The 132165-nt window shown below is 57.0% G+C and overlaps 6 protein-coding genes across 8 annotated transcripts; 1 reads left to right on the top strand and 5 right to left on the bottom strand.

Annotated features, from left to right (window-relative positions):
• Positions 1 to 6284: 6284 nt before the first annotated feature.
• LOC101942044 (killer cell lectin-like receptor subfamily B member 1B allele C) lies at positions 6285 to 10348 on the bottom strand. The gene is made up of 4 exons (XM_042861179.2): positions 10121 to 10348; positions 9069 to 9223; positions 8352 to 8464; positions 6285 to 7740 (listed from the first exon to the last, which is right to left on the bottom strand). The coding sequence occupies exons 1-4, from the start codon at positions 10296 to 10298 to the stop codon at positions 7617 to 7619; spliced, it is 570 nt and encodes a 189-aa protein (XP_042717113.2). The 5' UTR covers positions 10299 to 10348; the 3' UTR covers positions 6285 to 7616.
• Positions 10349 to 16826: 6478 nt separating this feature from the next.
• Positions 16827 to 22127, bottom strand: LOC112060704 (killer cell lectin-like receptor subfamily F member 2). Its single transcript, XM_024112377.3, has 6 exons — positions 21898 to 22127; positions 20951 to 21040; positions 20045 to 20206; positions 19012 to 19166; positions 18442 to 18554; positions 16827 to 17760 (listed from the first exon to the last, which is right to left on the bottom strand). Exons 1-6 carry the CDS (start codon positions 21980 to 21982, stop codon positions 17640 to 17642), a joined length of 726 nt encoding a protein of 241 aa, XP_023968145.2. The 5' UTR covers positions 21983 to 22127; the 3' UTR covers positions 16827 to 17639.
• A 26493-nt stretch (positions 22128 to 48620) lies between these two features.
• Positions 48621 to 60374, bottom strand: LOC135974693 (uncharacterized). Its single transcript, XM_065563142.1, has 6 exons — positions 60286 to 60374; positions 59254 to 59652; positions 57658 to 57735; positions 53592 to 53657; positions 53074 to 53174; positions 48621 to 52710 (listed from the first exon to the last, which is right to left on the bottom strand). Exons 1-6 carry the CDS (start codon positions 60317 to 60319, stop codon positions 52558 to 52560), a joined length of 831 nt encoding a protein of 276 aa, XP_065419214.1. The 5' UTR covers positions 60320 to 60374; the 3' UTR covers positions 48621 to 52557.
• Positions 60375 to 72447: 12073 nt separating this feature from the next.
• Positions 72448 to 79584, top strand: LOC135974692 (uncharacterized). Its single transcript, XM_065563141.1, has 5 exons — positions 72448 to 72603; positions 74262 to 74431; positions 74980 to 75112; positions 76669 to 76838; positions 78159 to 79584. The coding sequence occupies exons 1-5, from the start codon at positions 72507 to 72509 to the stop codon at positions 78300 to 78302; spliced, it is 714 nt and encodes a 237-aa protein (XP_065419213.1). The 5' UTR covers positions 72448 to 72506; the 3' UTR covers positions 78303 to 79584.
• Positions 79585 to 81942: 2358 nt separating this feature from the next.
• Positions 81943 to 96154, bottom strand: LOC103306775 (nuclear factor 7, brain-like). Its single transcript, XM_024112360.3, has 11 exons — positions 95509 to 96154; positions 93931 to 94026; positions 92920 to 93153; positions 92362 to 92384; positions 91681 to 92000; positions 87556 to 88097; positions 86086 to 86181; positions 85599 to 85832; positions 85218 to 85240; positions 84225 to 84529; positions 81943 to 83791 (listed from the first exon to the last, which is right to left on the bottom strand). The coding sequence occupies exons 1-11, from the start codon at positions 95935 to 95937 to the stop codon at positions 83268 to 83270; spliced, it is 2826 nt and encodes a 941-aa protein (XP_023968128.2). The 5' UTR covers positions 95938 to 96154; the 3' UTR covers positions 81943 to 83267.
• A 3209-nt stretch (positions 96155 to 99363) lies between these two features.
• DDR1 (discoidin domain receptor tyrosine kinase 1) lies at positions 99364 to 130161 on the bottom strand. Of its 3 annotated transcripts, none has more exons than XM_065563138.1 (18): positions 129880 to 130151; positions 115439 to 115574; positions 113070 to 113172; positions 112482 to 112710; positions 111529 to 111676; positions 111326 to 111428; positions 110372 to 110558; positions 109929 to 110175; positions 109011 to 109169; positions 108732 to 108895; positions 108191 to 108389; positions 106210 to 106320; positions 105254 to 105492; positions 104354 to 104481; positions 103530 to 103730; positions 103010 to 103244; positions 102052 to 102201; positions 99364 to 101039 (listed from the first exon to the last, which is right to left on the bottom strand). In XM_065563138.1, the coding sequence occupies exons 2-18, from the start codon at positions 115512 to 115514 to the stop codon at positions 100899 to 100901; spliced, it is 2820 nt and encodes a 939-aa protein (XP_065419210.1). In that variant the 5' UTR covers positions 115515 to 115574; positions 129880 to 130151; the 3' UTR covers positions 99364 to 100898. The 3 variants fall into 3 exon arrangements, with proteins under 3 accessions (XP_065419210.1, XP_065419211.1, XP_065419212.1); XM_065563139.1 differs by lacking the exon at positions 129880 to 130151 and adding an exon at positions 128871 to 128891; XM_065563140.1 differs by lacking the exon at positions 106210 to 106320 and having other exon boundaries at positions 129880 to 130161.
• Between the last annotated feature and the right edge of the window lie 2004 nt (positions 130162 to 132165).

The raw sequence follows: 132165 nt of genomic DNA, 5'->3' as shown, positions 1-132165 counted from the left end.
TGACACCAGGGTGAGGGGCGCAGTGTCAACAATCTGAGCTCTGTGGACAGGGTCAGAGCCTCAGCAGGTGCCGCTCAGAATCAGTCCCACTGAACGACCCCAGGCTGGGATCGGGCCCAGCGAGCGCCTGAAAACCCGTTATAGCCAGAGGGAAACAGCTCAGAGCGCTGGGATGAGACAAATCCCCTCCTGGGCCTGCAGTTCCCAGCTGCGCCCCTATGTGGCAGCCCGCCATGGGGAAGGGGAGAGCACGGGGTGTGTGACTCCGGAGTGACAATTTGCATGGGATCCCGGTGCCAAACGCCACCCGCCGGTCAGGGGGGCCATGACACTTCCCTGTGTCACCCAGCAGGGGGTGAAATGTCCAGGACCAGAATAGCCATAGACAGGCTGTGCCTCTCGCCCTGGCATCAGGGCGGCTGCAGGGTGCATCAGGGTGGGACAGGGGCGACCATCACTGGCTGTGACCAGCCCCTGCGCGCCTGTGCCGACTTCTGCGGCAGCAGCGAGCCCGAGGCCGGACGCTCTGACCAGCCTCCCTCCCCCGCCCCCCAGCTGCAGCTTCCTGTGTGATCTCACACCACTGCCCCTCGCTGCCCTCCCCCCAGCACCTGCCCCACAGCTCCTGGCTGCCCCTCCCCCCCCCCGTCTCCTCTCTCTCCGGCACAAGGCAGGCTGACGAGGGTCCCCAGCACGGAACCTGTGACCCCAGAATGGGCACGTGGGTGTCCTGTTCCCAGCCCGGACCCAAGGTACCAAAATCCATCCCCCCCTCGCCTACATGGGCTCCGTGTCACAGCAAAGGGGCAGGGTGGGGGCTGCCACCCCAGGGCGGGGAACAGGGGGGAGAATCTGGCTGGAGCCGGGATAGCACTGGAGATGGGCCAGCCTGGACTGGGAGACGGGGAGCAGCTGATTCTACAGACCCGACCCCTGCGCCTGGGAGTGACCTGACTCCAGATCCCAGCTGGGGGGAACTGGCCGTAGCTCCATTGGGGTCAATGGGGCCTGATCCCAGCTGGGGGGAACTGGCCGTCGCTCCACTGGGGTCAATGGGGCCGATCCCAGCTGGGGGGAACTGGCCGTAGCTCCACTGGGGTCAATGGGGCCGATCCCAGCTGGGAGGAACTGGCCGTAGCTCCATTGGGGTCAATGGGTCAGATCCCAGCTGGGGGGAACTGGCCGTAGCTCCATTGGGGTCAATGGGGCAGATCCCAGCTGGGAGGAACTGGCCGTAGCTCCATTGGGGTCAATGGGGCAGATCCCAGCTGGGAGGAACTGGACGTAGCTCCATTGGGGTCAATGGGTCAGATCCCAGCTGGGGGGAACTGGCCGTAGCTCCATTGGGGTCAATGGGGCAGATCCCAGCTGGGGGGAACTGGCCGTAGCTCCATTGGGGTCAATGGGGCAGATCCCAGCTGGGGGGAACTGGCCGTAGCTCCACTGGGGTCAATGGGGCAGATCCCAGCTGGGGGGAACTGGCCGTAGCTCCATTGGGGTCAATGGGGCAGATCCCAGCTGGGGGGAACTGGCCGTAGCTCCATTGGGGTCAATGGGGCAGATCCCAGCTGGGAGGAACTGGACGTAGCTCCATTGGGGTCAATGGGTCAGATCCCAGCTGGGGGGAACTGGCCGTAGCTCCATTGGGGTCAATGGGGCAGATCCCAGCTGGGGGGAAGTGGCCGTGGCTCCATTGGGGTCAATGGGGCAGATCCCAGCTGGGGGGAACTGGCCGTAGCTCCACTGGGGTCAATGGGGCAGATCCCAGCTGGGGGGAACTGGCCGTGGCTCCACTGGGGTCAATGGGGCCCGATCCCAGCTGGGGGGAACTGGCCGTAGCTCCATTGGGGTCAATGGGGCAGATCCCAGCTGGGGGGAACTGGCCGTGGCTCCACTGGGGTCAATGGGGCAGATCCCAGCTGGGGGGAACTGGCCGTCGCTCCATTGGGGTCAATGGGGCAGATCCCAGCTGGGGGGAACTGACCGTCGCTCCATTGGGGTCAATGGGGCAGATCCCAGCTGGGGGGAACTGGCCGTAGCTCCACTGGGGTCAATGGGGCAGATCCCAGCTGGGGGGAAGTGGCCGTGGCTCCATTGGGGTCAATGAGGCAGATCCCAGCTGGGGGGAACTGACCGTGGCTCCATTGGGGTCAATGGGGCAGATCCCAGCTGGGGGGAACTGGCCGTAGCTCCAGTGGTGTCACCGCTCTGTGCTCCAGCTGACGGGACGGGGCACTGGGCTGATTTACACCAGCTGAGGATCTGGCCCCCTAAGGGCAGAATCAGGCCCCGACGTTGCCCGTGAAATTTCTGCCCCCGACGCTCCTGTCCCGCAGCGTCTCCCCCAGTTCTGCGCCGGTCCCCACGGCTCCAGCACGCGGCTCTGGCTGGGATCGTGCTGAGCCGGGTGGGGAAGTGGCTGGGGAGAGACCCCCACGTCAGACTCCCTGCGGCTGGGGCCCTCTGCCTAGGACCTGCCCCACTGACTCCAAGGCGGTGCTCTCGTCTGCAGCCACCGCCCCCTGAAATGGGAGTGCGGAGCCGGCGCTCGGGGCGGAGGCAGCGCGGGGAGCAGTGTGGCCCCCGTGCCTAGAAGCCGGACCTGCTGCTGGCCGCTTCCAGGGCACAGCGCGGTGTCGGAGCAGGTAGCCTGCTGTCAGAGGCCCATAAAGCGCCGGGCTCCGCACTGATGTCTCTGCCCTGGGGAAGAACGAGCCCATTGCAGTGTGGGGGTGAGAGATCACAGAGCCGGGCTGTTCTCTTCCTGGCCAGGCACAACCCCCAGGAACAATTCCTGACTGGACAACGTGTGAACAGTTCCACACGCACCCTAACCACCGTGCTGAGCTTCAGGAAGATACAAAGATTATTTGTTTGACATCAGCAGTTAGAGACCCGGTGCCTCCGATTGACGCTTAGCAGGAAATGGTGAGACCCAGATTCTGGGCTGCACAGAGTGGCAAAGGCGGCTTTATGCTGGCTTTGCCCTGGGGCTGGCAGGGCCCCAGACGCTGCTTGAATTTAAGGCAACTTCTCACATCCCAGAATAACCAGAGTACAGAGCGCTCCACCCACTCTCCATCCTCCCCGGTCACTGGGGGTTGAGTCAGAGCAGTGTGGGGCTAATATGCTGACCCTTTGCTCCAGGGGAATTCCCAGCAGGGGAATCCAGTTACTTTCCAGTCCCTTTAATGGGACAGGAGCAGCATTGCCAACCCAAGTGTTCAAAAATCATGAGGCGGGATCCCCAAAGCCATGAGACTGACTTTAAAATAACAACTGTGAGGATGTTTAACATGTTTTCTGGGGTCATAGCTTTTAGGCGGTCACATTGACAAGTTTTTTCTCAGCAACCATGAGGGCTAGAATCTTATGAAAGACGAGAGTCTGTTGTAATCACCTGACTCCAGGAGCTGGGGCATTAAGAAAAACACCAGATAGCATGAGACTCTCAATAACATTGTGGAGTTGGTCAGAATGCCGGAGTGCTCTAGGTCTGGAATGCGGCTGAGAATCAGAACCAGAAGCTGCTAAATAATAGAGTCGGTTGAAAATCACAATTTCCATCAGATTGGAAATTCTGCTATTTTGACATTTTTCTATCCTGATTCAGGTCAAGAAGTTGTCACGTGCAAACTTGTCACTGGGTGGGGGATGTCATTTCTTGGGGTAGAATTCCCAGCCTGCACCACCTGCCCAGCGCCCTGTGCAGGTAGTAGAGAGTCCAGAGATGGTGTGTAATGTGTATTTGCTTTAATTTTTTTAACTAAGGATTTCCTGATGCGCTATAAAGGTCCCTCTGACCACTGGATCCGCCTCCGGAGGGAACTGGACCAGCCAATGGCCCCACATTCAACAACTGGTGGGTCCCTTTTGCTTCAATTAACTCAGTAAACGTTGCAGTTTTCATTTCAAACAGGACACTGGCCTTGTGGTTACCGCCCGGGGCTCTGATTTGAGAAGTTGGGGCGCAGTGCCTGGCTCTCCCGTAGATTTGCCCTGTGACCTGGGGTGAATTGCTCAGGGCTGGATTTTCACTGCTACTAGAAGTTGCTCTAACAGTTGTGGAGTTTTTTTATTTATTATATTAGTTGTTGTTGCAGGTTTCCAATAGCGGGAGACGGACCGTGTGTTTTTCTGAGCCACAAGGCTGCTCCAGGGACGGACGCTGGATCTGCAGCAAAGCAGTGGAGAAACCAGAAGCCAGAGCAAAGTGTCTGTACCCTGGATGCAGCAGGCGTTGGTCCTTTAACGGGGCCGTCCCTAGCACCTATTGGCCCATTTGGGGGGATTTAACCTGGGGCCACATAACATGGTGTCTCCTTTGGCTCCTTTCCAGCAATCCCACCCTACCCACCCTGAATCGGGAGTGGGAACCTGGTCTGTTGGATGCTTCAGGTCTACCCCACTGGGGGTCGGGCAGGAATTTTTTCTCCTATGTGACCATTTAGTGAGGCCCAGGGAGTGGCTTCAGCTTCCTCGCAGCCCCTTCAAGCCGTAGTAAGGGCTGAGTTATGTCCTCGAGTTCATTCGTTACAACCTGTGTCCAGTGCGGTTAAAGAGATCAAGTGACCAGTTCCCACAGGGAAAAGACCTGGGATTTTGCTGATGGGCCTTGGGCTCACGGGATGAGACTCCGTGGCCTTCCCAGGCTGAGGGCAGCCCCTTGTAGGTTTTATAACATTTGGAGCCTGGCACTTAAAATCCACCCATGGGCCTGTGCTTACTTGGCCACTGCGTCCTCATCCGTGTTCCTTCTCCGGCCAACTTGCAGCTACCCCCGGCCTGAGTGAACCCCTCGTAACCAGACAGCAGCACCCCAACAAGCGGACAGAGGGAACATACAGTAGCCATAAGATAGGACATGGCAGTTGTTTGTACTTCACAAGCAGCAGGGTGTGACAGGCGGCAGCCGGGCCTGCTGGGAGAGGAAGGGGGACATAAAACCCAGGCTCTGTCTCTGGCACAGAGACAGGAACCTTCTGACTTGGAAACCAGAAGGGGAGCAGCCAAATCCGCAGGGTCCCTCCTGTCAGAGACCCCGGGCAGGAGCCGGAGAAGGGCTGGGGCTAGACACCAGGGATGTGCCAGGGGCCGTCGGGAGGTGCTGTGGCCCCTGCAGCCACGGAGTGAAGGGGCCGGGGTGAACCCTGCAGCCTGGGGGAAGGACTCGAACCCCTGCTGTAAGGCGAAAAGGGCTGGTTGCAGGCCCTGCTGAGCGCTGGGGGAGCGTGAAGAGAAGTCGCGGACAGGAGGGGATGGCTGGGGCGTGCTGGGATAGACAGGTGTAGATATAGAGAAAATTATTTTTTATAATATAATACAATTATTTATATAAAAAAATTAACCAGCTCCCAGCCGAGAAACTTTTATTTTGAAACCCTTAAGTCCTCCTGTGAATGGCTCCTCCCACCCCAGCAGGGAAACTGAGGCAGCAGCTGCATCCTCCCACCAGGGCTGTGAGCGCCCCTCCCACCAAGGACTAATGAACCGAGGACAGTGTGTGTCTCTCTCCTTTTTCTGCCCGATCCTCCTCATCTTTCCCTCTGCCTGCCAAGCGGGGATGTGCTCTGGGGGAGGGCTCGCCACTCACTAGGGGAAGGGCTTTTCCCTGGACTCTCCCTATAATGGGCAGGGCTCAGCCTGGTGTCTCTTCCCTGGGAAGGAACGTGTCTGTCATGAGCACAGTGGAGAGAGAGAGAGAGAGAGAGAGAGAGAGAGAGAGAGAGAGAGAGTGTGTGTGTGTGTGTGTGTGTGTGTGTGTGTGTGTGTGTGTGTGTGTGTGTGTGTGTGTGTGTGTGTGTGTGTGATATCAAACTGCCGGGCTGGTCTCTTTCTGGCCATACACAATCCCCAGGAACCATTTCTGATAGACAAACTGCTACACACGTACCCTCACCACCATGCTAAGCATCAGGTATGACGTCAACAGTTAGAGGCTCCAACTGAGATCAGGGCCCCGTTGTGCCGGGCGCTGCACAGACACACAGGGAGAGACAGTCCCTGCCCCAGCTGAGATCAGGGCCCCGTTGTGCCGGGCGCTGCACGGACACACAGGGAGAGACAGTCCCTGTCCTCAGCTGAGATCAGGACTATATTGTGGTTCCTTCACCATCTGACAGGACAGACAAAAGGTGAGAGAGGAAACTGAGGCACAGATTGGGCAAGTGACTTGTCTAAAGTCACATAACATGTCAAAGCCGGGGTTTAGCTGCTCTGTGACCCATCAATAAACACACTCAGCTTCCGCACGGTTTAACAGAAACCTTTAATGTCCTCACGATCATGATGAACCCTGGCTCCGATCTCGAGCTTTGCATCTGTAGATCTCAAAGTGCTTCACACAGGAAGGTTGATATCAATACCCCCATTTCACAGCTGGGGAAAGTGAAGCCCAAAGGCTATGGTTACACGGCAGATGGACACCTGTGCCTGGCTCATGCCACCTAACTGGGGCTCGAGCGGAGGAGCTGTTCACTGCAGTAGAGATGCTGGGGCTCTGGTTGGGGCCACACTGTCCCCCCCTTGTGACAGCACCTTCAGCATGTTGCATTGTCCAGCCCCACGACCAAACCATGACCAGGCCAGCGCTTGCCAGCCCTGTTTCTCCCACAGACGGGACACGCTCTGTCCTGTTGCACTCACAAGCCCAGTTGTCTCAGGGGCGGCTCCTAAAGACACTTGGGTCTGTTTGGAAGGTCGCTTCTCAGCCTGGCCAGCCGCCCGACCTCCAGCTTCGCCAGTCCATCTCCTCCTGGGCTGCCGGGCCACGGGGTAACAGGGCGTTCGTTAGCCCCCAGCCCTCCCCGCAGTTCCCCACTCACTGCCACGGAGCACCCCCACCCGGCTCCTCCGGCAGAGACACCGACCCCAGAGAGCGTCAAATAATGCACAGGGAAAGGTTCCATTTGGGATCGGGGCTGGGGGCACTGATCTCCTTAAAGTGCTCTAAGGAGGTAGCAAGCGGACAGCACATCCACACAGACACCTCTGAAGCTGAGATCCCCATCGTTAGTGACAGGAGTTAACGATCCGTTAGGGCAGGATGGGCAGAAATGCATCAGGTCACAGGCTGGACGGGAGCAGTGGACGGGCCAGGGAAGGGAGCTGACAGCGGAACCTGTCCAAGAGGTGAAAGGAAATTAATCGGGGGTGAAATACAGGGGAAGCCCAGATCCCCAGCTGGTGTTGATCAGTTCTGCTCCATTGGACACCGAATCTGTGCTGAGTTACGTGACCTGGGGCAGACTCTTCACTCCCAGTCCTGGGGGGGTGAGGGATAAATTTCCCCCTGGCTGTGCAGAGCCTGATACCTACGGCCCAAGCCCGGCCCCTGCAGCGCTCTCCAGCCCCTGCTGGAATATGTGAAGCCAGAGCTTGGAATTGCTGTTCTATAGGCTGAGGTAGGACTGGAAGCCAGGACTCCTGGGTTCTATTCCCAGCTCTGGGCGAGAGGGAGGGGCTACTGGGTTGGGAGCCAGGACTCCTAGGTTCCATTTCCCACTTTGCCACTAATTCTCAGTGTAATTTGGGCAGGTCAGTGTCTGTGGCTCTGTTTCCCCACATGTGAAATGGGGGTAACGGTGCCGCGCTCTGAGGTCTCCCCCGTACCCTGTTCAGAGCGGGACGGCGTCTCTCTGGCAAATCCACTGAAATCCAGAGTTGCAGGTGTCAGAATGAAGCCGATTCCCCGCCAGCGCCCCACAGCTGTTCCCCTCAGCCGGGCCTGACACCGGGAACCTGCGGGACAAAGGAGAGGGCCCCTGTCAGCGCGTGTGGGTCCATCTCACGCAGTCAGTAGCGGCTCTTCCCTGTTCTAACGGGATCCGCAGCCGTCGTCTCCTCCAGCTCTGCCCTGGGGCTGCCCCCTCTCCCCACTGCCAGGGCCCTGGCCGGGGTCTCCAACGGCCTCTCCCTGCCCAGAGCCCAGGGACCTGCTCCAGCCTCATCCTCCCTGCTGGGCTAGGCCCTGTCCAGCTCCCTCCCCTGCTTCGTGCCTCCTCCCACCGGACTGGGCCAATGCTGCCCCCTCCTGGTCCCCTCCTGCCTCTCTGGCTGCTCTGTGTCTTCCCCCCATCTCCTGCCCCACTTTCCAAGGGATCCCCAGGGCTCTGGCCTGGCCCCTTTGCTCTTCTCACTCCACATCCCATCTCTGGGCCACCTCCCCCGCCCCCAGAGCTCCAGCTTCACCTCCTCTGGAGGGGGGGACAGAAAGGGGGGAGAGGGTGTCTTTGTCATCACCTTACACTGAAAATGACTTCCCCCAAACTCCTGACCTTCCCCCATCACTGTTCCTGGCCTCTTCTGCCCACAGAGGGGAGGGAAAGGGTTTGACTCAAGGAATCACTCACAGGGTCTGATCCAGCCGGGAGCCGTCCAGCCAGGTCCAGGCCTTCTCCGGGGAGGAGACGGACAGTCCGATCCAGAACTGAGACGTGCCTCCTGTCAGGTCCTGTAGGGACTCCTGCAGGGAGTGTGGGACAGGCAGCTGGTGACCAGACGTGCTGTCGGTTCTTTTCTTGCAAATCTAAGTTCCCAACAACTTTAGCACCAGAACTACTGTCTGGCTGTTCATCTATCCCTATACACACCTATCCATCCCCACACATACCTGTCTATCTATCCAACTATTCCCCATCTATACTCTTCTGTTCATCCATCCCCACACCTACCCCCTCTCTCTGTAGCCCTCAGTCCTCATACCTCTCTCTCTCTCTCTCGCTCTCTCTCTCTCACACACACACACACACACACATACACACACACACAGCCACTCTCTCCAGCTGACTTGTGGTGGTCACATCCCAGAACGAGGAGGGTACCGGTAGCTTTAAGCCACCATTGTGTCTACATGTTCTCAGGGCTGGTGATTTAGGCTGGGATTTGTCAAAGCTACCTAGGAGATTTGGACACCCTGTTATTAACAATTAATGGGAATGAGGTGTCCAAGTCCTTTAGGCAGCATTGACAATCCTAGAGCTACCATGTAGCCTATGCGCCCTCGGACTCTGTACCCAGGGCCCAGCCCTGCAGGGGCAGCTCCAGCAGGAAGGTATCATCCCCTTTACCAGCTCCTCCCGGTCCCGGATCACCAGCAGCTGGGAGCCCCTCGCTGAGCAGTCGGCGCGGCTCTCGCTCCACGTTTTACTTCCTCTGGAGACACAGTAGCACTTGTCCCCGCGCAGCCGCCAGTCTGTGGGGCAGAGTTTGCACCCGGGGCCCCCTGCAGAGAGACAGGCATCATTAATGCTCTGAGCGCTCTGGGCCTCATTCCCGGCTACTCCCTTCTTGTGACTGGGGCAGAGATGGGGTAAAATGGGTTTGAATCCCCTTTGTGCTCCCTGAAATGTGGGGCTGGGCTGGCCCTGCCTGGCTCCTGGCATCAGTTACAGCAGCCTCGGGGCTGCTCTGCCTTATCCATTGCTCCCATCTGGGCCCTGGGCAGCAGAGACTACCCATAGTGCACTGCACTCTAGCCACACACGCCAATCTGCTCCCTACTTTGGGGGTTGGGAACAGGGTGTGTGAGGGGCTCTTACCCCAGCTCCACACAGGCAGGGAGGTCTCCAGGGCAGAGGGGATCTCATGAGGCTATTTGCGTCCATTTTAAGGCTACATTATTCTGCCAGAGTGGCCTAGAAGGGGCTTCGGCCAACTGAAGATGTGTTGGGGGCTGGTTAGTGGAAATCTTACAGGATATGGGAGGGGAGGTGGTAACTGGGGAGAACAGGAGAGGAGGTGGGATCCCAGAGATGGCTGGGAATGGGAGGGGGTGAGTCCATGAGACAGTCTTTCTGCTGGGATCTGTCCCTGCTCTGCAAACATTTGGCAACCCTGGTATTAGATTATTTTAAGACCCCCCCCCCTTGAGCAGTACCGGGTATGGCCACTAGATGTCGCTGCCTCACCCAGTCTCAGCAGAGCACCCACACCCAGTCCCAGTTGAGGCAGATACATTCATGGCCTGGCACCGAGCGGGGCTGGTGGCTAGATCGGTGCAGCCAGCAGGGGGCGCCGTGTCCCTGCCCTGCAGGATCCCCAGGGGCTAGGACGGCAGCTGGGTTCCCACTGGCCGTGCCCGGGGCGGAGGGCGGCTCAGAGACACACGAGCTGGGGTTACCTGCTGGGCCGGGCGGGGCCGGGTGGCAAAGACGTTGGCTTAGCTGGGATCGGAAACGCTCCAGGCGGGCGCTGCATTCTGCCGTGCAGGTGTCTGCGCTCCCAGGGGCTGTCGCTGTATCTCTGCTCCCGGCTCCGTCGCTCCCAGGAGCTGCTGGGGTCTGTCCCTTCTCGGACATGAAGTGGGAAACTGCAAAGCAGCGTCGGTGGGAGTGAGGTGACGGGTCAATGTGACGGGGAGTTGCTGGGTAAAAGCACCGGCAGAGACACAGGGCCTGGCCCAAAGCCCGTTCAGCCCCATCTCCACTGACTGCCATGGGCTTCAGAACAGCCCTAAAGGGCCACAGTCCAAAAGAGCAGCTTGGGATTGAAAATCAGTGGCAGTTGGGTGCCTAAACCCCTTGGGCCTCTTTGCAAAACCAGCTCATCTTTGCATCTAAGTTATCCAGCCCCCTTCAAAGCAGTATCAGAACCTCAGAGTCTTTGCTAGATTCTCCTCCCAACCCCACTCTGTGGGGCAGGGCACAGGGCTGTTAACCCCTGTTATTCAAGGGGTTTAGATACTTAAAGCTGCAGAGAGGCCATGAGTGGGGTTTTCAGAAGCACCTAGGCCCAGATCCTCAACAGGATTTAGGTGCCTAACTCCCTTGGGTGTTGGGCACCTAAATACATTTGAGAACCTGGGCCCTAGGATCCCAATTCCCATTGACTTCAATAGGCGTTAGGCACCTAGTGGGTTGGTTTTAGGCGCCTAGATGCATTGTTAGATACCTAAACCCCTGTGGAATTCCAGCCTTAAGGGACCAGCCCAGGGTCACTCGGGGAATCAGTGGCAGAACCAGGAACTGGTCCCAGAGCTCTTGCATCCCAGATTAGCACCAAAACCAGTGGGCAGCCTTCCCCTCGGGATACCTGTGAGCTCCCGCCCAGTCCCCCATCCCGCTGCGAACAGCCAGCTCCGTCTGACATGTCAGCCCGGCGATGGGAACATGACATTCAGGGGGAAACATTCCCAGCCACATTCTGGGGACGTCCTTTCTCCATTTATCCACCAGCTACATTTCCTCACTATTACGTGTTGAGGACAGTTGTCTGTGCAGCGCGCGGCACAACGGGCCCCTGATCTCAGCTGGGGCAGGGACTGTCTCTCGCTGTGTGTCTGTGCAGCGCCCGGCACAACGGGGCCTGATCTCAGCTGGGCATCTAGTGCAGTGTTAATAAAACTTTCCACTGACTTAGATGCCCTTTGAAGTTGAATCGTCCCCTCACTGCCCAGACACAGCTCCTGTCCTCATTTTACTTCCTCTCCTACACCACAAAGAGAAACATCAGAGTCTCCCCTGCCGCCCAAGTAAACAAAGTTACAAACAGGGACAGAGCAGTGAACGGCATCTTCTGCCCAGAGCCCAACTTGTTCCCTACAGCTCAGCACAGACACATTCTAGGCTGCAAATAGGCCGTAGGCCCTTGGACCAGCCTCCGTTATTGTTATTATATCTAGTGCTGTGGAACCTAGAAGCCCAGCTGTGCACAGACACACAGCGAGAGACAGGCCCTGCCCCAGCTGAGATCAGGGCCCCGTTGTGCTGGGCGCTGCACAGACACACAGCAAGAGACAGGCCCTGCCCCAGCTGAGCTCAGGCCCCGTTGTGCCGGGCGCTGCACAGACACACAGCGAGAGACAGGCCCTGCCTCAAAGCACTTGCAATCTACTTAGACGAAGGAGGTACAATCTCCATTTTATAGATGGGGAAACTGAGGCCCAGCGCACTTTCCCACAGTCACACAGGGAGTCTATGGCAGAGTCAGGAATTGATGCTAGAGCTAAGCGCGGGTTGCAGCCGAATGGAGGATATTTAATGTCAGTAGGAAAGTGGTGTCCTAAATTCCTTCAGGGCATCTGAAAACCTCCCCGTAACTAGACAAGGCAAATCATAGGCTGGGGAGGGAAGAGAAACACAAAGGCAAAGTGCCTTGGGCAAGGTCGCCCAGAAGCTGTGGGAACAGAACCCAGGTCTGGGCCGGGCTGTGCCGGGTGGCCCAACTGGGATCGGAAACGCTCCAGGCGGGCGCTGCATTCTGCTGTGCTGGGGTCTCTGCTCCCGGCTCCGTCGGTCCCTGGGGCTGCCGGGGTCTGTCCCTTCTCAGACACCAAGTGGGAAACTGCAAAGCAGCGTCGGTGGGCGTGAGGGCGACTGGTCAATGTGATGGGGGCTTGCTAATAAAAGCGCCAGCCCAGAGCCCTGTGGAGACACAGGGCCTGCCCCAAACCCTGTTTAGCCCCATCGCCACTGACTCCAATGGACTTCGGAGAAGCCCCAAAGGGACACGGTCTGAAAAAGTGTCCGGGATTGAAAAATCACTGGGAATTAGGTGACTAAATCCCTTGGGCTTCTTTGCAAACCCAGCCAGTGTTTCACCCATTCTCACCCTCAAACACCTCCCAGAACTGGCTGCGTGGGGATGTCCAGACTGAAGCAGGCTTGAGGCCCATCTAACCTGCTATCCCATCTCCAAGGGTGGACAGCCCCAGCTACTTCTGAGCAAGGGGCAAGACACCCCCTAGTGGGCAATGAGAACTTGCCCCCAAAGTCAGACCCTTCCTGCCCATCAGTTAGGGGTTGATTGATGCCCTGAAGTAGGAGGGTTTATAGCCCCTGCCAAAGTATTTGGTACTTCCTGGCCTTTTGGTTGGTCTCGTTCCTCTTATATGTGTCCTGATCCTTCACTGAGCCCTGCTAAGCTCATGGCCCCAGTGAGATCCTGTGGCAGTGAGTTCCACAGGATAATTGTGACTGAGCATCAATTTTAAATTTGAGGCCTCTCAATGTCACTGGCCGTCCCACCCCCAGTGTCACACCCATGCTGCAGACTGATGCACCCGGACAGATAAAGTTATAGCCTTTGGTGACTCACCACACACCGCCAGCAATATCACAGACAGGATGAGATTCCCAACCCCTAGAGCGACCTGAAGCCAGCCAGGACACTGACGGGAACCTGTAATGAAACACAAGCAGAGCCAGGCTGAATTAAGGCCCAGCCTTAATGGGTTAGAGTAGCGGGGGCTCGGGCCCAGGACGCCTGGGTTCTACCGCTGGCTCTGGGAGGGGAGTAAGGTCTGGTGGTTAGAGCAGGATGTGAGTGGGAGCTCGGACTCCTCTGTTATAATCTCAACCCAGGGAGGGCAGTGGGGTCTAGTGGGTCAGAGCAGAAGGGGCTGGGAGCCACGCCACCTGGGCTCTAGTGCCAGCTAAAGGAGGGGAATGGGGACTAGTGAAAGATTTTTTCCCTTGTCTGTGCCTCAGTTTCCCCCATTGACTCACCTTTTTGGCTTCCAGAGGGGAAAGCTCCCCGTGAGCGCTCCCACTCGCGCTCTGTCACTTGGGGGATCCCCCACGCTCTTTACCTCTGTCCGCGGCGCTCCCCCACCCTGTGATATAACCACATGGCCAGACTCTGCCGTCCCCTGGCCTGTCTCTGGGGGGACATGGAGCCCATAGGTGGGAAGCAGGGGGTTGAAATCGCTACCTTGGTTCCCCCCTGGGGACGGGCCATCCGATCTGCCACGCTTGGGACGCAGGTTCAAAGCCGTGTAGCCCTCCTCGTCCTCCATCATGCCCGAGTGAGAGGAGGCGGCGAAGACGCAGGCAGGGGTGAGGGGCTGGGCTGAGATCACACAGGAAGCTGAGCCGCTGGGCTGCAGCCGTGTGGTTGGGGGGGCCGTGGTCAGAGGCTCCGGCCTGAATTTCCTCTCTCTGCTTTGGCAGATGTTGGCTCTGTCACGCGAAAGTTCCCAGCCAGCCCCGGACACCCCCATCCTCCACTCTCTGAGGGGGATCCGCTGCCCTGACACCAGGGTGAGGGGCGCAGTGTCAACAATCTGAGCTCTGTGGACAGGGTCAGAGCCTCAGCAGGTGCCGCTCAGAATCAGTCCCACTGATCGACCCCAGCCCGGGATCAGGCCCAGCGAGTGCCTGAAAACCCCTTATAGCCAGAGGGAAACAGCTCAGAGCGCTGGGATGAGACCGACCCCCTCCTGGGCCTGCAGTTCCCAGCTGCGCCCCTATGTGGCAGCCCGCCATGGGGAAGGGGAGAGCACGGGGTGTGTGACTCCGGAGTGACAATTTGCATGGGATCCCGGCGCCAAACACCACCCGCCGGTCAGGGGGGCTATGACACTTCCCTGCGTCACCCAGCACGGGGGTGAAATGACCAGGGCCAGAATAGCCATAGACAGGCTGTGCCCCTCACCCTGGCATCAGGGCGGCTGCAGGCTGCATCAGGGTGGGACGGGGGCGACCATCACTGGCTGTGACCAGCCCCTGCGCACCTGAGTTGACTTCTGCGGCAGCAGCGAGCCCGAGGCCGGAAGCTGTGACCAGCATCTCTCCCCCGCCCCCCAGCTGCAGCTTCCTGTGTGATCTCACACCACTGCCCCTCGCTGCCCTCCCCCAGCACCTGCCCCACAGCTCCTCCCTGCACCCCCCCCAATCTCCTCTCTCTCCAGCACGACGCAGGACGAGGAGGGTCCCCAGCACTGAACCTGTGGCCCCAGAAGGGTGTGTGGGTGTCCCATTCCCAGCCCGGAACCAAGGTACCAAAATTCCCCACCTCGCCCACATGGGCTCCGTGTCACAGCAAAGGGCCAGGGTGGGGGCTGCCACCCCAGGGCGGGGAACGGGGGGAGAATCTGACTGGAGCCGGGATAGCACTGGAGATGGGCCAGCCTGGGCCGGGGGTGGGGGAGCGGCTGATTCTACAGACCCCTGCGCCCGGGAATGACCTGACTCCAGATCCCAGCTGGGGGGAACTGGCCGTAGCTCCACTGGGGTCAATGGGGCAGATCCCAGCTGGGGGGAACTGGCCGTAGCTCCACTGGGGTCAATGGGGCAGATCCCAGCTGGGGGGAACTGGCCGTAGCTCCATTGGGGTCAATGGGGCCGATCCCAGCTGGGGGGAACTGGCCATAGCTCCATTGGGGTCAATGGGGCAGATCCCAGCTGGGGGGAACTGGCCGTCGCTCCACTGGGGTCAATGGGGCCGATCCCAGCTGGGGGGAACTGGCCGTAGCTCCATTGGGGTCAATGGGGCAGATCCCAGCTGGGGGGAACTGGCCGTCGCTCCACTGGGGTCAATGGGGCCGATCCCAGCTGGGGGGAACTGGCTGTCGCTCCACTGGGGTCAATGGGGCAGATCCCAGCTGGGGGGAACTGGCCGTAGCTCCATTGGGGTCAATGGGGCAGATCCCAGCTGGGGGGAACTGGCCGTAGCTCCATTGGGGTCAATGGGGCAGATCCCAGCTGGGGGGAACTGGCCGTCGCTCCATTGGGGTCAATGGGGCAGATCCCAGCTGGGGGAACTGGCCGTAGCTCCACTGGGGTCAATGGGGCAGATCCCAGCTGGGGGGAACTGGCCGTCGCTCCATTGGGGTCAATGGGGCAGATCCCAGCTGGGGGGAACTGGCTGTCGCTCCATTGGGGTCAATGGGGCAGATCCCAGCTGGGGGGAACTGGCCGTGGCTCCATTGGGGTCAATGGGGCAGATCCCAGCTGGGGGGAACTGGCCGTCGCTCCATTGGGGTCAATGGGGCAGATCCCAGCTGGGGGGAACTGGCCGTAGCTCCATTGGGGTCAGTGGGGCAGATCCCAGCTGGGGGAAACTGGCCGTAGCTCCATTGGGGTCAATGGGGCCGATCCCAGCTGGGGGGAACTGGCCGTAGCTCCATTGGGGTCAATGGGGCAGATCCCAGCTGGGGGGAACTGGCCGTCGCTCCACTGGGGTCAATGGGGCAGATCCCAGCTGGGGGGAACTGGCCGTAGCTCCACTGGGGTCAATGGGGCAGATCCCAGCTGGGGGGAACTGGCCGTAGCTCCATTGGGGTCAATGGGGCAGATCCCGGCTGGGGGGAACTGGCCGTAGCTCCATTGGGGTCAATGGGGCCGATCCCAGCTGGGGGGAACTGGCCGTAGCTCCAGTGGTGTCACCGCTCTGTGCTCCAGCTGACGGGACGGGACACTGGGCTGATTTACACCAGCTGAGGATCTGGCCCCCTAAGGGCAGAATCAGGCCCCGACGTTGCCAGTGAAATTTCTGCCCCCGACGCTCCTGTCCCGCAGCGTCTCCCCCAGTTCTGCGCCGGTCCCCACGGCTCCAGCGCGCGGCTCTGGCTGGGATCGTGTTGAGCCGGGTGGGGAAGTGCCTGGGGAGAGACCCCCCACGTCAAACTCCCTGCGGCTGGGGCCCTCTGCCTAGGATCCTGCCCCTCCGCCGCCCCACTGACTCCAAGGGGGCGTGGCCGGCGCAGGGAATGCAGGTTTGGGCCGTGTACATTTCGCCCGTTTACTCACCTGGGCCCCCCATTCACAGCGAGAAGAGGCTCACAGAGCAGATCCATCTGTGCTCTGTGTCCATCTGGCCGCCTGGCACATGGGGCCCCCGTGTTAGAAACAAATCCAAGGCCGTGTTCTCATGGGCTAGGGGCACCAGGCGCGGCTCCCCCCTCTGCCTGCCCCACTCAATGCGACGGGCTCCCTGCTGGTGCAGCGGGGACAGGAACGGGGCCCAGGGTTTGTGCAATTCAGGCTGGTGCAGTAAAGACCCAGGGACCGTGTCTGGGGCTGAAGAAGCTGGTTCCCCAGCTGCCCTCGATCCCCTTGGGTCTCAGCCGAATTGTAGTAACCCTTGTAGGCTCCTAACCCCCCTGGACACCGGTGCTCTTTGGGAGGTTTCCCGGGCCGCTCCCAGGAATGGCGGAGCCGGGTGGGATCGGAGGGGGAGGGGTCGATCAGGCAGCTGGAAAGGGACGCAGATGCACCACCGGGCTGGGGATCTCGGGAACCTGCCTGAAAGAGTCTGCGTGGCCCAGTCATCATCTCCCCGTGTCCCCCTTATACAGCCCCTGGGAGAGCTCCCGCCGGTTCCCTCGGATTGCAAACCTCGTTGCAGGCTGGGATTTCCTGGACACACATGGGCCAGCAACCGACAGGCCGGAGCCAAAGGCGGCCGAGGTGGGCATAGGGCAAACGCTATTTACCTCTCTGCATTCTGAAAACTGACCATTTATTCCTACCCTTTGTTTCCTATCTTTTACCCAGTTACCGATCCACGAGATAACTTTCCCTCTTATCCCATGACAGCTTACTTTGCTTAAGAGCCTTTGGTGAGGGACCTTGTCAAAGGCTTTCTGAAAATCTAAATACATTGTATCCACTGGATCCCCCTTGTCCACATGCTCGCTGACCCCCTCAAAGAATTCTAGTAGATTGGCGAGGCGTGATTTCCCTCTACAAAATCCATGTTGACTCTTCCCCAACAAATTATGTTCCTCTCTGTGTCTGACCATTTTGTTCTTTACTATAGTTTCAACCAGTTTGCCCGGTACTGAAGTCAGGCACTGAGCACTGATGAGCTTTGAGATCTTCACATGACAGGCACCACATGAAGTGTCAAAGATCATTCACGATGGTTTTAGTGATGAAAGGCTCCTTCCCATTAGTAAAGAGCCCTGGATGCCCCGCTCAGAGCGGGACAGCGTCTCTCCGGCAAATCCAATGAAGTACAGAGCTGCAGGCGTCAGAATGAATCCATTTCCCCCACACCGCCCCGCAGCTGTTCTCAGCCGGGCCTGGTGCCTGGAACCTGCGGGACAAAGGAGAGGGCCCCTGCCAATGTGTGTGGGTCCATCACACGCAGACGATAGCGGCTCTTCCCTGTTCCAACGGGATCCGCAGCCGTCATCTCCTCCAGCTCTGCCCTGGGGCTGCCCCCTCTCCCCACTGTCAGGGCCCTGGCCAGGGTCTCGAACGGCCTGTCCCTGCCCAGAGCCCAGGGACCTGCTCCAGCCTCGTCCTCCCTGCTGGGCTAGGCCCTGTCCATCTCCCTCCCCTGCCCTGGGTCTCCTCCCCACCGGGCTGTGCAGACGCTGCCCCCTCCTGGTCCTCTCCTGCCTCTCTGACTGCTCTGTGTCTCCCACTCCCCCTGCCCCATTGTCTGGGGGATCCCCAGGGCTCTGGCCTGGCCCCTTTGCTTTTCTCACTCCACACCCATCTCTGAGCCACCTCCCCCGCCCCCAGGGCTCCAGCCACCATCTCTGTGCTGGGGGATGGGCAAATCTCTCCCTGCCCCATGGCCCTGTCTGCTCCCTCCCAGCCCCCCTCAGCCGGGCTCCCCAGCCCCCCTCCTGGGGTCTCAGCATCATCTGACACTGAACACGGCTCCCCCTGAGCTCCCGACCTTCCCCCCAAACCTCCCCCATCCCTGGCTCTGGCCCCTTCTGCCCACAGAGGGGAGGGAAAGTGTTTGACTCAAGGAATCACTCACAGGCTCTGATCCAGCCGGGAACCGTCCACCCAGATCCAGGCCTTCTCCGGGGAGGAGATGGACAGTCCGACCCAGAACAGATGTGAATGTTTTGTCAGGTCCTTTATGAACTCCTGCAGTGAGTGTGTGACAGGCAGCTGGTGACCAGACGTGCTGTCGGGCTCTTTTCTTGTGAATCCAGGTTATCAACAACGTCTGTCTGTCCATCTATCCCTATATACACCCATTATCCATCCCCATACATCTATCCCCATACACATCCATCTATCTATCCAACTATCCCCCATAGACACCCCTCTATCCATCCATCCATCCATCCCATTCCATCCCCAGTCTCTCTATAACCACCTGTCCTCACACACACCCAGCCCCTCTCTCCAGCTCAGCTGCGTTGGGCACACCCCAGAAGGAGGGGTACACCAGGGGAGGGTACCAGTGGCTTTAAGCCGCCTTTGAGTGCCCCTGATCCTGGGTCTAGTGATTTAGGCTGGGTTTGTCAAAGCTGCCTAGGGGGTTTGGACACCCCATTATCAACAATTAATGTGAATGGAGTGTCCAAATCCCCTTTACCAGCTCCTCGGGGTCCTGGATCACCAGCAGCTGGGAGTCCCTCGCTGAGCAGTCGGCGCGGCTCTCGGTCCACGTTTTACGTCCTCTGGAGACCCAGTAGCACTTGTCCCCGCGCAGCTGCCAGTCCGTGGGGCAGAGTTTGCACCCAGAGCCCCCTGCAGAGAGACAGGCGTCATTAATGCTCTGAGCCCTCTGGGCCTCATTCCCAGCTACTCCTGTCATGTGACTGGGGCAGGAACGGGATTCAAATGGGTTTGAGTCCCCTTTGTGCTCCCTGAAATCTGGGGCTGGGCCAGGCCCTGCCTGGCTCCTAGTTTAAGTTAGAGCAGCCTTGGGGTTCTCTGCCTTATCCAGTGCTCCCGTGTGGGCCCTGGGGAGCAGAGAACACTCACAGTGCACTGCGCTCTAGCCACACTGCCAAACTGTCCCTATTTTGGGGGTTGGGGACAGGGTGGGTGAGGGCCCTTACCCCAGCTCCACACCAGCCTGAGAGGCCCCCCCACGACGGGGGAGATTCTCAGGGGCCCATGGACCCACTTTAAGGCCCCTTTACACTGTCAGAATGGCCTAGAAGAGTCTTGGAATAATTAGGGGGAAGGGGTGGTGTTAAACTGGGAACAGGAGGGGAGGCTGGGACCCAGGGGTGATGGGGAATGGGAGGGGACATGGGGCCCAGATGTCAGGGAACGGGAGGGGGTGGGACCATAAGACAATCTCTCTAATGAGATGTGAAACCCCCAGACACACACACTGAAAAAAAATGGACAGCTTTGTATGACATTGTTATTAAAATCTTCATGGCTGGGTATTACCCTGAATGGCCACTAGATGTCGCTGCCCCATGCACAGTCCCAGTTGAGGCAGGTACATTCATGGCCTGGCACCGAGCGGGGCTGGTGGCTAGATCGGTGCAGCCAGCAGGGGGCGCCGTGTCCCTGCCCTGCAGGATCCCCAGGGGCTGGGACGGCAGCTGGGTTCCCACTGGCCGTGCCCGGGGCGGAGGGCGGCTCAGAGACACACGAGCTGGGGTTACCTGCTGGGCCGGGCGGGGCCGGGTGACACAGACGTTGGCTCAGCTGGGATCGGAAATTCTCCAGGCGGGTGCTGCATTCTGCTGTGCTGGGGTCTCTGCTCCCAGCTCCGGCGCTCCCAGGGGCTGCCGGGGTCGGTCCCTTCTCAGACACCAAGTGGGAAACTGCAAAGCAGCGTCGGTCGGAGTGAGGGCGACTGGTCAATGCTGTGGGAGTTGCTGGTAAAACCACCAGCACAGAGCCTTGCGGAGACACAGGGCCTGCCCCAAATCCTGTTCAGCCCCATTACCACTGACTCCAATGGACTTCGGAGCAGCCCCAAAGGGACACGGTCTGAAAAAGTGTCCAGGATTGAAAATCACTGGGAATTAGGTGCCTAAATCCATTGGGCTTCTCTGCAAACCCAGCCAGTGTTTCACCCATTCTCACCCTCAAACACCCCCCAGAACTGGCTGCGTTGGGATGGCCAGACTGAATCAGACCTGGGGCCCATCTAACCCGGTATCCCATCTCCAAGGGTGGACAGCCCCAGCTACTTCTGAGCAAGGGGCAAGACACCCCCTAGTGAACAATGAGAACTTGTCCCTCAAGTCAGACCCTTCCTGCCCATCAGTTAGGGGTTGATTGATGCGCTGAAGCAAGAGGGTTTATAGCCCCTGACAAAGCACTCTGGTACTTCCTGGCCCCCAGTTGGTCTCATATATGTGTCCTGATCCTTCACTGAGCCCTGCTAAGCTTATGGCCCCAGTGAGATCCTGTGGCAATGAGTTCCACAGGATAATTTTGACTGAGATTCAGTTTTCAATGTGCCGCCTCTCAATGTCACTGGCCGTCCCTCCCTCAGTGTCGCATCCACGCTGCAGACTGACGCACCCGGACAGATAAAGCTACAGCCTTTGGTGACTCACCACACACCGCCAGCAATAGCACAGCCACTGCCAGGATGAGATTCCCAGCCCCTAGAGCGACCTGAAACCAGCCAGGACACTGGCGGGAACCTGTAATGAAACACAAGGAGAGCCGGGCTGAATTAAGGCCCAGACACTCTAGATCCTGGCCTCAGGCCCCAGCTCCAGGAGTCAGGTGATTGTATAAGGGTCTCAGCTTTCATTTAGAAGAGAAAGGCAGTTTTCAGGCCCCACGGCTGGGGAGAAAAGATTGAAAATGTGACCCCAAGTGTTACTGATACAGCAACGCTGCCTGAGTTTGCAGAGAGCCTCCACCGATGACTCTGAGAGCAGGGCTGTGCTCCATGAATCGCAAGAACCTCTGCAAACCCCACCTGAAATCCTGGTTTCTATGACCAGATATGGGCAGGAAACGAGGTCTAGTAGGTTGGAACAGTAGGGCTGGGAGCCAGGACTCCTGGGTTCTAGCCCCAGCTCTTGGAAGGGAGTGAGGGTTAATGGGTTAGAGCAGTCAGGGCTTGGGGGACAGGAAACCTGGGCTCTATCCCTGGCTGTGGGAGAGGAGTGGGGTTTAGTGGGTCAGAGCAGGGGGGGTTGGGAGCCAGGACACCTGGGTTCTATTCCCAGCTTGGGAAGGGGAATTGAGTCTAGTGGGTGTGTCTTCATGAAAGATTTTTTCTCTCATCTGTGCCTCAGTTTCTCCCATTTGACCCACCTCTTTGACTTCAGAGGGGAAATCTCCCCATGAGCGCTCCCACTCTCGCTCTGCCACTTTGTGGATCCCCCACGCTCTTTACCTCTGTCTGTGGCCCTACCCCACCCTGTGATATAACCGCATGGCCAGACTCTGCCGGCCCCTGGCCCCTCTCTGGGGTCCCAGCCTCGGCTCTGCGCCTGCTGCCAGGACATGGAGCCCATAGGTGGGAGAAGGGGATTGAAATTGCTACCTTGGTTCCCGGCTGGGGACGGGCCACCAGAGCCATCCCGCTTGGGCCGCAGGTTCAATGCCTTGTATCCTTCCTCGTCCTCCATCGTCTCCAAGTGAGAGGAGGCGGTGAAGGCGCGGGCAGGGGGTGAGGGGCTGGGCTGAGATCACACAGGAAGCTGAGCCGCTGGGCTGCAGCCGCGTGGTTGGTGGGCCGTGGTCAGAGACTCAATCCTGAGTTTCCTCTCTCTGCTCTGGCAGATGTTGGCTCTGTCACGTGAAAGCTCCCAGCCAGCCCTGGACGCCCCCCGTCCTCCACTCCCTGAGGGGGATCCGCTGCCCTGACACCAGGGTGAGGGGCGCAGTGTTAAAATCTGAGCTCTGTGGACAGGGTCAGAGCCTCAGCAGGTGCCGCTCAGAATCAGTCCCACTGATCGACCCCAGCCTGGGATCGGGCCCAGCGAGTGCCTGAAAAGTTAAACCCGTTATAGCCAGAGGGAAACAGCTCAGAGCGCTGGGGTGACCGATCCGCTCCTGGGCCTGCAGTTCCCGGCTGCGCCCCTAGGTGGCAGCCCGCCATGGGGAAGGGGAGAGCACGGGGTGTGTGACTCCGGAATGACAATTTGCATGGGATCCCGGCGCCAAACGCCACCCGCCGGTCAGGGGGGCCATGACACTTCCCTGTGTCACCCAGCAGGGGGTGAAATGACCATGACCAGAATAGCCATAGACAGGCTGTGCCCCTCACCCTGGCATCAGGGCGGCTGCAGGCTGCATCAGGGTGGGACAGGGGCGACCATCACTGGCTGTGACCAGCCCCTGCGCGCCTGAGCCGACTTCTGCGGCAGCAGCGACCCCCTGAGTCCGGACGCTCTGACCAGCATCTCTCCCCCGCCCCCCAGCTGCAGCTTCCTGTGTGATCTCACACCACTGCCCCTCGCTGCCCTCCCCCAGCACCTGCCCCACAGCTCCTCCCTGCACCCACCCCCCCGATCTCCTCTCTCTCCAGCACGACGCAGGACGAGAAGGGTCCCCAACACGGAACCTGTGGCCCCAGAAGGGGCGTGTGGGCGTCCCGTCCCCAGCCCGGAACCAAGGTCCCAAAATCCCCCCTGCCTCGCCCACATGGGATCTGTGTCACAGCAAAGGGGCAGGGTGGAGGCTGCCACCCCAGGGCGGGGAACAGGTGGGAGAATCTGGATGGAGCCGGGATAACACTGGAAATGGGCCAGCCTGGACCGGGGGAGGGGGAGCGGCTGATTCTACAGACCCGACCCCTGCGCCCAGGAGTGACCTGACTCCAGATCCCAGCTGGGGGGAACTGGCCGTAGCTCCATTGGGGTCAATGGGGTCTGATCCCAGCTGGGGGGAACTGGCCGTCGCTCCACTGGGGTCAATGGGGCAGATCCCAGCTGGGGGGAACTGGCCGTCGCTCCACTGGGGTCAATGGGGCAGATCCCAGTTGGGGGGAACTGGCCGTGGCTCCATTGGGGTCAATGGGGCAGATCCCAGCTGGGGGGAATTGGCCGTAGCTCCACTGGGGTCAATGGGGCCCGATCCCAGCTGGGGGGAACTGGCCGTGGCTCCATTGGGGTCAATGGGGCAGATCCCAGCTGGGGGGGAACTGGCCGTGGCTCCATTGGGGTCAATGGGGCAGATCCCAGCTGGGGGGAACTGGCCGTGGCTCCATTGGGGTCAATGGGGCAGATCCCAGCTGGGGGGGAACTGGCCGTAGCTCCACTGGGGTCAATGGGGCAGATCCCAGCTGGGAGGAACTGGCCGTAGCTCCACTGGGGTCAATGGGCAGATCCCAGCTGGGGGGAACTGGCCGTAGCTCCATTGGGGTCAATGGGGCAGATCCCAGCTGGGGGGAACTGACCGTGGCTCCACTGGGGTCAATGGGGCAGATCCCAGCTGGGGGGAACTGGCCGTAGCTCCAGTGGGGTCACCGCTCTGTGCTCCAGCTGACGGGACGGGGCACTGGGCTGATTTACACCAGCTGAGGATCTGGCCCCCTGAGGGCAGAATCAGGCCCTGACGTTGCCAGTGAAATTTCTGCCCCCAACGCTTCTGTCCCACAGCGTCTCCCTCGAGTCTGCGCCGGTCCACACGGCTCCAGCGCGTGGCTCTGGCTGGGATCGTGCTGAGCTGGGTGGGGAAGCACCTGGGGAGAGACCCCCACGTCAAACTCCCTGCAGCTGGGGCCCTCTGCCTAGGATCCTGCCCCATTTCCCCGACTCCAAGGAGCCGTGGCCGGTGCAGGGAACGCAGGTTTGGGCCTTGTACATTTCACTCCTTTAGTCATGTGGGCCCCCCAGTCACAGCGAGGAGAAGGGGGTCGCAGAGCAGATCCGTCTGCGCCATGTGTCCGTCTGGCCGCCTGGCGCTTGGGGGCCCCTGTGTTAGAAACAAATCCAAGGCCGTGTTCTCATGGGCTTGGGGCACCGGGTGCGGCTCCCCCCTCTGCCTGCCCCGCTCGATGCGACGGGCTCCCTGCTGGTGCAGCGGGGACAGGAACGGGGCCCAGGGTTTGTGCAATTCAGGCTGGTGCAGGAAAGACCCAGGGATCGTGTCTGGGACTGAAGAAGCCGGTTCTCCAGCTGCCCTTGATCCCCTTGGGTCTCAGCTGTATTGTCCCCCCAGGTAGGCTCCTAACCCCCCTGGACACCGATGCTTCTCTCTCACCCCCCTTCTCTGATTTATCAACATCCTCCTTGACCTGCGGGCACTACCACTGGATACAGGACAGCAGCGGTGGCCGCACCAGTGCCGAATACAAAGCTCTGTGTCCTAGAGCAGCGGCTTTCAACCTGTGAGCCGTGGAGCCTGGGGGTCTGCAGACTATGTCTAAGATTTCCAAAGGGATCCGCACCTTGAAATTTTTTAGGGGTCCACAAATGTCAAACCGTTTGCAAACCACTGTCCTAGAGCACTGGGGCTGTTTGCAAGTATACGAGTGTGGTGGTTCAAGGGGTGGGGGTGCAAAGACTCATAGACTCATAGACTTTAAAGTCAGAAGGGACCATTATGATCATCTAGTCTGACCTCCTGCACAACGCAGGCCACAGAATCTCATCCACCCACTCCTGTAACAAACCCCTGACACATGTCTGAGTTATTGAAGTCCTCAAATCATAGTTTAAAGACCTCAAGGTGCAGAGAATCCTCCAGCAAGTGACCCGTGCCCCATGCTGCACAGGAAGGCAAAAAAAACCCCCGGGGCCTCTGCCAATCTGCCCTGGAGGAAAATTCCTTCCCGACCCCCAAATATTGCGATCATCTAAACCCTGAGCATGTGGGCGAGACTCACCAGCCAGACACCCAGGAAAGAATTCTCTGTAGTAACTCAGATCCCACCCCACCTAACATCCCATCACAGGCCATTGGGCATATTTACCGCTAGTAGACAAAGACGAATTAATTGCCAAAATTACGCCCACTTTGCACTAATATAAATAACCGAAGGAGGAAGAGGGCAAAAAATTAATCTGGTACTAAGGGGGGGCGGGATCTTAAACTAGCAGGGAGACACCCCAGAGAGGGAGAGTGGAGCAGCTGGAAGAATTTGGGGGGGACAGATTAAAGGGGGTTATATGAACATGGAGTCGTGCAGCCTACTAACTACTAAGTTCTTGGCCTCCGTGATCCCTTGTGACAGTGAGTTCCGCAGTCTCATGTCATGTTATACATACAGATATCTCCTTGGATCCAGTTTGAATGTACTTATGAGTTTCATTGACTGTCCTCTGGTTCTTGGGGCAGAGAGAATAATTCCCACTCGCCCTTCTCCAGCCCATTCGTTAGACTTTTATCCTGTCCCCTGTATCCGTCTCCTCTCTAAGACAGCAGTCCCAGTATGGTAGTTGCCTTACAAATGAAAATGCCACAGACACTGAATATCTGATCTCAGAGACTCCAGCGTCAATCCGGAGTGACCCCACTGCAGGGCCGGATGCTGATCTCAGTGACCCTGGTATAAACCTGGAGTGACGCCCCCTGAAAATCAAAGGAATCATGGCTGGATTCTGATCTCCGTGACACTGGTGTAAAATACAGAGTGACCGCTCTGAAGTTCCACCCGTTTACACCGCTTGGGAATCTACTCCACTGGTTCTGATTTGCTACAGCTGATTCACACCAGCTGGGGATCCGGCCCCGCTAAGAGCTGCGGCCTAGTGGCACTAGCTGGGGGTGGGGTCCGGGGGAACTGGAACTTGCCCATCTGGCCACGCTGCGTGCCCGCTGACTGCCCTGCCCGATGACACAGGAGCAGCTGCTCAGCATGTGACTGGGGTCTGAGGTTTGCCTGGCTGACACCCTCAGTCACAAGACGAGGCATTTTGAGGAGGGCACTGGTGGTTCTGGGAAGCCAAACCTCTTTCCTGCAGCCACCACAAGCTGCCCGGCCCAGGCGCCTCAAAGAGTTGAGGATCGGGCCCCCTGTGCGGGACCCATTCCCACCCCGCTCATCAACAGGTTTAGAGGAGGGTCGGACACTGATCTGGAGAAGGAGACTTCTCCGCTCTTTCCCCTCCCTCACTGCCAATGTAGGGTTGAGCCCACCCCGCTCCCCGCAGGAATGACTGGGAGTCCTAACCCTGTGACACAGCTGAACTTTCTGTGCTCTTGCTGCTGCATTTCCCCATAGTCACGTTGACACCGTGTCTGGAAACCGTAGCTTCACCAGGAGCTCACGCTGCAAAACCACCGAGTGCTGCAGAGTTTGTGGGGAGGAAGAGAGAAAAGAGATTAAAGAGCCTCACGACCACAGGCACGAAGGGCTGCATCCTCCTTCTAGCCATCTGCAGAGGCTTTGCTGAGTTGAAACGCAAGAAACCAGGTAGCTTTAGGACACAACAATCAGACCAGGTGGGCATGTCACCCAGTCTCCTCTGGCTGGTGACAACTCCTCCAGAGGATGGGTCAAGGAATCCTGCAGCAATTGGCTAACCTGCCCCCAGGGAAAAAAATTCTTCCTGACCACAATATTAAAGAGGTTGAGTTCTGCCCTGAAGCATGAGAGTTATTTAATATATATATTTAATATATTTAACAGTGGGCTCTTCAGTCGAGCAGAGAAAGGACTAACACGATCCAGTGGCTGGAAGTTGAAACTAGACAAAATCAGGCTGGAAATAAGGTGTACATTTTTAACTGTGAGAGTAATTAACCATTGGAACAATTTACCAAGGGTTGTGGTGGATTCTCCATCACTGACCATTTGAAAATGAAGACTGGATATTTTTCTATAAGATCTACTCATTTGGGCAAGTTCTCTGGCCAGTGTTATCCAGGAAGATGATCACAATGGTCCCTTCTGGCCTTAGAATATATGAATGTGGAGATCAACTGTGGAACTCACTGCCACAAGATCTCACGGGGGCCACAAGTTAGCAGTGTTTAGAGGAGGATCACACCTTGATTTGGAGAATGAGACTCTCCAGAGTTATAACAACAACAACAAAGAGTCTGGTGGCACCTTATAGAGTTATACAGAGTTATAACAGGAAGGGGTTCACAATCGCTGTGGTTGGTAGGGCTAGAAACTTTCCTGCATCTGGGCAGAAACTAACCTGTGACCATAAGGTGTCAGGCTGCCGGCCCATAACCCACAGCCACTGACTTCGACTCACAGTCCCTGGCTTTTCTTTGCATTCACCCTCCCTCTTCCCCTCCTTCCTTCCACTCTCTCTCTGCTCACCCCAGCTGTGAGGATGAAGAACTGGTGTTTCCTCTACGCCCCATCCAGCGAGGGCTCACGTGGCGGCTGGCGGTTTGCGTTTCGTGCACGCATTTCCCCTTTCCCAGCCGGGCAGGCTGACAACCCCACTGAGTCACCCCCAGGCACTCCCTGCACGCCTGGCTCAGCCACCCCCGGAGCTGATTGTCCCATTACCCAGTTTCTAGGGCCTGAAACACCCCCAGCCATGGGGTCTCCCCCAGCCCCACCCCCCCAGCTCAGGGCCTTCATCCCATCAACCTGGCTAGGAGATCTCTGGCCGTGTGACACCAATGGGAGCTTTGGATTCGATGCTTGGTTTGCAGATCTGAGCTAAGACATCCTCAGTCCCTGACCACCCCCAGCCCCCTGCCCCTGGGAGCCAGGTCAGTGCAAGGCAGACCTGCTACCCAGCTGCTCAGATCTCTGATGGAGGGCAGTTCCTGGATCTCTCAGTGGAGGAGAGGGGAGTCTCTGGGGGGGGGGGGGGAGTGGGGAAGGGGGCGGAGTTGCAAAGGGGGAGCCTGATCTTAATTCTGAGGGAGCTTTGGGGGGGTGCGTCCCCACGCCCCAATCCCTTGGGGAGGGGGATTCTGCATGCTACCTGACTTGCGGTTGGCGGGGGCAAGAGGGGGGCTTATTCTCCACGCTAAGGTCTCAGTCCATTGACACCCCAATCCCATGGGGCAGGCATTGAAGCAGGGTGACCTCCCTGAGTCCATGTTTGGGGGGGCTACCCCAGATTGGGCCCCCAGCCCAGCTCTGCAGGGTTCCCCCCATGTCTGTGTCTGGGTGGCAGGGCCAGCTCCAGGCACCAGCATATGTAGCAGGTGCTGGGGGCGGCCAATTCAAAGGGGCAGCACGCCGTCCGGTATTGGGGCGGCACGTCCGGGTCTTCGGCGGCAATTCGGCGGCGGGTCCCTAATTCTTTCTCTTCCTCTTTGAGCTGCCGCCGAATTGCCGCCGAAGAGGAAGAGCGGGAGGACCCGCCACCAAACTGCCGCCGAAGAAGCGATGCGATTTAGCTGCTGCCGAAGTAACACCACTCGTCTTTTTTTTGCCGCTTGGGCACTCACCGTTCGGGTGCCTCCTGCTGGCTGCTCTGGGGATTGGCTCTTGCCAGATCCGGCGCTCCCTTCTGACGCTCGTCCACACACTCAGCCACCTCTCTCTGCGACTCGGGGTTCTCGTTCTTCATGGCTTGGCCCTCTGACTAGGTCACTATAGTCCTCACCTTCTGAGGTCCCAACTTCCCACTGGACGACCGTCCTAGAGAGCCTTCTGCCCCACTGCCTGGTCTGTGTCACTTCCCCTGTGGCTGGTAGGGGAACCCGGGCCCACCCTTTACTCTGGGTTCCAGTCCAGGGACTGCACAGCCCCTTAACTTGCTATGGTTTCCCCAGGCTACTTCCTACTTTGCCTCTATCAGGCTCTTTCTCCACCTTCCTCTGGGTACGTCCTTCCCTCAGGGCCAGGACCCCAGGGCTTCTCATCTCCCCCTAGTTCTTCGTCTCCCAGTCCATGGCTGGAGAATCACTCAATCCCCTCCCCATTGAGATGTTGTGTCCAGAGTGCACCCTGATAAACGCTGGGGAGATGGCCGAACCCCTACTTGCGGGGGGGGGGCTTTCCTGGGGTGCATCACCCCTTAGCTTCAGGATGGGGGCTCTGTGGGGTTCATCCCCCCAGATTTCAGGGTAGGGAAGCCATCCACAGGTTGGCAGCGTAGAGCTGGCTGCAAGAGATGAACCCCAAATTTCATCCCAAAATTCCAAACTGATTTCATCTCGCAGAGTTCCAACTGAGCTAATGATTGGGGATTTTATTTTTAATTTGAAAAAAAATATAGAGAAATCAAAGGGTTTCCCGCCATGTGTGCAAAACGTGCCAATTTCAAAAGTGGCAGAAAGAAGGAAATACAATTTCCAGCCATTTCTTAAAGGGGAAAAAGGCAAAGGAGATAAAGAAAAGGAAGGACAAAAAAACCACCCCACAACAACGTAGGAAAAGCCAAAATAATCTCCAGAAAGGTGAGAACAGGAAAAAGAAAGAAAGAAAGAAAGAAAGAAAGAATCCAAAAAATATAATCTGATGCCAGCAAAAAAAAAAATAATAATAATAATAATAAAGATGAAGACCTCAGAAACTTGGTGAGGGGGGAAGGAAAAGAAACAAACAAAACCCTGGAAAATATGAAAAAAAAGGTGAACAAAAATTGGAAAAGCTCAGAAATCAGAAAAAAAATCGAAAAACCCTGAAACTTGAGACAATTGAAGAATGGAAGGGGGGGAAAAAAAAAATCAGCCTGGAAACATAAACAAACAAACGAGTGAAAAAAACGAACCAAACCACCGCACATTTAATATGCACAAAACTAAAACTGTGAAACCAAGACAGCTAGATTTTAGTAAGTTTCCTGTGTTGACTGTGGGGGCTTTTTGCTCAGACACACAGGGAGAGACAGTCCCTGCCCCAGCTGAGATCAGGCCCCGTTGTGCCGGGCGCTGCACAGACACACAGGGAGAGACAGTCCCTGCCCCAGCTGAGATCAGGGCCCCGTTGTGCCGGGCACTGCACAGACACACAGCGAGAGACAGTCCCTGCCCCAGCTGAGATCAGGCCCCGTTGTGCCGGGCACTGCACAGACACACAGCGAGAGACAGTCCCTGCCCCAGCTGAGATCAGGGCCCCGTTGTGCCGGGCGCTGCACAGACACACAGGGAGAGACAGTCCCTGCCCCAGCTGAGATCAGGCCCCGTTGTGCCGGGCACTGCACAGACACACAGGGAGAGACAGTCCCTGCCCCAACTGAGATCAGGGCCCTGTTGTGCCAGGCGCTGCACAGACACACAGGGAGAGACAGTCCCTGCCCCAGCTGAGATCAGGGCCCCGTTGTGCCGGGCGCTGCACAGACACACAGCGAGAGACAGGCCCTGCCCCAGCTGAGATCAAGGCCCCGTTGTGCCGGGCGCTGCACAGACACACAGGGAGAGACAGTCCCTGCCCCAGCTGAGATCAAGGCCCCGTTGTGACGGGCGCTGCACAGACACATAGGGAGAGACAGTCCCTGCCCCAGCTGAGATCAAGGCCCCGTTGTGCCGGGCGCTGCACAGACACACAGGGAGAGACAGTCCCTGCCCCAGCTGAGATCCGGGCCCCATTGTGCCGGGCGCTGCACAGACACATAGGGAGAGACAGTCCCTGCCCCAGCTGAGATCAGGGCCCCATTGTGCCAGGCGCTGCACAGACACACAGGGAGAGACAGTCCCTGCCCCAGCTGAGATCAAGGCCCCGTTGTGCCGGGCGCTGCACAGACACACAGGGAGAGACAGTCCCTGCCCCAGCTGAGATCAAGGCCCCGTTGTGCCAGGCGCTGCACAGACACACAGGGAGAGACAGTCCCTGCCCCAGCTGAGATCAAGGCCCCGTTGTGCCGGGCGCTGCACAGACACACAGCGAGAGACAGTCCCTGCCCCAACTGAGATCAGGGCCCTGTTGTGCCGGGCGCTGCACAGACACACAGGGAGAGACAGTCCCTGTCCCAGCTGAGATCAGGGCCCCGTTGTGCCGGGCGCTGCACAGACACACAGCGAGAGACAGTCCCTGCCCCAGCTGAGATCAAGGCCCCGTTGTGCCGGGCGCTGCACAGACACACAGGGAGAGACAGTCCCTGCCCCAGCTGAGATCAAGGCCCCGTTGTGCCGGGCGCTGCACAGACACACAGGGAGAGACAGTCCCTGCCCCAGCTGAGATCCGGGCCCCATTGTGCCGGGCGCTGCACAGACACATAGGGAGAGACAGTCCCTGCCCCAGCTGAGATCAGGGCCCCATTGTGCCAGGCGCTGCACAGACACACAGGGAGAGACAGTCCCTGCCCCAGCTGAGATCAAGGCCCCGTTGTGCCGGGCGCTGCACAGACACACAGGGAGAGACAGTCCCTGCCCCAGCTGAGATCAAGGCCCCGTTGTGCCGGGCGCTGCACAGACACACAGCGAGAGACAGTCCCTGCCCCAACTGAGATCAGGGCCCTGTTGTGCCGGGCGCTGCACAGACACACAGGGAAAGACAGTCCCTGTCCCAGCTGAGATCAAGGCCCCGTTGTGACGGGCGCTGCACAGACACATAGGGAGAGACAGTCCCTGCCCCAGCTGAGATCAAGGCCCCGTTGTGCCGGGCGCTGCACAGACACCCAGCGAGAGACAGTCCCTGCCCCAGCTGAGATCCGGGCCCCATTGTGCCGGGCGCTGCACAGACACATAGGGAGAGACAGTCCCTGCCCCAGCTGAGATCAGGGCCCCATTGTGCCAGGCGCTGCACAGACACACAGGGAGAGACAGTCCCTGCCCCAGCTGAGATCAGGGCCCCGTTGTGCCGGGCGCTGCACAGACACACAGCGAGAGACAGGCCCTGCCCCAGCTGAGATCAAGGCCCCGTTGTGCCGGGCGCTGCACAGACACACAGGGAGAGACAGTCCCTGCCCCAGCTGAGATCAAGGCCCCGTTGTGACGGGCGCTGCACAGACACATAGGGAGAGACAGTCCCTGCCCCAGCTGAGATCAAGGCCCCGTTGTGCCGGGCGCTGCACAGACACACAGGGAGAGACAGTCCCTGCCCCAGCTGAGATCCGGGCCCCATTGTGCGGGGCGCTGCACGGACACATAGGGAGAGACAGTCCCTGCCCCAGCTGAGATCAAGGCCCCGTTGTGCCGGGCACTGCACAGACACACAGGGAGAGACAGTCCCTGCCCCAGCTGAGATCAAGGCCCCGTTGTGCCGGGCGCTGCACAGACACACAGGGAGAGACAGTCCCTGCCCCAGCTGAGATCAAGGCCCCGTTGTGCCGGGCGCTGCACAGACACACAGGGAGAGACAGTCCCTGCCCCAGCTGAGATCAGGGCCCCGTTGTGCCGGGCGCTGCACAGACACACAGCGAGAGACAGGCCCTGCCCCAGCTGAGATCAGGCCCCGTTGTGCCGGGCACTGCACAGACACACAGCGAGAGACAGTCCCTGCCCCAGCTGAGATCAGGGCCCCGTTGTGCCGGGCGCTGCACAGACACACAGGGAGAGACAGTCCCTGCCCCAGCTGAGATCAGGCCCCGTTGTGCCGGGCACTGCACAGACACACAGGGAGAGACAGTCCCTGCCCCAACTGAGATCAGGGCCCTGTTGTGCCAGGCGCTGCACAGACACACAGGGAGAGACAGTCCCTGCCCCAGCTGAGATCAGGGCCCCGTTGTGCCGGGCGCTGCACAGACACACAGCGAGAGACAGGCCCTGCCCCAGCTGAGATCAAGGCCCCGTTGTGCCGGGCGCTGCACAGACACACAGGGAGAGACAGTCCCTGCCCCAGCTGAGATCAAGGCCCCGTTGTGACGGGCGCTGCACAGACACATAGGGAGAGACAGTCCCTGCCCCAGCTGAGATCAAGGCCCCGTTGTGCCGGGCGCTGCACAGACACAAAGGGAGAGACAGTCCCTGCCCCAGCTGAGATCCGGGCCCCATTGTGCCGGGCGCTGCACAGACACATAGGGAGAGACAGTCCCTGCCCCAGCTGAGATCAGGGCCCCATTGTGCCAGGCGCTGCACAGACACACAGGGAGAGACAGTCCCTGCCCCAGCTGAGATCAAGGCCCCGTTGTGCCGGGCGCTGCACAGACACACAGGGAGAGACAGTCCCTGCCCCAGCTGAGATCAAGGCCCCGTTGTGCCAGGCGCTGCACAGACACACAGGGAGAGACAGTCCCTGCCCCAGCTGAGATCAAGGCCCCGTTGTGCCGGGCGCTGCACAGACACACAGCGAGAGACAGTCCCTGCCCCAACTGAGATCAGGGCCCTGTTGTGCCGGGCGCTGCACAGACACACAGGGAGAGACAGTCCCTGTCCCAGCTGAGATCAGGGCCCCGTTGTGCCGGGCGCTGCACAGACACACAGCGAGAGACAGTCCCTGCCCCAGCTGAGATCAAGGCCCCGTTGTGCCGGGCGCTGCACAGACACACAGGGAGAGACAGTCCCTGCCCCAGCTGAGATCAAGGCCCCGTTGTGCCGGGCGCTGCACAGACACACAGGGAGAGACAGTCCCTGCCCCAGCTGAGATCCGGGCCCCATTGTGCCGGGCGCTGCACAGACACATAGGGAGAGACAGTCCCTGCCCCAGCTGAGATCAGGGCCCCATTGTGCCAGGCGCTGCACAGACACACAGGGAGAGACAGTCCCTGCCCCAGCTGAGATCAAGGCCCCGTTGTGCCGGGCGCTGCACAGACACACAGGGAGAGACAGTCCCTGCCCCAGCTGAGATCAAGGCCCCGTTGTGCCGGGCGCTGCACAGACACACAGCGAGAGACAGTCCCTGCCCCAACTGAGATCAGGGCCCTGTTGTGCCGGGCGCTGCACAGACACACAGGGAGAGACAGTCCCTGTCCCAGCTGAGATCAGGGCCCCGTTGTGCCGGGCGCTGCACAGACACACAGCGAGAGACAGGCCCTGCCCCAGCTGAGATCAAGGCCCCGTTGTGCCGGGCGCTGCACAGACACACAGGGAGAGACAGTCCCTGCCCCAGCTGAGATCAAGGCCCCGTTGTGACGGGCGCTGCACAGACACATAGGGAGAGACAGTCCCTGCCCCAGCTGAGATCAAGGCCCCGTTGTGCCGGGCGCTGCACAGACACCCAGCGAGAGACAGTCCCTGCCCCAGCTGAGATCCGGGCCCCATTGTGCCGGGCGCTGCACAGACACATAGGGAGAGACAGTCCCTGCCCCAGCTGAGATCGGGGCCCCATTGTGCCAGGCGCTGCACAGACACACAGGGAGAGACAGTCCCTGCCCCAGCTGAGATCAGGGCCCCGTTGTGCCGGGCGCTGCACAGACACACAGCGAGAGACAGGCCCTGCCCCAGCTGAGATCAAGGCCCCGTTGTGCCGGGCGCTGCACAGACAGACAGGGAGAGACAGTCCCTGCCCCAGCTGAGATCAAGGCCCCGTTGTGACGGGCGCTGCACAGACACATAGGGAGAGACAGTCCCTGCCCCAGCTGAGATCAAGGCCCCGTTGTGCCGGGCGCTGCACAGACACACAGGGAGAGACAGTCCCTGCCCCAGCTGAGATCCGGGCCCCATTGTGCCGGGCGCTGCACGGACACATAGGGAGAGACAGTCCCTGCCCCAGCTGAGATCAAGGCCCCGTTGTGCCGGGCGCTGCACAGACACACAGGGAGAGACAGTCCCTGCCCCAGCTGAGATCAAGGCCCCGTTGTGCCGGGCGCTGCACAGACACACAGGGAGAGACAGTCCCTGCCCCAGCTGAGATCAAGGCCCCGTTGTGCCGGGCGCTGCACAGACACACAGGGAGAGACAGTCCCTGCCCCAGCTGAGATCAGGGCCCCGTTGTGCCGGGCGCTGCACAGACACACAGGGAGAGACAGTCCCTGCCCCAGCTGAGATCAGGGCCCCGTTGTGCCGGGCGCTGCACAGACACACAGGGAGAGACAGTCCCTGCCCCAGCTGAGATCAGGGCCCCGTTGTGCCGGGCGCTGCACAGACACACAGGGAGAGACAGTCCCTGCCCCAGCTGAGATCAAGGCCCCGTTGTGCCGGGCGCTGCACAGACACACAGGGAGAGACAGTCCCTGCCCCAGCTGAGATCAGGGCCCTGTTGTGCCGGGCGCTGCACAGACACACAAGGAGAGACAGTCCCTGCCCCAGCTGAGATCAGGGCTCCGTTGTGCCAGGCGCTGCACAGACACACAGGGAGAGACAGTCCCTGCCCCAGCTGAGATCAGGCCCCGTTGTGCCGGGCGCTGCACAGACACACAGGGAGAGACAGTCCCTGCCCCAGCTGAGATCAGGGCCCCGTTGTGCCGGGCGCTGCACAGACACACAGGGAGAGACAGTCCCTGCCCCAGCTGAGATCCGGTCCCCGTTGTGCCGGGCGCTGCACAGACACACAGGGAGAGACAGTCCCTGCCCCAGCTGAGATCAGGGCCCCGTTGTGCCGGGCGCTGCACAGACACACAGGGAGAGACAGTCCCTGCCCCAGCTGAGATCAGGGACCCGTTGTGCCGGGCGCTGCACAGACACGCAGGGAGAGACAGTCCCTGCCCCAGCTGAGATCAGGGCCTCGTTGTGCCGGGCGCTGCACAGACACACAACGAGAGACAGGCCCTGCCCCAGCTGAGATCAGGGCCCCGTTGTGCCGGGCGCTGCACAGACACACAGCGAGAGACAGGCCCTGCCCCAGCTGAGATCAGGGACCCGTTGTGCCGGGTGCTGCACAGACACACAGCGAGAGACAGGCCCTGCCCCAGCTGAGATCAGGGCCCCGTTGTGCCGGGCGCTGCACAGACACACAGGGAGAGACAGTCCCTGCCCCAGCTGAGATCAGAGCCCCGTTGTGCCGGGCGCTGCACAGACACACAGGGAGAGACAGTTCCTGCCCCAGCTGAGATCAGGGCCCCGTTGTGCCGGGCGCTGCACAGACACACAGGGAGAGACAGTCCCTGCCCCAGCTGAGATCAGGGCCCCGTTGTGCTGGGCGCTGCACAGACACACAGCGAGAGACAGTCCCTGCCCCAGCTGAGATCAGGGCCCCATTGTGCTGGGTGCTGCACAGACACACAGGGAGAGACAGTCCCTGCCCCAGCTGAGATCAGGCCCCGTTGTGCCGGACAGGCCTAGAGGCTGGCGTGTGGAATTAATGAAGCTATGCCCTTGGCCTCACTGAAATTCTGTGGCAGAGAGTTCTGCAGGCTACCTGCATGCTTTGAGAGGAAGTATTGTTTCCCTTGATCTGGTTTCAAGTCCCCTGCTTTCAACGCCATTGACTGTCCCCTGGTTCTTGTACCCTGAGACCAGGTGAATCACAGAACCCCATCGACCTCCCCTGAACCCACCCGTTGTTTTGTGATCCTCTGCCATGGTAATTGCCATGATTAAACGGCCCTTGGCTAGCAGAAATCTTCTCCCCCTGTTGGGTCTTATAGTCTGTGATCAAGCCACCTCTTATCCGGGCTGTGGGTCAGCTAAACAGATCAAGCGCCAGACGGCAGCTCTCCCAGACCTCGAGTCCTTTGCGTGGCTCCTATCTGAGCCCTTTCCCACTTGGCAAGAGCCTGCGTGAATGATGGACGCCAGAGAGTCTCCAGTAAGGGTCTCCCCAAGGCTGTGTACACTGGATCTTGGGGTACCCACCTCGTTAACCCCTGCCTCCAGGGAGAGGGAGTCTTGCTTACAGGAACTGGTGGTCAATTCCCTAACCCCACCAGCCTGTCCTCCTCGCAAGCCCTCTCCTTTAGGCTGGGCCAGCCCTGGCTTTGCCCGTCAGCTGCACCCCAGTCCCCAAGTCCCTTTGCAGCGCTCGCCTGTGACATCCAGCCCTGACACTGGCTCCTCCCAGAAATCCCAGATCCTCTGCCCCCAAAGCAGCAGCGTACTCCAGTTTACCAGCTTCACCCTAGGCCGCCGCTCCCGTGAACCACGCAGCCCGTGCGGTGAAACCAACAAAGGTTTATGTCAGAAAGAACATTTCTGCCACCAACATTCCCACCCCACTGCAGCCTCACACCCAGCGTCCAGAGACCCAAGCCCCAGAGCGGTGCACGAACCGGGGCAAGATCAGCCCTCCTCCACCTACCTAGCCTGTGGGGCCACATCGGGTAAGCGTGCTCAGCGCCTGTTCGCTGGATCAGGCCCTGCAGAGATGCTCACTGAAAGTGGGAGGGGTGCTACCGTGTAACTTTCAGCCCTGTGGTTATAGCCTTTGGCTGGGATGTGGGCTGTATAAGTAGGGGCATTGCCAGCAGATCGAGGGACGTGATCCTTCCCCTCTATTCGGCACTGGTGAGGCCTCATCTGGAATACTGTGTCCAGTTTTGGGCCCCACACTACAAGGAGGTTGTGGAAAAATTGGAAAGAGTCCAGCGGAGGGCAACAAAAATGATTAGGGGTCTGGAGCACATGACTTATGAGGAGAGGCTGAGGGAACTGGAATTGTTTAGTCTGCAGAAGGGAAGAGTGGGGTGGGGGGGGGGGGAATTTGATAGCAGCCTTCAACTACCTGAAGGGGGGTTCCAAAGAGGATGGATCTACACTCTTCTCAGTGGTACCAGATGACAGAACAAGGAGCAATGGTCTCAAGTTGCAGTGGGGGAGGTCTAGGTTGGATGTTAGGAAACACTATTTCACGAGGAGGGTGGTGAAGCACTGGAATGGATTACCTAGGGAGGTGGTGGAATCTCCTTCCTTAGAGGTTTTTAAGGCCCGGCTTGACAAAGCCCTGGCTGGGATGATTTAGTTGGTGTTGGTCCTGCTTTGAGCAGGGGGTTGGACTAGATGACCTCCTGAGGTCCCTTCCAACCCTGACGTTCTATGATTCTATGAGTTTAATTCCCCCCTCCCACCTCCCAGTTCGCTAACCACTAGGCTGCAGGGTCACTCGCCAACTTGCTCCTTCTCTAGCCCAATGAGTCTTTCATTAGTTGACCAGCACCAGCAGAGGAGAAGAAGGGTGCCCCTGTGCTAGACTCTCCCATAGCCCAGCGCTTAGGGTGCTTCCCTGTGAGGTAGCGGATCCAGAGGTGCCGGAACCGGGAGGCCAGGGGATCGCCTGTTGGTTCCCTAACCTCACCAGTCTTTCAGCTTCTCAAGCCCCCTCCTCTGGGCTACGCCAGTCCCGTCTCTGGCTTGCAGGTTAACAATAGCTGCACCCCAGTCCCCGCGTTCCTTTGCAGGGTTCCCCTATGACATCCAGCCCTGACACCGGCTCCTCACAGAGATCCCAGCTCCTCTGCCCCTGAAGAAGCAGCATGCCCCCGTTGACCGCACCGCTCCCATAAACCACACAGCACGTGCAACAGATCACAAGCGGGTTTGTTTCAGGAAGAACGGAGATTCCACTAGAAACAAGAGAGCGTGATGGAAACACACAGTTACCACACAAAACCACAACACGCAAACCAGGGCCTGTCCTTACTCCTAGTTCCCTTCCCCAGCTAGGAAAGGAGAGTCCCCCCCTCCCCTCAGTTCAGTTTATGGCAGAGCTAACTGGCTTCAGGATCCGATTGTGCCCAGAACACCCCCGTTCACCACGGCACCTCCAGGGGTGGGTTCAAAGTGCCCTCTGAGTTACGCTGAAACAGTCATTTGTCTTCATCCATAGAACGGGTGATCCCCCGTCTGCTGTAATGTTCCTTTTATGCCTCCACGTGGGGTTGATTGTTTGTCGTTGCCTTTGATGGTTTTTCCTTGACTCTTCAAGGCAGCCAATTGAGCCTTATACGACATCGCCGGCTAGCCAGGGAGGGGTGGCAACTAGCCCCCGGCACTAACAAGCCCTGTAGACTCCTTCTAAACTGAAGACCATGAGGGCATATATGTCAACACAGTTACAACGGTCCTTAAAAGCTACCTGTGCGCACATCACGCTGTGATCCTGAACATGCCTAATTTCAGTAGAGACCGTACACGTTACCCTTGATGGACAAACACCCTGGGAGCAAGGCATTTGATGGAGTGAGTTTGTCGGGTCTGAGACGAGCATTGCTGACTTTCCCAAAAGGCCTTTGTGTCACTGACACCACCTCCCTACGCTTGCTCTTAGCGATGACGGCGCGGACTGAAGTGCAGACGTAAGAGGTTGGGATGAGATCTAAAACCCTCATGCTTCAGGGCATCACTCAATCTCTTTCATACAGCGGTCAGGAAGAAATGTTCCCTGGGGGCAGTGTCATGGAGTTCACTCACCGTTCGGGTGCCTCCTGCTGGCTGCTCTGGGGATTAGCTCTTGCCAGATCCGGCGCTCCCTTCTGACGCTCGTCCACACACCCAGCCACCTCTCTCTGCGACTCGGGGTTCTCGTTCTTCATGGCTTGGCCCTCTGACTAGGTCACTATAGTCCTCACCTTCTGAGGTCCCAACTTCCCACTGGATGACCGTCCTAGAGAGCCTTCTGCCCCACTGCCTGGTCTGTGTCACTTCCCCTGTGGCTGGTAGGGGAACCCGGGCCCACCCTTTACTCTGGGTTCCAGTCCAGGGACTGCACAGCCCCTTAACTTGCTATGGTTTCCCTAGGCTACTTCCTACTTTGCCTCTATCAGGCTCTTTCTCCACCTTCCTCTGGGTACGTCCTTCCCTCAGGGCCAGGACCCCAGGGCTTCTCATCTCCCCCTAGTTCTTCGTCTCCCAGTCCATGGCTGGAGAATCAGCCAAGGCCTCCGTGCTGCAGCCCCTTCTGCCGCCAACTTCCTGGCTCTGCCATAGTCCTGCCTGTTCCTTCCCAGCTGGGCTCTATTCCCAAATCAGGGGTTGCTTGTCCCACCTCATTCCCTCTCAAGTTAATCGGCCCCCTTCTCAGCCTCCTTTACCCCATCCCAGCGGGTCTGGGGTGAACATCCTGTCAGGGCAAGTTATCTAGTCCCTGTGTGGTGCTTTGAGCAACCCTGAGTGTCTCTGTGGTTTCCAGGATGTTTGATCTCCTTCCACACCAGCTTTGCAGCTCATGCTGGTTTTGCAGCACCCGGTCATTGCAGAGCTGTGGTTTGCGAGCAAAGCAACATCGTGACAAAGGGGAAAATCCACCGCCGGGAGCATAAATAGCTCAGCTCCCGCCACAGGGCCTGGACCCAGAATTGCGCCGGAGGCCGAGGGTTGGGATCAAGCCTCTGTCAGCAGCGAGGGAAGGGAAATTGCTGAGAAGCCGGATCACTGAGCAGGTGAGTAGCTACGTGGGGTGTCTTTGGAGATCAGCTGCCTTTCCACTCGTTTCACTGCTAGGTCCTGCTTGGAGCGTCCCCATACAGAATCCAGGGAGGATGTTGTCCCCACTCTCAGGGATTAACTGTATCCACCTTCCCCATCTGGGGATGGCCGGGAAGAGTCCAGTTCCCAGCGGGTTAGTTACGCCGGGTTCATCTCTCTGGCTCACATCCAAGGCATTGCTTTGATGAGGGAGTCTCTCGACTCCTGGCTCCGTGTATTTCCTCCCTGGTGTCAGGGCCGGCTTTCTCTGCAAAGGCTCCCCTACTCTGATTCGAGAAAAGCATCTTTGTAAGGAAACCTTGCTCCGATTCCCGATTTGAGTCCGAAGGCACCTTGATTCTGGATAGTACAGGTTCAAAAACCGAGCTGGTCAAATTCTTTTCAATGGGAGGATTCGGATGAAAAATACAGTTTCATCAGCGTCCGATTGTTTTGTGGGAACACGCTGATTTCGATGGCCTTTTCCATGGGAAAAAGTCAAAATGTTTCATTTCAACGTTAGAGAGAGAGGGTGGGTGAGGTAATATCGTTTATAGGACCAACTTCTAGGACAGACGTGACTACCACAGCATTTCAACGTTATCTTTTTATTTGGACAGTAAAATATTCATTTTCATGTTATTATACTTTAGATATACTCTTCAATGTTGTGTATATAATGTAATCTAGTTATTAATAAGTAGAATAGAAAGATCAGAAGATAAAGTCAAAATGAAACTTGACAGCGGCTTTGAACTAAAACATCTTGACTAGAGCTGCTGAAATTTCTGTGCAAAATATTTTTCTGGAGGAAAATGCAGTTTCGGTGACTCCAAAACATTTAAGGAATTTGTGTCTATTTGGCTAAATTGTTGGGAGGCAAGGGAGAAAACCCTTCACATTTTTTGAAAAAATCAAAATGTTTAAGTTGGATATGTTTTAAATGAAAATGTTTGGTTGTTGGTTTTTTTGGTTTGAAACAACTTTTCATTTAGAAAGTCCCTGTGGTTTTGTTTTGAAAAACCAAAACCTTAAAAAAGGGACCAAACTGGAATGAAACATTTCATTTCAGGTCAAACCAAATGTTTCGCTTGCCTCAAAAAGATCAGCGTGACGCTTATTTACTTGATGATGTGCCAGAAATTTTACAAACTGCGTTGTTCATTCAGCCCCAAATGAATCCCTTTCCCCCAGTTTTTCAGAATGGTCAGCAAACCGGAAAAAAAATCATTATTTGCCCAGGTCTAGTTTTGATACTTTAGAAACAAAATAATTCGATGGTCCTGAGCTGAAATATCTTGGCACTTTCATTTTGCGGGAAATTTTGGCTTTTGGTTCCAATTCAGAACAATCCCCTTGCCCCTCCCCGTCCCGTCCGCCCCCCACACACACAAAATGTCGGGATTTCCCATGGGATGGAAACACCCCATTCCCAACCAGCTCTAGTGGAATCAGGGCCAAATGCTGACCTCTGTGAATCCAGTGTAAATCCAGACTGAGCCCACTGGTATCAATGGAGTCAGGATTCTGATCTCAGTGATGCCGGTGTAAATCCGGACAGACACCGCTGATATCAATGGCATCTGATCTGGATTATATTCTGCTCCCAGTGACTCTGGTGTAAATCCGAAGTGACACCGCTGATATCATTGGAGTCAGGGCTGGATTCTGATCTCAGTGACCCCAGTGTAAATCCAGAACGACCCCAATGGAGTCAGGGGTCGATGCGGATCGAGGGGCAATGTGGAGTGATGCTATCTTCCCGCACGCGGCATTCCCACTCGAGGTTTCCTGTGTATCACTCTATTATCTCTCTCACACTCTTCCCATCTCTCACTCCCTGGAGGGCTCCCTCTCTCAACCATCTCCTCCTCCCACGCTCTCTCCTCGCTCTCTCAGTCTATCTGCCTCCCACCCCGGCTCGCTCTTTACCCTCTCACTGGGTTTCCTCTGCAGACGCACTGATCCTAGACGTCACGATGGCTCCCAGGCTCGTTGGGCATCTCTGGAGGACAGCGGGACGCAGTTGTCTTCTCCTCCTGCTGATTTTCAGGGATGTTATCTCCACCCAATGCCAATCTGAGCCATCAGGTAACCAAGAAGCCTATTGCTCTGTTGAAACTTTCACCCTTCTTCCAGCAAATTTATTATTGATGTAACTAGCCCATCAACACGGATCACCAGCAGGATGTGAACCTAGGACCTCCAGCAGAGCCTTTTACTACTTGAGCTAAAAGGGCTACTCCATTTGATAGCAGAAGTAGTAGGTTGTTACAGTGCAGTGACAAGGGCAAGGCGAGTGAGGCACTTGCCTCGGGCACACAAAGCCAGGGAGACGCAGAAAGTGGTGGAGAGAAAAAAAAAGCTGCTGGCACAGAGATATTTATAACCCAGGTGATCTCCCCCCACAGCCCCACCTGCCGCCGCCCCCCCCCATGCCTCTCCCGAGTGTCTCCCGGCCCCGACTTGCTCCCTGCCCTTCCCTAGCCCCAGAGCAGAGAGTCCCGGTCTTTCCCCTGCAGCAACTGCTGCCGCAGGGTCCTAGTGCCCCCGTCTCACTGACAGGGCCTGCCCTTCCCCCTCAGACCCTTTCATTTTCTAATGGGACCCTCCAGCAGCACCCCCCCCCCCCGCCCACAGTCACCGCTCCTGCCCCATGCTGGGCAAGGAGGCAGCCCCATCCCTCACCCCCAGTGAGGCTACAGTCAGGGGCAACAGCAGGGGAGGAGGCACACGCAGCGCCCCCGGCACCCACCACGGGGGAGGTGAGGGAGATTCCTGGACCTGAGAGGGGCCCCAGGAGCACGTGCAGTGACAGTGGTAGGGGTGAGTGTGCTGCTGGGGGGGCGGGAAAGGGGGGCTCCTCCCCCAGAACTTGCTGCTGCCGGCAGGGAAAGGGCTGGGGGGAGTCCTCCTCTCTGGCCCCTGTCCCAGAGCAGCCTGCCTGTACCCCAAACTCATCCCCAGCTCTGCCCCACCCCAGAGCCCACACCCCCGGTCAGAGCATTCACCCCTCCACCGCACCCTCAACCCTCTGCCCCAGCTCTGAGCCCCTCCCACACTCCAAACCTCCCGTTCCCAGCCCCAGACAGAGCCCTCGCCCCCCACAACCTAACCCTCTGCCCCAGCCCTGAGCCCCTCCCACACTCCAAACCTCCCGTTCCCAGCCCCAACCAGAGCTCTCACCCCCACACCCCAACCCTCTGCCCCAGCCCTGAGCCCCTCCCACACTCCAAACCTCCCGTTCCCAGCCCCAGACAGAGCCCTCGCCCCCCACACCCCAACCCTCTGCCCCAGCCCTGAGCCGTCCCACACTCCAAACCTCCCATTCCCAGCCCCAGACAGAGCCCTCACCCCCACACCCCAACCCTCTGCCCCAGCCCTGAGCCCCTCCCACGCCCCAAACCTCCCATTCCCAGCCCCAGACAGAGCCCTCACCCCCACACCCCAACCCTCTGCCCCAGCCCTGAGCCCCTCCCACACTCCAAACCTCCCGTTCCCAGCCCCAGACAGAGCCCTCGCCCCCCACACCCTAACCCTCTGCCCCAGCCCTGAGCCCCTCCCACACACCAAACCTCCCGTTCCCGGCCCCAGACAGAGCCCTCACCCCCACACCCCAACCCTCTGCCCCAGCCCTGAGCCCCTCCCACACTCCAAACCTCCCGTTCCCGGTCCCAGCCAGCGCCCTCACCCCCACACCCTGACCCTCTGCCCCAGCCCTGAGCCCCTCCCACGCCCCAAACCTCCCATTCCCAGCCCCAGCCAGAGCTCTCACCCCTACTCTCGCCCTGAGCCCCTCCCACACTCCAAACCCCTCATCTGCAGCCACAACCCACAGCCCTCATCCCTGCACCCCCTCCCTCCGCACCCCCTCCCATCCCCAAACTCCCTCCCAGAGCCTGCACCCCAATCCCCTGCCCCAGCCTAGGGGCTGCACCCCAGTCCTCCTCCCTCACCCAAACTCCCTCCCAGAGCCTGGGGCGGGGTTCTGGGCACCACCAAAATTTCTACAAACCTGCCACCCCTGATCCTGCCCTGCAAACCTGAACTCCCAGCACTCTCAGGACACAGGCTGATCCCTAGTGAACACTGCTGATATCCAGCACCTCCCTCCTCTCGTCACCTGGGAGTCCCTCTCGGGATTGGAGCTGGACTGGAACCAAAGACCATCTTGGAAGCAACATTACCAGTTAGACCCCCCCCCCCCGCCCCCCAAAATCACAGGCTCCACCACCGCCGCTTCATTCATTCTTCGGCGGCAATTCGGCGGCAGGCCCTTCCCTCCGAGAGGGACTGAGGGACCCGCCGCCGAAGAGCCGGCCCCGGGGGAGGGCGCAATTTTATATTCTTGCCTCGGGTGCAAAAATACCTAGTTACGGCTCTGGGTGGTTATCCTCTGTATGAGACAGGCACACTGTACCCTCTGCTAACCCAGGGTGGCCCTCTGGGTCCCTCTAGTGGCTGAACCGCATAGAGGTCGATAAATCGGCTACAGGAGTTGGCGTTACACAGACGGCTCCTTTAGCTCACGCATTACAGGTGTTTGCTCTCCACAGAGCTGAGCAGAGAACCCAGGAGTCCTGGCTCCAGCCCCCCCTGCTCTAACCACTAGCCCCCACTCCCCTCCCAGAGCTGAGCAGAGAACCCAGGAGTCCTGGCTCCCAGCCCCCCCCGCTCTAACCACTAGCCCCCACTTCCCTCCCAGAGCTGAGCAGAGAACCCAGGAGTCCTGGCTCCAGCCCTCCCTGCTCTCACCCACCAGCCCCCACTTCCCTCCCAGAGCTGGAGAGAGAACCCAGGAGTCCTGACTCTCAGCCCCCCACCTGCTCTAACCCACCAGCCCCCACTCCCATCCCAGAGCTGGAGAGAGAACCCAGGAGTCCTGGCTTCCAGCCCCCCACCTGCTCTAACCCACCAGCCCCCACTTCCCTCATAGAGCTGGAGAGAGAACCCAGGAGTCCTGGCCCCCAGCCCTCTTGCTCTAACCACTAGACCCCACTCCCCACCCAGAGCTGGAGAGAGAACCCAGGAGTCCTGGACCCCAGTCCCCTTGCTCTAACCACTAGACTCCACTCCCCGCGCAGAGCTGGAGATGGAGCTTGGGTATTCTGCATGCGTATCCAGTGCCCTATCTCCATCACATTCCCACTCATAGTTCCACAGTCCTACCACCTTGAGCTCTTCTATCTCACACGCCGGTCCCTGTCTGCTCCCCCTTCTAGGTGCTGGCGTTTGCCCTCACACCCACTGTTCTGTGTCCAGCGGGGACTCCTTGCACGTCCCACTTCACCTGCCCGCCACCCTGGACCTTTACAAGATGCACAATTCCACGCCGACATGGGACCACATCTACACCTTCATCAACGGGACGTCACACAAGCTGCTGCGTTCCTTCCAAGGGCAGGTCTCCGTGTCCGGGGGCAACTTCACGGTGCAGGGCGTACGCAGCGGGGACGGGGGAGTCTACAAGTTCCAAGATCTGGATGTGACGTGCCTGGCCTGGCTCCATCTGATGGTGCTGGGTAAATTCAGCTCAGCATCATTGTTTGCTCGGAGGGTTTGGTGAGGGGTGGGGGAATTTCCCAGCTCAGTCCGGGGCAGAGCAATCCAACGCATGCCCCTGAATGAAAACGTAAAACAGTCCCCACCTAATCATCCGGAAACTTCTGTGAGGGCCAGAGGCCGCACTGCCCCATCTCGCGATGCTATTAGAGCAAACTGCCGATGCTGCAAAACGTTCCAGAGAAATGTATCAATGGCCAACAGTGATCAGGAAGAGGGGGCCTCGGTCCGAGATGGAATTTCTGGGAGAAGGGGCAAGAACTCAGACTAGCCAATAGGGCTGGAGGTTAGGGCATGCACCATGAGATGCAAATTAACTTTTTCTGTAAAAGAAACCCCCCCTCCCTCCAGTAGCCAGCCTTGGAACAAATTTCCTTCCTCTCTCTGTTTGCAGAGCCTGTGGATTGGAGATGGTACCTGCTCTTTCTCATTCCAGTTTCGCTGGTTCTAACCCTTGTGGGCTGGAAGCTAAAGGATTCGTGTCAGTGAGGATAGCAGTGGGCTACCAAGAAGATGGAGACAGAAGGCTGTGGATGTGATGAGGGATCCCCCAAAATCAGCCTGTCGCTGTTTGTGTGTGTTTGGGAGACAGAGAGGTCTCCCCACAACTCCCTTAATTATCCACACAGCTGAAGGCTGGTCTTCGTAGGAGTTCTACCTGGGTAACACACGCAGTGGTGAAACCACAGCTGTGTGTGCCTAGTCACACACTTCCGTAGCGCTGGTGCAAGCTGCCTCATCTCTGAGCCGCGCCTCCGTGCATGGCGCATTGCATTGTGGGTAGCTAACTCAGGTGCTCCATGGCCCACTGAATTCTGGGTAAATTTTGCACTAGATTGTGGGATAGTTCCAAGAAGCCAGGGTAAGTTGCCTCCGCGCTGTATCCCAGAATTCACCGAGGTCATTTTTGCACTGCACTGTGGGACACTTCTCAGAGGCCCAGAGCACCTGGAGAAGAGGGATCAAAGGATCACAGGTTCCCCCTGCCCATCTTCCCCATATCCCAGAATTCATTTGGTGTGCATGCCACTTCCAAACTGATCTCTGAACCTGGAGCTCCAGGTCCTACTGAATCAGTAAACCAGTGCTGGCATAGTGGGTGTGGTGGTGGTGGTCTCTGGAGTCATGCAAGCCAAAATACCCCTTGGGATGTTGACTCTGAGCCCTAATGATGATACTTGACATGTCAACATGCTTAAAGGCTTTGTAAACTTCATTTGAGAGGGAGGCTGACCTTGTGATTACAGGACTGTAGTCTATCCCCAGCTCTGCCATAGCCTCCCCATGTAACCATGGGTAGTCACCACATTGCTCAGTGCCTCAGTTTCCCCCTCTGTAAAATGAGGATAATAAGCCTTTTGTGTATTTAGATTATAAGTCTTGCAGGATAAAGACTGTCAGTAAGGTTTTATGGCATCTGGTACAATGACTGATCTTGGTTGGCGTGACTGTAATATAAATAATAAGGGAGAGAGAACATTGTCATCACAGAAGATATAAATTGCCCCTAAATGGGGCCTGGCCACCACGCTGCCCTGCTCAGATCAGCTTGTGATGCCGAGTGTGACGTTGCACTCCATATGATTTTATGAAAATATGCTAATAAGTATGACTATAATGTAACTGGAATATGCTTCATGCAAAAGGTCTCTTGTAAGCTATCATTACAAAGCTTATAATCTACTGAGTGTGTTCATCCTATTTGTATGAATGTATCACTCTTGTATCTGAAACTAGAAATATGAACTATAACTTTGAGGTCCTATTGTAATTATGCAAAGTGTGGGCCATTAATGGTGGCTTGGAATCTTGATGGCTCCCATCAACCAGGACAATTGACTGTGGATGGCTCTGTTTGCTTGCAGGCCTTCCTGTGAGTCAGGCCGGAAAGAATGAGGGCTTGGGGTCTCACAGGACATGTGACCATGTCACCTGGTACTGAAATCCATCTTAAACCTGGGGCTTTTCCATTTAGAAGGAGGGGTGGGGACCCAGAGAGACAAAAGACTCCTGCCTTGTGCCAAAGGTATATAAGGCGATGGAACAGAACAAAGGAGCCTGCCAGTCATGAGAAATCCCCTAGCTACCACCTGAGCTGGAACAAGAACTGTACCAGGGGAAAGGATTGGGCCCAGACTAGGAAGGAGTCTAGTCTGTGAAAGAAGCTTATTGGAACATCTCTGAGGGTGAGATTTTATCTGTATTCAGTTTCCTAATGTATTAGGCTTAGACTTGCGTGTTTTTGTTTTATTTTGCTTGGTATCTTACTTTGTTCTGTCTGTTATTACTTGGAACCACTTAAATCCTACTTTTTATATTTAATAAAATCACTTTTGCTTATTATTGAATCCAGAGTTAGTGACTAATTCCTGGGGGAGCCAACAGCTGTGCATATCTCCCTATCAGTGTTATAGAGGATGGACAATTTATGAGTTTACCCTGTATAAGCTTTATACAGAGTAAAACAGATTTATTGGGGGTTTCGATCCCATTGGGAACTGGGTATCTGGGTGCTGGAGACAGGAATACCTGCTAAGTGGCTTTCAGTTAAAACCTGCAGCTTTGGGGGATGTGGGGTCTATGTTTGTAGCAGGCTGGTGTGTCTGGCTCAACAAGGCAGGGTTCTGAAGTCCCAAGCTGGCAGGGAAAACGGGCTCAGAGGTAGTCTCAGCACATCAGGTGGCAGTCCCAAGGGGGTTTCTGTGAACCAACCCGTCACACAAAGCACTTCAAAGAATGTGGCTGCAACAAGTATTTATTTTGCACTGAGGAGTAAGGAAAAGTCTGTGTCATAAAGTCATTAAGACCAACTATTGAAATTCAGTGCCACTTATTTATACAGTACGGTCATACACAATCTTGCTTGATGTATGCTGCCCGGTCTGCAGACAGCACAAGCGCTGAGAATAAAGGAAATTCCATTTGAGAGCTCCTCTACTAAGGATCAGATGAATGCTTGCTGCCAGTGGGTTAAAGATAACAAACACACTTCCCGTTATGAACATAGCCCTGTACATTTCAACCAGCTGTTTGCTCCCCCAGGAATTAGTCACTAACTCTGGATTCAATAATAAGCAAAAGTGATTTTATTAAATATAAAAAGTAGGATTTAAGTGGTTCCAAGTAATAAACGCAGGGATGCTTTCAAAGATGTTAGAGATTATTGTAGTCCAGGTGCATTGTTGGTTGGTTGGCTGCAGGTGAGTGATGGGTGCACACGTGTCATGTGTGTAAACACGTGTGAGAGGGGTGTGCACACATGTGATGGGTGTGCACGTGCATTGGGGAGGGGAGGTTCCCCAGAAAATGTCAAGTTTGGGGCCAAAAAAAAGTCAAAAACTGAAATATTTCATTTTGGAAATGTCACCCCAGTGCCACATGGGGGTTGTAGTTCTGAAGCCTCATGTTGCTCATCTATAGTCCGAACAGCTGGATCGAACTACACCTCTGTGACATACTGTACCTTGGGGGAGCGTGCTGTAACCCCCCTAGTCCTCATTTTCATATAATCGTGACCTCACATATAAAGCAGGCCTTGTAAGGTCTCCGGGGAAAGGTCATGATCTGCTGAAAGTCATTTCTCTAGCCACAGATGTGTATCATTCATGCATATGACGTTATGAGAATTGTGTTGTATGGTGGTCACTAAAGCAGGCTGTAAGTTGGGGAATCAACCAGATATTAGCTCCCCAGAGACAACAGCAAGGAAAGAAACCAACAGCCGGGCAGGGTGTCAAACAACCCATCACCAGCCATTGTCCAGCAAGGGACAGCAATGCAATGACTCACCTGCATGAGGCCCCACCAGAGGAATTGCTCAACCTTGCTTGGAGACTCAGCACTGCCCCCAGACATGCCTGGACTTGTGCTCCCCAAGCACATGGATTGGGGGTATAAAACAGAGTTGACACATACTGGGCCCTTCTCCTACCCCCACCTATGCAGCAAGCAACTAAGACACTGAGAAGAAGACAAGACTCCAACAGAGGAGATTGGCCCAGGTTTAAGGAACAAACCTGTATATTAAGGACTGCAATATCAAGTGGGGTGAAAAAAAACGGCTTAATCTAGATGTTGTCCAGTCTAATAGGGTTGAGAGTTTAGACTGCGTGCTTATATTTTCTTTCCTTTTGACCAAATCCGACTTGCTCTGCTTTGACTTATAATCACTTCAAATCTATCTAGTTAATAAATCTATTTGTTTGTTCTACCTGAAGCAGTGCGTTTGGTTTGCAGTTTGTCAGAGACTCCCCTTGGGATAACAAGCCTGGTGCATATCAATTTCTTTGTTAAATTGACAAACTCATATAAGCTTGCAGCGTCCAGGGGGCATAACCGGAAACTGCAAGATGGAGGTTCCTAGGGCTGTGTCTGGGACCGGAGATATTGGCTACTGTCATTTGGTTTCACAATCCAAGGAGCAGCTACATGCCAGAGGCTGCACGTGAACAGCCCAGGAGTGGGGGTTCTCACAGCAGAGCAGGGTGAGGCTGGTTCCCAGATTCAAGAATTGGAGTGACCTAGCAGATCACCGGTCCAGATAACAGCAGAGGGGAACATCACAATCTCCCATGATGTACCATGGTCTTCCCTCTTGGTGAGGGAGTGCTGGGCACCACAGCAGGCGCTGCACCATGGGAGATGAAGTTCGACTAGAGAGCCCAGTCTATAGAGGAGAATGGCAGTGGGATGCACCTGAACTACAACTCCCATGAGGCATCACTGCAGCAGCATTCCAGAAAGAAAAGATTTCATTTTGGGGGCTCTTGGGTTTTTCAAGGAAAATCTAAGTTTTTGGCAGAAAACAGAGGCTGTTTGTGAAAAATTTCATTTTGTCGAAAGCCCAATTTCAGTCCAGAAAACAACGTCAGTGAAAAATTTTCAACCAACCCTTACCATTAGGCTAAAGTGCAATTACTGATCTTGGTTACACCTGGCCACTGATGCATGATTTCAGAGCTCATTGGTACTGTAATGGGCTGAAAACACCTTTCAATAAACGAAGCATTTCTAGAATCATTTTGAGTCAAACCTCAACAACATTTTAGTTCAAATATCAGTGAAAAGTGTTATGGAAAATTTTGCCAAATACCATTTTCCTCAAAAAGTATCATTTTCTTTAAAAAGACCAATTTTCAGAGAAAAAAAGCTTGTCATTCAAAAAAGGGCCAACTCTAATTGTGCCCGTGTAATCTGCTCTAGGACAAGGTATAACTTTGTTCTCATTCAGGGGTTAGTAGAGGATAAAAGCCTAACAATGCAACCAGCTAGTGGAGTTACAGCTTTACCTTAAGCAATGAAGGTCCATTGAGGCCTCGTTCCCCCTCGACTTGCACCTTGTGTTGTTATTTACACTAGTGCAAAATGCGTGTGGAACACTAGCAATGACAATGTGTTGGTGTAAATTAGTGCGAGGCAAAAAATTTTCAACCAAAACTTTTTTCGGCAAAAAAACGAAGAATTGGCTCAACCGAAACATTTTGTGAAATTTTGTCGATTTTGGCCAATTGTTTCGGCCACAAAACAAAACTTTGAAAAAGGGCAATTGTTTGATTGTGACAATTTCATAGAGCCAGAAATTCATCGATTCCAAGATTTCATAGAGCCAGAAATTCACACATTCCAAGGCAAGGTGGGGACAATCCAAGCTGACTTCCTGCATCGCGCAGCCTAGAGCACGTCCCTGAACGAATTCCTGTTTGAACGCCTGCAGATCTCGTTCAGCCCCGCATGACGCTTTTTTCCCAACTTTTTGATTCAACGAAAATATGGCAACATTTCACATTCAAAGCCCTAAACAATGTTTCCCCCGATTTTCTGACTTGCCGTCCACCTGAAAAATCGATTGTTTGCCCAGCTCTGGTGTAAGTGACAACACAAGGTGTCGGAGACCCATAGATTTTAAGGCCAGAAGGGGAAATGAAGTCATCTAGTCTAACCCGGGCCAAAGAAATCCACCCAGTGGTTATCAGAGGGAATTTTTGTCTGGTTCCTGGATCCAAATCTCCTTGGTGACCCGAACAGGATGTGGGGTGACTACGAAATGCTAGAAGCTCCCATGTGATATTATGCTAAAAGCTACGGCAGCTTTAGTCTGCAGTGGGAAATGCGAGGGGGAAATGAAAAGGAGGAAGAAAGTATTGGCTAATACATCACGTTCTTCTCTTCTGTAATAAAAGCGAAGGAGGGCGGGGGATGGGAAATTCCAGCTTCGGTGGATCCACTGGTCTGAGCTCGCTTCAGCAACATGACGCCAAGTAACACCAGCTGGGAATCGGGTGTGTTTGTCTCTAATGGAGCAATATTGATTCATACTTGCAGGAATCTGGCCCCATTGATTGCAATGGAGCGAGGGCTGAGTCACACCTGCTGGGGGTCTGGCCGCACTGACTCCAACAAAGCGACACACATTTACATCGGCTGGGGCTCTAACCTGGGAGCTTGACGTCTGTTTTTTCTCGTCTCATCAGCCCCTTCCAATCTTAAATGAAAGACCGTTCAAGCAGAGAGCATGCAGGCTGGCACTGGACTTCACCACAGTGTCTCGGGTTGCTAAGAAGCGTGGCAGCGACCAGTGGAACTCACCGCTGCAGGAGCACAATTCCAGCTAATGATGATGGTGAGTGCAGGTTTGAGAGGAGAAACGGCAGCACGTGTGTGCAATCATACAGCAGAATCAGAAACTTAGGCTGGCATATAATTCCTCTGAGGCATCTGGTATGGGCATCTCTTGGAGGACGTATATCGTCGACAGTGTAGTGATGGTTGCAGCAGCATCTGGGGGCGAACCTGTCCCCGAGGTGTCCTTGTTTCTCATGGACAGAACATACTGGGGAAGGGAAACACAGCGTGAAGTTGAGTCTGATCATTCAGCGGGCAACAGGGAGTATTGCCAAGTAGAAGCCCAGTTGGTGGGTGTGGTGGGGCGTTAAGGGGGCAGAAGCCATATTAAGCTACTTTTCCACTCATAGATACGAGGACGGACACACACAGAGAGAATCCAGTGCGATTCACCAGGGCAAATGGGGTGTGAGACATTCTCTCCAGCAGGGGGCGGTGTTATTTCTCTCACTCACACACACACACACACACAGTTCAAGGCATGTATAACATATTTCCTCCAGCAGGGGGCAGCATTCACACACACACACACACACACACACACACACACGGAAGGGGAGAACCTGCTCACCTCGCCCACAATCAGCACCAGGAGGCAGAGAACCAGGCCCGCTAGGCCCAGCCGGACAGCATTGGACACCACAGTTCCCCCTCCATCCAGCTCCGTGTCCCCTGCAGAGAGGAAACCGAATTCAGAGCCCAGCTAAACAGCACAGCCCTAGGGCTCACCGACACCCCCCCACCCCTCACACACACACACACACACACACGCCTGTCGCGGGATTGGGGGGTGGGCGTCAAGCATGGATCACCCCGGGCCCTCAGTGTCATGACACTGCACAGGCGAGCTGGGATCTAAGCCGAGAAGCCTGGATCATGAACCTCCACTGACCCACACGATCAGGATTGTTTTGCAGTGCGGACGGGGCTCAGGCCCTGAGACAGAAGGTCTGCGCAGTGCGGGGCGGCCGCATGAGCACGGCTGGGAGCCCCGTGGCCAACCACCATAAGGCCAGATGGAGCAGACAACTCCCAGGCCACAAGCCCCAGAGCCCACAGATCCGGGATTACAGTGTAGGGTAGACGTACGTAAGAGGGGCCGGAGCAGAGAGTCAGGATGCAGGGCCTCAGGGGGCGAAGCTGGGAACCAGAGGTCTGCGGAAAGAATCATAGACTATCAGGGTTGGAAGGGACCTCAGGAGGTATCTAGTCCAATCCCCTGCTCAAAGCAGGACCAATCCCCAACTAAATCATCCCACCCAGGGCTTTGTCAAGACGGGCCTTAAAAACCTCTAAGGAAGGAGATTCCACCACCTCCCTAGGTAACGCATTCCAGTGTTTCACCACCCTCCTAGTGAAATAGTGTTTCCTAATATCCAACCTAGACCTCCCCCACTGCAACTTGAGACCATTACTCCTTGTTCTGTCATCTGGTACCACTGAGAACAGTCGAGCTCCATCCTCTTTGCTACCCTCTTTCAGGTAGTTGAAAGCAGCTATCAAATCCCCCCTCATTCTTCTCTTCTGCAGACTAAACAATCCCAGTTCCCTCAGCCTCTCCTCATAAGTCATGTGCTCCAGCCCCCTAATCATTTTTGTTGCCCTCTGCTGGACTCTTTCCAATTTTTCCACATCCTTCTTGTAGTGTGGGGCTCAAAACTGGACACAGTACTCCAGGTGAGGCCTCACCAATGTCAAATATAGGGGAATGATCACGTCCCTCGATCTGCTGGCAATGCCCCTACTTATACAGCCCAAAATGCCGTTAGCCTTCTTGGCAACAAGGACACACTGTTGCAGGGCCGCCCAGAGGATTCAGGGGGCCTGGGGCAAAGCAATTTCAGGGGCCCCTTCCATTAAAAAAATTGCAATACTATATTCTCATGGGGGCCCCTAAGGGGCCCATGGCAAATTGCCCCACTTCTTCCTCCCCACCCCACCCCACCCCACCCCACCCCCCGGGCGGCCCTGGGAAAAATAAACATTTAAAAACTTTCCGCATCTCAGCACAAACCCGGTTTTGAGAAAACTTTTTTTCAAGTCACCTTTACAAGGAATCACTGGTTCTCAGCATCAGCTAGTGCTAAAAGGCACTAAAGCGCATTAAAAGGGTTGGACAAATATTTTCCGTCAAAACTTTTTTTGGATCGAAAACTAGGGGTTTTAAAAAGCAGAAAAAATCACGGACAATGTCTGCTTTCCTGCAAAATTTGTTGTGTTTTTTTTAATTGAAAAGCTGAAATTAGTCTGCCAAAACCTGAACATGGTTTGGGGGTTCAGAAGTGTGTGGCCAGATATTTGCTGCTTGCTGTGTTTGATTGTTTAAAGAAACAATAAAAAAATTCTGCTTAAAAAAAATCCAAAACTTTTGAACCACCTCAGCTTGTGACCAAATGCCTGAGCCCGTCCAGTCAGAGATTTTTCCAGGTTTACTCTGATATTCTGCTGGCTTCCCTGACTCATATCTGTCTCCATAACTTTGGGTTCATTTAGGTTAGAACAGAAGAACGGCCGTACTGGGTCAGACCAAAGGTCCATCTAGCCCAGTATCCTGTCTACCGACAGTGGCCAATGCCAGGTGCCCCAGAGGGAGTGAACCTAACAGGTAATGATCAATTGATCTCTCTCCTGCCATCCATCTCCACACTCTGACAGACAGAGGCTAGGGACACCGTTCCTTACCCATCCTGGATAATAGCCATTAATGGACCTAACCTCCATGAATTTATCTGTTTCCTAGAGACTAGCTCCATGGGGTCCCTCACAAACTGGAGACGGTTACTGTGGGTTTGTCTTTAGTATAGCTTATGTACATACTCCATGAACTGAACTGAGCATTTGAGCTTGTTCCAGAACCTGGGATGAGCCTATGGTGTGAAAACTGAAATTCTCAAAATAGCACATGCATGTGAATGGACACAGGGTGCTAAAATTAAATTAACCCAGGGGGTCTCAAACTGGGGGTCGGGACCCCTCAGGGGGTCACGAGGTTATTACTGGGGGTTGCGAGCTGCCAGCCTCCACCTCAAAGCCCGCTTTGCCTCCAGCATTTATAATAGTGTTAAATATATAAAAAAGTGTTTTTAATTTATAAGGCGGGGGGGTCGCACTCAGAGGTTTGCTATGTGAAAGGGGTCACCCGTACAAACGTTTGAGAACCACTGAATTAACCCCTGTGGAGCCTCGGGGAATGCAGGGGAGGGGAGTCTCCCTTGGTAGGGTTGGGAAGGAGGTAGGTGGTGTAGGATATCGCTCTTCTCATGTGATCCCCCCCCCATGGCTCTATCACTGTTAATCTAAAGTGGCTAATTTTCAATGAAGCTCCCCTCCCCTGACATGACTCTCCCTATGGCACTGAAATGAAATGTAGACTATGATTTGGCATTTGAGAAGTGAAAGGGATGGTAGCCCTAAGGGAAAAGATAACAGCTTGGCTGTTCTGCAAGCCTCAAACTGCTGAATGAGCTTTAGGGTAGGGAAGGCTGTGCCTCCCCAAACAGCCTGGCCCTGCCCCCTATCTGACCCCCACCCACTTCCTGCCCCCCGACTGCCCCCCTCAGAATCCCCGACCCATCCTGCTCCTTGTCCCCTCACCGCCCCCCTGAGACTCCCCCAACCACCACCCCGGGACCCCCCCCCGCTCCCTGTCCCCTGACTGCCCCGACCCCTATCCACCCCACCGCCGAGTCCTGACAGACCCTTGGAATGCCCACGATCCAACCCCCTGTTCCCCGTCCTCTGACCCCCCCCCCAAACCTCTGCCCCCTCCCTGTCCCCTGACTGTCCCCGGGACTCTCTGCCCCTTATCCAACCCCCCCGGCCCTGGCCCTGGCTCCGGCCCCCTTACCATGGCTTACCCCGCCTTCCCCCTCTCCCGAAGCCTCGGCATGCCACGTCCAGGAGCGGCCCTGGACAGCGCTGCAGCGGCCTGGCTCCAGCGGTGCCTGAGCTCCTGCCACTCAGCCCGCCGGAGCTCGCAGTCCCGCCCCCTTACCTCGCGGCTTTGAGCGGGAGGAGCTCAGGTCCCGCCGGAGCCAGGCCACTGCAGCGCTGTCCAGAGCTGCTCCTGGACACGGCGCGCTGAGGCGCCGGGGATGGGGGAAGGCGGAGGTGGGGGGGAGCCTCCGACATTCTTGTGAGGGCCCCTGCAGGGCCCGGGTCCTGGGGCAAATTGCCCCACTTGCCCCCCCCCCTCTGGGCGGCTTTCCACTGTTGTCTCATATCCAGCTTCTCGTCCACTGTAACCCCTAGGTCCTTTTCTGCAGAACTGCTGCCTAGCCACTCGGTCCCTAGTCTGTAGCAGTGCATGGGATTCTTCCATCCTAAGTGCAGGACTCTGCACTTGTCCTTGTTGACAGGGCCGGCTTTAGGCCAATTCGCCCGATTCCCCGGAATCAGGCCCCGCGCCTTAGGCACCTTTTTAATTTTTTTTACTCACCCCGGCGGCGGTCCGCTCCGGGGTCTTCGGCGGCCCCACTCTCCCGGCGGGACCTCCGGCCGGAGCACAACAGCCCCGTGGCCCCACAACCCCAGCTGGAGCGCCGCGGCCCCGTGACCCCGGCCGGAGCGCGGCAAGCCCCGCGGCCCCCCTCCCCCGGCTGGCAATCCGAAGTGCCGCCGAAGACTGGGAGCGCCGCCTGGTGAGTACAAGCCCCAGGAATCAGGCCCCGGACTTGCTAAAGTCGGCCCTGCTTGTTGAACCTCATCAGGTTTCTTTTGGCCCAATCCTCTAATTTGTCTAGGTCCCTCTGTATCCTGTCCCTACCCTCCAGCGTATCTACCACTCCTCCCAGTTTAGTGTCATCTGCAAACTTGCTGAGAGTGCAGTCCACGCCATCCTCCAGATCATTAATGAAGACACTGAACAAAACCATCCCCAGGACCGACCCTTGGGGCACTCCGCTTGATACCAGCTGCCAGCTAGACATGGAGCCATTGATCACTACCTGTTGAGCCCAACGATCCAGTCAGCTTTCTATCCACCTTATCGTCCATTCATCCAGCCCATACTTCTTTAACATGCTGGCAAGAATACTGTGGGACGTGACACAGAGCCAGGAACAGAGCCGAAATCCCCTGAGTCCCAGCTCGGTGCTGTAACCCCAAGACCTGCCCCCCTGCCCTCCCACGGTGCCCCTCCGTTCTCTTTCCTCACCCTGCGGTTCGGTGCTGTTGGCAGGTGCTGGCGTGGTGGGAGGCAGGACGGTGGTGGGCTCTGTAGGGAGACTGGGGTCTGTAGGGAGACAAGCCGGAGCAGGGTGGGTGAGGGGGGCGGCTGGAGAGAGGGATCCCCTGCCGGGCTCTGAGTTCAGCTCTGCGCTGGCCAGGCCTCCCCAAGGAGCGGACTAGAGGCCGGGGCTGGAGGAGCCGTGACGAGGGTGGGGGGCAGCATCGTACGGCAGGGGCTGCCTGCTGGCCGGGGCAGGAGAGTAGGGAGGGGTGGCAGCTTTGCAATGGGATCCATGGGGACAGCTGGGATGCCAGATCTCTGGCGGGGGTGAGATCCCCATGTGGGGAGGGAGCAGAGATACAGGATCCCTGGTAGGGAGTGGGATCCCCATGGGAGAGAGCGGGGATGCCGGATCCCTGGTGAGGGGAAGGATCCCCATATTATGTGGGGGAACAAGGTTACAGGATCCCGCAGGGGATGGGGGTGAGGGAATGGGGGAGGGGCTGGAACGTGGGATCCCACGGGGGCTGGAGGCAGGGATGGGCCGAAGCAGAAGGGGCAGGGATTGGGCCCTGTGGGATGGGGGAGGGGTTGGAACACAGGGGCTGGGGGTAGGGGCTGGGACGCAGGATCCCATGGGGGAGGGACTGGGCTGCGGGGGATGGGGCAGGAGTTGGGCTGTGGGGAATGGGGGAGGGTTTGGGTAGGGTTACCATACGTCCGGATTTTCCCGGACATGTCCGGCTTTTGGGGGCTCAAATCCCCGTCCGGGGGGAAATCCCCAAAAGCCGGGCATGTCCGGGAAAATCGGGAGGCTCGGCCGGGGCCTCTTTGTGCGGGGCCGGGCCGGGCCCGCGGGTCGGGGAGCCGGGCCGGGGTCGGGGAGCCGGGCCGGGCCCGCGGGGCTGGGAGCTGGGCCGGGCCCGCGGGTCGGGGAGCCGGGCCGGGATCGGGGAGCCGGGCGCCGGGATCGGGGAGCCGGGCCCGCGGGGCTGGGGGCTGGGAGCCGGGAGCCGGGCCCGCGGGGCTGGGAGCCGGGGGGTGCGCCGGGCCGTCGGGGGTGGTCGGCCGGGGCCGGCACCCCAGGGCCCGAGCCGACCCAGGCTGGAGCCGCCGGGGGGCCAGCCTGGGCCGCGCCTCCTCCCCCCCCGCCCCCCTTACCTGCTTCAGGCTTCCCGCGAATTAAATGTTCGCGGGAAGCAGGGGAGGGGGCGGGGACTTTGGGAGGGGGCGGAGTTGGGGCGTGGGCGGGGCTGGGGGCGTGGGCGGGGCCCCCGGGAGTGTCCTCCATTAGGAGGGACAAAATATGGTAACCCTAGGTTTGGGACATGGGATCCCATGGAGGATGAGGGAGGGGAATGGGGAGGAGTTGGAACACAGGGGCTGAGGGAGGGGCTGGGACGCAGGATCCCATGGGGGAGGGACTGGGCTGCGGGGGATGGGGCAGGAGTTGGGCTGTGGGGAATGGGTGAGGGTTTGGGACATGGGATCCCATGGAGGATGATGGAGGGGAAGGGGGAGGGGTTGGAACGCAGGATCCCCCCGCACCGGCTGTCCCCCCCCAACCCCCGGACCAGTTACCTGTGGCAGGGGTGGGGACGGGGGCCAGGGTCAGGTTGACCTCGGCCGAGGCCTGCACGTCCAGGCCCAGCACGCTGACGCGGTAGGTGCCGGCGTCCTCGGGGCGGGCGTCGTGCAGCAGCAGCGAGGCGTCGTGGGGGCCCAGGCCGACCCGGCCCTCGTAGCCCCGGCCTTGCTCCAGGTCCAGGCGGCAGGACTGGCGCCAGGGGGCCGCCCCGCCGCAGTCCTGGGCCGCCAGCAGCAGCACCAGGCGGCCCGTGGGCAGGAAGCGCCAGCGCACCTGGAAGAAGGGGGGCGGCGGGGCCGGGAGCCGCAGGGCGACGGGGAGCAGGGCCGTGCCCCCGGGAACCACGGCCACGCGGGCAGCCGGCACCGCCAGCGAGAGCGGGGAGCAGCGGCCTGCCGGGAGAGGCAGCAGGAGTGTCACGGGGCTGGGGGCAACAGGGGGCGCTGTGCGGGCTGCCTGCACCCTCACACTGGCCCCCCACATCTCCTATATGCAGCTCCCCACTGCCCCACCACCACCCAGCCCCCCACTGCCTCACCTGTTCCCCCACACTGTGCCCCCATGTCCCCCACACCCAGCCTCCCACAGCCCCATCACCCAGCCCCCCACTGCCCCACCTGTACCCTCACACTGTGCCCCCCACATTCCCCACACCCAGCCTCCCACGGCCCCGCCACCCAACCCCCCACATCCCCACCTGCACCTCACAGTTCCCCACATCCAGCCCCTCACTGCCCCACCCACCCTCTCACACTGGGCCCCCCACAGCTGACACAACACCACCACAGCCCCCCACACTGTGCACCCTGCACCCCATCTCCCCACCACACACAGCCCCCCCCCACAACATGCCCAACCATACCCTGACACTGTGCCCTCCTTCTTTCTTGAAGTCACCAAAATATTTTTCTGTTTCACACTCGTCCCTTTTTTCCTTCCCATCTTCCCCCATTCTCTCCTGCAGCCATCTCTCTCCCTCCCCCATAAAATCAGCATGCCCCCCCCAAAAAAACCCTTTTGCTCACCCACAAATACCCAGAGCAGGAACACCCCAACCATCTCGCCTGAGGCCAGCTCCCTGCACTACCGCGACCCAACACAACCACTAACCTTCTCCGTCTCCTTGCCGGTCCACAAACCCTCCTCGACTCTCACATCCTCCCAGGCACGAGAAGACGCCTGGAGCCAGGGCAGGCTGGATGGAGCCAGGGCTTCCGCTGGGTGTCTCTTCTCCTCCCCATGTTCTCCCGTCTCGTGCTCCTTTCACATGTGGAAATGAATTATACCCCCGCCCCGGGCCGGACAGCGGCACTGACTGGGCTCCGGGGGAAGCGCCTGGGTTCAACAGGCAACAATGACCTGAAAGCACAAGGTCGCTCACCCGATGAGGCTGGTTCTGCTTGCAGTATGATTGGGCAGTTATTGGTGGCAGGGGTGGGGAACGACTTGCCTGAGCCAACTTCAGCTGCAGCCACTAGGGGGCAGCAGGGTAGCACACCCCTCAGGGGGTCTGATTTTCCACCGAGTAGATGATGTGAAATTTAGAACTGGCGCCCTCTAAAGGGGAAAAACTCTGTATCCCATTCTCCGCCTCTCTGAGCAAGCCAGTTCCCCCGCTCCTTGGGGCTGGATCAGAACTGGTGACCCCTAGAGGGAGAGACCCCATGTCCCATTCCCCGGGCATCTCAGTCAGGATATTCCCTGTCTGTGCCCCTGCCACGGCTGCATCCCAGATGGGGCTGTCCGGCCTCGTCCCAGACGCGGTATTGGACGATGCAGCCCAGGCAGCGGCCACTAGGGGGCGAGATCCAGCGGTTGGAACCTGCTGTCACATCTGTTCTGCACGGAACATAGAACCCGATGAGCCCAGCCATTATGACCCCCCCCACAATAGAACCAGCACCCCCAGTACACACACGCTGAGCCAGGCTGGGAGCACCCGGGTGGTCAGGATGTGGGAGTGTGGGACACAACTGCAGGGGGGCTCTAGGGGGGACTGGGTGCGGCAGAGTGGGGGTTATGGGGCCATGCTTCTCATTCTGGGGGGGCTTTACCCAGGTGGGGGCACGGAGGCGTGGACTCTGCCCTATGTTGGGAAGGTGACAGGTAAGCGGGTGGCTATAAAGTGATGTATTAGGGTGTCTAGGCAGTATACTGGGGGGTACAGGTGTATTGGGGTGGGAATAACCAGGGCAATCAGGGGATGTATTGGGGTATACCAGAGTGCTATGGGGTCTACATAGAATGTATTAAAATATAAAGGAGGATGGGATATGGGGCCTTTCCCCTGTAGAGGGCACTGGCTGGCTCAAGGGGGATTGGAATGGGACACTGGGCCTTCCCCTCTGTGGGGCACAGTCTGTGATCCGGGCCCACAGGGGGTGGCTGGCTGGCTCAGGGAGGCAGGGAATGGGACATGTGGCCTTTCCCCTCTAGGGGGCGCTGGCTGTGATCTGACCCCATGGCACGGGACTGGCTGGCTCAAGGGGGCAGGGAATGGGAGACGGGGTCTTTCTCTAGGGGGCACTGGTTCTGATCCAGCCCCAGGGTGGGGCAATGGCTGGCTTGGGGGTGGGGAATGATACATGGGGCCTTTCCCTGCTAATCAGGTCTAATCTCATCTCATCAGCAGGGTAGAACAGTCCCCCTGCCCCCGTTGGTGCATACAGGACCCTACCGCCCCCTAGTGGCTGCAGATAATCAATGGCACAAACCCTCCCCCTGGGGCCCCGCTATGAGTTACTCACCCCGAGTCTTTCCCCAGCTCCCAGCGCCTGCCCCCTGCTGCATCGCTTTGTCGCCCGGGGCTCGACGGCCGTCATCCCGCTCCAGCTGCCCCGGGGGAGCATCGCCCTGTGCAAGGTGAACACCCATGGCCCCCGCTGCGACTGGGTGGTGGTGCTGATCCGGGGCCGCCTGTACTACTTCCTGCGGGCCTTCAAGGGCCACCTCATCCTCCACGCGTCGGGCCTGGTGGTGCAAGAGATGAAGGGAGACATGGAGGGGGAGTACTGGGTCCTCTCGGGGCAGAACAGGACCTGCCTGGCCCGCATCCTGTTGACGGCTGTGGGTGAGTCTCCCTCTAGGGGGCACTGGTTATGGTTCAGGCTGGGGGGAGCAGGTCGGGGGGACTGGCTGGTTCAGGACATGAGCCATGGGGCCTTTCTCCTCTAGGGGGCGCTGGTTATGGTTCAGGCTGGGGGGAGCAGGTCGGGGGGACTGGCTGGTTCAGGACATGAGCCACGGGGCCTTTCTCCTCTAGGGGGCGCCGGATCTGATCTGGCCCCAGATCAAGTCGTGACACGAAGAGGTGTGATATCAGTTGGTGGGTCTGAGTCCAGAGCCCTGGTACCCAGACAACAGCTATTCCCTGGCTGGCAGCCCAGTAGTGAGGCCGAGGACAGGCAAACGAGCGGGGCACCGGGACATAGAGCCTTGGGCAATGGCTGTGGTTGCCTGGGTTGAAGGCCCTGCTCTGCCGCGTGGCCTGGTGAAAGTCCCCTCCATTGCCTCAGTTTCCCCTTCCATTCTTTGTCTGTTTAGACTTTGTAGCAGGGACTGTCTCTCGCTGTGTGTCTGTGCAGCACCCGGCACAACAGGACCTTGATCTCAGCTGGTGCAGGGACTGTCTCTCGCTGTGTGTCTGTGCAGCGCCTGGCACAACGGGGCCTGATCTCAGCTGGGGCAGGGACTGTCTCTCCCTGCGTGTCTGTGCAGCGCCTGGCACAACGGGGCCCTGATCTCAGCTGGGGCAGGGACTGTCTCTCCCTGTGTGTCTGTGCAGCGCCTGGCACAACGGGGCCCTGATCTCAGCTGGGGCAGGGACTGTCTCTCCCTGCATGTCTGTGCAGTATCTGGTGCAAAGTTGTCCTGATGTCAGACTTCTAGGTACTATAATAATTGTGGCTCAAAGAAACCAAACCACTCCTGTAAACTGGGGGATTTTGGGGCGGGGGCCGGGGCAGAAGGAAATCTGCCCATCCACTGACCCTACCATGGGAAAACACAGACCTGAATGTCTGCTGTAATGGTTCTTCAGGGTGCTTGTAATAGCAGTACCCCAACTGGCCATCAGAGGGCGAGAAACACACACAGAGCTAGAACAAGGTGAGCTGACCTCTCCCTTAATCCGCTGCCCTTGAAATTCCAGGGCCGCTGTTTTTCTACCGGTTTCTCCTCGTCATCCCTGGCCTGCTGTTCATGGCTGTGCTGGTGCTGATGTGGGATTGGCTCATGAAGGTCCGTGCTCACCCATTCGCCACTGAGGGGCAAAGACATGGGCCGGTGATCTCTGATTCGTAGCTGGACGTAACCCCAGCAAGACGTCCGCGTGAAACACACCAGCACAGCCTGATAATCTAGAGCCGCACCCACCACCCATCCAGCCAGAGGCCTCTCTTATGACACCGAATAGGCTCCTCCCTCTTCCACCCCATGTTCAGTCCCTTGTAAATATCTCACCTTGTCAATGTCTAGGATAGTTGATTTTTAAAATACTGAATCAGTAACCAATTGGTTTGTTTGTTTCTTGTTCCAATTTTTTTTAAAATAAAGTCTTTGTTTTTAAATTTAAAAAAACCTGGAAAAAATAAAAAGGCTGTAAAAAGTTTGTACCAGTGGCACTCCATGCCACAAGATTAGCTCGACAGATAGATCTGGAGAAATTGAATGGCTGGATGGAATGGGATGTACCTGAATTAAAGGGAGGGGTGTGTGATCATGGATGGATGGCAGCATATGGGTTGGAGGGATGGATAGGGAGGTATATCTCAGGATTGATGGATGGATGGATATGTATGGGGAGAAAGGTGCGGGGGGGATGGATGGATACACATATGAGTGGAGAGAGGGGGAGGTATGTATGGGGATGGATGGTTTGATATATGTGAGGTAGGGGTGGATGTTTATGGATGGGTGGGTAGATGGATGGATGGATGGACAGGGGAGGTATATAGGCTGTTAGATGCATGGATGGATGGGGTGGATGGAGGGAGAGGTATGAATGAGGATGGATGGATATCTGTGGGGATGGATGTCTGTGGATTGGGAGGGAATGTATGCAGATGGACGGAGGAATGGGGATGTGACAGGATCCCCGGGGTGCAGCCTGGGACTGCGGGACCACGGTTCCCCCTGAATTGTCTCCAGCCTGGACTGTCTCTCACAATGCCTTCCTAGTGACCAGCAGCAAACCCCTCCAGGTGCTGTGATCACTCAGCACAACCACATGTGGAGACCTAACACCCAGCTAGATTGCACAAATGCTCCTAGAGCCACTCATGAATCACATAGAGAAAGGCACCAGCCAAATCCCCCTGCCAAGCTCCCAGTCTTGTACCCCAGGAATATATCGTCTTGCACTGCTCAAGATGAGAAGTGCAAATGTATTAATTGGTTCACCACTTCATCAATGGAAAGTGGACATACACCAGCCTTTATAAAACCTGAGCAGACTTACCACACACTTCAGGTAAACTCACTGGTAAAGATAAACAGTAAAACCAATGTATTGACTACAAAAGATAGATTTTAAGTGATATTAAGTGATAGGCCAAACGTCAGAGTTAGTTCCCAAAAGAAAAGAAGATATAAGTATGCAGTCTGAACCAGTAGTTCTCAAACTTTTTTTTTTTTTTTGCGGACCACTTGAAAATTGCTGAGGGTCTCGGCGGACCACTTAATGATCTTTCCAAACGTTGTTTGTACCGTTAGCTAACTAGAGTAAAGCGCTTTGGACAAAAGCGCTATATAAAAAAACCTTAATAATAAACATTTTTTGTTCTACAAATAAAAGCATCCAACTCATATTTTAATATCAGTAGCCTCACCTTTCTAATGCGATGGATGTGCCCTCTCTCTTCCGCTGCGGCAGTCCCTGAGCTGAGGCTGGGAAGGAGGGGGGACTCTCCCCGGCAGCTGCAGCCCTGGAGCTGGGGAAAGTCGTCTCTTTCTCTGGCCACCGCAGCCCTGCACGTCCCAAATTCCCCCCACTCCCTCCTCTCACCCCACTGCTCCCTCCCACCTCCCCCTATTCCCCCCCAAAGCCACCACCTCACCTTACATGTGTGTCTTCTCCAGGGTCCAGGCACCTAATTAGTGGAGCCACGCCTGCGCAACTCCACTAATTAGGTGGGTGGCCCTTCATTCTCTCATGTGTGGCCACCCAGGTACGAACCTTAGAGAGAACTATCTGCAGACCACCTGAATGGAGCTCGCGGCTCACTGGTGGTCCATGGACCCCAGTTTGAGAACCTCTGGTCTAAACTCTCAACCCCATTAGACTGGGCAACATCTAGATGAAGCCGTTTTTCCTCACCGTGCTGGATATTGCAGTCCCTAGGAGCAAAATATTGGGACAAATTGCGTCCCGACCGAAGATCGGGGACAAACACCTAAATATCGGGACAGTCCCGATTTTATCGGGATGTCTGGTCACCCAACTAGTATACAAGATTTCACCCTTGAAATCTGGGCCAGTCCCCTCAGTTGGAGTCTTCACAGTGTCCTGGTTGCTTGTAGCATAGGTGGGGGCAGGAGCAAAGGCCAAGCCTGGGACCCCTGTGTTCGGTTTTATACCCTCAGTCCACGTGTTTGGGGAGCACAAGTCCAGGCATGTCTGGGGGCATTGCTGACTCTCTCCAAGCAAGGTTGAGCAATTCCTCTGGTGTGGCCTCAGGCAGGTGAGTCATTGCATTGTAGCTCCCTTGCTGGACAATGGCTGTTGATGGTTGTTTCACACCCCGCCCGAGTGTTGGTTACTTTCCTGGCTGTTGCCTCTGGGGAGCTAATATCTGGCTGATTCCCCAACTTACAGCCTGCTTTAGTGATCACCATACAACACAATTCTCATAACTTCATATGCATGAATGATACACATCTATGGCTAGAGAAATGACTTTCAGCAGATCATAACCTTTCCCCTGATACCTTACAAGGCATGCTTTATATGCAAGATCACGATTATATAGAAATGAGGAATATGGAGGCTACAAGACGCTCCCCTGAGGTACAGTATGTCACGGGGGGGAGTGTTTGGGGGCTGCTTGGTAAGTTTAACAAGTAAAAGAAACATCTCCTGACAGAAGTCAGAATTTTAAAAAATCTTTTCCTTAGATGGAGTTTACCACCAGCTTTGGGCTGCATTCTCAAGCAACCCGACTCCGAGAAGACCCGGTCCCGACGCGCTGGGGGCCGCTACTGGCCTCACACCGTCCACGGGCACCTCTTAACGGTTTCACACCCTCTTGAACGCGCCTTAGAACTTTCCTTAGTTTTCGCCTCATGCTTGGATTTTGCCCATTTTGCTGGAGAGGAAAGAAGAGCTGGTGGGACCTGGCCCGTGGGAGGGAAGGTCACAGAGCGAGATTCTCCAATTCTCTCTCTGACAACATTGCAACGATGCGGCTGGCCTGGCAGCACGGCACCCCTGACTTCTCAGGGGTAGCTCACCTTTTGTTTGTCTGCTTCTGAGACTACAGCCCGTGGGCCGTTTTAAGCCGGCCCGCGAGCTCCCACTAGGGTGCTCCAGCTGGGGAGTAGGATCATGGGCCGCACCACGCGGCTCCTGGAAGCCGCGGCATGGCCTCGCTCTGGCTCTTACGCACTCCAATGGCCCCCACCAGCACTCCAATGCGAGCTGCACGGGCGGTGCCTGCGGATGGGGCAGCGTGCAGAGCCACCTGGCCGTGCCTCCACGTAGGAGCTGGAGAAGGGACATGCCACTGCTTCCAGGAGCTGCTTGAGGTAAGCGTCGCTGGGAGCCAGCACCCCTGAGCCCCTCCCCACGCCCCAACCCCCTACCCCAGCCCTGATCCTCCTCAATCCCAGCCCGGAGCACCCTCCTGCACCCCAAACCTCTCATCCCCAGCCCCACCCCAGAGCCCGCACCCCCAGCCGGAGCCTGCACCCCTTCCTGCACCCCTACCCCAACCCTGTTCCCCTTCCCTCCCTCCTAACCTGTCAGTGCCAGCCCAGAGCACCCTCCTACACCCCAAACTCCTCATCCCCAGCCCCACCCCAGAGCCCTCACCCCTCCGTACCCCACCCCAGCCCAGAGCCCCTTCCCGCACCCTGAACTTCTCCTTTCTGGCCCCATCCCAGAGCCCGCACCCCCAAGCCAAGCCCGCATCCCCCTCCCGCACCCCAACCCTAATTTTGTGAGCATTCACGGCCTGCCATACAATTTCTATTCCCAGATGTGGCCCTTGGGCCAAAAAGTTTGCCCATCCCCATATTATACCAACATAACAGCTTCTCTTTATTAAGCTAAAGAGATTTAGCTCCTGAGTCTCACTACACGGCCGGTTTTCCAGATCTCATCTCATTATTGTAGCTCTTTCTGAACTCTTTCCAGTGGGTCAACATCCTTGTTCAGGTGTGGAGCCTAGAAATGGTCTCACCTGTGCCATGTGCGGAGCTGATCCCATGTCTCTGCTCTTACTCAAAATCCCCCTGCTTCTCCATCCAAGGGTCCCGTTTCCCCTCCTCGCTGCACCAGTGCACGGGTTATATCTGGAGTAACATAGGGAAGAATCAGACCCCCTTGTATCTGATTCTTCTTGAATCTAAGGCCCCTTTTCATCTCTCCAGCAGCGTGAAGGGGTCACAGAGAACTGGAGCTAGTTGAGAATTTTTCCGTTGAGAATATTGTATTTGAAAAAAAAGCATTAATAATATTCCTCAACAAAGTGGGGTTTTCCTACACTTTTCCATTGTTTTCTACAAAATCCCCCATTTTTTTTCCAGTTTTTCTCCCCCCCCCTTTTTCTGCAGTAATAAAAAGGGGGCGGGGGAATTGAGCTGGAGAGGTTGTAACAGGGGGAAAAACCACCAATTTTCTATGCAAAAAATATCAAAGAACCCGGTAACCAATTGGAAAGGTCAATATTTTTTGTGAACTGGTTTTTCTGCTTTCCAACCAGCTTCAACTTGAACACTTTGTCTCTTACAAACATTCCCACCCTCCTCTTAGTATTTATGTTTTGTCTTGCAGTAACCCCAGTCATGGACCACGGCCACCAGTCATGGCTCTGTCCAAACAGAACGAATGCAAGGAGGCACTCCGAAGATTTACGAGGAAGGTGTGTCTCTATTTCCGGGGTCCAGGGACCGGCACCTGGACGCTAAATTAACTCATTCTGTGGAAGTCACTCCTTCTAGTGAAATAAGACATTCTCAGTGGCAGGGCCGTCCTTAGGCATACGTCACCATGAACTCTGGGGCTCCAAATTGCCCCAAATTTCATGGTGCCCTAGGCAGCTGCGTGCTGCATATGCCCCGGTGACCAGCCCTATGTCCCTGGCCCCCCCTGGGGCTGCAGCCCCTGCAAGGGGCAGGACCGTCCCTAGCGGGCTGTGGGGCCCCGGACAACTCCCTCCGCCCCATCTCTTACCCTTCCCCCTGCTCTGCCCCCAGCCCGCCCTTTCCCCCAGCGACCCCACACTCACCGAGCCACCCGACCCCAGCCCGCTCTACTCCGCCAGCTCCCAGCTGCGGTGCTCCGCTTCCCGCCGCCGGTGAGTGTGGGGAGGTTGCGGAAGGGTTGTGGGGGGGGGGGTCCCGTCCCCCAAGCTCCCACCCCTAAGCCCCCTCCCCCGAGCGACACGGCTGGGCCGGGGCGAGGGAAGCGGAGCGGGCTAGTCCTGGCTCCCCACTAATCCCCCGGGCCACCCTGGGCCTGTGGGGCCCCCAAAAGTGCTCCCCACAGCTCCTGCCTCCCAGACCCTGGGGGGAGGGAGGCCTGGGACCCCACACGGGGCTGCATAAGGCACCCAAATGGCTAGGGAGGGCCCTGCTCAGTTGACTGAGGGTGATATGTATCTCCGCTCATTGGGAACTGGCCAAAAGTGAGTGAATGAAGGGAGCGATCCAAGAGGCATGGAATATCTTCTGCTGCTCTTGGCAGAAATCCATTCACCCCTAGGTGCACTGACTCAGGGTAGCAAGCGGCTCTGTTGACCCCACTTCTGCCACAAAGCTAAGCAGATGAACCATGAGGGGTTTCAAAGAGTGAATTTCCTGGGGACTCTTGGATAGCGTGTGATTGGTGTTGGGTCGTCAGGGGCATGGCTGAAGGTCATCTTGGCCAGTACACAACTGAGCAATGAGCCTTCACCCCAAACACCTCCCCAAGGACGGTGGACAGGGCCAAAACAGAATCTTTTATCGGGGTCAGGGCCAGGCCTTGAATGAAAATCTTCAGCTCCCAGACCTAACGTCTTAAGGATGCGTCTGTTGCCAGCACAGAGGCCTGAGGACAGCAACAGCGGGGTCCGTTGCCCGGTGTGCTTCGCGCCAATAAACACGCCAGGGTGGAGAAGCAAACAAAGTTTATTTGGGATCCCAAAGCGGTGCAAGGAGACTGGCACGTCTCAAATCAAGCACACTAACAGAAACAGTTTTTCTTCTTTTATACATGTTGCAGTTAAGCCTCACCCCCCGTCCCCTCCCTTCGTCCCCCTCTACCCCTCCCTTCCCTGGCAACAGTTACTAAGCAAATAACAATTACATTTAAGCAGTTAAGTCATTCTTGGCAGCTATAAGCCTAGCTTGTTAGTAACGTCTTTAAACCGTTATCTTGTCCTTTTTCCCTTCAGCCAGAAACACGCAGGCCTCCTTATTACCGCTTGATACCGGTGTGAGCAGGGGGTTGCACACAGATAACTGGTTGCTTACATATTCCAATTGCACCTGGCTTGTGAGGTTGATTAGAGTTTAAACATGGAAGAAGTTTGGTTCATATAGGCCTAGTGCAGGAAGGCTTCATTGACACTTAGTGGCCTTCCACCCTCCCGAGTTACCTAGGGTTATGCCTAGTGACACCAACTCGTCTGTTCCCCCCTCTTGACCTTACAGCATTGGGCTGGGACTCCAGAGATCTGGGTTCAGTTCCCAGATCTGCCACCGATGCCCTGTGTGATCTTGGGTAAGTCATTGCATTTCTGTGGGCCTCAGTTTCCCTAGCTGTAAAATACAGGATAATATGAGGATTCCTTCACACTCACTGCATTTTATGAACTTTTACTCAGTTTCTTACAGCTGGGCTCACAATTAGGATACATATGTAGGCCCAGTTACCCCAACCAACCCCACTCTCCACCCAGAACAGACTCCAGGAGACCTAACTCCAAGCCCCCACTGCTGTGATCCATTAGATCTCCCTCTTCTCCCAGAACTGGGTCTAGAACCCAGAGATCTGGTGCCACATCCCTCACTCTAATGTACTTGATCCATCCTTCCATTCCAAGATCTAGGGATAGAGCCCAGGAGTCCTTACTTAGAGCCCCCTCTGCTCTACCCACTAAGCCCCACTCCCCTCCCAGAGCCCAGGATGTAACCTAGGTGCCCTGACTCCGCTGACGCTAACCTAGTAGACATCACTGCCCTCCTAGGCCCAGGGCTAGGTTACAGACGTAACTGTCCTGCTCTGCTCAACCTGGGGGAGACCTCAGCTGGAGTATGGTGTTGGGGGACAACTAAAGCCCAAAGGCCCTCAGAATTTGTAACAGCAAAAGAAAACCACTGACAAGATTTGGCAATAAACAAAGGCAGGTTTTGGACTCAGAAACAAAAAGTCCCTGACAAAGCTGCGTTTGCAGAAGATAAAGAAATGTTGCTATTAAAAAATGACACTGTGCGCTCCAAACCCCCCTTCTAATAGATTAAAGGGTCGAACGGGGAAACGTACGTATCCTGTAAGAACAATGAAGGTTCGCTGAATTCTAAGGAAGGAAGAGAGTTGATCGTTACATTTTTGATAAGGTGTAATAGTGAGTAGAGATAAGGAAACACCAGAGTGTTTTTGCCAATTCTTCTTTGATATCAAATTGCTGACTTAGGATGCTATTAGTGCTGTTGTGATGAGCAATGTGTCGTGCTGGAAGATGGAAGTAACAGGTACACAAACATAATAATAAATAAAAACCCCTTTGCTGGGAAGGCTGAGAAACAGGGCGCCCGGGATAACTCGGCACAGAAAACAGTAGACGTTAGATAACTGAAACGTGTGTAGATGTATTCCATGGGCTATGTGAAAAGCAGTGCGTCCTGTGCTAAATGCTAATCGGAGAAAAGCTGAACAATGGGGAATGTGAAACGGCACAAGAATCCAAGGGAACGTGGGCCCAAAACTGGCAAAGCGCCAGACCGGAAGCTGAAGGATGGGACCGAAGGATCAGACCAGGAGATCGTGCGAGGCCATGACTGTCATGGAAGGTGGAAAGGTTTCTCCGTGACCCGGAGTGTGGTAACAGGCCTATTTACCTATTTCATCTCGTCTGTCATTATTCATCTGGCATCAATGCATGTCCAGACACGACCATAATTCTACCTGAGAGACCAGGTGTGGGAGGTCATCTTCTGTTGCTGTCCAGTAAAATATATGGCCTCCCCCACCTCATCTGTCTAATAGCCTGGGCAAAATTTGATGCAGCCTAAAGTGGGTAGACGTGTGACTCCGTCCCCTGCCTCATGCGCCCAACAGTGTCCAGTTCTGGACGTCACCCTCTAGGAAAGAGATGGCCAAGTCGGAGAGAGTCCAGAGGGGAGCAACGAAAATGATCAAAGGTGGAGAAAACCTGACTTAGGGGGAAAGGTTAAAGGGTGACGTCTCGAGGGCCCTTCTAGCCCGACATGTCTATGATTCTATGAAGAATGATTCGAGGTCTGGAAGATGGAGGCGCTCAGTCTGTTTGGTTGACCCAAGAGAAGGTTAAGAGGTGGCTTGATCATGGTCTACAGCTCCCTACAGTGGGAGAAGATCTCTGGTCCAAGAGTGGGAGAGCATCTCTGCTAGCTGAGGGCTCCTTCACCTAGTGGAAAAAGGCACAATGAGTTCCCAGCAGCTGGAAAGAGAAGCGAGCGGTGGCCACTGGGAGCCCCCCAGGAACCTTCTACTGCTGCAGTGCGAGGAGGACCCCTCTATTCACTGACACGGGCAGAGCCTTGTGCGTCGGCAGCCGCAAGGCAAAGGGTTCAAAGCCTCCCTCTGCCACGTCCCGAGTGGCGCCCCCTAGTGGCACTGCCAAAGGCCACCCTGCCGTGGGACGCGCCGTTGAGGCGAAGGGTAGAGACCTGTGAGGGGCAAACAAAGTTCAAACTCCGGCTCCCCAGGTGCTCTAATGAGTCAGCGCCGGTGTTATCTCTGGCTGGGAGAGACGCCAGCAGTCGTCCAGCGCTCGGGCTCAGGAGATGGGGAGTGGTTTTCCATGCAAGTGGGACTGGTTGCCTAACAAGAGGCTGGACTTGAATGAGAGCCAGAAGCAAGGCGACATTAACTGACTGCCCCGGTGCAGGGCCCGACAGAGAGAGACGAGAACGAGGCTGCGGGCTGTCATCCTGTGGAGGTAGGTTCCTCCCTGCCACTCAGGTTGGGGGTTGGAGAGACTCTTAGAGCAAGAAGATGCAATAATTCGGGGGTTAGAGCAGGGAAGGTTGGGAGCCAGGACTCCTGGGTTCTATCCCCAGCTCTGGGAGGGGAATGGGGTCTAGGGGATTAAAGCAATGGGGCTGGGAGCCAGGACTCCCTAGCTCCTATTCCTAGCTCAGGGACAGGGGAGGGACCTGGGGGTTGGAGCACAGGACTTGCGGGAGGCTGCAGAGGTGGGTCCTAATCTCATCTCAGCCCTTGTCTTCACTGCCCTCTCATGGCGCCCACCAGTCCAATGCAGCGCACGGTGCTTTTGAGGCTTTTTCAATCCATGTTTTTAAAGAGTGTGGAGATTTTCAGAAGAGTGGAGAAAAAGCTAGAGAAAGGGTGACTGATCTCCTCACTTCCTGTGCACAGCTCCGAATCCTTGACTTAGTGACCATAGAGTTGTAGAACTGTAGGACTAGAGAGATCGCCTAGCCCAGGTCCCCTGCACTGGGGCAGGACTAAGTATTATCTAGACCATCCGTGACAGGTGTTTGACCTGCTCTTTAAAATCCCCAGTGATGGAGATTCCACAACCTACCTAGGCAATTTATTCCAGTGCTTCACCACTCTGACTGTTAGGAAGTTTTGCCTAATGTCCAACCTGAACCTCCCTTGCTGCAATTTAAGTCCATTGCTTCTTGTCCTGGCCTCAGAGGTTAAGGAGAACAATTTATCACCTTCCTCTTTACAACAACTTTTTACATACTCGAAGACTGTTATCATGTCCCTCCTCAGTCTTCTTGTCTCCAGACTAAACAAACCCAGTGTTTTCAATTTTCCCTCATAGGTCATGTTTTCTAGACCTTTCATCATTTTTGTTGCTCTTCTCTGGACTTTCTCCAGTTTGTCCACATCTTTCCCAAAGCGTGGCGCCCAGAATTGGACACAATACTCCAGCTGAGGCCTAATCAGCGCAGAGTAGAGTGGAAGAATTACTTCTCGGGTCTTCCTTATGACACTCCTGCTAATACATCCCAAAATGATGATCTCTTTTTTTTGCAACAGTGTTACACTGTTGACTCATATTTAGTTTGTGGTCCACTGTGACCCCAGAACCCCTTCCGCAGTACTCCTTCCTAGGCAGTCATTTCCCATGTTTCCAAGTGAAGTACTTTGCATTTGTCCTCACTGAATTTCAGACCATTTCTCCAGTTTGTCCAGATCATTTTCAATTTTAATCCTATCCTCCAAAGCACTTGCAACTCCTCCCAGCTTAGTATTGTCCACATACTTTACAAGTGTGATCTCTGTGCCATTATCCAGATCATTGATGAAGATATTGAACAGAACCAGATCCAGAACAGATTCCTGGAGGCCTCCACTCAATATGCCCTTTCATCTTGATTGTGAACCACTGATTATCTAATCTATCTACACATCCCCAAACACCCACTCTACCTATCTACCTAGCCCCAAACACCCCCTCTATCTATCTATCTATCCTACAGTTGAGCAGGTCTGGCTATCTCCAGCAGAGGTCAATATTGCATAAGCAGCTATTCCCGAGCAAGGCTAAGACATGGGCCCCTGGCTGAGGTCTCTGGGGCTGGTGGGACCCTAAAGGCGGCGTCTGCCTTTGCTTTGCAGGTGGAAGGAAGCCAGCCAAGATGGCTGGGAAAGACTCTGAGCTGGAGAAAGGCCTCCATGCCATCGTGGGCAGCTTCTACAAATACGCCAAGGGCCCGCCCGGAGCCCAGGTGCTGGACCAGGCGGCTTTCCAGAAGTTGCTCAACAACGAGCTGAGCCATCAGCTCACGGTGAGACCCGGCGACTCGCACCCCAAGGCACCAGCAATTGCCAACTGCTCACTGATGGCAAAGGGGGCTCTGGCGGTGCCCCTCACTCCCGACCCGCAGCCCCCTGCTGCCCCAGCCTTGGGCTCCCCCACCCAGCTCTGCCAGTGCCTCTCAAACCCGACCCATAGCCCCCTGCTGCTATCCCAGCCCTGGGCTCCCTCACCCCAGCTCTGTTGGTGCCCCACACTCCCGACCACAACCCCCTGCTACCACAGCCCTGCCGGTGCCCCTCGGTCCTGACCTGCAGCCCCTGCTAGCCCAGCCCTGGGCTCCCCCTTTCCTGCCACCGGCTCTGATGATGCCCCTTAATTCACCCCTCCTTTATCCACCTCTGCCTCTAGCTTGTAGCTCAGCAACACAAACACACACACACACACACACATCCCCATGTAGCAGGTGTGATTCCCTCCAGCAGGAGCCATCTCCCCCTCTGCCCCCCACCAGTAGCAGCCTTCACTGGCCAGCTGCTTCCCACACCGCGGCTTTGCCATGCCTCCCTTGTGTTTCAGGAAGTGCAGAGCACAGAGGCGGGGAAGGACCTGTTGAAGAGGTATGCAGACAAGAAGGGCATCTCCTTCGAGGAATACTGGAAGCTGGTCGCTTTCGTCTGCCAAACCATCCAGTGTAACAATTACAGCAAACGTAAGAGTTCAGTGGAGGACAGTGGGGAAACCGAGGCAGGTTCCTAAGTGGGCGACTCCCCCAAATCCTTCACCTCCAGAAGTTAAAGCAAACCTGTCCCCCTCCTCCACTTCCCTCCCCCCGCAGCCTCTAAACCCAGTTGCCCTAAAATTCACCAGCTTTCTCAGAGACTGGAATCTGTCTGCCTACCCCCTCCTCCCACTGCGGGCATCCCCACCCCACACTGCGCTCCCCACATCTCCCACCTCTCCCACTGCGGGGATCCCCACCCCGCCCTGCACTCCCCACATCTCCCACCTCTCCCGCTGCCGGGATCCCCACCCCGCCCTGCACTCCCCACATCTCTCACCTCTCCCGCTGCCAGGATCCCCACCCCACCTGCGCTCCCCACATCTCTCACCTCTCCCGCTGCCGGGATCCCCACCCCGCCCTGCGCTCCCCACATCTCCCACCTCTCCCGCTGCCAGGATCCCCACCCCGCCCGGCACTCCCCACATCTCTCACCTCTCCCGCTGCCGGGATCCCCACCCTGTCCTGCGCTCCCCACATCTCTCACCTCTCCCGTTGCCGGGATCCCCACCCCGCCCTGCGCTCCCCACATCTTTCACCTCTCCCGCTGCCAGGATCTCCACCCCGCCCTGCGCTCCCCACATCGCCCACCTCTCCTACTGCGGGGATCCCCACCCTGCCCTGCGCTCCCCACATCGCCCACCTGTCCCGCTGTCGGGATCCCCATTCCGACCTGTGCTCCCCATATCTCCCGCCTCTCCCGCTGCCGGGATCCCCACCCACAACCTCCCTAGATAATTTGTTCCGGTGCTTAGCCACCCTGACAGACAGGAAGTTTCTCCTAATGTCCAACCTAAACCTCCCTTGCTGCAATTTAAGCCCGTTGCTTCTTGTCCTATCCTCAGTAGAGTGGAAGAATTATTTCTCATGTCTTGCTTACAACACTCCTGCTAATACAGCCTAGAATGATGTTCTCTTTTTTTAGCAACAGTGTTACACTGTTGACTCATATTTAGCTTGTGGTCCACTGTGACCCCAGATCCCTTTCCGCAGTTCTCCTTCCTAGACAGTCATTTCCCATGTTCCCAAGTGAAGTACTTTGCATTTGTCCTCACTGAATTTCAGACCATTTCTCCAGTTTGTCCAGATCATTTTGAATTTTAATCCTATCCTCCAAAGCACTTGCAACCCCTCCCAGCTTGGTATTGTCCGCAAACTTTACAAGTGTGATCTCTGTGCCATTATCCAGATCATTGATGAAGATATTGAACAGAACCAGACCCAGAACAGATTCCTGGGGGCCTCCACTCAATATGCCTTCCAGCTTGACTGTGAACTACTGATTATCTATATCTATCTATCTATCCCAGACACCCCCTCTAGCTAATCTAATCTATCTATCCTATACTTGAGTGTGTCTGGCTATCTCCAGCAGAGGGCACTGTTGCACAAGCAGATATTCCCCAGCAAGGCCAAGACATGGGCCCCTGGCTGAGGTCTCTGGGGCTGGTGGGACCCTAAAGGCGACATCTGCCTTTGCTTTGCAGGTGGAAGGAAGCCGGCCGAGACGGCTGGGAAGGACTCTGAGCTGGAGAAAGGCCTCCATGCCATCGTGGGCAGCTTCTACAAATACGCCAAGGACAAAGGCGGAGCCCAGGCGCTGGACCAGGCGGCTTTCCAGAAGTTGCTCAACAACGAGCTGAGCCATCAGCTCACGGTGAGACCCGGCGACTCGCACCCGGGGCGACCAGACGTCCCGATTTTATGGGACTGTCCCGATATTTCCTTGTTTGTCCCACGTCCCGACCGATGTTTCGTCAGGACACTGCACAAAGAAGCTCCGGCTCGCGCCCACCCACCCCCGACTCCGCCCCCTCCTTCCCCCCATTGGATAGCTCCCCAAATCCCCGCCCTGGCCCCGCCTCTTCCCCACGCACGCTGCTTGCACGCCGATCAGCTGTGTGGTGGCGGCGCACGCGCTGGAGGGAGGCCGGACACCAGCGTGTGTGGCGCGGCCGCCATGAAGATTAAGAGGGTGGTGCGGTGCAGCAGCTGTGCCCGGAGGCCAGCGGAGGAGGGATGTGCGGAGGGGGGATGGAGGGAGGAGGGTCGGGCAGTTGCGCCGAGTCTGCGCCTCTCTCTTGGCGCGGCGGCTGTGGGGGGTCCGGGGTGCGGGCGCTGTAACCCGAAACCTCCCGCCCGTGAGTGGAGCGGAGGCGGCGGGGGAAGAAGGAAGCGGCTCGGCTCGGCAGTCCCACACACACCAAGGGGGAAGCGCTCCGGTTTGTTCACTGAGCTCATGGCAGCTACAGGGTGGGGAAGGGCGGGTCTGTGCCTCCTTTGCGGGGCTCTCCCGGCCCCAGGTGGGTTCTCGCTGCCCCTTGCTCCTGCGGCCTTCCCGGCCCCACCCCCCGGGACTTTGCCTCCTGCACCAGCCTTTGTGTGCGGAGGCGGGACAAGCCCGTGCCGGGAGGGAGGCTGGTTTTTAGGGCATCTCTGATTGCAGAGCCGGGGGGCGCAGCCAGCGGCTGCAGAGGGTTACGGTGGGGCGGGGGCGCGCTCTGGTCCTTTTTTTTTTTTGCCCCACCCCCCGGCGTCCCAATATTTCATCTTTGGCATCTGGTCACCCTACTCGCACCCCAAGGCACCAGCAATTGCCAACTGCTCACTGATGGCAAAGGGGGCTCTGCCGGTGCCCCTCACTCCCGACCCGCAGCCCCCTGCTGCTATCCCAGCCCTGGGCTCCCTCACCCCAGCTCTGTCAGTGCCCCTCTATCCTCACCTGCAGCCCCCTGCTAGCCTGGACCTGGGCTCCCCCTTTCCTGCCACCAGCTCTGATGATGCCCTTTAATTCTTAATTCACCCCTCCTTTATCCACCTCTGCCTCTCGCTTGAAGCTCAGCAACACACATGCACACAGCAGGTGTGATTCCCTCCAGCAGGGGCCACCACAACACACTCCCCCTCACCAGTAGCAGCCTTCATTGGCCAACTGCTTCCCGCACCGCGGCTTTGCCATGTCTCCCTGGTGTTTCAGGATGTGCAAAGCACAGAGGCGGGGAAGGACCTGTTGAAGAAACTGGATACAGACAAGAATCAGCTCATCTCCTTCGAGGAATACTGGGAGCTGGTCGCCTTAATCTGCTACGCCATCGAGCGTTACAATTACAGCAAACAGTGACCGTTGAGCGGAGGCCATTGGGGAAACCGAGGCAGGCTCCTAAGTGGGCGACTCCCCCAAATCCTTCACCTCCAGAAGTTAAAGCAAACCTGTTCCCCTCCCCCACTTCCCTCCCCCCGCAGCCTCTAAACCCAGTTGCCCTAAAACTCACCAGCTCTCTTGGAGACTGGAATCTGTCTGCCTACCCTCTCCTCCCACTGCGGGGATCCCCACCCCGCCCTGCGCTCCCCACATCTCCCACCTCTCCCACTGCTGGGATCCCCATTCCGGCCTGTTCTCCCCACATCTCCCACATCTCCCACTGCTGGGATCCCCATTCCGGCCTGCCCCACATCTCTCACCTCTCCCACTGCGGGGATCCCCACCCCACCCTGCGTTCCCCACATCGCCCACCTCTCCCACTGCGGGGATCCCCACCCCACCCTGAGCTCCCCACATCGCCCACGTCTCCCACTGCCGGGATCCCCACCCTGCCCTGCGCTCCCCACATCTCCCACCTCTCCCACTGCTGGGATCCCCACCCCACCCTGCGCTCCCCACATCTCCCACCTCTCCCGCTGCCGGGATCCCCACCCCGCCCTGCGCTCCCCACATCTCCCACCTCTCCCACTCCTGGGATCCCCATTCCGGCCTGTTCTCCCCACATCTCCCATCTCTCCCACTGCTGGGATCCCCATTCCGGCCTGCGCTCCCCACATCTCTCACCTCTCCCACTGCGGGGATCCCCACCCCACCCTGCGCTCCCCACATCGCCTACCTCTCCCACTGCGGGGATCCCCACCCCACCCTGAGCTCCCCACATCGCCCACCTCTCCCACTGCCGGGATCCCCACCCTGCCCTGTACTCCCCACATCTCCCACCTCTCCCACTGCTGGGATCCCCATTCCGGCCTGCGCTCCCCACATCTCCCACCTCTCCCGCTGCCAGGATCCCCACCCCACCCTGCGCTCCCCACATCGCCCACCTCTCCCGCCGCCGGGATCCCCACCCCACCCTGTGCTCCCCACATCTCCCACCTCTCCCGCCGCTGGGATCCCCATTCCGGCCTGTGCTCCCCACATCGCCCATCTCTCCCACTGCCGGGATCCCCACCCCGCCCCGTGCTCCCCACATCTCCCACCTCTCCCGCCGCCGGGATCCCCACCCCATCCTGTGCTCCCCACATCTTCCACCTCTCCCGCCGCTGGGATCCCTCCTGGCCTGGCCTCCCCATGCCATCTGCCTGGCCCACTGTAACTTGGTAATGTTGCTTGAATAAAGTAACCAATTTGTCTCTTTTCATACTGCAGTCAGAAGACTTTTGACACATGAGGCTCGGTATTGTCCTGAGCTGGCAGAAGGCTGTGGGAGTGCTGGAGGGAAGTGTGTGTGTGTGTGTGTGTGTGTGTGTGTGTGTGTGTGTGTGTGTGTGTGTGTGTGTGTGTTTTTTTGCTGAGCTACACTGTAGCCCAGGGTGGGCAAACTGTTTGGCCACATCTGGGAATAGAAATTGTATGGCGGGCAATGAATGCTCACAAAATTGGGGCTGGAGGTGCGGGAGGGGGTGAGGGCTCTGACAGGGGGTGCAGGCTGTGGGGTGGGGCCAGAAATGAGGAGTTCAGGGTGCGGGAGGGGGCTCTGGGCTGGAGTGGGTGAGCGGGGCGGGGGGGTGAGGACTGGCTTGGGGTGCGGGCTCTCGGGTGGGGCTGGGGATGAGGAGTTTGGGGTGCAGGAGGGTGCTCTGGGCTGGGCCCGAGGGGTTTGTAGGGAGGGAAGGGGATCAGGCTGGGGCAGGGGGTTGGGGTGTGGGGAGACGCTCTGGGGTGCAGGCTCCCAGCGGCACTTACCTCAAGCGGCTCCCGGAAGCAGCGGCATGTCCCTTCTCCGGCTCTTACACGCAGGCACTGGCCGTGCAGGTCCCATTGGCGTGCTGGAGGAGGCCACTGGAGCAGATAGTAGCAGGAGTGGGGCCATGCTGTGGCTTCTGGGAGTCGTGTGGTGCAGCCCTGACCCTGCACCTCGAGCTGTAGTTTCCCCACCCCTGATTTATGGTTTTTTTCCAGCTCAATTGACACAGATATTACCTAGCATTGGTCCCTGGGGAATCCCACTAGAAACACCCCTATTAGATGACAATTCCCAGCAAAAATTACTTTGGGGGATCTATCAGCAAGCCAGTTTTTAAGCCATTGGATGTGGGCTGCATTGGTTTTCGCCTAGGGCTAATTCTTGACTTGGGATGTCGTGCAGGGCTAAGTCAAATGCCATCCATATGTGATGCCAACTTTCCTTTGAGTGTATTATGTCAACACAGTAACCTTTATTTACCTAACCGGGGCACTCATAAAAAAACGATACCGAGTTTCTCTGACATGACCTCTTTGCCAGGAAATCAGGTTGAAGGGCAACTAACAGAAGGCGCGAGAGTCTCTTTGTTCATTTCGCCTTAGGCCATGTGGGTATGTCTTGCTACGTGTTGCAACACATGACAGATTCCAGGCCAAATTCCCTGCTGGTGGTGAACAACCCTGGATTCAATGGAGTTCAAGCCACTTACACGAGGGCTTCACTTGGCCCTGATTTCCTAGGAAGAGACGTTCCCGCCTCTGTATCCAGTCAGTCTGCGAGGTCAAGAGCGCACAGCGGCAGCCCTCCCTGGGCTAGATCCGCAGCTAGTGTCATTCGGACGTTGCTCCGTTGCGGCCCATGGAGCCAGAACCCCGAATGGTGCAAGTCAGCGCTGGATGCAACTGAGCTCCGCCCGGTCGTACCAAGCGGGGATCTGGCACCGTTAACTTCCAGCCCAGAACATCTTCAGCGTTCATTGCCAAGAGACGGCGGGAGACCCATTTCCCCCGGGAACCTCACAACTCACTCAAAGTGGCACGTCAGCAGTCTGCAACGGCTCATCCGTGAGGGTACAATTTCCTCATGGATATTTTTAGTAAAAGTCGGGGACAGGTCACGGGCCATAAACAAAAATTCAGGGGAGCCGTGACCTGTCCCTGACTTTTACTAAAAACATCCCTGACAAAATGGGGAGGGAGGAGGGTCCAGCACCTTGCCCCATTGCATGCAACAGCTGGGAGCTGCGGCCCCCCTGCCCAGTGGCTGGGAGCTGGGGAGTCCCCCCACCTCCCATGGTGACTAGGAGCTGGAGAGGTGGCTTGCCACTCGCAGCAGCTGACCAGCTGCCATGGTCCCCCCGCTGCCCACGGGGCTGGGAGCTGGGAGGGGGGGTCCCCCACCTTCTTCAGGGGCTGGGCAGCTTGGGGGGGCATGTCACAGATTCATAGCTTTACTCATCTGACAGATGCCAGAGAGATCAGTTTCTCCCCCAGGGAAGGCGAGAAGATGCATAATCCTATATGGGACTTGAACCTATATAATCAGGAATCCAGAGTCTGACGTGTACATCCAGACTGACCCTTCCAGAGTCCATGGAATCAGGGCTGGAGTCTGATCTCAGGGACCCCCCGTGTAAACCCAGAGTGACTCCACGTCAGCCAGCAGTGTGTACTTTCGAAGTATGCTAGCCTAAAGTGAAGTAAGTCCAGCAGCTTCACTAGATTTACACTTTGTAAACCCAGAGTAAGAGAGGTCGACTCAGTTCAATCACTCCAGGTTCCCACCGGCGTAACGGAGTAATAAACGGATGGATTTAGTTCAGTGGATTTATTGGGATGTAATTGAGGAATACCTGCAGAAAGGCCAATAGGGTTACTCCAGGTTTACACTGGGGTGTAATTGAGGAGCCAGTCAAGGAACCACAACGGATTTATGTTGGTGTGACTGCAAAGTAACTCTGCTGACTGCACCAGTGTTCTACTGGTGCAAATCCAGAGTAACTCCAATTAGCCCAGTGGAATTATTCCAGGTATGCTCATGTATCTGAGGAGTAAATCCATGAACTTCAATGGATTTACCTTGGTGTAAAGGGAGTAACTCCAGTGACATTCAGTAGAGCTACTCTACATTTACACCAGGGAGTAACTTGGGAGGAAGTGCCAGTGACTATGATGGAATTACTCCAGTTTTACACTCGTGTGTAACTTGGGGAGAAATGCCATTGACTTCAATGGAGCTACTCCGGGTTTACACCAGCGTGTAAATGGGAAGTAACACCAGTGCCCTCAGTGTAGTTACCACAAGTTTACACTGCTGTAACTGACGGGTAGTGATAATTACTTCAGTGTGGTTACTCCACATTTACACCAATGTGTAACTGAAGAGTGAGACCAGATAGTTCCCTTGACTTACACTGGGCAAAGTCAGTTACTCCACATGTACAACTGTACGCAACCAAGGAGCAAGTGCATGGATGTCACAGGAGTTGCTCAGGTTTTACACAGCTGTAACTGTGATCAGATTCGGCCCCAGAAAGTCTGAAACTCTTAACTCGGATGCTCTGACCTCTGTGGCGCACCAAAGGGATGAATGAACCAGCAGTTCTCAAAGGAAACCAAATTAATTGCCATTGAATGCTTCCTATTTAAGGTTACATCTCACCAGGGAAATGGCCGGACCATGCACCCAGGGGCTGCTGAGAACAAAGAACCAACAACAAGCTAGAGGTTCAGCTGGTGTGAACCACCCCAGCTAGTGGATAAGTCAGGATGTCACCGACTTACGGCCAAAATTGCCTTTGTTCTAGGTTGCGGGTTCAAATCCCAGGGCTGTTGGGTTGGATAAAACAAGGTGGTGGGATGTTGGCGGGTTCTGTGGAAGGGTTCCTGAAGCCATCATCACTGATCCTGCTGTTAACTGGCCCCCTGTCATTGGCGGATAAGCCAAGACTACTCGGGCCTCAGGAACTGAGTAGAGAAGAATCCGTCCCGGTGTAGGACTCAGGCACATCAGCAGAGGGCGATGTGGGGCAACTTGGCCATGGCACCAAGGTGGCTCCGATCAGGCCCCAGGGTCGGGGGACTGGCTGGCCCAGGGCGATGGGGCAAGGGACATGGAGCCTCTCCCCTCTAAGGGTGTCAGAGATCCAGGTCCCACATGGAGAGGGGCTCGCTGGACTGGGTGCTCAGGAAGGGAACTAACTCCTCCGCAAAGGAGTCCTGGAAGGTGTGCAGATGGGTCAAGCTGGAGCTGTTGTAGAAGGACAACTGGCCTCCTTCGAAGTCCAGATACACCCCCACCTTCTCCAGCCTCCCGCAGACGGACAGGGTGAGGCGGGGGTCCGTCAGGGCCCGGTACTGCCCCCCTCGCCGCTCGATGGCCCACACCCCTTCCCTGGCCCGGAAGCTGAGACGTCTCTTGCGTTTCACGGACCTCCGGGCAGCGCCCACCACCCAGTCAGGATTGTCGCCCACCCGCACCTCCCAGTAGAGCCGGCCGCCCGCACAGCCCTCCCGCCCCACCACACAGGGGCTGGCCGTGAAGCGCTGGGGCTTACGGCGCCAGAACCGCCGGCCCGGGCTGAACTTGACGCCGGTGGCTTCCTCAATGAGGACCAGGCTGGGGTGGGCCGAATGGCAGTCCAGGGTGATGCAGGCTGGCACTGCGGGAGGAGAGAGGGAGAGGAAGGGGTTAATGGCTGGGTTGTGTCTCATATGCCCCGTATTGGCAGCAGGGGAGGGGGATTCCCCATCAATTAAAGAGATATTCTCCCCCAAGTCAGTGCTGGCCCCATGGGAGCACTAGGGGGCGCTGTGTTGTAGGGCGCATGGTAGGGGGTTCGGTAGGGGGCGCTCTTCCCTCACAGTCAATGCTGACCCCAATACCCCAAAGCAGTACTAGGGGGGTGCTGTGCTGCAGGGAACAGAGTCGGGGATGCTTTTTCCAACACTGGGGGCATGCAAAGCAATATCATGGGAACGGCACCACCCCTTCATCTTCCTCTTCCTTTGCCTCTTCCTCCTCAGCCTCCAGCGCCCCCTGCTGATCTCCCGCCCCGCTCCCCACAGCACAGAGGCCGAGTACGGTCACTTCACCTGGGTGGACTATCCCCAGTAGCTCCTTCCAGGCGTAGAACTGCAGAGGTCCCTTAAACTCCCCAAGGTTCAGGTCCACAGGCACCACTCCATCGTCTTCCTCTTCCTTAAACTCTTCTTCCTCGGCCCTCTCCTCTTCTTCCTCCTCTTCCACCTCAGGTTCCTCATCTTCCTCGTCCTCTTCCCCTTCCTCCTCTTTCTCACATTCATCGGTGTCGTCGTCACTGGTTCTCAATTCCTCTTCTGCCTCCACCTGGTCTGTCTTCTCCACCTCCTTCCCCTGGACTCCCTGCCCCGCACGGACTCTGTGGAGAAGCTTGTGGGTTGGCGTGAGTGGCCCTAGTGTGGTTTTCGAGGATAAGGGCCTACCACCAACAACCAATGGGGTCATGAAGGCAACAGCCCTACCCACCACCATCAGCCAATGGGGTCATGAAGGCAACAGCTGACCCACCACCACCAGCCAATGGGGTCTCAAGGATAACGGCCTACCTACTGCTGCCAGCCAATGGGGTCACAAGGATAATTGCCTACCTACCACTATCAACCAATGGTGTCATGAGGATACTGGCCTGTGTACCGCTGCCAGCTAGCGGTGTTACTGCTTTAGCTCAAGTGTAATGTCTGGCGTGTGTGGTCAGCTGGCCTGCAGAAGGAGACAAAAGCCTACTAAAGCTACTAGTTAATGGTGCTACTCCCGTATGTCAAGGGGTAGAGCTCAGAGCTCGCTGTGTGCTCATGAGAGGATAATAACCTACAATTGCTACCAGGTAAGGGTGGTACTCCTGGAGCTCAAGTGATGGAGTTTAGCGGGCGCTGGTTCATGTGAGAGAAAAGCTTATCACTGCTTGATGGACTCACTCCTGTCACTCACACTGTAGCGGCCCCTGCTCCTAGGCCTAGTGGACCCTGGATTGAACCCTGCAGGTGACCAATGAACTCAAACTTTCGTATGGAAATTTTGGGCGTGGGGACAAACCCAAAGATACTCACCTCTCCATCAGCTCCTTGGCATCCTGGATGAGAGGAGAAAAGGGATGGGAATGAGTCAATCCCCAGAGGAGCTACCTCCGCCTCCCCCGACCTCTGTCCATGGGCAAAACTCTGCTCCTCAGCCCCATAACTGCTGCCTCACCCCAGTCAATAGGATGATTATTTCCTCTCTGGACCAAGTTTTGGTCCCCATCCCCATCTCTGTTCCCTTGCGGTCCTATCAACCCCCATTGACCCATCTCTGCTGGCACCCAAACCCCAGCTCTTCTCCCCTGCCCCCTCCAAAGCCCTAACCTGTCCCCCATTCTAGCTCTGTCCCCCTCCAGCCTTCCCTGCCCCCTCCCAACCCTCCCCCCACCAAGGTCTGGCCCTTCCCCTCACCTTGAGGAAGCCGATGTTGTCCTTGCGCTCCAGCCCTACGCGTACCCTGGAGAGGGTCTCGGTCCAGGACGCCACTTTCCCATTCAGCTCCTGGAGCTTCTCTTCCATCTGGGCCAGGTTCTTCTTCCGCTGCCGCTCCAGCGCCTCCTTCAGGCCCAGCTCCCGCAGACTCAGCAGCTGGTGCATCTTTTCGAACTCTCCCGAGATGTGGTCCAACAGGGACTCGGAGCAGCTCTAGGCGAGGCGGGAGTGGGGGGGGAGGATGGAGACTTGAGTGGGCGTCTGAGCCGTCAGCACCAGACCCACTTCTACACCAAGGCCTAGTCCAGAGCTGAGGATAGAACCCAGGATTCCTGGCTCCCAGCCACCCTCCCTGCTCTGACCACTAGACCCCACTCCCCTCCCAGAGCTGGGGATACAACCCAGCAGTCTCTCCCTCCCTGGATGAAGCCCATGTGCCCATCTAGCCCGGTATCCCGCCTCCTACCTCCAGCTCTGTTATGTTCTCCTGCTGGCGGCACCGGCTCCGCATCAGCCTCTTGAGACCTTCCTCCAGGGGCTGCAGAGAGGCCTTGAGCTGTTCCTGGGCAGCAGAGATCCGGGGTCACCAGTTGGAGCCACCCCATCGAGATTCCTCACCCGGCAGTGGGATTTCAGTCCCAGCTCCCTCCTGGGAATTTCAGCCCTGCCCAGCCCTTCCCATTGGCTGCCCTTCCCCAAATCCCTGCCTCCCAGGGATGGGCAGCCAATCAGAGCTGCTGCAGGTGACAGGCAGGTGACAGGCAGAGTGTACTACCTTCCCCCGCCCCACTCCCCCAGCAGCCAAGAGGAGTTTTCAGGTAGGGGAGGAGGGAGCAGAAAGAGCCTGACAGTTCCAGGAATGGGTCAGTCCACTCCCCCCACCCCACTGGGAGCAATGGGTCAGACTGCTCTCACTCCCCTCTCAATGGGTCAGTCCACTTCCAACGACGAGCAATAGGTCAGTCCTCTCTCCCCTCTTTCCCTCCTGTGAGTAATGGGTCAGTCCACTCCCCCTTCCTCTCCTGTGAGCAATGGAGTGCTCTGCTCTGTCTCTCTCTCTCTCTCCTAGCTTGGGTCACTCCATTCCCCTCTACTCTACTCCCCTCCTGTGAACAATGGGTCAGTCCACTCCCCCCACCCCCACCCTGTGAACAAGGGGTCAGTCAGTCCACTCCCCTCTTAGCAGTGGATCAGTCCACTCCTCCCCCTCCTGGAAGCAATGGTTCAGACTGCTCCCACCTCCAACCAGCCCCCCCATCCCCATGAGCGGTGAATCTATCCACCTCTCCCATCATGAACAATGGGCCAGTCCACTCCCCTACTCAGAGCAATGGGCCTTTTCACCCCCCCTCCCCCTTGATGAGCCACTCCCTGCGCCCCCTATGAACAATGGGTCAGTCCACACACACACCCCCGAACACAAGGCCTGGGAGGGGTGAGGAGCCCCTGCAGTTGCGGGACAGGGAGGGACAAAGTGCAGGGTGGGGGCAGGACTGACAGGTGGCTGGTGGTGATCAGCATTGATGTGGGTCTCGACTTGTCTCTGAGGAGCCCAGAAAGCTCTGATGTGGGGATGGGGGCACTGGGTTCACACGGGGCTTGAAGTGGCAGAATTAAAGGCTGGGCTGGGAAGCAGCCAGAGGAAGGCTGGGGTGGGTAGAATTGAACCCACTAGACCCCGCCTAGAGAACCCAGGAGTCCTGGTTCCACCCCTATGCTCTGCCAACCTCTAGACCCCACTCACCTCCCAGAGAACCCAGGCATCCCTGCTCCCGCCCCCCCCCAACTCCCCTCCCAGAGAACCCAGGCGTCCTGCCTCTTATCTCCCCCTGCACACTCTAATCCCTAGATCCCACTCCCCTCCCAGAGAACCCAGGTGTCCTGGCTCCCGCCCCCACACTCCCCTCCCAGAGACCCCAGGTGTCCTGGCCCTCACCTGATATTTCTGGACGGCGTTTTTGACGGGCAGGAAGTCGTGGCCGCGGTGCTGGGGCAGGTCCCGGCAGATCACACACACGGGCCCCTCGTCCTGGCTGCAGAAGAGTTTGAGGGGCTCCTCATGCTCCGCGCAGAAATACCAACTCCCTCCTCCGCCCGGCTGGGCCCCCTCGTCCAGTCTGAGCAGCCGGGCTTTCTCCGCCAGGCTGCACAGGGCCCGGTTGAGGGCCACCCGGCGCAGGGCGAAGGGACGCCGGCACTCGGGGCACAGCCCCCGGCGCTGCCCCTTGGGGACGCAGGGCTCCAGGCAGGTGGCGCAGAAGCTGTGCCCGCACTCCAGCATGCGGGGGTCCCGGAACAGGGACAGGCAGATGGGGCAGAGCAGGTCCTCCGTGAAACTGGAGACTTCTCTGACTGATGCCATCAGGCTGGGGACGTCCCTTCTCCTAGGGGCCTGAACGCTGCTGGGCCGGGACGTCCCTTCTCCCAGGGGCTGGGACGTTGCTGGGCCTGGACGTCCCTTCTCCCGGGAGCCGGGTCACTGCTAGGCCAGGACGTCCCTTCTCCTGGGGGCCGGGTCACTGCTGGGCCGGGACGTCCCTTCTCCCAGGGGCCGGGACGCTGCTGGGCTGGGACGTCCCTTCTCCCGGGGGCTGGGACGCTGCTGGGCCTGGATGTCCCTTCTCCCGGGGGCCGGGATGCTGCTGGGCCGGGACGTCCCTTCTCCCGGGGGCCGGGTCGCTGCTGGGCCGGGACGTCCCTTCTCCTTGGGGCCGGGTCGCTGCTGGGCCGGGACGTCCCTTCTCCTGGGGGCCGGGTCGCTGCTGGGCCGGGACGTCCCTTCTCCTTGGGGCCGGGTCGCTGCTGGGCCGGGACGTCCCTTCTCCCGGGGGCCGGGTCGCTGCTGGGCCGGGACGTCCCTTCTCCCGGGGGCCGGGTCGCTGCTGGGCCGGGACGTCCCTTCTCCCGGGGGCCGGGTCGCTGCTGGGCCGGGACGTCCCTTCTCCCGGGGGCCGGGTCGCTGCTGGGCCGGGACGTCCCTTCTCCCGGGGGCCGGGATGCTGCTGGGCCGGGACGTCCCTTCTCCCGGGGGCCGGGTCGCTGCTGGGCCGGGACGTCCCTTCTCCCGGGGGCCGGGTCGCTGCTGGGCCGGGACGTCCCTTCTCCCGGGGGCCGGGTCGCTGCTGGGCCGGGACGTCCCTTCTCCCGGGGGCCGGGATGCTGCTGGGCCGGGACGTCCCTTCTCCCGGGGGCCGGGATGCTGCTGGGCCGGGACGTCCCTTCTCCCGGGGGCCGGGTCGCTGCTGGGCCGGGACGTCCCTTCTCCCGGGGGCCGGGTTGCTGCTGGGCCGGGACGTCCCTTCTCCCGGGGGCCGGGATGCTGCTGGGCCGGGACGTCCCTTCTCCTGGGGGCCGGGTCGCTGCTGGGCCGGGACGTCCCTTCTCCCGGGGGCCGGGTCGCTGCTGGGCCGGGCCGGGACGTCCCTTCTCCCGGGGGCCGGGTCGCTGCTGGGCCGGGACGTCCCTTCTCCCGGGGGCCGGGTCGCTGCTGGGCCGGGACGTCCCTTCTCCCGGGGGCCGGGTCGCTGCTGGGCCGGGACGTCCCTTCTCCCGGGGGCCGGGATGCTGCTGGGCCGGGACGTCCCTTCTCCCGGGGGCCGGGTCGCTGCTGGGCCGGGACGTCCCTTCTCCCGGGGGCCGGGTCGCTGCTGGGCCGGGACGTCCCTTCTCCCGGGGGCCGGGTCGCTGCTGGGCCGGGACGTCCCTTCTCCCGGGGGCCGGGTCGCTGCTGGGCCGGGACGTCCCTTCTCCCGGGGGCCGGGTCGCTGCTGGGCCGGGACGTCCCTTCTCCCGGGGGCCGGGTCGCTGCTGGGCCGGGACGTCCCTTCTCCCGGGGGCTGGGCTGCCCTGTCTCTGCCCCCAAGCCCAGAGGCACTGGAGCCGGCTGCAGTGCAAAGATGCCAGGCTGCAGCTGCAGCAGGACCCGCCTCCTTTGCTGACTCAGCGATTCCTCCTGTGGCTGCGAGGTGCCTGCCCCCCCCAGCCCTGACTCAGCACCAGTCTGCTTTCTCCCCTCCCCCCATTAACCCTCGCCTCTCCAGGCTGCTGGACATGACCGTGCACCTCTGTGATTGGCTCTGGCCGCTGCCCTGGCTGTGCAGGCAATGTGGGGGGTCATGGTGAAATCATTTTGGGGGGACAGTCTGAGCAAACAACTCCACCCCCCCTTCCTGAAACTGCCCCACAAGCCATGAAGCCTGGGAGCCAGGACTCCTGGTTCTCTCCCCAGCTCTGGGAGGGGAGTGGGGGCTAGTGGTTAGAGCAGGGGGGGCTGGGAGCCAGGACTCCTGGGTTCTGTTCTGAGCTCTGGTTTATTTGATTCATACACTTTGAAAATGTCCTCGTAACCAGGTCAATATCGTCCAAAGACTCGATAGAATCAGCTACTCGTGCAACACCCAATGAAATGCCGGTGTCCTGCCTGCTGGGCAATCCGGGTACATTTCCATGGCTTGTCCCTCACACTGGCAGGCTAGAGAGGCTGGATCCTGGTGGCTTTACCCTCCACCAAATCAACTCCTCCAAATATATGGCAGCTCCGAATCTCTGAGGGCTGGGATCGGCCGCACAGATGCACCCCAGGTGGTCGTCAGTTCCACGTGATAGGTGTGACCTCAGTCCCATCATGGACAGTGGCTAGAAAAGAAAAATAGTTGGATATTGATACCTTGCGGAGATGCAGCCAGCTCTGGGGTGGGGCAGCTGGGTAACAGACGCACAGCGGCATCACATGGGGATGGCTCGCCCAGCGCTGAGATGCAACCACCTCTGGGGTGAGTCTTGGCTCCCCCCCCAGTGTCTGCTAAAGATAGGACGGTGACACTGCACCCCACATTCATCACAGTGGCATGATTATGACATAATAATGATGCATTTTGTACAAGATGTGTCATGTGAGGTGGCTATGAAAAAGTTATGATTTGCTGAATATGATTATCCTATTTTTAAGCCTGTATCATTTGTGCATCTGAATATTGACTGTGTAGCTGTATTTCAAATGGGCTTACTCTGGGTCACACCCACAACTAGCCTTCCAGGTACAACAATGTAGACGCTAGACAGTGCTGATGGCTCGTCAACAAAGACAGTGGACCATGGAAGCACTTAGCCTTCCTGCAAACGTTTCAGCCAGCCTATGAATAATGGCTGCCAAGCCCCAGCAAGGACATGTGACCAGACCACATGACACTAAATTCCAGTTTAGTGCCTGTATTTTGCCAGAAACTGGGCTGGGAACTTAGCTTGAAACAAAGGGATTCCCGCCGTGTGGAGAGACTATATGAGGTGAGGAGTGACATCACGACTGGTCTTCACTCCCCCACAACTCAACACCGGAAAGAAGCTCTGGAAGACAAAGGACTTGGAACGGGGGAGGGGAACCGAGGCTGCCAGGCAGATGTGTGCCTTGTGCCTTAAGAATCTGCAAGCCTGCTCGTACCGTCAGTCAGGGTGAGATATGGCGAATTCAAATCCTATCGATCTAGTATAATACGTTTAGCTTGCGTTTTTCTTTATTTGCCAGGTAATCTGCTTTGATCTGTTCGCTGTCACTTATAATCCCTTAAAATCTCTCCTTCTGTAGTTAATGCACTTGTTTAAAGGTTTTATCTTAACCAGCGTGTCTTTATGTGAAGTGCCTGGGAAAATCTCAGCTTGGTGGACACAGGCTTGTTGTGCATATCTTTCCGACATCGAGGGGAAAGCAACCATATTAATGAGCTTGCATTGTACAGATCCCCGTGCAGTGCAAGACGGTATCATTCTGGGTTCATACACCAGCAAGGGTGCAGGGCTGGGGAGCTGGGAAATTGGCTCTTGTCTCCTGTATGTCCTTGAGGGGCTCAGGTAAAGCACTCAGGTAGCTTAGTGGGGTGCGTGGCACCACCCGCTGTCGTGCTGGGTGATAACAGGGCCTGGAGAGGCTGACTGAGCCACCAGCGGAGCCGCATGAGAAGGGCCAGCCCAGTTAAGTGGTTAGGGTCACAGCCGTTCCCACGGCTCCCAGACTGCAGCCCGGGGGTGACAACCCGTCACAAGGACAAGGGTGAGAAACCAGCCTGACCTGCTTGGATGGTCCCCAGCATTTCTTGCCAGGCCTCAAAGTCTAGCGAGTCTTTGAATTCCTCGAGACCCGGGTCCACAGCAACGATATCCCCATCGTCATCTTCATCTCCCTCCTCCTCCTCGCCGTTATCCTCATCTTCATCTCCCTCCTCCTCCTCGCTATTAGCCACATCCTCATCTTCATCTCCCTCCTCCTCCTCGCCATTAGCCACATCTTCATCTTCATCAATCCAATCATCATCATCGCCGCTGGACCCTTCGTCACTTGCACCGTGCTCTTCCTCCTCCCCACCGCGGCTCGACTGATCCTCCCGGACTCTACGGAGGGAGAAATATACTAAACCAGCCACCTGTGTGTGTGTACACACACCTCTCCCTCGGTGTACGTACGGCTCTCTTCGCGTGTGCGCGCACATATGGATCTCTGTGTGTGCGGGAATATGTGTGTGTGACTCCGTGTGTGTGTGTGTGTGTGTGTGTACAGATCTCTGTGTGAGGGAATATGTGTGTGTGACTCCATGTGCAGTTGTGTGTGTACAGATCTCTGTGTGTGAGGTCAGATGTGAGTGTGACTCCATGTGCGATTGTGTGTGTGTGTCACTAACACAAAGAGAGGAACACGCAGACCGAGTAGACCTAAAAAGAAGTGTGCATGTGGGGGGAGGAGACACACACTCACCTTCTCATCAGCTCCTTGATGCCCTAGATGCGCGAGAAAGTGACAGAATTAGCCCCTGGAACTACCCACCACAGTAACAAGCCGTGCCCCCTTGTGGGTGAGATACCAGCCCTATGGGGCAGTCCTTTCCCACCCCCCGTGCTCAGCCCCAATTCCCACCCCTGCGTCATCCAACCCCACCTGTCCCCAGCTGCTTTCCCTCCACACCCCTTCTGCTGCACGTTCCTCGCATCATACACCTGCCCATCTCCCCTAACCTGCTTCTGCCTCGACAGCCTGTTCCCCTCCCAGAGACTCCAGGAGTCCTGACTCCCAGCGCCCCCCGCTCTAACCCACTAGACCCCACTGCCATCCTGGAGCCAGAGATAGAACTCAGGAGTCCTGGCTCCCAGCGCCCCCCGCTCTAACCCACTAGACTCCACTGCTGTCCTGGAGCCGGGGATAGAACCCAGGAGTCCTGGCTCCCAGCCCCATTACACAATCTCCCATCCCATAGCTCCGTCATGCAGCACCTCCCCGTCTTGTTCCCATCTCCTGGCAGATGAAATCCCGCCTCACCCTGAGGAAGGCTATGTGATCTGAGGTGTCCAGCCCCGCCCGGGCCCTGGACAGGGTCTCGTTACGAAAGGTCACTTCTTCATCCAGCTCCCTCAGCCTCTCCTCCATCTCCACCCGGTTCTCCTCCTTCAGCCTCTCCACGGTCTCTTTCATGCCCTTCTCCTTCTCCTGCAGGATCTGATGGAGAACTCCAAACTCCTTGGCGATATACCCCAAGAGGTCTTGGGCGCAGCTCTGCAGAGGGCGGAGAAACCAGCGGGAGGTTCAAAACACATCACCCACCACGGAGCGTGTGCGGGAAGCAGGACGATCGGTGCCTCAGTTTCCCCAACTGTACAGCACTTCCTTACCTCATGGGGGGCTGGGAGGGAAATGGAGCGAGATGGGAATTTTTTTGACAAAATGTTTTTTATAGAAAAATTTGGAACAATCGAAACTGTGTGTGAAACAGGGTTTGGACACGACAAGTCTCCTAAACCAGGAAAAGTTTGGCAGGGAAGGTGAGCTAAAGGGCCAGGGCCTGTTAACTTAGGGACAGTCACGGATTCCTAACAATAATAATACCTAGCACTTTTCATCCTCAGATCTAGCCGCCCTGGACAAGTTTTCCTGGCTCTGCCAACCTCTGTGTCCGCTCCATAATCCTGAGTCTTGGCTACTGGCCCTTTGTTAACGAGCGCTGGTCACAAAACCAGACCGGTGGGAAAGGCTGATTTTTCAAAAGGGGGGTTTCCGAAGGAAGTCAGTGTCATAATCCCTGTCTGATGGGTAGGGAAACTGAGGCACAGATTGGGGCAATGACTGGCCCAAGGTCATCCAGTGGCCGAGCCAGGAATAGAACCCAGGTGTCCTGAATTCCTTGCCAGTGCTTGAACCATTAAGGTACGTGGCGTCGCTCTCCTAGGCCTATGTGCATGGTCCAGCCACTAGGAGGGGACAGCGAGGCCACACCGTAAACGTGGGTTAAAGCCTGACCCCATCTCAACCATACAAGGGGGCTCTTAGCAATACCTCCAGCTCTGCTATGTTCTCCTGCTGGTGGCGCTGGTCCTCAGTGGCTGAATTCAGATTGTCCTTCAGGGGTACGAGAGATGCCTTCAGCTTGTCCTGTGCAGCAGAGAAACCCACCCGTCAGCGAGGAGTTTTTACCCCTTCCTCACAGGTCAGGTTTTCTCAACCTTTGATCATTTTTGTTGCTCCCCTGTGGGCTCTCTCTCGTTTGTCCACATCTTTCCGGAAGTGCAGCGCCCAGAACTGCTGTCGTTCCTGGTTTTGCAGTCGTGCATTTGATTTTTTTCCTTCCTCGGTGTAGTACATTGCACGTGTCTTTACTGAATTGCATCTTGATTTCAGACCCATTCTCCAGTGACACAGCAAGGAGTCCCCCCTCAATGAACTGGCCACCCAGGGGATGTAATGAGACAGGAGCAGTGCAGGGGACAGAGTCTGGAAGTGTCCCCCAGCCTAGTTTGACCTACTTAGACCCCAAATTCCCCTCCCAGAACTGGGGATAGAACCCAGAAGTCCTGACTTCCAGCCTCTATCTTCTAACCCAGTAGATCCCACTCCCAGAGAACATAGGAGCCCTGGCTCCCAGCCCCCCTGTTCTAACCACTAGACCCCACTCCCCTCCCAGAGAACCCAGGCATCCTGGCTCTCAGCCCCTCCCCCACTCCAATCACTAGACTCCACTCCCCTCCCAGAGAACCCAGGCGTCCTGGATCTCAGCCTCCCCGCTCTAACCACTACACCCCACTCTCCTCTAAGGGAACCCAGGCATCCTGGGTCTCAGCCCTCCCACTCTAACCACTAGACCCCACTCCCACCCCAGAGAACCCAGGCATCCTGGCTCCCAGCCTCCCCCCGCCCCAGCTCTAACCATTAGACCCCACTCCCCTCCCAGAGAACCCAGGCGTCCTGGCTCTCAGCCCCCCCCCCCCACTCCAATCACTAGACCCCACTCCCCTCCCAGAGAACCCAGGCATCCTGGCTCTCAGCCCCTCCCCCCCCACTCCAATCACTAGACCCCACTCCCCTCCCAGAGAACCCAGGCGTCCTGGCTCTCAGCCCCCCCCCTCCAATCACTAGACCCCACTCCCCTCCCAGAGAACCCAGGCGTCCTGGCTCTCAGCCTCCCCGCTCTAACCATTACACCCCACTCTCCTCTCAGGGAACCCAGGCATCCTGGGTCTCAGCCCTCCCACTCTAACCACTAGACCCCACTCCCACCCCAGAGAACCCAGGCGTCCTGGCTCTCAGCCCCCCCCACTCTAACCACTAGACCCCACTCCCACCCCCAGAGAACCCAGGCATCCTGGCTCTCAGCCCACCCACTCTAACCACTAGACCCCACTCCCAACCCAGAGAACCCAGGCGTCCTGGCTCTCAGCCCTCCTGCTCCAACCATTAGACCCCACTCCCCTCCCAGAGAACCCAGGCATCCTGGCTCTCAGCTCCCCCCTCCCCCCCACTCTAACCACTACACCCACTCTCCTCTCAGGGAACCCAGGCATCCTGGGTCTCAGCCCTCCTGCTCCAACCATTAGACCCCACTCCCCTCCCAGAGAACCCAGGCGTCCTGGCCCTCACCTGATATTTCTGGACGGCGTTTTTGACGGGCAGGAAGTCGTGGCCGCGGTGCTGGGGCAGGTCCCGGCAGATCACGCAGATGGGCCCCTTGTCCTGGCTGCAGAAGAGTTTGAGGGGCTCCTCGTGCTCCGGGCAGATGGACCAGCCAGACCCGCCCCCGCCCGGCTGGACCCCCTCGTCCAGTCGCAGCAGCCGGGCTTTCTCCGCCAGGCTGCACAGGGCCCAGTTGGTGGCCGCGCTGCGCAGGGCGAAGGGGCGCCGGCACTCGGGGCACAGCCCGCGGCGCTGCCCCGTGGGGACGCAGGGCTCCAGGCAGGCGGCGCAGAAGCTGTGCCCGCACTCCAGCATGCGGGGGTCCCGGAACAGGGACAGGCAGATGGGGCACAGCAGGTCCTCGGCCAGGCTGGACACGTCCAGGGCAGACGCCATCGCCGCCCCGAACTGTCCCCGGGCCGGCCGGAGTCACAGGCTCCGGGGGTTTTGCTTTCGGTTCCCGCACACCCCGTACACACCCCGCCCGAGGAAAGGGAGAACCCGGCAGCTGTCACCGCCCAACACACTTCCGCGGGCCGGCCAAAGTTCAGCTTCTTTGCACGAGTCATACGCAATGCCCGGAGCTGGAGAGAGAACCCAGGAGTCCTGCCCCCGCCCCCCCAGCTCTAACTCACTAGCCCCCCACTCCCTCCCCTCGCAGGGCTGGGGAGAGAACCCAGGAGTCCTGCCCCCGCCCCCCAGCTCTAACTCACTAGCCCCCCACTCCCTCCCCTCGCAGGGCTGGGGAGAGAACCCAGGAGTCCTGCCCCCGCCCCCCCAGCTCTAACTCACTAGCCCCCACTCCCTCCCCTCGCAGGGCTGGGGAGAGAACCCAGGAGTCCTGCCCCCGCCCCCCCCCCAGCTCTAACTCACTAGCCCCCACTCCCTCCCCTCGCAGGGCTGGGGAGAGAACCCAGGAGTCCTGCCCCCGCCCCCCCCAGCTCTAACTCACTAGCCCCCCACTCCCTCCCCTCGCAGGGCTGGGGAGAGAACCCAGGAGTCCTGGTGTCACGGAGTGTGGGGGGGACACAAGGCCCTGCACCCCCGGCTTCCTGCGATTCACCCCAACGTTCAGCCAGTAAAGCAGAAGGTTTATTTAGACGACAGGAACACAGTCCAAGGCAGGTCTTGCAGGCACAGACAACAGGACCCCCCCCCCAATTAGGTCCATCTGGGGGCCCCAGGGACACCACAGCCCCACTGGGGGTCAGAGCCCCGTCTGGGCTCCCCTCCATTCCACCAGCCAGCTCCTGAAACTCGCACTCTCCCAGGCGTCTCCTCCCCCCAGCCTTTGTCCAGTTTCCCGGGCAAAGGTGTCACCTGGCCTCCAAACTTCCTGGGTTCTCATGTTACATGTTCAGGTATCCTCCCTCAAGGCCAATCTCCCATCCCCCAATGCAGACCGTCCTAGCCAACCCCCCCTGCAACCTTCCCAGCCAACACTCCCCGCTCAGCATTCAAAGACCACATTAAGAACAGTCCAGGTTCGTCACACCTGGCTCTCAGCCCCACCCTGCTCTAACCACTGGACCCCACTCCCCTCCCAGAGCTGGGGAGAGAACCCAGGACTCCTGCCCCCAGCTCTAACCCACCAGCCCCCACTCCCCTCCCCGGGCTGGGGAAAGAACCCAGGAGTCCTGACTCCCAGCCCCCCTTGCTCTAACCACTGGACCTCACTCCCCTCCCAGAGCTGAGGAGAGAACCCAGGAGTCCTGGCTCCCAGCCCCCCCCCCATTCTAACCACTGGCCCCCACTCCCCACCCACACCAGGGGAGAGAAACCAGGAGACCTGGTTCCCAGCCCCCTGCTCTAACCACTAGACCCCACTCCCTTCCCAGAGCTGGGGAAAGAACCCAGGAGTCCTGGCTCCCAGCCCTCCCTGCTCTAACCATTAGACCCCACTCCCCTCCCAGGGCTGGGGAGAGAAACCAGGAGTCCGGGCTCACCTGCTCTACCCCCATCCAACCTCTCCCTAAACCAATATGTTCAGGGGGATGTGTGTGGGCGGGGGAGGGGGGACTTGCTTTCCTGTGTTTGTTTCCCCACTCCCCTCTTTTCAGTCTCTCTTCTCCACCCCACCCCCGTCTCCCCAGTTCCTGGCCTGCTCCCCAGCTCTGACCCAGGTCTTCCCCCCCTGCAGAAACTCTCATTTGTTCCTTTTCTTTCCTTCTGTCAGGGCCGGCCTTAGGGAAAATGCCACCCTGGGTGAACTTGTTTTTGGCACCCCTAGCCCGTGTGTGCGAGGCCCCTCCCCATTGCCCTGGCCCCTGTGGGTGCCCCCCCCATTGCCCCTGGCTCCTCACCTTCCCTTTGCCCCCTAACCCCTGCACCCCTAATCCCCGCACTTCCCCCTTCACCCTGGCACCGTGTCCCTAGCGCCCCTAACCCCTGTATTGTGCCCCCTGCATCTCTAACCCCTGCACCCCATCCTGTGCCCCTAATCTCTGCCTTCCCCCCTTTACCCCAACCCCTGCCCCCCCCCCGCGCCCACATGGGGAAACACCTGGATGCACTGCTGCTCGCTCCACCACGCCCCCCAGGGGGCTGTGAGGGGGGGAGCGAGGAGCGACATCAGGGCACCCAGCACCCAGGTCACTTTCCCCACCTGGGCTGCATAAGGGGAGGGCAGGAGAGCAGCAGGGAGCAATTTCTGACACTACACAGGCAGCGCAAACACCTCTGCGCTGCAACATGGTGCCCCCCCAGACCACAGCGCCCTGGGCAGTCGCCTGGGTGGCCCACCCCCGAGGCCAACCCTGCCTTCTTTTCCCTTCCTTCCATCCCACTTTCCTCCATTTTGTAACCTGTAGTACCCTCCCAACCCACACTGGCTTTCATTCTCATTTTGTTGCTCCTTTCTTCACTACTTTATTCTTTCTTTTCTAAATAGCCACATCTCTTCTTCCCCAGTTTGGATCCAGGTCCCCTCCCAACCTGAAGCAACATTCAGTCTTTCATTCCTACCCACGCCAGAGAATCTCACCCAGCAATTCCGGCCTCAAGCCCATATCTGGTGGTTGAGCAAGAATGTATTTTTGATAAGACCAATCTTATCTTGATTTACAGACTCCAGGTGATTAGGAATCCACCAAATTCCTAAGTAAGTTGTTCCAGTCATTAATTACCCTCCCTGCTAAATAATTGCACCATTTTTGTAACCTAAATGTGTCTAGCTTCAAATTCCAGCCATTGAATCTCATTCTACCTTTGTCTACTAGTTTAAACATCCTCCTGCACTCAATTTTCACCCCATGTGGACCATGATCAAATCACCTCTTAACCTTCTCCTGGATAAACTAAACAGATGGGGCTTGTTTAGTTTGTCACTATAATGCAGGTTTTCCAAACCTGGAATCTTGTGGCTGTTTACTGAAACGCGGGGTGCCAGAACTGGGGAGGTCGGGGGGCTGGGGCATGCCTGCCCACTTCTTTACATGGGCGTAGTTTGGGGACAGAAGGCCGCATTTCCCCCTCAAACTGAACAGTGTAAGTACCAGAACAGATCCAACTAGACGCCCCCTCATTCAATAATGATTTCCCATTGAAAACTGCGTCTTGAGATTTATCAGTATGTCAATTTTTACCCATTTCATGTGGGCTGCATTGATCTTTTCAGAGTGCTAATTTTTTTTAATTGGGATGTTGTGTGGTACAAAAGTCTCATTGTATTATGTCAACAGAGTTACCTTTCTCAACATTGTGTATATACACAACAGTCAAAGTTTTGAAATCATCAAAAAAAATGTCAAGTTTGTCTGACAAAACTTTACAACCTAATTCCCACAACTTTTGATGAGGAAAGCAACTTCAAGGAGACATGTATAGAAAATGCAAAGCTTTTATTCACCACATAAAAGGAAACAACTAAACAACAACAACAAAAATCTATATATTAGTGTAAAAATCTTTTTTTTCTCTCTACTCGCCAAATATGTACAGATCCCGTTTCCAAATAACAATAGTAAAAAAGAAAAAAACTACCAAGATTAGCAAGGAATTTTTTTAAAAAAATGAATAAAAAGCATTTGACAGGGTTGTGTGTGGGTGGAGAGAGACAAAAACATACACATCCGAATCATTAAATCTATATCACAGTCATCAATATTTACTCCTTGGAAACAAAAATATGACTGGGGATTTTGGAGAAATCTAAGGAAATTTAGTGCTCAAAGCTCATTCATTTCTCTGAGCACTTCACTCACCTTCACTTCCTTTGAGAAGCTCAGCTCAAGACTTTGCAAAGTGATTAGTGATTTCGCACCTTAAAGGCACTTGATTTTCCGAGAAGGCCCTTTAGCGTGGTGCCTCTTTCCCTCTACAAAAATGAATGCACCCTAAAACACTAGTCCCCGATGAAAATCTCGCTCCCCCAGACTCTACAGTACGGCATCTACAATTCCTTCCTCCAAGTCTCAGGAGGAAGGAAAAATTAAATTACAAACAATGATGCCCAGATCCCCAGCTGGTATCAACCAGCAGTAGTTGCATTGAGGTTGATTGGCATCAGCTGGGGATCTGGCACTGTTAGAACAAACAGTGTCTCTTGCTTTGTTAGAGCAGACCACCGGGCCCCTCTAGACCAGTCTCCCTCCTCTGAGGGTGGCCTGGTTGCCTCCAGGCCATTTCATTGTTGTCCCGTACCTTTGCCCCACCCCTCCCTTCCCCTGTCCATGTCAGTAGCAACTCCTACATCCAGTGTTCAGTTCACCCCAGTGCCATGAGACCAAGGCATTATTTTTCCCCAGTGTTAGTCCAGTCCACGCAAAATAAAAATAATACAGAAGTCTGACCCCCAAAGCCAGTTCTGCCACATCCCCTTTGGAGTCAGCCCCACTGCAGGACGGCAATGGGGAGGAAAGAAAAACACTCCAAGGGATACAGAGGGGAAGAGTAAAAGGAGGAGTAAGGAGCAAGGAAGGGTAGATGGGGAAAAAGGGAGTGAGAGACATAGAGGGGATGAGAGATGGTGACAGAGAGAGTAGGGGATAGAAAGAAAGTGAGAGAGGGATATGGAGTGTGTGTGTGTGTGAGAGAGAGAGAGAGAGAGAACGAAGAAAGGATGAATAGAAGAAGAAATAGATCAATAGAAAGGGTCAGGAATGCCTGGAGAGAGAAGTGAGCTAGCTAGCTAGAGTGGCAGGCAGGCTGGCCAGCCAGGGATGGACAGATTGAGGTAGGGCCAGACGCAAGGACAGATGTCCCTTAAGACGCCCCAGTAGAGAAGCTTCCAGTTCCCAAATCCAGCTCCCCACCCAAGCTCCTGCACAGACGACCCACAGCTGTAGCTGGAGAGATGCAGAATAGAAGCTGATGCCTGGGGGTCCGCATGGGCTGGCCCCCCCTCTGCTCAGCTTGGCTCACACCATGTTGAGGGCGTCCTCAGACAGGAAGCGGTGGATGTGCTGGAAGGAGGGACGGTCCTTGGACTCGCGGACCCAGCAGCGCAGCATCACCTCATAGAGAGCCAGGGGGCAGGCAGGGGGCCGGGACAGGTATATCTGGGGGGCAGAGAAGGGTCAGTGGATGCCTATCCCACAAGCCAGCCAGCTGTCCCGCCCTGGTGCCAGATCAGAGCCGGCACCCCTGTGACATACTATACCTCCATATTCACCCCTTGTATATGGTTATGATATATTTTGTGCAAACTATGCCTTGTGAGGTATCATTTGAAAAGTCATAACTTGCTGAACATCATTGTCCCATTAAAAGCTGTGTGAGTCATTGTATACTGACTTATGAGATTTTGCTACATGTTGGTTACTGAAACATATTGTGAGTTTGGGGAACGCCCACGGACTAGCTCCTCAGAAATCACAAAGGACTGTAAACAAAGGCCTTGCGCGTCACCCCAAATGTCACGAACCAGAAGGTGCGAGCAAGAAATATACAATTCACCTGAGAGATGCTTTGAACCTCATGTACACAGGGGATTGCTTTGTCTACACCCCAGCAGGGCGGGTGGGGAGTGTTCCTCAAGGAGAGGAGGAGGGTATAAAATAAACGACAATGGCATCTGCATCACCATCTCAACCCATGGACAGAAGATCGTTTGGAAGACAAAGAGAAGAATAATTGAACTGTGTGTTTGTGTGGGAGCAGGGAGAAGACTCACAGTTCTGGGGTGCAAGGCTGGGGGGATTTGTGGGTGTCTCCCTGTGTACCATTCATGAGTGGCTGGGAGAAGATTTGTGTAACTTTGCTAGGTGCGGCTTCCCATGCTGATGGCTGTGTGCGGGCAAAGTCTGGAGGGGCTCCCCTGAGCTAGGGAGCTAAGGGGGTGCAGTGATTCCACAGTCCAGGTTGTACCCTGGGGGATGTCACGACCCCCTAGAGGATACAGGCCCAATTCCCACCCCCTGAGCCACCTCTGGAGCCGGAGGGCAGCCAGTGCCCCCTAGAGGGGAAAGATCCCGTGTCCCATTCCCCTTCTCCCCTGAACCAGCCATTCCAATGCCAGGGGCCGAATGGGAACCGGCGTCCCTGGGGGGAGAATTGCCCTGTCTCCGGTACCTGTTCGCCCTGGTCCCGGAAGAACTGTCCGGCATTCTCGATGACCTGCTCGTCGGTGAGCTCGCTGTAGGGTTGCTCCTGACACAGCATCAGCACCTCCCAGAGTGTCACCCCGAAGGCCCAGACGTCGCTGGCCGTGGTGAACTTCCCCTGCATTGGGGGGCAGGGTTAGTGTGGGTGGGGGAGAGGGGAGAAACCCCAAGACAGAACCCTGCCCCCCCATCCCACTCCTCTTTCCCCGCTCCCTCCTCCTGCCCCATCCTCCACTCCTTCTGCCCCGTTCCCTACCCAAATTCTCTCCACCTCGGAGCTGTAATGAGGCATTTTAGCGCCCAGGGTAAGCAAGCATATTTGTGCCCCCTAGAGGCGATGCATGGGGGGGCATGGAGGGTCATGTCCCCTGTCTCCCCCCCCCCCCGCCCCAATATTTCTGCCTTCCATTTAGCACATAGGTTTTCAAACTGTGGGGAGCCCTTCCTCTCTGCCAGGGTGCACCCCACAGTTTAAAACAAATTACCTCCTGCCAGGAGCCAGTGGATTGGAAGCTGGAGGGAGCCGGCACAGGCCCCTCCGCTCTCCTGCCACCTCTGCACACCCCCATACCGTTCACTCCCTTTCCCCCTCCACTTTCTCCCTCTCTTCCACCCTTTTCACCTTCTCTCCTTTCCACACTCCTCTTTCCCCCTCCCTTCCTCCTTCTCCCTTCCACACTCCCCCCTTTCCCTTTGCCCACTCCCTGTCCATTCCCCACTTCTACACTCCTCCCTTCTCCCCCAGGCCCAGCCCCTCTCCCCAACAGGTCCTGCCTCCTCTCCCTAGGAGGATGCACTCCCAAGTCATCCAGCAAATGGGCCGCACACTGCAGCTCAGGATGCAGGCGTAGTCCTCCCTCCACTAGCCCCACCCCTTTCCCCAGGTCCCCCTCTCCACCAGACCCCACCTCCAGGGAGGGTCTCACCATGAGGATGCACTCCCAGGCCATCCAGCGGATGGGCAGCACGGCGCGCCCCTGGATGCGGTAGTAGTCCCCCGAGTAGAGGTTGCGACTCATGCCGAAGTCGGCGATCTTGATGGTGAAGCCCTCCCCCACCAGGCAATTGCGCGTGGCCAGGTCCCGGTGCACGAAGTTGAGAGAGGCCAGAAACTTCATCCCCGAGGCAATCTGAGCTGCCACGTGGACCAGCGTGGGGTAGCTGAACAGAGGGGGAGGGGAGGTCAGAGAGATTCCCAGCATGCACTGAGGTAGATAAAGGGAGGGAACATCAGATATTCCCAGCATGCACTGGGGCAGCTGAGCAAAGTAGGAGGGGATGTCAGAGATATTCCCAGCATGCACCGAGGTAGAGAAAGGGAGGGAACATTAGATATTCCCAGCATGCACCGGGACCCCTGGATCCCACACCCTGAGCCCCACACCAGGGTGCAGGGTTGGCTGGGCTAGGCCTCCTTGGCCTGCCCGGGGGGCATGCGGTTGGTACCTGATGGTGGGGGCATCGCTGGTGCTGCCCCCCAGCTTGTCCTCCAGCTCGTGGCTGCTGAGAAACTGGTTGAGGTCCCCGTTCTCCATGTACTCGGTGATCATGCACAGGGGGTCGTCCCGCACGCACACGCCCAGCAGCCGCACGATGTTGGGGTCCTTCAGCCGTGACATGATCTTCACCTCCTTCAGGAAGTCGTTCCTTGGGGTGGGGGAAAAGGTCTCATCATGGTGCATTCACGAGGGAATAATCCACGGGTGTACAAGCATCCCCCTCGTGCAACATTCTTGTGTTGCACAAGCATCCCTGTTGCACGCTCACAATGGGACAGCCTAAGGGGGCACAAGCTATCTTCTCGTGCACTCACGATGATTGAGCCATGGTGAAACAACCATCTGCGTTGTGCAAAGGAAGGTCTCTGGTGACACACCTGTCTCCCCTGGTACAACAGGATGTTCTGAGTTTGCACGTGCATTCTTGTGCACTCACAGTGGATGGTCCAAGGTGGAACAAGCATCCACCTCAGGCAATGGGACGTTCTGTGTTTGCACGACTGCCCCCCTTCCCCTGTGCACTCACAAAAGATGGTTTGAGGTCGCAGAAGCATCCTTCCTTGTAAATCAGGACATGCCATGTTTGCACATGTACCCTTCCTCGTGCACTCACAAGGGATGGCCTGATGTCTCACAAGGAACTCTCCATGTACAGCAGGAGATACTGTGTCTCCACTATCACTCCCCCCACGTGCAATGAGATGCTCCATATTTGCACAAGCATCGTCCCCCACCTCTCTCCCCCTCCCCCCGCGCCCCTCGTGCACTCACCTGGCATTCTTGGTTGCATCAGAGCGCAGGATTTTCACGGCCACCAGCAGCGGGCGTCCCTTGCGCACGTTGAATGGGAACTCCAGAATGGGCAGATCCTGGGGACTTTCTATCTCACAGAGATGCACCTGGGAGGTAGGGGTAGGGTGGGCAGAGAGCAGCCGCCAATCAATACCGGGCAGGGTCAGCCACATCACCCGCCCACTAATACACCCTCCCCTGGACTCAGCACGGCCTCCCAGATCCTTCTGCCTATAAAATAGTCCCCCCGCTTCCTCAGAGCAGAGAGAGGGATGGGGAAAGAGATGGAGGAAGGTGTGGAGGGGAAAACAGGTCTACAGAGAAAGACAGACAGAAGCAAAGGGGGGTTGGGAAAAGAGATAGACAGAAGGTGAGAGTGAAAGGGAGAGAGAGAAAATAAGAGACAAGGCTGGCTGGAGGGAGAACAGACAGATGGATAGAGAGAAAGAAGAATGAAGAAGGGAAGAGAATAAAATAATTAATTATGAAATAACATGAAAGGCTGAACCAAAGGAACGAACAAATGAAAGAACGAACAAAAGAATGGAGGAAAAAGAATGAAAGAACAAATGGATCAAAGACCGTATAAATGAATGCACAGACGAACAAACACAGGAAGAAACAAAAGAACGAATAAAAACTACTGACTGAAGAAAAGAATGAACAAATGAGTGAAGAAGAGAATGGAAGTACCAAGGGAAGAAGAAATGAACGAAAGGCTCAGGGGAGGACCAAAGGAATGAAGACTGGAAGAACGGATGAAAGCACAACGCGAAGGATGCAATGGGAGAATGAGCAGAAGTGAAAGCAGGCGGAGAGCTGGGACGGTGGAGGGGGGCTAGGGACAGCCAGAGGGGCACATGAGATTCAGGGACCCACCTCTCCAAACTGCCCCTCCCCTAGCTTCTCCTTGAAGAGGAGACGCCCCCGGGGGAACTCCCCTAGGGCCATGTCCTTGCCGGCCAGCGCGTCCACGGCCACAGCGGGCACGGCGTAGGTGTTCCCGCCCGTCACCCCCTGCAGGTTGATAATGTCTGCCTCGGCGTAGTGCGGGACATTGTTCTGCGCCACGGCCTGGGCCCCGGCAGGGTCTGGTTCCATGTAGTCACCGCTGCAGGCTGTGGGGGGCAAAGAGACCGGGGGTTAGCGGGGACGTTCCTGTCAGCTGGGAGACCCTGATATGCTCCACCCCAGAGCTGGCTGCATCTCAGTGCTGGGATCCCTGTATAAACAGCTGCCCCATCCAAGAGCTGGCTGCCTCTCAGTGATGGATGTGGGATCCCTGTATAAACAGCTGCCCCACCCCAGAAGCAGCCGCATCTAAGCACCAGGCAAGGGATCCATGTATAGACAGCGCCCCATTCCAGAGGCAGCTGCATGTCAGTGCCAGATGAGGGATCCCTGTATAAACAGCCGCCCCACCCCAGAAGCAGCCGCATCTCAATGCCAGACAAGGGATCCATGTATGAACAGCTGCCCCAGCCCAGAAGCGGTTGCATATCAGGCGAGGGATCCTTCTGCAGCATTGTTATGTGTGAACGTGCCCCGCCCCAGAGCCAGCTGCATCCTGGCACCAGGATGAGGAATCCTGCAGAGCTGAAGGTACAATGTTATCTCTTATCAAAGCCCCGACCCCTCCCGGTCCCATAAGCCAAAGCAGAGAGGTTCATGGGAGCAGAGGGCCACGGGTCAATGCCAACCTGGGTTATACATGCAGACAGGGTGGAAGGTCAGACAGGTGGGAAGCAGAGAGCGCCCCCTAGAGGGGGACGGAGGAATGCAGCCCACGAGCTGCTGCGCTCCCAGGTCGGGCTGCCAGGTGGCGCCCTCCTTACCATCTGTGTTGATTGGCTTAGCCCCGTCGGCTGGCGGGCGAGCGAGCCCTCCCATTGGCTGGGCGTATGTGGCCAGGAAGAGCCGATAGGCCGGGTTGTTGAGCAGCAGAGCTGTCGGGAGAAGGGGAGGTGGGGCGAGGATGGGAGGGAGAGACAAGCGGATGGATGAGAACAGACTGACAGACGCACACGAGAGGGGTGGGGCATGGGGAAGGGGGCGGGGCTGCATATGCTCCTCCCCTTTTAGCCCCCATCTTTCCCAAGACAATGGAAGGGAGATGAACATGCCTGACACATGAGGGTAATAAAGGCAGGCCCCTTCTTTGGGGCAATAGAACCCAGGAGTCCTGGCTCCCAGCCCCCTGTCTCTAACCACTAGACCCCACTTCCCTCCCAGAGCTGGGCATCAGTCACTCTCTGTGGCCATGAATGGGGGAGGACACACAGGATGAGATGGGAGGGGAGGGGTAAACACAGCAGGATGGGGGAGGGGAGTCCCAAATCTGCAGCTGAGGGCGGAGGGGCAGCACCAGAGAAGGGGGCATGGGAGGAAGCCGTCTCCCCCTTCCATCTCTCTGCCCACCCCAGATTTTCCCTCCTTTCATCTTTCCTTCCTGGCTTTCTCTGTCCCCCTTACTGCAGCCCTCCTGTTCTGTGCCATGGGCTTCCTTTCCTCCATCTGGCCCTTCCCCATTCACACTCTCCATGCCCCACTCTCTCTCTCGTTCCTGCTCTTTCTTCTTCCTCCACCCCCTGAAATCCCTGCATCTCTCCACCTCTCTGTCTCTGCCTTTCCTTCCCTCCCTGTCCTGCCCACTTCTCTATTTCTCCCTCGATCCGTCAGTCAATCCATCTATTGCTTCATCCTTCCAACTGTCCATCTGTCTATATGTCCATCCATCCATCTCTCCATCCCTTCATCCACCTGTCCATCATCCAGCCCTCCACCTATTTATCCATCCATCCCTTCATCCACCTGTCAGTCCATCCATCCATCCGGTCATCATCCATCCATCCATCCATCCACCTATTTGCCCATCCATCTATCCATCCCTTCATCCACCTGTCCATCATCCAGACATCTATCTGTCTATTTGTCCAGCCATCTTTCCATCCCTTCATCCACCTGTCCATCATCATAGAATCATAGAATATCAGGGTTGGAAGGGACCTCAAGAGGTCATCTAGTCCAACCCGCTGCTCAAAGCAGGACCAATTCCCAACTAAATCATCCCAGCCAGGGCTTTGTCAAGCCGGGCCTTAAAAACCTCCAAGGAAGGAGACTCCACCACCTCCCTAGGTAACGCATTCCAGTGCTTCACCACCCTCCTAGTGAAATAGTGTTTCCTAATATCCAACCTGGACCTCCCCCACTGCAACTTGAGACCATTGCTCCTTGTTCTGTCATCTGCCACCACTGAGAACAGCCGAGCTCCATCCTCTTTGGAACCCACTATCCATCCATCCATCCACCCACCCATTTATCCATCCATCCATCCCTTCATCCACCTGTCAGTCCATCCATCAATGTGGTCATCATCCATCCATCCACCTATTTGTCCATCCATCTATCAGTCTCTTCATCCACCTGGCCACCATCCAGCCATCTATCTGTCTATTTGTCTAGCCATCTATCCATCCCTTCATCCTCTTGTCAGTCTATCCATCCATCCACTCATATGGTCATCCATCTGCACATTTTCCCATCTGTCCACCTATCCATCCACCTGTCAATCCATCCAACCATCCGCCTGTCCGTCCATCCATCCAACCACCTACCCACCTGTCCATCTCTCCATCAATCCATTTGTCTGTCCATCCATCTGTCTATCTGCCTGTCAACCCATCCACCTCTTTCTCCCACCCCTTCCTTCTACCATCCTGTTCCACCCAGTCCCCTTGGCCTTGGCTCTCCATGCTTGGATGGGTCCTTTCTTCCCACAGCATAGCTGGTGGGTCCCTCCGATCCCCTGCCCCTCACCGGAGTTCTCGGCACCATGGGGCAGCTCGGGCAATTTCATGCGGGCGCGGCTGGGCTCCTGATACTCGGTCTCCCCCGAATGGATGCGCTCGTAGCGGTTCGAGTGGCGTTGGGAGCCCATCGTGTTGTTGATGACGATGGTGTCGCCCGGGACCGACAAGTGCACGGTCAGGTCGTCGTCGGAGATTCGCCGCTGGGCCTGAGAGGGGCGGCAGGGAGATCACACCAGCCCCTGCACTGACCACAACACCCCACTCTCTCCCCAAGGGTTAGGAATGAACCCAGGAGTCCGGGGGTCCCTGCCCCTGCTGCTGTAACCCACTAGACCCCAATCCCAACCTCCAGAGCTTGGCCAGAACCCAGGTGTTCTGATTCATGTCTGCCCCACGAGATATAGAGCAGCACGCATGTTAAGGAATGTATAGGTATATACTCTGTAATGCCACCCAATGGCAAATATAACACACACTCACATCCCTACACAGCTCTGCCAGGGCCCCTCAATCCCGACCTGCAGCCCCCCTGGCCCCATCTCACTTACTTTCCCCAGGATCTTTTTCCAATATTGCCTCCAAAGTATGAGGAAGATGACCACCAATAGCAGCAGGATAATGGCCACCAGGCAGCCAATCAGAATGGAGGTATTGCTGTTATCATCCTTGGCGATTGGCTGGCCAGATTTAGACTCTCCTTGGACCTCAAGGTCTGAAATGGACAGAGACAAGGAGAAGCTTTGGGACCAGCCTCGCAATGGGTGGATCCCAGGGAAGAAGGCCACAGTAACCCCATGCGCTGTCCCACCCCTTGCCGAGTGGCTTACCCTGGAGTGTGAGGTTGGATGTGACCCCGGTGTCTCTGTGAAGGGTGGAGCCAGGGTCTTCCAGGACACGGGGGGCTGCAGCACCCCTGCCCGAGGGCCGGGGGCCAGCCATCGGGGGCCAGTGGCTTGTTCCAGAAACGGACCCGTCGTCCACCACATCTGGGGAAAGAGAAGCAGCGGATGAATGGAGGGCAAATGAAAGAATGAACTCAGCAACACACTCATTAAAGAATGAGAGGGGGGAAAAGAAGAACCAATGAGTTAATGAACAACAGGAACCAACTAATTAATGAGTGAGAGAACTAGCAAACGAAAGAACAGAGCTAACGAACCAACAAAACAATGCACGAATCAATGCAACCAACCAACTAACTAACCCACCAACCAGCGAACTAATCAACCACTAACCCACCAACCATCCAACCCACCACAAACGAACCGAAGTAACCAACACATTAAACAATGCAATAACCAACCAACCAAAGCACAAGCCAACCAACCATTTCATTAAGGAACGGACCAGCCAATGAACCCAACAAACGAACTAAACTAACCAGCCAACCAAGAAGCCAATCAATAAACTTACCCAACAGCTAACCAATGAACTAGCCGACCAACCAGCAAAATAAACCAGACAACCAATCAACCAGCCAACAAGCCAACCAACCATCAGCCAGCCAACCTGCGAACTAACCAACTAATGAAGAAAAACACCAAAAAATTGACAAAGGAAAGACAAGCGCATGAAAGAACTGACTAATAAACGAACGAATTAATTAATTAAATAAAAAAATAATTAAATTAATTAATTAAATGAGGGAACCGACAAAAAAATTATCCAACGACTCTGAATGAACAAACGAGCTAGCAACCTAATTGAGTAATGGATTAGCTAACTAACGAAGGAACCCAACTCACCCGAGAGGAAGGCGATCTCACTGAAGAGCATCCAAGTGCCGGAGAAATAGAAGTGGCATTGCAGGAAACGCCCGAGGTGCCCCTCAAGGGGCACGGTGACTGACCGGGCACTGGGGTCCTTGACGTCCACAGCCAGCTCATGGGAGACAAGTTCGGGCTCCCAGGCCGTGGGGAGGCTGCGTTTGAACCTGCAATCCACCTGCCGGAATATGCTCACCCCCCGCGTGTGCATGTTATTGCAGTAGATCTGGGGGAAGAAGGAGGGTCAGCCGTGGAGAGGATGCCAGTGCCCCATAGAGGGCAAATTCCCCCATTCCCACACCCTTGAGCCAGCCAGTACTTCCACCCTGGGGCTGGATGGGAGCCAGCGCCCCCTAGAGGGGACAGGCCCCCTACCCCATTCCCCAGAACCAGACAGTCTTTGTCCTGGGTCCGGATGGTACCTTCATGTAAGTGAACACCCGCAGGCTGTCGAACTCAAACTCCATCTCCAGGTAGCCTTTGGGGAAGGAGTCATTTCTCCAGCCCACATAGTCGTAGCCCGGCCAGACCCGCAGCTCCTTAGTCTGGGTGAAGTCATCCAGCCCCACCACGCCATCCGTCAGCTGCCCCAGCCCCCCGAACTGCAGCCTGCCAGGAGGAGACATAGCACCATGGACAGGGGTAATGCCAGCTCCCCACCCGCCCTGAGTCAGGTGCTGCACTGGGAGGGGGATGGCCCCAGGGGCCCCTCCAGACCCATAGGAGGGGCACTGGCTGGGACTTCTGGGTTCTTGCACTGGGGGAGTGAGATGGGGGAGACCAGTGTATCAGGCTGGTACACTGGGGAACAGGAACGGGAACCTACAGGAGAGGCCGATCCACCTGTCTTCCAGTCTATCCATCCACCCACCAGATTCCCCCCTTCCATCCATCCGCCCACCAGATCCATCAGATCTATCCATCTTCCAGTCTATCCATCCGCCCACCAGATTCACCCACCCATCCATCCATCTACTCACCCACCAGATCCATCCATCTTTTGATCTATCCATCCATCCATCATCAGATCTATCTCTCCATTCATCTGTCAAACCATCTTCAGTTCTACCTTGTCAGATCCATCCATCCACTCATTCTCGGACCTACCTATCCATTTACTCACCCATTCTCAGATCTAGCTGAGGGGGAAGGGGATTGTTTAGGGGACTAGGCAGGGAGGTCAGGGACGGTGGAGTGTTTGTTTAGGAGTTGGGGGGGTTCACCAGGGTGGACATGGGGCTCAGGGGGATGGGGGCTAGGGGACAAGGGTGGCAGGGTCAGCAGAGAGTGGAGTAGGGTGTGGAGTAGGGTGGGTCAGTGGTGGCGGGGTGGGGGACCGGGGCTGGGAGAAGGGTATGGGGGTGATAAGAACTCACTTGCTGACACTGTAGCCGTCATAGGTGGAGTCGTTGAGGTAGACAGGCTCCGGCTGGAGGGCCATGGTCTGGCCCAGGGGGGCGGTGTAGGACTGCAGCCCGTCTGCAGGAGGAGACACAGAGGGACGTGCATCACCCACCGGGACCCACACGATGGGGGGGAGGGTAGAGCGAAGTAGGGGTGGGGGGGCCGGGAACCTCACCGCGCCAGATGCAGCCGTATAGCTCCACGCGCAGGCAGACGCTCATGACGCGGTCAGCGCGTGGGTAGAAGCGCACATAGCGGGCGATGATGGGCGGCCCCAGGTCCTTCAGTACCACCTCGTTGGTGTTCTCGTTCCCAGATATCACCTGGGCAGGGAGGGGTTAATCACTCCCAGAGCCGGAGTCCCGCTCCTCGCGCCAGCCCTACCCACCCTGCTGGGACCTCCCGCACTGCCGGACTTCACAGCCCTGGGCCCTATCACATCACAGCGCAACATCACAGGACATCATGGTGTTGCAACCCTTCTCCCCCCCCATTTGATGTCATCTTTGTCTGATTGTGACATCACAGCCTAGAGTAATGTCATCACGCTCTTGCGGTAACCTTATGAGCCCTGTAACATTGTGACCCCCACCACCGGTGTCATCAGAGTCACATGGCATGAGGACGTCACAGGCAGGTGAGCAAAGACTATGTCTGAAGGGGCGATGACATCACAGAGATGACTGTGATGTCACAGACAGTTGTGATGTCACATACAAGGGGCTGTGGTGTTACAGACAAGTCACGATGTCACAATGGGGTCATGATGTCAAAGTTGCATTGAGGAGACCTCACAGAGGGTCATGAGGTCACTGATGATCATGTCACGTGGAGCTGTGACATCACAGGGAGACAATTATGATGTCACAGGGGGTGGTGATGGAAGGGGGAAGTCCAGCATGACAGAGCCTCGGCATGAAACCTACCTTCCCTAACTCACCGCCCCCTCCTCCCTACATTGCCCCCTCTCCTGCCACTGCCCCCTCCCCACACTCTAAACCCCCTCTTCCTCCACCCCTTCAACCACCCCCTGTCCCCAACTCCCTCCCCTTCCCCTCTGCTCCTCCCCCCACATCCTGCTGCCCCAGCGGTCTGTCCCCTTCCCCTCTCCCCGCGTCCTCCCTGTACCTCGTTGCCCCAGCGGTCCCGCCAGGCGAGCCAGTGCCGCCGGTCGCGGCTGTAGTGGAGGCGGTAGGTCCGGGCAAACTCCTTGCCGTGGCCCCCCGCGTGGCGGCCCTGGGTGCCCACCAGGGTCAGGAAGTGCAAGCGCCGCAGGTCGACCTCCAGGAACTCGGCGTCGTTGGGATAAACGGGCCCCGCCGGGCACCACGCCCCGTCCCCGTCACTCGTGTCCAGCCTGCGCTCGAGGGAAGGGGGGGGGACATGACGCACACAGGGGGGTTAGCCCCAGTGTTATTGTAGGGTCTCTCGGAAATGCTGGGGCTGCCTGGGCAAGTTTGTTACTGTAGGGTCTCTCATAAGATCTGAAGGTGGGTTATTATTGTAGGGTCTCTCATAAGATTTGGGGCTGGGTTGTTATTGTGGGGTTGCCTCGCAGTCCTACATAGGCCCGTTTGTTGTCATAGCGTCTTTGATAAGGACCAGGGTTGCTTTGTTATTGTAGGGTCTCTCAGGAGATCTGGGGCTGGTTTGTTATTGTAGGGTCTCCCTGGAGGGCTGAGACTTATCGTAGTGGGGGGGGGAGGGGGCTCTCACCGGCTGTGCTTGGCGGCCGTGGAGTCAGACCAGGCACTCGAGGCAGATAGATCCTCGTCAGGGATGGTTCGATCCTGCATGCCCAGCGCGTAGCGACACTTGGCTGCAGAGAGAGAGCGAATGGAGAGTGGCTCCTATACACCCCCTAGAGCCCATCCAGCCCCTATACACCCCCTATAGCCCACACAGCCCCTATAACCCATCCAGCCCCTATACACCCCCTATAGCCCACCCAGCCCCTATACACCCCCTATAGCCCACACAGCCCCTATAACTCATCCAGCCCCTATACACCCCCTATAGCCCACACAGCCCCTATACACCCCCTATAGCCCACACAGCCCCTATACACCCTGATAGTCCACTTAGTCCCTCTAGCTCACCTGGCCCCAATACACCCCCTATAATCCCTATATACCCCCTATAGTCCCCCCAGCCCCAATAAATCCTAATAGCCCACCTGGGCCCTATACATCCCCTATAGCCCACCCAGTCACAACACATCCCTGATAGTCCACCTGGGCCCTATATACCCCCTATAGTCCACCAAGAACCTATACACCCTGATAGTCCACTTAGTCCCTCTAGCTCACCTGGCCCCAATACACCCCCTATAATCCCTATATACCCCCTATAGTCCCCCCAGCCCCAATAAATCCTAATAGCCCACCTGGGCCCTATACATCCCCTATAGCCCACCTGGGCCCTATAAGCTCATCCATAGCTCGCCTGCCTCTATAACTCACCCAGCCCCTTCACTCTACCTGGCCCATATAGCGCATCCAGCCCCTATACACCTCACCAACGCCCCATACATGTCCCTATAAGGCAGTCATCTCCTCTACATTCCCCCTCAGACCTTATTCATCACGTCCACATGACCCTATACCCCTCCTCCCACCCCATCCTCCAGTCCCCTTACCTACCCCCATCCACTGCCCCCAGCCCTAGCCGTTCCCCCATAGCCCGAGGCAGAGAGACCGGGGGGGGGGGGGGGGAGGTAACGCTGCCCACTCGGACCCCGGGGGCAGGGGGTTGATGGGTCTTCTAGCAGCGGGAGGGGGAGGAGAAAGGGGAAAGCCCCAATCCGGCCACCAGAGGGCGCCACAGCCCCACACACAAGCCAAACCACTTGGCCATGGCTCTGTCCTCCTGCTTTCACACTCAGTTTTTCACACTCACCTCAGCCCTCCCTTCCACACTCCCCCCTCCCCTCCCCTCTCCCCTGCCCTCCACACCCCCACTCACCCCTCCCCTCCCTTCCATACTCACCTCTTCCCCCTTCCCCACTCACCCCTCCCTTCCACATTCCCCCCTCCCCTGCCTTCCCCACACACCCCTTCCCTCTCCCCCCTTCCCCACTCCCCTCCCCTCCTTTCCTCACTCACCCCTCCCCTCCCTTTCCCACTCTCCCCTCCCCTGCCTTCCCACATTCCCCCCTCCCCCTCCCATCCCCACTCACCTCTCCCCTCCCCTCCCTTCCTGGCTCATGCAGCCCGTAGCCCCTTGCCCTCCTACCCCTGCCTTGCCCCCTCTCCCGTCCAGGAGCACCCGACACCCCAGAAGTACTCTCCTCGCCCGGGGCACAGCTGGAGGGGCAGTGAGGGACCTGAGTCTAGGCCGGGCGGGGGGGGGGGGCTCTCGCCCATGCCCAGGGTGAGGAATTGGGGGGACACCCAGGGGGGCTGAGGAGCCGCAGGGCATTTCTCACTCTGTGTGTGTGACTGCCCCCTGCTGGTGGGAATCAGATCTGTTCTGTGCCTTAGTATGTACAGAGCATATTCGTGCGTGTGCATTAGCATGTACAGAACATACAAAGTCCTCCACACCCAACACCCCCTCCCCTGCTTCTCCCCACCCCATCCCCCCTGCTCCCCCCTGCTCCCAACTCATCCCCCGCACCCAGCACCCCCTCCCCTGCTCACCCCCATCCCGCACCCCAATCCCCATCCCATTTCCCCCCCACCCTACTCCTCCTGCAGCACCCGTTCCCCAACCCATCCCCCATACCCAGCACCCCCTCTCCGGTGTCCCTCACATCCTCTGCGCCCTGCGCCCCATCCCCCACTTGCACCCCATCCCCTGCTCCGCCCCATTCTTCCCTCTCCCCCCCCCCCATCAGCCACGCCTCTCCCCCCTCTGGCCTTTCCACTGTCGTTCAATCTTTCACCCCTCCGTTCTCTTATTGCTCCCTTCATCCCTTCGTTCACTCCTTCCTTCCTTCCTTCATTCATTCTTCCATTTCTCCATCCCTGCTCCTCCCCCCATCCCCGCCACGGCACTAGCTGAACACAAGCCCCTTTGCACAAGCCCCCCTCCACACACAAACACAACCCCCCGCCCCCCTGGCTGGTTTCTCCTAGAGATACCTAGATCAAAGTGCCCCTCCAGTTCCGATGCCTGGACAGACGCCAAGAGGAAGCTGCAAAGGATTATGGGTCTCATCGTGCTCCACCTGGTCTCAGCCCCTCAGGCCAGGTTAGGCTGGCAACAGGGTCTTCATGCCTGCAGAAAGGAGAAAGCAGGGTCAGTTCAGTGGGAACCGCTCACCCCGGCACCAAGATGCAGCCACCTCTGGGGCGGAACAGCTGGGTTACCCGCCACACAGCGATGCTGCTCCAGGATGGCTCGCCCGGCACTGAGATGCAGCTGCTTCTGGGGTGGGGTGACTGGGGAACAGCCACCCAGAACAGCCCGGCAAAGGGAAGGTTTGCCCAGAACTAAGGCTACATCTACACTACAGGTGGGGGTCTATTTAAGATACGCAAATTATTCGACATATCGCAGCCGTCTTACCCCACTGTAGGGACGGCGGCAAAATCGACCTCCGCGGCTTCCCGTCGACGGCGCTTACTCCCACCTCTGCTGGTGGAGTAAGAGTGTCAATTTGGGGATTGATCCCCGAGAGGTCGATTTCTACCCACCGATTCAGGCGGGTAGTGTAGACCCAGCCTTCGATGCAGCCAGCTCTGGGGTGTGGCAGAGGGTCGGGGAAGCTGATGAATGGGAAATCCTGCCCCACCCCAGCCAGGGATGTTTCCTGCAGGTCCCCGCACTGGGAATCCCCAAGGGCTGAGTAACACACGCTGTGGAGCCAGGGCATCGCGGCTTCCTGCGATTGTCAGTGCTTCCCCAGCACAACGACGGGCGGAGGAGTGAACAGCCAGCGGGATACACACACGTGCCTGCATGGACACCACTGCCCCCACCTTCCATTCACAGACACCACTGATCCCGCCCCCCCATGCACAGACACCACTGACCCCCAACACACGCACACGCACGGACACCACTGCCTCCCCTCTCCCACATGAACTACTACATACACACCCACACACCCTGCTACACAACCCCCTACACACACACCCCAGCAGAGCTGTTTAGGACAGGAAGTGACGCCCAACACCGCTTGGCACTGCGGGGAAGTTCCCGTGGATGAATGGGATCCTCACCCCCACTGGGATTTGACCAGGACACCGGGGTTCACGCCTGGACTCTATTAAGGAGTCAGGACCTTGGGGGGGAAAATGGGACCTCCACCAGTACCACCCCTGCCCCGCTCCCTACAGCCCAGCGCCCCCTGCTGAGCCCCCCTGCCCTGCTCCCTGCAGCCCAGCGCCCCCTGGTGCCCCCGCCCCGCTCCCTACAAGCCCAGCGCCCCCTGCTGCCCCCCTGCCCCGCTCCCTACAGCCCAGCGCCCCCTGCTGAGCCCCCCTGCCCCGCTCCCTGCAGGCCAGCACCCCCTGCTGAGCCCCCCTGCCCCGCTCCCTGCAGGCCAGCGCCCCCTGCTGATTCCCACCCGCTCCCCACAGTCCAGTGCCCCCTGCTGCCCCCCTGCCCCGCTCCCTGCAGGCCAGCGCCCCCTGCTGCCCCCCAGCCCCGCACCCTGCAGGCCAGCGCCCCCTGGTGCCCCCCGCCCCACTCCCCGCAGCCCAGCGCCTCCTGGTGCCCCCCTGCCCCGCTCCCTGCAGGCCAGCGCCCCCTGGTGCCCCCCTGCCCCGCTCCCTGCAGGCCAGCGCCCCCTGCTGCCCCCCAGCCCCGCACCCTGCAGCCCAGCGCCCCCTGGTGCCCCCCTGCCCCGCTCCCTGCAGGCCAGCGCCCCCTGGTGCCCCCCGCCCCACTCCCCGCAGCCCAGCGCCTCCTGGTGCCCCCGCCCCACTCCCCACAGCCCAGCGCCCCCTGCTGCCCCCCTGCCCCGCTCCCTGCAGGCCAGCGCCCCCTGCTGCCCCCCTGCCCCGCTCCCTGCAGCCCAGCACCCCCTGCTGCCCCCCACCCCACTCCCCGCAGCCCAGCGCCCCCTGCCCCGCTCCCCACATCCCAGCGCCCCCTGCTGCCCCCCTGCCCCGCTCCCTGCATCCCAGCACCCCCTGCTGCCCCCCTGCCCCGCTCCCTGCATCCCAGCGCCCCCTGCTGCCCCCCTGCTCCGCTCCCTGCAGCCCAGCGCCCCCTGCTCCGCTACCTGCAGCCCAGTGCCCCCTGCTGCCCCCCTGCCCCGCTCTCCGCAGCCCAGCGCCCCCTGCTGCCCCCCTGCCCCGCTCCCTGCAGCCCAGCGCCCCCTGCTGATTCCCACCCGCTCCCCACAGTCCAGCACCCCCTAGTGAGCCCCATTCCCTGCAGTCCAGCGCCCCAACCAACCCCCTTTCCCAGCAGCAGGAGCCCCCTGGCTGCAGAGGGGCGGCTGTGTGGGTGTGGGGCGCCCCAGGCCAGCTGCTCCGACAACGCATTGCTGGAATGTCCCTCCCAACAGCTGCCTGTCTCTTGCCCTGGTAAACAGCAGCTGACAGGCTGGGGGCAGGGGGGGCTGGTGCCAAGTTGGACGGGGAGGGGAGTAATCAGGGCATGGAGGGTGGTTCCCTTTGTACCCACGAATGGGGCTGATCCCCAGAGCGGGCTACTGAAGCTGCTCAAAGCCAGGCTGGGTCCCACACAGGGGCTGGAGGGGCTCCCACCCAGAAGTGTGTGGGGAGATTCCTGAACATTAGACAGGCGCTGGATTCTGGCACAGCTACCTGCAAAGGCCAAAGGGGGCCGCGGGTCGGGAGTGGGGGGCACGGCAGGGCAGGGCTAGCGGGGGGCCGCGGGTCGGGAGTGAGGGGCACGGCAGGGCTGGGCTAGCGGGGGGCCGCGGGTCGGGAGTGAGGGGCACGGCAGGGCAGGGCTAGCAGGGGGCCGCGGGTCGGGAGTGAGGGGCACCGCAGGGCTTGGCTAGCCGGGGGGCCGCGGGTCGGGAGTGAGGGGCACCGCAGGGCTTGGCTAGCGGGGGGCCGCGGGTCGGGAGTGAGGGGCACCGCAGGGCTTGGCTAGCGGGGGGCCGCGGGGTCGGGAGTGAGGGGCACGGCAGGGCTTGGCTAGCGGGGGGCCGCGGGTCGGGAGTGAGGGGCACGGCAGGGCTTGGCTAGCGGGGGGCCGCGGGTCGGGAGTGAGGGGCACCGCAGGGCAGGGCTAGCGGGGGGCCGCGGGTCGGGAGTGAGGGGCACCGCAGGGCTGGGCTAGCGGGGGGCCGCGGGTCGGGAGTGAGGGGCACCGCAGGGCAGGGCTAGCGGGGGGCCGCGGGTCGGGAGTGAGGGGCACCGCAGGGCAGGGCTAGCGGGGGGCCGCGGGTCGGGAGTGAGGGGCACCGCAGGGCAGGGCTAGCGGGGGGCCGCGGGTCGGGAGTGAGGGGCACCGCAGGGCAGGGCTAGCGGGGGGCCGCGGGTCGGGAGTGAGGGGCACCGCAGGGCTGGGCTAGCGGGGGGCCGCGGGTCGGGAGTGAGGGGCACCGCAGGGCAGGGCTAGCGGGGGGCCGCGGGTCGGGAGTGAGGGGCACGGCAGGGCAGGGCTAGCGGGGGGCTGCGGGTTGGGAGTGAGGGGCACCGCAGGGCAGTGTGTCTCTCACGCAGGACACTGTGCGGGCTGGTGCGTTGCTCGCGGCTGCCTCACATTCCTGGCACATCGCTGGCATTCCTCGCCCTGGCCTCCGTTCAATGAGTTTCCTTTTCTCCTGGAGCCCAGGGGCCCGAGGAGGTCACCGGGTCACCAGCCTCAGATGCTGGCGGAGCAAGTCAAGGACCTTCCAGTTGCCAAGGGCACCAGATTAGACACTACCCCCCCCCACACACACACACACACCCCTCTGCCAGGGGGGCGGGGAATGGGGCAGGGGCCTGTCCCCTCTAGGGGGTGCCAGCTCCCATCCGGCCCCAGGGCGGGGACTGGTTGGCTCAGGGGCACAGGGAATGGGGCCCGGGGCCTGTCCCCTCTAGGGGGTGCCAGCTCCCATCTGGCCCCAGGGCGGGGACTGGTTGGCTCAGGGGCTCAGGGAATGGGGCCCGGGGCCTGTCCCCTCTAGGGGGTGCCAGCTCCCATCTGGCCCCAGGGCGGGGACTGGTTGGCTCAGGGACACAGGGAATGGGGCCCGGGGCCTGTCCCCTCTAGGGGGTGCCGGCTCTGATCTGGGCCCAGGGCGAGCGATTGGCTTGGGTGGTTCCCAAGCAAATGCAAATGCAAATGCAGTTACAACATAAGGCATTTTCCGCTGGCTGCCTGACTGAATGTCAGAGGCAGCTGGGTATGTGGGGCGCGCAGCCACGGTGACACAGCAGACAGCAGGGGAGGGTTAAGGGGCCCTCAGGCGACTTGCCTAACTTCAGCGATTTCTTGTCAGGACTCCTGGATTCTCTCCCCGACTTTGGAAGGGGAGTGGGGGCTAGTGGTTAGAGCAAGGGGGGGCTGGGAGCCAGGACACCTGGGTTCTCTCCCTGGCACTGGGAGGGGAGCTGCGTCTGGCGGGTTACAGCAGGGGGGCTGGGAGCCAGGATGCCTGGGTTCTCTCCCTGGCACTGGGAGGGGAGCTGCGTCTGGCGGGTTACAGCAGGGGGGGCTGGGAGCCAGGACGCCTGGGTTCTCTCCCTGGCACTGGGAGGGGAGCTGCGTCTGGCGGGTTACAGCAGGGGGGGCTGGGAGCCAGGATGCCTCGGTTCCCTCCCTGGCACTGGGAGGGGAGCAGGGTCTGGGTGGGTTACAGCAGGGGGGGCTGGGAGCCAGGATGCCTGGGTTCTCTCCCCGGCTCTGGGAAGGGAGTGGGGTCTCGTGGGTTACAGCAGGGAGCTGGGAGCCAGGACACCTGGATTCTCTCCCTGGCACTGGGAAGGGAGTGGGGCCCAGTGGTTAGAGCAGGGGGCTGGATGTGTGGGGGAGTGTCTGTGTGGTTGCAATGCTCCGTGCGGGTGGGACCGTGGGCCTGAGCGCGCCCTGTGGCGCCGTGAGCAGCATGTTGCGTCTCCCCTCCCCCCATCTCATTGCCATGCTGCCCACGCTTCCCCGGCTCTATTCAGACCCAGCACAATGGCCTGGCTGGTTGCGGTTTGGGGGGGAGAGAAGCCTAGACAGTGGGGGGGGCAGGGCGCGTGTACTCAACCTGTGCTAGACTGTGCACATGGGGAAGCAGGTGGGTCCACACACGCCCCCACCCTCCCTGAACAGCTTCTGCAAACACAACCTCTGGCATCTCATTAACCTTCAGCAAAACTCTCCTGGCTGCGAGTCAGCGCCCAGGCTAGCGCCCGAGCAAGACAGGCCAATGTGCTCGGTGGGGCCGCACAGACACACGCACAAAAGGGCTTTTTTCTTATCCTGGTTTCCCCTCCTCATGCAAAAAACAAAGCCAACCCTGAGATTCTGACCGATTTTCCCGTCCCGAATCGGGACAGAAAGTCCAAATTTCAAAACTAAAATAAAATTGGGAACAAAGAAAAGAAAAATGTCAGGTTGGGGGAGTGGAAATCAGCCAAACATTTTGTTCCCAGTCCAACCACTCTTTACTTTCTGCTGAGGTCAGTTTTAAAAGCAACAAGTTGTTTCTCGCCGGCAAAAAAAAAAAAAAAGACACTTTTCATTCCAAAAATACCAACACCGGAGTTTTGGAAAGTTTCGGGAACAAAATTCCCCACGTTTTCCAGTCAGGCGGGATCAGCTTGAATGAATCAACATTTTTTGGCAGGGGGGAAGAAACGTTTTGTCAGAAAATTCCCAACCAGCCTGAAAGCACAGAGACCAGGCCAGGCACAGACACAGGGTGACCGGACGTCCCAACCATACTGTATTGGGATCGTCCCGATATTCACGGCTTTGTCTTATATAGGTGCCTATTCCCTCCCACACACCTCATCCCGATTTTCCACACTTGCTTTCGGATCACCCTATGCGCACACCTCTCGAACTCTGCCTCCAATGCACGCCAGCACCCCCCAAAACCCCCAAGTCCCTGTCCCAGCGTAATACACCTCTGCCCGGCAGGTGGCACGCTACCCAGCCAATCACTGCATGGGAACGGTCAAACTCTACCCCCCGCCCCCAATTCAAGTTGGGGTACTGGGGTTCAGACAGGAGGCAGGTGGAGAAAGAAAGAAAGAAAATTGGGGATCAAAGTCTAACCCCAGAACCAGATCAGCTACCAGCAACTCCATCCAAACATACCAATCTCTGTCCTGTTCTAAAGTCCGTCTCAGCCATTCCCACCGGATATCTCCCCCACCCTGCTTAGGTACCACCCCACACCCAGCCCAATGGGGTCATGCCGGATTCACTCTGGGGTCACTGAGATCAGAAGCCGGCTCTGACTGCATTGAGGGCACTCCGGATTCACACCGGAGTCAGAATTTTGCCTGGCACGAATAAATGCTTCTAAGAGCAAATAGTGACAAATATATAATGGCTATTTGCTAATTCCAGTTATAACAACAATGTGATATTTAGTAATTATCGACCACTAGCTGATATACAACATCAATGTACTAAACGCTAATCGGCAAAAACCAATCAAAGATGTCCTTGCTAATAAGAATAGTTATACTACTTAATAGCTGATTTCCCATTATAATAAATCATTAAATGATTATAATAAAAGTGTAGTTGCTGATCATATTCATTGTTGGCCACAGATGAATATGCAGATTGTAACAATAAAATATCATGTCTAATTGCTGATACTGTCGATTGCGGATCGGTGTTGATATGTAATTAGAATACCTAGCACTTAGACAGCCCTTTTCATCAGTAGTTCTTGTTCATTTCACAAACTTGTGGATTTATCCTCCACAAACCCCTGTACGGCAGGCAATGCTCTTATCCCCATTCTACGGATGGGAAAACTGAGCCACGGAGCGTCTAAGGGCCAGATTCACAACGGAATGTAGGCCAGGCGGGAAGCAGCCTGAACTAGCCAATGGGAGATGCCGACTGGAGGGATGTGGCCTAATCCCCGCCCCTCTCCCCAAGACAGGTGACAAAGTCCAGGCTGCAGGGAGGCGTCTAGCGCCGCTCGACCATCTCAGCTGCAAACCCCCTCTTGGTGGCCTCCGCCGGGTGGGGCGGAGAATCTCCCACATAGCTTTTAGCCTGGTCATTACAGCACCCAGCTGGGAGACACAGGTTCAATTCCCCACTCTGTGTGACGGGATTTGAACTGGACTCCGCCACCTCTCCAGGGAGTGCCCGAACCACTGGGCAACAGGGTAGTCTGCCCAGCTCCCTCCATCTCTCCTGTGCAGGGCCGGCTCTAGGATTTTTGCCGCCCCAAGCAAAAACAATTTTGGCCGCCCCCCCGTTTTTTTCTTACCCCACCCCCGGCCCCGCCTCAACTCCGCCCCTTCCCCAAATCCCCAGCCCTGCCTCCTCCCCCAAGGCTCTCAAGCCTAGTGGGGAGGGAGGGAGAGGGAGAAGCAGTGCGTGCGCCGGCCACTCGGGATCTCCCCCTCCCTCCCGGGTTTGAGAGTTTGGTAGGGAGGGCGAGCAGCGGCGCGCGATCGGCAGCAGCGGAGGTGAGTTAGGGTGGCCGGGGCACATTTTTAGGGGCGGCATGGCCCGCGCCAGAATGCCGCCCCTAAAAACGTGCCGCCCCAAGCACCAGCTTGTTTTGCTGGTGCCTAGAGCCGGCCCTGCTCCTGTGGAAGTTGTGCCACTCTGGATTAAAAAGCGAAAAGATCAGAAGGAGAGCAAGCAGAACGACCCTGTCATCCGGCGGCGGGAGCTCTCATACGGGAAAGTCAGGCCCCAGTGCCACCCACTCCAACTGCCTCTTAAAAATATTTCCCCATAGTGGCAAAGTTTTGACAGCAGAGACTGAGGGAGCCGTATGCCATCCAGGCGTGGAGGGAGTCGATTTTTATCAGTCAATGTCGGTAAACGTCAATTTCACCATCCCACAGCGAAACCGACAAGAAAAGTTATTCCCGCCAATAACGATCCAAATTCCCAGCTAGGCAAAGTAAGGAGCAAAAAAATTGAAGGGGGATCAAATTGAGTTCAAATCTGTGAAGGGCTGTTAGAGGGCAGTGATCAATTGCTCGCCATATGCTCTGAAGGCAGGACAAGATGTAATTGGTTTCTTCTGTAACAAGGGAGATGTAGGTTAGATATTGAAAAGACTTTCTAACTACAGGGGAAGTTAGCCTCTGGAACAGGCTTCCAAGGGAGGTTGTGGAGATGTTTAAGACCAGGTTAGACACACACCTGTCAGGGATAGTCTAGGTTCACTGGGTCCTGCCTCAGCACAGGGGGCTGGACTGAATTCCTCTCGAGGTCCCTTCCCGCCCGACATTTCTAGGATTGTATGACGAATGCTGCGTTAATGTGGCTAAAAGACCAGCATCAAATCCACCCCCCAAATCTCCTGCAACTCTGAACAGCTAAAATCGATACCAAATTGAGGGGAGGGGGGAAATGCTGAACCCCCCAGCAGTGCACGCAACTGCGAAAGCTTCAATCGCTCCACAGCGGGGGGGCAGGGGGATGCTTAAAAATAAACATCGATTTGCCTGTCGAAATGATAGATTTAAAAAACAAATCGCACGCTGCCGAGTCTCCCCAGAGCTCAGTGACTAGAGCACTCACCTGAGATCCCCTCTTCAAAGTCCTTCTTTTCAGGCCGGGGGAATTGAACTGAGGTTTCCTCCAGCCAGGGGGCGCCCAGGTAGGGCTGTGTTGCGGCCCGATCGGGAAAGCGTGTTGGGAGCTCGCCGGCCGGCTCAGGCCCACAGGTGAGTTCGGCGGAGGAACGTCTGTGTTGGGGCAGCGCTGTGGGGTTTAGGCGTCCGGATGCCAAAGGGAGGGGGCGCTGCAGGGCGCGGGCACACAGCCGGCCACGCCCAGGGAACATCTACGGCAGACACTTGGGCGCTGAGGGAACGCCAGGGGGGCCTGGTGCTGGGATTTTGGGGCCTAATGGGGCCGTGAGGTGCCTATATCCTCTCGGGACCCTGGCCCATACTACAGACTTGCTGACGGCAGAGATGTGCAGTTCTTGTTTGCCTACTGCTGGTCGGGTAACAATTGATAGAGTATTGATCCAGTCTTTAGATGAGTAATTAGTAATGTATTGATCTAGGCATTGGAGTAATTATTATTAATAATATATAATTGATACAATACTAGTCATTAGCATCATAATTATTAATGAATCCCTCTAGTCATTAGAGTAATTATTCATGTGAGCTATTTATTAATATTTATGACTAACAACTAGATAAATATACATTAATTATTGCTCGAATGATTAGAGCAAATCCACTAATTATTACTCTAATGACATACATTAATTATATATTAATATTCACTGACTACATACATACATTAATAATTATGACTCAATACATTAATTCCTGTAATGATTAGAGCGATCTATTAATATTTAGTACTCTAATGAATACATTATTAATTAATGAATATATTAGAGTAATATATAATTACTCTAATGCCTAACTCATTGCATTAATTATTAATAATTATGACTAATGACTAGATAATGTCTTGATCTAGGCATTAGACTCAACTAGTAATTAATGATGTATCAATGCAGTCAAATTATTAAGGATTAATCTAGCCATTAATATTTATTAAGGTATTGCTTTAGTCCTTAAGTGGTTAATAACTGCTCATGTATAATTAATGAAGTATTAATCTAGGCATTTCTCACACTAGCTGTGCTTTCGCTCGTCAAACTGCAGTAAAAGAGTATGAAATTATCACCAATACTTCATAACGTCATGATCCAGTCATTAGAGTGAGTATTACCAATAACGTACAGATCCCTAGATTATTAACAGTATTGTAATGTATTGATCTGGGCTTTGGAGTCATCATAATTCGGGTTAATTAATACAGTCAGCTGGGCAGTCGACGAATTCTTAATAATTAATGATCTATTGATCGAAGCGTTTATAGCCACCCTTTTCCCACTTCCCACATGCTCCACATGCAGTTGCAACGCCCCCTTAGAGCCGGTCTCTTTCTCTGAGCACCTCTGGTCTGCGCAGCCAGCCAGCCCTCCCCATGCACCGCTGCAAAACCTCCAGCCTTCCCCCAATCCTGGTCATAACCGTCCAACTAGCCCCTACTGCCCGGAGAAGCCAGGAGAACGCTGTGGTACTCCGAAACATGCCGGGTCTCTGGAGGGTCGTAATGGCCTTGGGCCCCCCTCAGCTGGGATTCCTGGCCCACACACGCATCCCCAGAGCACCCGTAACTGCCCCCGACATGCTCAGCCGACCGTGGTGCCCGCGGAGTCATGCACCGCGGGGGACGAGCCAAGGGCTAAAGACAGCTCCCGTGTCAGACAGCTGGCGCTTGGCCACGGGCTGCAGATGGGAGGCCGGCCTAGGGTGTGAAATTGGCTTTGGATGGATAGGGAGAGATGCAGGCAGAGATGGATACAGAGCAATGCAGACAGGGATGGAGCGAGGAGAGGTTTTGATCAAAATCACAGACACAACACTAACAAACAAACAGCAAACACACGACCTGTCGCCGGCAACGTCAGCCACAACTAAACACAGACGCCACAACGCACACACCGGCGACAATGAATATTAAACTGATAAGAACTAGGGTGACCAGACAGCAAGTGTGAAAAAGCGGGACAGGGGATAGGGGGATAACAGGAACCTATACAAGAAAAAGACCCCAAAATCAGGACTGTCCCTATAAAATCGGGACATCTGGTCACCCTAGATAAGAACCGATAATGTTTTCACCCCTCAGCTCCCAGAGAGCCGAGAAATGATGCAGATACTGTGCGGCACACACACACCCCTGCCCCCACTATTTAACAAGAACACAAACCAACAGCAGCCACTGCCAACCGCAATACGGATACACACAATAAACCACAACAGCAACACGCACCTTGGCATGCTACCAAGGAGGATAATATAGATCCATGTATTGGCAACATGAGCTACTGATAATAGGAACACAGCCTACAGAACCGGGTCACTGGGACCAGTCCCGTTATTTCAGCCAGCCCCTGTGTATCATTCCACTCATAAATTTATCAGTCGTGGCCATAAACGTACTGCCGTCTGCAATTCACATCCGCACAATAAACCCCGACACCCCAGGACGATCAGCAAACCTGGACATTTTTCATCTAAACTTTTTTTCTTTTTGGTGACAAAACCCCCATCATCACCAGCACAACTGTGGGCTAAACCAAAACGTTTCGAAAAACGTGTCCATTTCAACAAAATTTCATTTTGGTACAACCCTGAATGAAGCGTTTGGCTCACGTGGAAACGTCCCGGTTTTGACGTTTTCGGATTGGTTCGGAGTTCTCGTTTGGAAACTGCACCTGGAAGCAAAGTTCCTTGTTTCTTCAGAGACGCAAATAATAAAAAGTTGTGTACGGTCAAAAGCAGAATGAAATGTTTCACATTCCTTGAAATGGAATATTTTGATTGGCCTGAAAATGGCATTATTTGGGAATTTTGTTTCATGGGAAATGTTAAATAAATGTGTTTTCATTTCACTTTAGAACAGGAAAAAAATTCAGCATTGTAGAACTTCCCACAAAATGGAAAACGCAGTTCCTGCCCAGATCTACCAAACCCGTGACAAGAAGCGACAACACAAAACTAACAAAATGTGTCACTCTTACAACACTTCCCAACAATGGGCACATATGCAATAAACAACAATGCATAACCATATCGCACACACACGAACCGTGACAAGAACCAACACACAACCACAAGATGAGAAATCAGTGCGTTAAACACAATGCTAGCCACCAATACAGGTACGCACACAATAAATGAGAACACACAATTACAATAGCAATGCACACAAATTGTAGCAAGAAACAATTTGGGTAAGGAATGGTGTCCCTAGCCTCTGTTTGTCAGAGGGTGGAGATGGATGGCAGGAGACAGATCACTTGATCATTACCTGTTAGGTTCACTCCCTCTGGGGCACCTGGCATTGGCCACTGTCGGTAGACAGGATACTGGGCTGGATGGACCTTGGTCTGACCCAGTCTGGCCATTCTTATGAACTTCCAGCAAGAGATAAACAACGATGCAGTAGCAACAGCCAATCACAACATGTACATACACAATAGACCACAATGCCCTGTGACAATCGGAACAGCAACACACACTTCTGAACAACGACACCACGCACAACCGCAATGGCAATGAATATATTCACAAGAAACAAGGACAAGACCATGGATGGTTAAGTGGCATCACAGCAATTAGGATCCCAGGTCAGATTTCTGAAAGCACTTGGTTCTTGCGGAAATAAAAATGGGATTTGGGCCTTGAAACTCACTTTTCAAAGGAGTTCAAAATCCCTCTCTTTCTTCCTTGGAGAAAAAATCAGTTTCAAACCTCCCCTTCTTGCTGGGGGACAAAGTGAGTTTCAAGCCCCTCTCAAATCCCAGCTGTGTCTGCCCACAAATATGCCACCTTTAAATAATTGTGTTAACTGGGTGCCAAACCCCTGTGTGTGTTTTAAGTGTGTTTTAATTTGGTTGAAACTTAAATCAATTCCTAATTGTTTTGAGCTAAATCAAAATGAGAATTTTACTTAGATTTGAAAAATCCACACCTCGCGTTCACCCCAGGCTACCACCTATGCAGACCATTTCCAGACTGTCCGTGGATTCAGTCCTAAACAGGATTTTTCTGCAGAAGTAATCACGACCTTTCACCCCACGGATTCTTAACTGATTATAACTTGTTATTGCTACCATTAGTGGTTATCTGGATAACCACAGTCAGGTGGGCGGGGCTCCAGACTGGGCGGCAAGACACCTGGGTTCTGTTCCCGGCTCTGTCACAGACTTTGGGCACCTCACTGGCCGTCTCTGGGCTTCAATTTCCCCTCCAACTCCTTGTCTGTCTCCTATGTAAGATCTTTGGGGGCAGGGACTGTCTCTCGCTGTGTGTCTGTGCAGCGCCCGGCACAACGGGGCCCTGATCTCAGCTGGGGCAGGGACTGTCTCTCGCTGTGTGTCTGTGCAGCGCCCGGCACAACGGGGCCCGGATCTCAGCTGGGGCAGGGACTGTCTCTCGCTGTGTGTCTGTGCAGCGCCCGGCACAACGGGGCCCTGATCTCAGCTGGGGCAGGGACTGTCTCTCCCTGTGTGTCTGGGCAGCGCCTGGCACAACGGGGCCCTGATCTCAGCTGGGGCAGAGACTGTCACTGTGTGTCTGGGCAGCGCCCAGGACAAAGGGGCCCTGATCTCAGCTGGGACAGGGACTGTCTCTCGCTGTGTGTCTGGGCAGCGCCTGGCACAACGGGGCCCTGATCTCAGCTGGGGCAGGGACTGTCTCTCGCTGTGTGTCTGGGCAGCGCCCGGCACAACGGGGCCCTGATCTCAGCTGGGGCAGGGACTGTCTCTCTCTGTGTGTCTGTGCAGCGCCCGGCACAACGGGGCCCTGATCTCAACTGCAGCTTATACACAAATAAATACATAAATAATAATAATCAATAATTAGATACGTGACTGTAATAGAAACAGTAAATTCTATTATTTATTCTCACCTGTAATGTTATAACCAGGTGTTATTTCGTTCTCTCTGTTAATATTCCATTTTCTTTACACTTTTTTCCCCTTTTAAGAACAGCAGTGGTTCTAGTTATGACTAGATCTATTCATTATTAAGTATCAAGGCTGTTCATTGACATTTGCCATCACCACTGACAGGGCTGGTTCTTGGTCCTGTTCCTTTGTACTCAGGGCCCATCGGCGCTAGATTTTCTTTCCCCTTCCTAGTCAGAGAATAGGGATTCTTGTTAACGCTGTTTTAATTGCTAGTAATTAGTCCTCCTCCTTCCTGGGCTGGCCCTAGCAGGAGGGCGCTGCCGACCACCGGAGCAGCTGGCTGGGAGCGGCCGAGTGGGACGCAGGGACTGGTGGAAAAGCAAGAGGAGGAGGGAACCGCTTGGAAGTGGCTGGTTAAAAATGGCTCAGGTCTGAGCTGATACCTGGCGTCTCCCCCACACGCCCCTTTCGGAGCCGTCTGGACACTTCACAGCCCGAGCGGAACCTGAAATAGCAACACTCGGATGCTGAGCTCAGTTACACCAGGTTTGCTCCAGGGTCACTGGAGATCAGAATCCAGCCTGGACCCCATTGCAGCGGAGTCACTCCGGATTTACGCCGGGATCACTGAGATCAGAATGCAGCCTGGACTCGGGAACTGCAGGGGAGTCACTCCGGATTTACGCCATGATCACTGAGATCAGAATCCAGCCTGGACCCCATTGCAGCGGAGTCACTCCGGATTTACACCGGGATCACTGAGATCAGAATCCAGCCTGGACTCGGGAACTGCAGGGGAGTCACTCCGGATTTCCGCCAGGATCACTGAGATCAGAAGCCAGCCTGGACTCCATTGCAGCAGAATCACTCCGGATTTACACCGGGATCACTGAGATCAGAAGCCAGCGGAGTTCCACCCCCCCGTCAGAGACCCGGAAGTTTTGGGGTGGCGCCAGATCCCCCCGGATTCCTGCCCTCCCGGATCACGGTCAAGCCCAAACACGGTACCTTTCCCGGCCGCTCCGATCTTCCGCCTGGCAGACGCCAAACACCATGTAATCCCCTGGAACTCAGGAAGGTGAAAATCCCTCGGCAGGGCAGGAAAAGACCCGGGTTTTCCTCCGCTGTGTAAATCCAGCTTTGCGGGGGAGCCGGTTCCAGAGTTCCGATCCGGAGCGAAACGCCCCGATCCACACGGCGGTTCCGAACGATCCCGGAGCCCGGCTCTGCCCGGAGTCCTTCCGCGCCGGAGTCTCCCCAGCTGCTCCCCTGAGCTCATCGGGAGTTTATGCAAATCCGCAGCCTGGTGCCTTCTCCCGGGGCCGGGATTCGCTGGCAGAGGCTGGGCAAAAAGCCCAGAAATCCCCCCCCCCTTCCACACACACACCCCGCCTCCCTCAGCTCTGGAATTAACACCCCCCCTCCCAGCTGCTGGCTGCGGGCTTCCCACGAGAGGGCCCCTTGGAGGGGGTGGCTGGGTCTAGGGCGCCTAGGGCAGCTCTGCGGGGGGGTCCCTGGATTTCCACCAAGCACAGAAAGGAAGGGGGGGGGCGGAATTCCAGCTCCGTTGTCAGAGCGCTGTTTGCAAAATCCCCACCTGCTGGCTTGGGGAAAAGCAGCAAAGGGGTTTCCTCTCCCTGCTCACCTGCCCAGGGCTAGGATCAAGTGAGTTTCAAATCCCCCCCTCCAATGCCAGGATAAAGAGAGTTTCAATTCCTCCCACCCCATGCTAGGATCAAGTGAGTTTGGGTCCCCCCTGCACCCCGACCCCCACTCCATGCTGGGATCAAGTGAATTTCAATTCCCCCCTTCCATTCCAGAATAAAATGAGTTTCAATCCCCCCCCACACACACACAATGCCAGGATAAAATGAGTTTCAATTCCCCCTACACCATGTTAGGCTCAGGGAAATTTCAATTCCCCCCCCCCAGCCCCACCCTCATACTAGGATCAAGTGATTTTCAAATTCTCCCCTACCCCGACCTCCCAATCCTGGGATAAAGGGAATTTCAATTATTCCCTTTCTGTTGTGGAAAAGGAGTGAGTTTCAACCCCAACTCTCTCTCACGCACACACACACGGGTACACACACACATATGTGCTCCACATGCTAAACAAAGTAAGTTTCAAACCCACACACTCTTGTCCGGATAAAGTGAGTTTCAAATCCCTCCCACTTGTTGTCTGAATGATTGTGCTTTTTGAGGGGGAAATAAGGAGTTTCAGTTCTTTCCTCCTGCTAGGAACAAGGTCAGTTATAAATCTCCTCTCCTGCTGGGAAAAAATGAGTTTCAAGTCCATCTTCTGGGGGGCAAAATGTGAGTTTCAAATCTTCCCTTTTGATGGGACAAGTGAGGAAAAACCTTCTCACTTGCTGGAAAAAGCGTTTCATACCCTCCTTCTGCCTGGGGGAAAATGTGAGTTTCAAGTCGCCCCTGCGCACTAGCACTGGCCTCGGTTCTGCCCCAGCCCAAATTCTTGCCACCACTGGGGAAAGAGCCCCCCTCTTTTGCAGCCTTGTTGTGTCACCAAATCACAAGACCGGAATTCAGTAGTGCCGGGTCATATCCCCAACTCTGGGAAGGGAGTGGGGTCCGGGGGGCCTGGAAGCTAGGACACCTGGGTTCTAGTCCCTGTTTATATGAAAACTCACATTTTCCCCTCAGCCAAAAGGAGGACATGAGACTCATTTCCCCCAAAGCAAGACAGAAAGGTTGAAAGTCCTTATTCCTCACAAGAGGTGTGATTTAAAACTCACTTTCTCCTAACAAGATGGGGGATTTGGAACTCACACGTTCGCCAGGAAGAAAGGGGGGCGGGACTTGAAACTCACATTTCCCATCACAGCTCATCTTCCCAGCCAACAGCTGGGATAGGGAACTCACGTTTTCCCAGTAACTGGTCATGGCTTCGAAACTCATTTATTCCCACCAAGAGTCAACGTTTGTGAGAGCTGAGCTCAAGGTACATGGTGTGAATCACGCAGGAGTCAAGCTTCGGATATCCTGACTCCGGCTGGCCCTTCAGCTGGGCTTTGATCCACCCTCCAGGCCTTACGTGGCTTTGGGGACAGGAAAATAGCGAGAGTGAAAGTTGGAATTAGAAAGCACAAGAGCAGAGGAGAATTTCTCCTACAGCCACAGGGGCCTTTCCCCTCTAGGGGGCACCAACTCGGACCCAAACTGGCTGGGTCAGGGGGCTGGGGAATGGCACACAGGGCCTGTCCCCTCTAGGGGGCGCTGGTTCCCATCCAGCCCCAGGGCAGGGACTGGCTGGCTCAGGGAGATGGGGAA

The sequence above is a fragment of the Chrysemys picta genome, chromosome 12, assembly GCF_011386835.1.
Source record: "Chrysemys picta bellii isolate R12L10 chromosome 12, ASM1138683v2, whole genome shotgun sequence".
Lineage (NCBI taxonomy): Eukaryota > Metazoa > Chordata > Testudines > Emydidae > Chrysemys > Chrysemys picta.
The sequence above is the reverse complement of the archived record's forward strand: the minus strand, read 5'-3'. Positions and strand labels throughout refer to the sequence as shown.

What these genes read in the sequence shown, in the direction of transcription:
- LOC101942044 (XM_042861179.2), bottom strand. Translation starts at nt 10,298, where the DNA reads ATGTCCGAGAAGGGACAGACCCCAGCAGCTCCTGGGAGCGACGGAGCC. An exon ending in GGCCCCGCCCGGCCCAGCAG is followed by an intron (nt 9,224 to 10,120) that starts GTAACCCCAGCT and finishes GTCTCTCTGCAG; the next exon opens with GGGGCCCCGGGTGCAAACTC. An exon ending in TCCCGGCTGGATCAGACCCT is followed by an intron (nt 7,741 to 8,351) that starts GTGAGTGATTCC and finishes TTTGTCCCGCAG; the next exon opens with GTTCCCGGTGTCAGGCCCGG.
- LOC112060704 (XM_024112377.3), bottom strand. Translation starts at nt 21,982, where the DNA reads ATGGAGGACGAGGAAGGATACAAGGCATTGAACCTGCGGCCCAAGCGG. An exon ending in GTCCCCAGCCGGGAACCAAG is followed by an intron (nt 21,041 to 21,897) that starts GTAGCAATTTCA and finishes GTTTCATTACAG; the next exon opens with GTTCCCGCCAGTGTCCTGGC. An exon ending in GCTATTGCTGGCGGTGTGTG is followed by an intron (nt 20,207 to 20,950) that starts GTGAGTCACCAA and finishes GCTGCTTTGCAG; the next exon opens with TTTCCCACTTGGTGTCTGAG.
- LOC135974693 (XM_065563142.1), bottom strand. Translation starts at nt 60,319, where the DNA reads ATGGTTGGGGTGTTCCTGCTCTGGGTATTTGTGG. An exon ending in CCTGCTCTGGGTATTTGTGG is followed by an intron (nt 59,653 to 60,285) that starts GTGAGCAAAAGG and finishes CTCTCCCGGCAG; the next exon opens with GCCGCTGCTCCCCGCTCTCG. An exon ending in TGGTGCTGATTGTGGGCGAG is followed by an intron (nt 52,711 to 53,073) that starts GTGAGCAGGTTC and finishes TCCCTTCCCCAG; the next exon opens with TATGTTCTGTCCATGAGAAA.
- LOC135974692 (XM_065563141.1), top strand. Translation starts at nt 72,507, where the DNA reads ATGAGAGCCAGAAGCAAGGCGACATTAACTGACTGCCCCGGTGCAGGG. An exon ending in AGCTGAGCCATCAGCTCACG is followed by an intron (nt 74,432 to 74,979) that starts GTGAGACCCGGC and finishes CTTGTGTTTCAG; the next exon opens with GAAGTGCAGAGCACAGAGGC. An exon ending in AGCTGAGCCATCAGCTCACG is followed by an intron (nt 76,839 to 78,158) that starts GTGAGACCCGGC and finishes CTGGTGTTTCAG; the next exon opens with GATGTGCAAAGCACAGAGGC.
- LOC103306775 (XM_024112360.3), bottom strand. Translation starts at nt 95,937, where the DNA reads ATGGCGTCTGCCCTGGACGTGTCCAGCCTGGCCGAGGACCTGCTGTGC. An exon ending in ACGCCGTCCAGAAATATCAG is followed by an intron (nt 94,027 to 95,508) that starts GTGAGGGCCAGG and finishes TCTGCTGCACAG; the next exon opens with GACAAGCTGAAGGCATCTCT. An exon ending in ATCACATAGCCTTCCTCAGG is followed by an intron (nt 92,385 to 92,919) that starts GTGAGGCGGGAT and finishes TCGCGCATCTAG; the next exon opens with GGCATCAAGGAGCTGATGAG.
- DDR1 (XM_065563138.1), bottom strand. Translation starts at nt 115,514, where the DNA reads ATGAGACCCATAATCCTTTGCAGCTTCCTCTTGGCGTCTGTCCAGGCA. An exon ending in GGGACCGCTGGGGCAACGAG is followed by an intron (nt 111,677 to 112,481) that starts GTACAGGGAGGA and finishes CTCCCTGCCCAG; the next exon opens with GTGATATCTGGGAACGAGAA. An exon ending in ATACGGCTGCATCTGGCGCG is followed by an intron (nt 111,429 to 111,528) that starts GTGAGGTTCCCG and finishes CTCCTCCTGCAG; the next exon opens with ACGGGCTGCAGTCCTACACC.